We start from the raw sequence: 144,179 nt of genomic DNA, 5'->3' as shown, positions 1-144,179 counted from the left end.
CAGGAGTCAGGTTTTAGAAACACAGTCTAATCCACATTATCAGGCTGACAACAGAATGGGATCCCTTTTGGCTTGGTAATTGTTTTCTTTTATTAACTTTTTAGTGAAAATTTTCCCTTCACTGTAATTAGAGTTAGTGCCAGGGACTGTGAAGAAAGCTTCAGTTTGAGTTGTTGGTAAAAAGGAAAGTTTGGAGCAGGCCCTCAGCCTCTACGGCTGTTTTTTTTTTTTTTTTTTTTTTTTTAAAGATGACCGGTAAGGGGATCTTAACCCTTGACTTGGTGTTGTCAGCACCACACTCAGCCAGTGAGCGAACCGGCCATCCATATATGGGATCCGAACCCGGGGCCTTGGTGTTATCAGCACCGCACTCTACCGAGTGAGCCACGGGCCGGCCCCTACGGCTGTTGATTTAGAACAGGTATCAGGTGCCCAGAGAGACTTAGGAGAAAATGTGTTTATAGGGGCCATTAATGAATCCATGGGGGACTGAATTATTTCTCTAATAACGTGGTCCATTTATTTTTAAGATCATTTGTGGGTTCCTTATATTTTCCAGTTTGTGGTAGAAAGAAATGGAAAGGAATATTTCTGTCCTTTTTCCTCTTTGGATTTTGGTAAATTTCACCCTGATGAAGACATAAAGACTTCAGAGAATTACGATAGTGCTGTAAGCATGGAAATGCCCTTCAAAAGGTAACTATATATGATAGACAAATACTTGATATTATTATATTACTAATATATAAAGAGCTCTTATGGATTAATAAGATAAATACAGAAGTCAACAGACAAAAAGATCAAGGAGATAAACAATTTACACACTCACAAAAAACAAAGAAATGAAATAAAAATGGCATAGAAATGAAATAGATGTAATTTAAAGTAACAATGAACTCATATGCTCCATAGCCAGTTGTTAGCCAGGTTAAGGCAGAAACAGGCACTCCAATACGGTTCTTCTTCTTCTTTTTTAAATTTCTAAACATTTGGTAAAAATTTTAAAATAATTTATTAATATTATTACTTTTTAGCATGCTAAGATGTTGTTGCAGAACAGTTGGGGGAGGGGGAGAGGAGAAGGAGGAAGGAAATAGGGTAGGAGGAGGAGGAAGGACGGGGGCATGGTGGAGGCTCATGGCACCCCCCCTCATTCTGGCAGGGGCAGCAGGGGGCTTCCAGTGGCAGCTCAGTCATTGCTGGGCTAAATGCAGATGTCAGGGGGTTGTGTCTGAAGCCTTTGGCCTCCTGCCGTCCCAACTCAGGAGGCCAGGGTGTTTCTGGCAGCTGCTTGGTGGTCATGGCTGGGCTGGTTGTGGATGTTGAGGGGAGTGTGGCTGAGGCTCTCGGCCCCCACTGCCCAGGCTTGGGAGCCTGGGGCACTTCCAGCGGCAGCTCAGTGGTTGTTGCTGGGCTGGTTGCAGATGTCAGGGGGACGTGGCTGAGGCCCTCAGCCCCCACCACCCCAGCTAGGGAGCCTGGGACACTTGTGGTGGTGGCCTGGTGGTCGTTGCTGGGCTGGGTGTGGTTGTTGGGGGTGTGTGGCTGAGACCCATGGCCATCCCCCCTCCCTGGCTTGGGAGCCCCAGGGGCTTCTGGTCCTTCTAGGTTTTATAGGTGTTCTTTGGTGGTGTTAGACCTTTACTGGTTAGTACCAGAACTTTGTCTCTGATTTGTGGGTGTTTTGGTTTTTCTTTCATTTCTATGTTTGATTATTTGCTATTCCCACCACTTAAACTACACACAGGAACTAATTTGTTGTCCTTTGGTTACTTCTAAAATGGGGGAATTTCCTGTGGGGACCAGAACTGAAACCCTGCAGTTGAACTAAATTGCTGCTTTGCTGCTGATCCCCTGGGGAAGGCTTTTTGTGCAGCTCAGGTTTTAATGGTTGACTTTATAGGTACTTCTGGGTCCTGTGAGATCTGATACACCTGGGTTGTGTAGAAACTCTGGTCTGGGCCTGAGTCTTTTCATCACACTGCACCCCATGCAATTATGTATTCCTGACCAGTCTCTGCTGAGTGGTCCTGTGCTAATTGGGGTGCAGATCAGCTGTCCATGCTGTGCCCCAGTGTTCCCCTGGTGGGCCCATCTCCCCCACCACCTGCACTCCAAACACTTCCTATAGGATGGGCCATGCACTGGTCCCTTGTGATGACTCACTGGCCTCTGAGTGGCTCCTCACTCCTATGTGGGTCCACAGGAACCCTGTCAGTGGTCTTTCTGGCCTGTGGGCCACCAAAGTCCCCTTCTCCCCTGCTGCCTCCAAGCAACTTCATATGAAGGGTACAGCTGTGGCTTTTGCCAGCTCTTGCTCCATGCACTCACCAGGGCAAGACTTGAAGTGGATGGGGCTCAAAATGGTGGAAGCAATACTTTCTTTCTCTCATTGTAGCTTCTCCTTCCTTCATGAACTTCATAGTTCTCTCCTCCTCTTCCCCGGGGCTCTAGCGGCCCCAGCTTGTGTCGTTGCTTTTTAATAGTAGTAAATTGGTTGATTTGTGGGAGAGAGTGATTCTAGGGACTGTGTCTTCCACCATTTTGACCTGAAGCTTCCCCTATGCAGTTCTAAAGGAGATATAAATTTGTGTAACCCTTCTGAAGGGCATGTTGAGAAGACATACCAAAAGCTTTAATATGTGCATATCTTTTGGCTCAGAATTCTCACTGTTAGGTATTTATCCTAAGGAAATAATTAAGGATGTGCAAAAAGATTTAGCTACAAAAACAATTGTAGCACCACAATTAGAAACCAGTTAAATAAATTATGGTATAGGCATAGAATAGAAAATTATGCATCCATTAAAAATCTTGTTTTTGAAATAAAAAACATTCACGATATTAAAATAAGAAAATAAGATATGAAGCTGTGTATACAGAGTATGATCCCAATTTCATAAATGAAAGTATATTGAAAGACTAGAAGAAAATACTCATAAATGTTAACAATAATTATCTCTGGGTGGTAGGATGATAGATAATCTTTACTTTATTCTTTTTAGGCTTTTATGTCTTTTCCAAATTTCATACAGTGAATATGTGCCACTTTTATAATTAGAGAAAAACACAGCAACACAGAATCTATGAAAAAAAAAAGACATTTAAGCTTGTTTCTGAAAGCTAATCTTTGATTTAATTTTTTTCTCTTCAAATTTAAACACAGCCACTTCCTTTAGGAAATGAGGAAAAACATTTTAACTGTCTGGTGGGAAAAAGATAAACGCAAAGTTTTTCTGGGGTATGCGGGGAATATCCCAAGATAAAAGTATTTCAGTGGAATGTACATATTCCAGACCAACCCTTTTTTTGAAATGCTTCAAGTTACCTTTTTTAAAAAACTGCTTTATTGAGATATAATTCATGTACCATAAAATTCACTCATTTAAAGTGTACAACTCAATGTTTTTAGTATGTTAACAGGGTTGTGCAGCCATCACCACTATCTCATTCCAGAACAATTTTATCACCCTAAAAAGAAAATTCATACCTATTACGGGCACTCCCCATATTCCTGCCCCTTTCCCCAGCTACTGGCAAACACTAATTGATTTTCTATCTCTATAGATTTGCCTGTTGTGGACATTTTATATAAATGGAATCACACAATATGTGAGCTTTCACTTAGTATAATGTTTTCAGGGTTCATCCATGTTTTATCATGAATCAGTACTTTATTCCTTTTTGTGGCTAAGGAATATTTTATTGTATGTATAATGAAATTGTGTGTATGTATAACTTATATTTTGTTTATCCATTCGTCAGTTGATGGACATTTCAGTCGTTTCTACTTTTTGGCTTTTATGAATAAAGCTAGGGTGAACATTTGTGTACAAGTTTTTGCTTGAAAATATCAATATGTTTTTATTTCTCTTGGATATATGTTTTTATTCCTCTTGGATATATACCTAGGAGTGGAATTGCTGGATCATGTGGTAACTCCACAATTAACCTTTTGAGGAAATGCCAAACTGTTTCCAAAGTGGCTGCACTGTTTTGCCTTTTCACGTGTTATCTTTCATCCAGTGATTATTACATGTACACTAATAAACATGTACAAGGATGATAATTTGTGATATCCCAAACTAGAAACAAGCAAATATCCATAAATAGGGGACCAGCTAAATCAGTTACGGTAATTTAGAATATGGAATTCTATGCAGCTGCTAAAAAGAATGAGGTACTATATGTGTTCTTATTGGGAAAGATATATAAGCTATATTAAATTGAAAAGGCAAGTTGTCAATCAGTATGTATGGTATTTATTTTTGTAAAATATAATTATTACATATATGCATGTATAAGTATCAAACTTTTCTGAAAGGAGACCTAAGCAATTATTATTATTATTATTATTTTATTTTATTTTTATTTATTTATTTTTTTGTCCTTTTTTCGTGACCGGCACTCAACTAGTGAGTGCACCGGCCAGCCCTATATAGGATCCGAACCCGCGGCGGGAGCGTCGCAGCGCTCCCAGCGCCGCACTCTACCAAGTGCGCCACGGGCTCGGCCCCTAAGCAATTATTAGTAGTGGTCACTGCTGGAGAGTGGGACTGAGGTATATGGGTGGCAGTCTAAAGTGTGGTGCGGGGAAGAAAGTTGCTTTTCAATTTAAAGCCTTTTGTACATTAATTTTTTAAAAAGTAGTCTATTTATTTTTACAATAATAAAAATCCTTAAGAAGGCCTGCATTAGTAAAACTTAGCTTTTTCGTTGGTACAGACAATTTGATTTTCATTATTCACACAAATGCTGCAAGAGGGAGGTGTCTGTTTAGTAGTCTCAGCACCTGATTATAGTGCAGAAACTCCTCTATATCAACAGCCCACGATTGTTTAATCTCTCACAGGATACTGGGCCAACTTTTAGGAACAAACCCCTTTAGTTTTTTCTGTTGCACCCAGATGGCCGAATTTATGTTATCAAGAAACATGCCCCCAGGCAAAATTTATGGCTTGCAAACATTTCAGTAAAAGCACAGCCCTCAAGATTCAAATAGGAAAGACTGGGGAGACAACATTGGGATATATTTGTTGACAAACAATTTTTGATAAATTGTATTTTCTTTTAAAAAAAGTTCATTAGAATAGTTTGTAGTAAGTGTCACAGGAATTTCTAAAGCCATTTTTAGGTTAGAAAAAATTACCCGAACAATGTTAGATCATGTGATTACATACAGGATTTGATAGTTTAAAATGAGTCGGTTGTTGACAGGAAAAAGACAGATTTCTGCTTTCTAAAAGAGTTTGCAATAAGAGCCCTATGATATGCACCCCTGTGATGGGGAGAGGGTAGGCAATAGTGTTTGGTGTAGTTACCCGTTCTGTTAATAGGAAAAAGTGGGTGGCCTTAATTCTGAAATTAAGGGATCCACATGAGATCAACAGCTTGATGCCCTAGGTGTAGTCAGGATGTAACTTGCTCGGTTAAATATCTTTACAACGAATTGCCTCCATTAATTCCTTTCAACTTGGTTTACATACCTTTTTCGATTCAATTATAAGAAACTCAATCAAGTACCTACCGGGTGTCAGGCACTATGCTAAATACCTGTTGTGTATGCAATTATGAATGAGACCAGTTTTCCACCTGGAAGGAACTGATTTTGAGGCTATTTACAGCTAATTTCTTAAAGTTTCCCCTTTTTATTTTAATGCACATCATATATGCGCAATACCAGTTATATTTCTGTTGAGCTTTTAAAGGCTTAAGAGACAACTCCAACAGTAAGTGGCCTAATTCATCTCAGGAAAACGGTAGAAGTCACCTGGGGAGTAGTCCAATGTGGAGCTGAAGCATGTTCTGTTATGCTGTAGGCAGAAGAATTTCAGGATGTTTTCATCTGTCTTTGGTTTTCTTTCATAACACCTGGAAACCACACCCCTGGCCCCCATGTTTTACCAAAGTTTTCTAAAAGTAAAGTTTTATGAAAGGAATCCTGTGTTCCATTGACCTCTTGTAGCAAACAACCAAACAAATGTATTTTGACTGAAAAGAGTTGACCCTCAACTCCAATATGATAAGAATGAAGTAAACTTATGCCAAGAATTCCTACTCCTCCCCAGACCATGTTAACATTTCTACTAGCTGGACCTAAAATCAATTTCTTTTGTAAACAACCACCACCACAACCCAGCTTTGGTTGATAAAGATAATTTACAACCAAAAGAGACTTTAGCTCCCCTCTACCTTCCTTTGCTTCACACACTGCTCCTGCTGGAGGAGTATCAATCCCTAAAGCTTTAACACATGTGCTGTTTTTCAGCAGCCTTGAACCTCACCACCATTTCTAAATATATACCCAAGATGATTCTAGTATTGTTTCTGGCACCTTTCATATCCTTTGAATTCACAGACCTCTTTTTCAGACATTTTCTGGTGACACCTGTACAGTTAATTACAGTGTTCTTGATTGAGAGAAGCCAACAGAATCCATAGAGAGAGACTGCAGTAGCCCCTTCTTATTTGGCAGTCGTTGGTAAGTTGCTGTTTCTGCTGGGAGAGGGTTTCACATTCTGCAGGAACATAATGTTAACTAGCTGCCTAGTTATTATGGTTATTTCAAGAGTCTTAAACATGGATTTAGCCATTGTACTGGGAACTTATTTTGCTGAGGGACATAGCCAGCTTAAATAAAAGTAGAAGAATTACTTCAGGTGAGCACATTTGACTTGTAACTGAGAAAATAACAGTGGCAGCAATTCTCTGGATGCTGAATACCTTATAGAGGCAATTTTAGGCTAGGGGTCTTGGTCAACACAATTTTTGGTAATCAAATTTGTGTGACAATAGGCTGGGGAAAAAATGGTGCATCGGAGAACAATTTTTGTGCTGAAGAAATGCTTTCTCCAGGCTTGGCCCTTCCTAGATGTATAAATTTGGATAAGTTACCTATCCTCTCTAAGCCTTGGTTTCCTCATTTATGCAGTGAAGATAATAATCCCTATTTTGTAGGGTTATTTTGAAAACAGTCAGTATAAAAAGAAGTCTGTGATATAGTAAAGCAATCAAAGACAGAGTTTGAGGTGCAAGATGTTGATTATGGATCAACACCTGTGAAAGGAAGGGGAAGGAAGCACTTTGTAGTAAGACCCCATATTGTAACCAAAAAAAGGTTTGGGTCTTTAGCATTTGGTGTTCCCTTTGTTTGAAATTATCTTCCCTAGAGCCTCCCATGCCTGTATAACAAACCGACAGCTAATATCACAGTGAGTGGACAAAAGTTGAATCCTTTTCCTCTAATATCTGAACAAGACAAGGATGCCCACTTTCCCCACTCTTACTCAACATAGTACAGGAAGTTCTAGCCAGCACAATAAGGCAAGAGAAAGCAGTACAGGAAATCCAAATGCAAAAGGAGTAGGTCAAACTATCCCTATTTGCAGATGATATGATCCTGTACATAAAAACCCTAAAGACATAACCCCGAAATTGCTAGAACTAATAAATTAATTCAGTAAAGTTGCAGGATACAAATCAACATACAAAAATTAATAGCATTTCTAGATACCAATAACAAAATATTTGAAAAAGAAATCACAAAAGTAATCCCATTTACAATAGCTACCCCCAAAATGAAATAGCTAGGAGTAAATTTAACCAATTTTCTACAATGAGAACTATAAAACCATTGATGAAAGAAATTGAAGAAGACACAAATAAATGGAAAGATATCCCGTGTTCATGAATTGGAAGAATTAATATAATCAAAATGTCCATACTACCTAAAGCAATATACAGATTCAATGCAATCCCTGTCAAAATACCAGTGACATTCTTCACAGAAATGGAAAAAGTGATCTTAAAATTTGGATGGAACCACAAAAGACCTTGTATAGCAAAAGCAATCTTAAACAAGAAGAACAAAGCTGGAGGCATTGCACTACCTGACCATGAAGAAAATCAGACAATGTGTCTCCCGTCCAACACCTATTTCACTTTAAAAAAAAAAATCACTCTTCATTGTTTTTCCTAGGAGAAGTCTTCTTAAATGCCAAGCTTCATAACTTGCCACTCAAGGATCGCTATAATCTGCCCACAACTTTGTACATTTCCAACCTCCAGCAGACTGTACTCTCCACTGTTCCTGGGACAAGACATATTTACTCCTACGTTTACCCTCTTCTGACACCATTCAGCCTGCCCTCCTGGCTGCCCTTCACTTATTCAAATGCTTCCCATTCCTCAAGGAGGAACTCAAGTACATGCCCATCTGACGTTTTACTAATCTATCCTAGCTCAGAGTAATTGTTTCCTCTTTTGAATTTCTAGTTCTTATGCTCTGACCTACTCATATCATAAAGCCTTGTAATGCCTCTTGTTTCATTGCCATGCATTGTTATTACAGTCAGTATGCAGGTATTTATTGAGCATCTTCTATGTTCCTGGCCCTGTTCAAGGAACTGAGTATACAGCAGTGAACAAAGACAGGCAAGTTATTGCTGTCAAGGAGAATATATTTCAATGGAGTAGAGATAGAAAGATAATAAACAAAGGAATGAATAGGATAGGTATTTGGCTATTGGAATAACTGAATCTTACACTGATTACTTCATACATTACTTCTTTTATTTGCTTTATAAATTGCAATGCTATACAAACATGTTTCCAAAACATTTCACTTGATTATCACAATTACCATTCACATTTGGTAAGTTAGGTATTATTACATCCATTTTATCTGAGGAAACTGAGTTATTAGATGACTTGCCCACAATCACATATTTAACTTGTTTGTTGGTTGTGTCTCATTTTCCCCACCAAAATGGAAATATCTCAAATTAGAAACTGCTATGATTTTGATGTGGTTTGTCCTGGCCACAACTCATGTTGAAATCCGATCCCCAATGTGGTGGTGTTGGGAGGTGCGGGCTAGTGGGAGGTGTTTGAGTCATGGGGGCAGATCCTGGATCCCTTGTGAATAGATTAATGCCCTTCTGCATGAGGTGAGTTCTCACTCTCATGGGGATGGATTAGTTCCTGCGAGAGTAGGTTGTTAAAGAGTCTGGCTTCCTCGGTTTGTCTCTTGCTTCTTCTTTCGCCATGTGATCTCTTTGCACATGCTGGCTCCCGTTCTGTTTTTTGCCATGAGTGGAAGCAGCCTGAGTCCCTCAACAGATGTGGCTGCCCAGTCTTGGACTTCCCAGCTACCAGAATCACGAGCCAAATAATCCTATTTTCTTTATAAAATACCCAGTCTCAGATACTCTGTTATAGCAACATGGAACGGACTAAAATGGAAAGAGGAGGCAGTTGGGTCAGAATTTCAGTCCTGACTCTGCCTCTTACTAGCTGGGGAGTCTTTCACCTCCTGTGCCTCAGTTTCCTTCTTTGTAAGATAGGGATAATTATACCTCATAGGGTTGTTGTACAGAATGAAAAAGATAATGCATGGAAAGCCGGTAGCATAGCATTTGGCATATTAATAGATGATTCCACTTATTATCATTACAACAAATATAATAGCAATTATAATAATAGTAAAATAATAATGTTTCCTAAGACCATACTTCTCAGGGAGCTCTTTACTCCATTTATGTTACATGTAAGGCATAACTAGCTATTGAATGGCATTTGTTCCTATGCCTAAAATGACCTCCATACGTTGTCACACAGCAGATCATTTAAGACACAGTGATTTTGTGAGAGTTTGATGCAAAAGAACCTGTAAAAGCACTTAGCACAGAGCCTGGTATATAGTAGATCCTGAATTAATGATTGCTATTATTATATAAGCCATTATTTCTATCATTCTAGGTTGTCTAGCATTGTACTGAGTGCACAGGTGTTGAATTAGTATTGAATGAGTGAATGGATAAATGGATTTAAAATACAAAATGGCCTTGTTTAGTTGCAGTTTAAAACAGAGCCAACTGAATTAATACTAGGCTTTGTTTTCTTGTATCTCTACTGCTGTCTTAACCAACCTGAGAAGAGGATCCATGCCTTCCCTTTCCTTTGTATCCTGTCCCACCCTCGTCGCATTGGTCACTGTGCTTAGTTCACTTTTTTGTACAAAGTGAGCAATCAATAAATACATGCAAAGTCAATTACCAGGTTACTTCTCTAGAGGCCCATTTCTAATAGATCAAATTCCATTACACCTCAATAACTCTCACCTGAATTACTGTCATTTTTTGAAGGGGAAACTGAGTTTGGGGCTCTGGAAATTTGATGACAGGACTTCGCAATTTTGGTTTAAATTCAATACCTGGCATGTAGCAGGCACTCCATACATGGCTGTTGAAAAAAAGAATGAATATTGAATTAATGCATCTTTCACCCTTGCCACTGGATTCTTCTCCTTGTCACCATATGTCACAGCAGGGAAGTCCATTTCTTTCTTTGTTTTTCAAGTGCTTAGAGCCAAAGGCATTGCTGAGAGTCTCCCTTAGGCAATGACATCCTAGTTGAATGCCATTAGGCAACTCTCTCAACAGAAGAGATTTGGCCTTTGAGTCAACTGTTGCCTCGTTTTCTAATGACTGTTCTGCCCAAGGCAGCAAGAAACAATCTGCTTAGTCTTGGCTGAGTAGGCTTTTGTGCCTGTAGGTGTTACCTACTTGAGAACCAGCAGGGTGGGGCCACATTTCCACCTCCAGACATAGCAGCCCTGAAAGGGAGCTGTGACTAAAATTGAGATTTTTCTTGAACAGTGGAAACTAGTTAACCCCATTAGGTCTGTAGCTTGAGAGCTATAAATAGAATTTGGATCTCTCCATCTTAAAAAAAAAGACCATTTGTTTTCAGGATAACTATGTGTTTTAGGGCCTGGGTGAGGAGGAGACAATCTATTTTAAGGATGTTAGGCATGATTTAAGGGGTTTTCTATTGCTTATAATAGGTTTTCATTTTTGCTGATTGAATTTACTTGCTTCTGTGGCTGGTGTGCAAGCTCCTTGTTGGGGGTGGGTGTGTGTGACCTTTTTAACTTTGTAGCACTTTAATGCAAACGAAATTTAAAGGTGGGGGGGGGGAAGTACGCAAAACCAACCCAACGACAATGAAACCATTTTCTAAATATGTTTACAATCAAATATCTCCCTCGATAATTTGATTTGTAGGAAATGGCAGAGTGCAGCATTTTATACAGAAGCTTTTCAATAATTCATCCTCATCTCATTGATGTGCAAGCCTTTGGCTAGGTTGGTGAGTGCAATAGGTGCTCTGGTACAGGGGAGAAATTCATTTGAGTTATGAAATCGATGTACCCCCTGCCTGACCTACCCATGTAATGCCGATTTGGCCTGCGACTAGAGGCTTTTCAACATTATTAGGCTCCTGTAGTACCCCTTTCCAGGGTACTGGGGCCATTTGGAAATGGTGCTTTCTCCTTGTTTAATTTTTTTGGGGATTTATATTTGTACAATCCTTATTAAGCTGTCCAAATAATTAAACCCTTCTGCAGGAACTTCTGGAAAATTGACACTCCCAAGTGTTAGCTTTTGGGGTCATGGGGAAATGAAATAGAGTGAGAAGTGGCATTGGGGGAGGGTTCTCCACTAGTTGAAAAGATAAACCTGTCACTGGGTCATGAGGTCAAGTCAACTTGAATACGCAAGTAATAAAGAGACCAAGAGACACTTGAAAGCCTCCAAGCTTGAGCTATCATTCAAAAGTAGTCTTTTCCTTGAGAACTTACACTCTTGTGGTGACTTCTCACGGAACTTCTGTAAGATGGACTCTCCCTGGCTCTTGGGTGGGGGTGGGTAAACTCCTTTTCAAGCTAGTTCCTGGAGCAGGAGGAGGCAGAATAGAGGGAACAGGTGGGTGGGGAGAAAATGGCATGGCGTACCCAGTCATCTCAATTAGAGTCCCAGAGGCTTCAGGCAATAGTGTGCTGAAGCTTTGGTACTCAGAGAAGCCAGACAGTGATTACCTCCTTTTTAATAATAGACAGGAGACATGAAGTTTGCTATCGTGCTGCTGCTGCTGCTCTGAAACTTTGTGAAGCCGTTGATCTGACTTCAATGAACCATAATACTAGTGATTTGGTGTCAGATCACTGGTAGGCACTTGAGTGACAGCCTGAGTACATGTGATGTTACATTTAAATTGTCCTTTTGTTTGCTTTCTAGTTATCGAAACCTCTTGATAGAATGTGTGCTGCCAAATGCCTGTGCAGTCCTTATTAGAGTTCAAAAGTGCCAAGAGCATGTGCTGCATCATTAAACAAAATGGGTGGCTCTTGGCCAAATTCCATTGGTTAAAATTCTATTGGTTAATGTATAATATTTGGTAAGCCTAATTTTTTCTGAGTAGCTCAGAAGGGCACTGTGTTGTGTCTTATTAAGCTGGAGAGGGTTGAAATCAATCATCCTTCACCCTCACCCCCAATCTTATTGGTTGCTGGGATTCATGCCATGTCAACCACATCCCTGGCTGTGCTGGGACTGAGAAAAGGTTTTACTAGACAAGAAAACCCAGCAGGTTGAAAAGTATCTTGGGCCATTGCAAGGAAAGTGGAGAAATAATCAGCAGAATTAGACATATTCTCCTTACGCTACAGTTCCAAACCAGGCCTCATATTGGGCACAATATGTGAGGTAGTGCCTCAGAGAGCATTTGAGTTGGGAAAAATTGAGATGTGTAAACTTGTAGAGAGCATTCTTTGGTGGATTTCAATCAATCATTATTTTTATTTAGTGATTATGTATTGAGCACCCACTAGGTGCCAAGCACAGTGCTTTATGCTAAGGATATAGTAGTGAACAAGAGCAATATGGTGGCAACACTCAAAACACAGTTTAGGAGGGAGAAGGACCAAATAAGTCTAATGGAGAATCCTAGGTGTATTGACAGAACAAAGGAGGTAGTGTAATGTGGTAGAAAGGACATGGGCTTTGGGGTCTGGCAGATCTGCAATTGAATTTAAATTAGCTGTTTGTTCTTGAACAAATTACTTCCTTTATTTGAGCCTTAGTCTCCTCTTCTGTAAAATGGTGATAATAATAGTACAAACCTCAAGGGCTTGTTGTCAGGATGAAATGGGAATACGCATATAGAGGTCCTAGCCCAGTGCCCGACACTAGGAGGTACTTAATTGTAGCAAAAAGGAAGAGTAAAATGGTGGTGAAAAGCACAGTGACAAGTATATGGAGGATCATGAACAAAGGTGAGGGCTCACGGCCAGTTAGGAGACTGTTGCAGTAATACAAGTGAGAAATGATGGTGGCTAAGACTAGAGTGGTGGCAGTGGGCATGGAGAGGAAGGGACAAATGCTTATGCTACAGAGGTAAGCTGGATAGAGTTGAGAGGGAGGGAGAGGCTAAGCTCCATGTTTCTGACTATGATAATTGGATGGACAATATTTCTTTTTATGGATTAAGGGATAAGAGAAGAGGATTTGGGATAAATTAAATATGAAATGTCCATGTAACATCCAAATGTGTATGAGATGCCCAGTGAGTATGCAATTGGATATATAAGTGCAGACCTCAGTGGAGAGGTAGGACCTAGAGATAAAGATTTGGAAGTCATCAGCGCAATGATTAAAATTTTGTTTATGAGATAGCTCATTATCTTAGTCTGTCCAGACTGCTGTAACAAGTACCTTAGACTGGGTAACTTATAAACAACAGAAATATATTACTCACAGTTCTGGAGGCTGGAAGTCCAAGATCAGGGTGCCAGCAGATTTGGTGTCTGGTGAAGACCTGTTCCTCATAGATGGTGCCTTCTCGCTGTGTCCTCACATGGTGGAAGGGAAAAACAGTTTCCCTTGGGCCTCTTTTATAAGGGCACTGATCCCATTCATGAGGGCTCCATGCTCATGACCTAGTCACCTCCGAAAGGCCCCATGTCTTAATACCATCACATTGGGGATTAGGTTTCAACATATGAATTTCGAGGACACAAATATTCAGACCATAGCACCCTTGAAGAGAGAATGGAGTGAGAAGAGAAGACAGTCAAGGAAAGGTTCATGGGGACACAATTTGGCGGTCTTGTCCGCATATGTTCAATACTCTTTCCACTTTTCTAGAGAGAGATTTATGGGTTTTTAATGCCTTTTGTAGAATTTTTCTTTTGTGTAACTGAATTATATGTCTCCTATGAAATGAGCAGGTAGCTGGCATCTCAATTATGTCTGTTTTTAGGGTTTTTTTTTTTTTGACAGATGGGTACAAAGAAGTGTAGGGAACTGTCATGAAATTGTCAACGTCACCAAGCCAGCACCAAACTCAGGACTCCTTCTTGCCCACCTGCCTGTGTTAATTCCTTCTTCACGGTTCTTTTTGAAATGGAGCTGTCCAGTTTTTTGAGTCTGGTTATAGCATTATGAATCACACACGACTTGATCTCCTCGTGTATAATGGCATGTATTGTTATTTAGGGTTGTTCATGTTGAAAGGGAAGGGCAAATGGCAGGGGATGGGAGAGTTCTATTTTTGAGCATAAATTGTCACTGTAGACAGAGGAAACAAAAAAAAAATCAGTGGGAGATGATGACATTGTGCAGTTGGGAAGCAAAAAAAGAGTCAAAGAGAGGAGAGCTAAAAGAAGTGGACGTGTTATTGGAGTAAAAAGGCACTGAGGAAAATACTGTTCAAAGAACCCAGCGTGAAGTAAAAATCCCAGGAGGCAAGAGAAACAGTTAGAGACGAAAGTGGAGGAGGTCGTGAGTACATGTGTGCACAGCAAGAGGCTTGTTTATTTCTCCTTCAGTTTATTCAGAGGTTTGTTAATGAAGGCCCAGCAGCAGGAGATGTGTAGTCCATTTAGGAATGACAAGGGCCGCTAATCCAGGATTTACCTATGCTTGCCAGAGGTGAAAGCCCCTGCTACTAAATTATTTCAAGTGAATGCACTGACTCAAGTAGGGATTGAGTTGTCTGGCTGGGCCAAGTCTTTGAGTTAATGCTTCAGCCCATGACAGTGGAAGTAAAATCCTGAACTGGATTTCCATATTTGTCTAATATACACTCAAGCAAGAACCTGGGATGAAGATTGAAGCCCCTGTTTATTTAAGGAGGCATGCAGAATTTAAATAAGCTTCATTTCCATGATCAAGTGGCTGAAATGTGACCCCTAATTACACTGTGAGGTTGAATACGCTTTATACTGGCTGGTTTCAGAAGGTGAAATTTTAACCTCTTTGGCATTAACCTGCATGGAACTCATGCCTTACTGATCTTGCACTTTTTCTAGCATCCTCAGTGAATCTAGAAATCTTAACTCCCAGCAACAGGAGGTTAAAAACTGATCGATGGGAATATTTGTTTGCTTGGTTTCTCTCCTAATCTCAATGCTGGGAGCAGGTGCCTGCCTGGCAGCTCTGGAGCCCTGGACCAACTCAGAATAGCTACAGCCATGAGTCTCTAACCCACAATTTCTCCACAGGGTCTTTCTGCTTGGCAGACCTGCCATGGCCTAGTAAATGGCCCACCAGCTAATATCTACTTTCTGGAAACTAGTCTGAGAGTCTCGCCTCTGTTCCTCAACTAACTTGCTGCGGACAGACACAAGACTTCTGGTAAGATCCATGGGAAAGGGCCTTTGTTTGTAGAAAGAATCATATAACTCCAGACCCCCAGATTTTTATACTCTCTTCCTCAAACATCCTTTATCAATGCTCTCAAGCATCTCCTTACCATGAGCTTCAATCCTGGCCAGATTAAAACCTAGAGAGAGGCTCTGAGTATCAGAAAGCTTATGGTTCTCTCTATAGGTAATTCAAAAGTGATAATTATAATAAACTGTAAGTTAAGTGTGGAAAGTCCAAAAATCTTCTGATTTTGATGTCATCACTATTTTGCTTTTTAAATAGCACATATAAATTATTTAAACAATTTTAGGTAAATTTGTATACTCTGGCTATAGGTCCAGGCTGACTCTAACAGGATTAGCAGAGAGGCTACTTCTTCCGAGAGACCACTTGAACTGTATATTGCAGAGATTCCATGTTCCAAAGATTGCAACCTCCTTCTCCAACATATTTTAGAGACTATTCCAAACAAATATTTCCTTGCCAGGTGCTCCAGTCTGACCCTAAAAAGCCTATGTCATCACTCAAACTGGCTGTTTCTCTTCTGGAAAGAACCAGAGAAATCCCAATTGCAAAGACTGGTCCAAATTATCTAAGCTACCTGGTACTCTCTTAATACTTAATTAGAATCTAATGAAAAGACAGACAAGTAACATGCAATTGCAAATGGGTACGATGAGTGCTCTGACATGTGTAAGCACAGTGTGCTCTGGAGACACATAGGAGGCCCACCTAGTCCAGTCTTTGGAGCTCAGGGAAGGTTTCTTGGAGAAGGGGAAGTAAAAGCTGGGTGTCCCCAAAGAGTAATACCAGTAATCAGTTGAGGATTGGAAATGAAGTGGTGGATATGATTCAGAGGCCTAGAAACTAGGAGCCAGAGGCCAGAGGAAAAAAAAAAAAGAAAAAAAAAAAAAAGAAAAATCAATCTGGTTAATCAAAGGAGTGGATCATTCTGACACCCCAAGGTCATCAAATTCATATTTTTCCTTGAAGGCATAGCTTGATACCGAGCTGTTGTTTGGGGAACTTTTACCAGAATTTTTGCTTGGCTGCGTCATTTTCATATGAAACAATTCTCCCTTTCCTTTGAGCAAAGCTATTACTGAAGTGTAGGTGGTTTGGGCCGAAAGAGAGGATGGATTTTCTTGGTCCTGTAGTGTGGCAGAACAATCCGTCATTAGGTACATGGAGGGCCCGAGGGAAACTACTCAAGGATTAGCCCAAAGGGGTATTTCTTGATTTGTTCTCTGTGTTGCTTTTCTTTTCATTTTAGTGGAGGTAAAAGTATTGCTGATGGGAGGTACACCGCTTCCCAAATGAGCACGTGGAACACCAACAACCAACTTCACCAAACCAAGTAGAAAGATTTAAAGCCTCCTGCAAAGGAAAGCTATAACCAAGAACATTCTGTTTATTCAACTTAACCTTAAAGCTTATTGTTGATTAGCTCTAAATAATGATAAACTTATTGGTGTCCTTCCATCTGTGTACAATTCAGAGAAATTGAACAGGACTCACTATACTGTGCATTCAGTTGCTGAATGAGTCTTGAATACACAGGGAGCTAATTAAAGTAGCCAGAGACTGATCGGATATATATATATAAAATATATATGTTGGATTGGTTTATGGAAACCCAGCCTGTAGTTTTATAGCATGTAACATTTTTGCTTCCTTTTAACTGTCCCTCTTGCAGCAAGCAGCCAACCACAAATATCATTGGTGAATTTAACTTGTATTTTGGAAGGTGGAGAAACCTACTTCCTAATCTTTCAAACTGTTTCTGAAATCATAGATGGGGTGCAAAATTCCCCAGGTACACACTGTTTTCCCAAAAGAAATACAGTAGCTCCCCCCTTGTCTGTGGGGGATATGTTCCAAAGCCCTGAGTGGGTGCCCGAAACCTATATATACTATATTTTTTCCCATACATACATACTTATAATAAAGCTTAATTTATAAATTAGGCACAGTAAGAAATTAATACCAATAACAATAACTAGTAATAAAGTGGAACAATTATAAAAAAATACTGTAAAAAAAAGTTATGCGAATGAGGTCTCTCTCTCTCTAAATATCTTATTACGTAGTACCATGGGTAGCTGAAATCACAGAAAGCAAAACCATGGAGAAGTGGGTACTACTGTATCTTATACCTGTGTGGTAGACATGGCCAAAGATATGATCACCAATTTATTGATAAGGAAAGTGAGGCATGGGCTGATTAAGTGATATTCCCAACTATAGTGGGTTGAATAGTGCCTACCCTCCGAATTCATGTTCATCCAGAACCTGTGAATGTGACCTTATTTTACATTTTGCAGGTGTGATCAAGTTAAGATTAAGTCATCCCTGATTAAGGTAGGCCCTGAGTCCAGTGGCTGGTATTCTTATAAAGAGAAGGAGATTCAGAGACACAGAGACACAGAGACCATGGGGAAGAAGACCATGTGACAGCTGAGGCAGAGATGAAAGTGATGCAGCTACAAGCCAAGAAACCCCAAGGACTGCCGGCAACCACCAAAAGGTAGGAGGGAAGCATGGAGTCTTATAAACTGTGAGAGAATAAATTTCTGTTGTTTTAACCCACCCAGTCTGTAGCAGTTTGTATGGCAGCTCTAGGAAACTAATACACGAGGGTTGCACATATAGTGAGTCTATGGTCTGGGTTTGGCTTTTCTGAACCCTAGTGCAGTATTTATTTTATTCCAGGACACCTCAGTACCTTCCTATGAGAGCCCCTCATTCATATATTCTCATTCTCTCTAGTAAAAAATTTAAAAAAATTATTATCTTTGGGATTTATGATATTTTGTGTATTAGGGCATTGTAATTATGAGGAGCTGGGTGGCAGATTGGAGTTTTAAGGGGACAGCAGTATAAAAATTCCATAGAGGCTGTCAAGAGGCCAAACTTGCTGTATTGGGCAATCTATGTCATGTGGAGAAGCCTCTCTGGCTTCTCCCACTGAGACTGTCTCAAAACAGAGCTATAATGAGCACTAGCTATCTCTGCTGGCAACCTATGATACAATTATGATAATGATGATGATAAACATTTATTAAGCACCCACGGTGCAAGGTGTTTCTTGTTCAAAACACATAAAAGACTTGATCCCCACTGTCATAGAGTTTACCATAGTATTGGCACAGTGTGGGAGTTGGAATTTTGTGGTCAGTTAATACTTCGAGCTGATCTGCTTGGACAACAGCCCGTAATCTTGCATACTTCTGAATTTCTTTTGTGAACTCTTTTACTGTCCCAGTCCCCCATGATTACACTGTGTTTGGGGGTCATAAAAATTACAAACGCTGGAGTATTTGGAATTGCCGTAATCATTAAAATATTTTGAGCTCACTTTTCTCACCAATTTACTGATGAGGAACTTGAGACATGGGCAGATTAAGTAACATTCCCAGGTGTAGTGGGTTGAATAGTGTCCCCCCCCCCAATTTATGTCCACCCGTACCCTATGAATTTGACTTTATTTGGAAATAGGCTCTTTGCAGACATAATCGAATTAAGATGAGGTCATACTAGATTAGGAATGTTGCTTTGATTGTTCTGAATTATTGAAGTTTTCATGGGTTTCTCTGCTTCTAGATTGTCCTGTTATGGCTCCTTGAAGCTAGTGGAAATTTTGTTATTAGAAAGAGTTGGTGATGGTCTCAGAACCATATATCGTAGAGTTGAAAGAGACCTCAAGATGTCATGGTAAGCCACCCACTTTAGGGCAACTAAGCTATTGTTATTTCCATTTTACAGATGAAGTAATTGAAGAGAATTTCAACGACCTAATAAAGATTGCACATTTGGTTAGTAATACCCAACATTTTTGAGTACTTTCTGTGTGTCGGACATTGTGTTAAGATTATTTTGTGTATAATCTCATTTAATTTTCACAACAACCTTATGAGGTAGGTACTATTATTATCCTGTTTTAAAGAAGAGAGAACTGAGACAGGAAGATTAAATAACTTGCCCAAATAACTTGTATAGCTAATAAGTTATCAAAACCAGGTATCTGTACTATAGTGTAGATACCATTGGGAATCCAGAGAGTCTGATTCCCACGTCTAAGCATTTGATCACCATGTTGTATTGTTTAGTGGTTACAGTAAGAATCTAAGAATCAAGTACTCCTGCCTTGGCGGTTTAGTGAAGTGGTTACCAACCATTGTTCAGAGTCTATATTTACATACACACACACACACACACACACACACACAAACATACACACACACCAAGTATTATCTGTAAATTAAAAAATTAATGTGCTCAACTAATATTAAATGAATATTAGCATTGTTTGTATAAATAAACTATAAATTCATTAGAAAGTTTTACTGAATTAAGAGTAGCTTCTTGTCATGATTCATTTTATTAAATCAGTGGGAATCCAAACTATTTTGATCTGGAAAGGGGTCCTTGTATTCATGGAGATTGGGGAACCACAGGTATCTTAGTTCAGACAGCTATAATAAAGTAGCATAGATTGGGTGGCTTAAACAACAAATATTTATTTCTCACAGTTCTAGAGGCTGGAAAGTCCTAGCCCAAGGTACTGGCAGATTTCGTGTCTGGTGAGGACCCTCTTCCTGGTTTGCAGACATTGCCTCCTTGCATTGTCCTCCTATGGCAGAGAGAGATCATTTCTCTTATGTCTTTTCTTAGAAGGGTGCTAATTCCCTCATAGGGCTCCACCCAATAATTACCTCCCAAAGTCCCCTCCAAATACCATCACATCAGGATTCAACATATGAGTTTGGGAGGGACACAAACATTCAGGCCATAGCAACAGGTACAGTAGAAAGAGAGTTGGCTTTGGAGTCAAATGGAACTCGGTTTGAGTCTTGGCTGCTGTTTACTTCCTAGCTGAGTGATCTTGGGTAAGTCCCTTACTCATGTGAGCTTCAGTTTCCTCACTTGTAAAATGGTTATTTTACAACTCATCTTGCAGTGTTGTTGGGAGTCTCATATGCAACAGTGTGTGTGAAAATATTTTGTAAAAAAAAAAAATTGTCTAGGAATATAGGAATGTAAGGAGATCATTATTATTACCCTATGATGTTCTAGGAATCAGGTTTAGTCCTGAATACTTCCTTATGTCAATTTTGCCTGTGGTCTTTTTGACATTTAAAAAATCTTTGTCACTATTGTGATACTAAGCTGACAGAATATGTCAGTTTATAAGAAATTAATATCCATCCCTGGCATGAGCTGTCTCCACTTTCTGGTCATGCCTGGAATAGAACATCCTTTGTGAGATGAGGACTTTGGATAGTGAAGAGGAAAAAAAGATGGCACTGAAGCTCTTATGTGAATTCAACTTCACCTACCACTTTGAGTAGGTCAAAGCCATTCTGGAAGGCCCTAAATCATTTTTTCTAGGCTGGGATCTAAGGGATGAATGGAGCTCAGCCAAAGAGAGGGAGAATGTTCCTGTTCTCCCTCAGTGTTCCTCTCCCACATTTCTTTCCTTTCCCAGCTTTCTGATTTCTGCTGGGGGCACTACTTTTTGAAGCAGAAGCTCACAGAAGCATAGAACAGGTCCATCTCTGGCCTTCCAAGTGACACGAAAACATTCTGGGTCCTCCTTAGTGCAGATACCATAGTGAAGTGGCTAGCCAGGGTACTCCTGTCAATGAATTCAAGGGCCTTGGTGAAGTTGTCTGTACAACTCCACAAAGCTTGTCCCTGGACAGCAGGGACAGGCTTGAAGGAACCTCAGTTACATCCCCTGGTCTGACTTGGCCACCTGCTGTGACTTTCCATTTCTCCTTTGATCCTAGCCGTTTGTAACTGCTGAGCAGCTCCAAGGCTTAGCATGAAAAAGTTAGCGTCAGCTTCTGGAGCTAGAGTTGTGCCACCACCACCAGGTTGGGCAATATTTCAGCAGCAGTTGTCCTCACCTCACTCCTAGCAACCAGTCATTTGCAGACAGAATGCTGAATTTATGCTCGTCTGAGAAAAATCCTTTCCTTTATACTCTTCCCAATTCATTGGAGGTGCTTGATTATGGAATGGGGTTTGGTTTCTAGGCTGCTAAATGAAATTTACAAGGTTGGCAGTAATGAATCTTTAAACAGGTTTCTTATACTCTTTACCAGCCACAACTATCCATTATAATTAATAAAACAATGCATTAGTAACTTAGGTCTGACCAGGTCTAGGGCATGATTAATCTTGCAGCCCAACTGCACTCCAACTCTTTTTGTTAACCTCTTGTCTGAAGACATATAGGTATCAAGAGAGATTGAGAGCCTCCTTGTTTATTACACTAGGAGCCAACAATCAGTGCTTTGTAAGACCTAGGAAGTATAGGAAAACTGGTTGGCTGCTCTATTTTCCTATCATCAATCTATGCTAAGGGCCTTGCTACTTGTTTCCTTGGTTTTATCTACAGCGCTGTTTCCTAGTTTGGGGTCACCATAGTCGATCTTTATGACAGACTTTGGTTATGAGTCTTGGCACATGATAAAGATAAACTTAGGTGCTTGATCTGCTACATTTTTTGTGTTCAAGGAGAAGTAAGGATTACGTTTTTATAGATAAGTGAAACCTAGTACAAGATGGGTAGGTGTTTGTCTTAGTCCATTTGTGCTGCTATAACAAAATACCTGAGGCTAGGTAATTTGTACAGAACAGAAATTTATTTCTCACGGTTCTGGAGGCTAGAAGTCCAAGATCAAGATACTGGGTAGGTTCAATTTCTGGTGAGTGCTGTTCTCTTCTCTGCTTCCAAGATGGCACCTGTTGCTGTGTCCTTTGGAGAAGAGGAATGCTGTGTCCTCATGTAGTGGGAAGGGATATGTGAGGAAAATGGAGTCAGTATAGTCAGGCCCTCTCGCCTCATATCTGGCTGGGTATGATTCAGCACACCTGCTGTAAACAAGTTACATAAGAGTAGTTAGTGTGCATGTGCACCTGTGTCCCCTTGGCTCGTTGATGCTATTGTGTACTTTCAGTGTGGAAGACGGGCTCTGAACTGCTGGCCGGCAGAGTTCGCATCAGAAGAATAAATTATGTCCACTTTGCCAGTGGCTACTCAGTTTTTTTTAAACTACCTGGCTCAGGACCTGCACAGGATGGGGCAGAAGGGTCTGAGATCCAGCCCGACAGGATGGAAAGGCCAAAAAAAAAAAAAAAAAAAAAAAAGCCTAGCTAGTTTCTTCCAGCCCTGTTATATGTTCACTAATTACATTTATGAGGGCTCTGTTCTCATGACTTAATCACCCCCTGAAGCTCCCAATTCTTAATACTATCACATTGGGGTTTATGTTCCAACATATGAATTTTGGAGGGATGCATACATTCAAATCATAGCAATCTTATAGAAAGGAATGGTCCTCTGAACTTTGAAGTTGACCCATATGTCAGGCCTAAAGTAAGTGTGTGGACAGCCCTAAGAAAGCTATGATTTTCTGGATTCACTCTTAAAGCCAAGCTTGCTTTGTGTTCACATGAAAGAGGTTGGTTGTTAGTGTTGGTCATCTCTCTGCTCTTAGACACACATTTGACTTTTATTATGCTAAGGCAAGGCCTAAAGAAGGATAAGTCATAGGCTTGGAACACATCACACCTCTGGTGCAGTCATAAGACCTGACAGAGGTAGAAATTGTGGGAATACACAGGAGAATTCTGTTCCAGGACCTTCAGTCCCAAAGAACATGCAAATCATTTCAATACATAATTTTACAGATATACTGTTAGGGTTCCCAGAATTAATCATTTTCATTGCTACCACTAGGTCTTATGTTAACATCTGCCTCCTGGTCTTTTCCTTACCCTGTGTAACCATTTGGCAAAGCATCGTTTTCACCAAAACCTTCCTGGTCTAATCTCTAGCAAATATCTTGAAGAAAATCAGGTTTGTTCAACAGACCATCTCTTGGCATTTAGTGAATTCTTATCAATGTTGACTACCTTAGATAGTCTTTAGATCTCATATTAAATATTATTTCCTCAGAGAGGCCTTTCCTGACCATCCACCCTGAAGTTGGTTTCTCCAACCTCCTTTTTTTGGTATAGTGGTTAAGAAAACATGCTCTATAGCCAGATATCCATTCCCTGGCTCTGCTCACCACTTGCTGTGTTACCCAAGGCAAGTTACTTGGCCTCTCTACATCTTAGTTTCCTCACCTGTATGATAGGCCTAGTAATAGTATGTACTTCAGAAGGTTGGCATGAGGATTAGGTATGATGCATGAAGCACTTAGAACAGCGCTATCATCATCATCATCATCATCATCATCATCATCATCATCATCATCATCATTTGAGCCCAGGTTGTCTTTTATGTCACTTATTATGACTTGAAATTGTTGTAGGTGTCAATTTGTCTGGATTATTTATTTATTTTTTTGGTCTCTCCCTCACTGTTCTGAAAGTTGCATGAGGGCAGAAGTCATGTTTGTCTTGTTCATTCTTCTTACCCCAGTGCCTAGCACATAGTAAAAATTCAATAAATATTTGCTGAGTGAATGAATGATAATTTAAGAAAATTTACCTAACAACTCAGATATTATAAATCTCTTTCCTTCAAACTCCCAATACCATAAAATCTCTTTTTAACAGAAAGAATCCTAGATTTCAATCAATGGAGCATTTTATTTCAAAGCACATTTACTACAATGTCAGGGCAACACATTCCAGTCTTCCATGTCAGCCCTTTCTTTTTACTATTGCCTTTGCTTTTTCCAGCTATTTACATCTAGATCTACTAATGGGACCTACCTCTAGGCCCAAGCCAATCATCCAAGCTGTAACTAAGGCAGGGTGATTGAGGATTTAGTCTAGGGTACAAAAATTATGAAGGTGCAAAGACATTAAGTAATTTAAATGACTTGCACAAACTGTAAAGACCCCTTACTATAGCATGAAGTGTGTTAGAGATAAACCCTGGGTGTGCGTAGCCTCCAAGTCATAGATCCTGTTCACTGTACCCTCTGTCACAGATGACCAGATCTCCTGGAACCAGCACAAGATTCCATCTGTGCTTGTAACCTGGAATCTTCTACTGACATATTCTGTCCTCTGCTTCCATGAAATATTTTGGGACTTGACGACTTCCTTGGACATAATGCCTTGGACATCCAGCTGTCATTGCTGATACCAGCCTCCTCTACCTTACAATACCCCAGTCTTTGTGTTGCTACCCATTTTCAGCAGCCCTTGCTCCTGAGCTCACTCTAGTTACACTCCTTTGATATATATTGTACTGGAATTGGACTTGTGTAAGAAATAGTGAGTTAATCTAAAATGTGGGCAAAGTGGACCAAGTGGAGGAAGGTCAAGGAAGCTAACCTGACTTAATATTTTGAAGTAAAAAAAATCATAAAAATGGTATTTAGTTATTCCCCAGTACAAAAGCCTTCAACAACTCCAGAGGCCTTCAGTGTAAGGTTCTATTTTTTCATTCTAACAATCCAGGCTCTGCACAATAGCCTCTACCTCCCTCTCCAACCTCAACTCCCATTATTCTAATATGCAAACCTTCTGTTATATCTTTGGGAGCAGAGGTTTTTTCTTCTTGAGTAGTAGTCTGGCACCTTGAGTTGTATCTGGCACATTGTTGAGTTCTTTACTCTGTGCTAGGCATGTAAAACATGAAGTGCTTTACAGGTATCATCTCACGTAATCTCACAACCTTATGAAATTGACACTGTATTAATTTGCCCAAGGTCACTCAACTAGAAAAATGGCAGAGTCAGGTTTTGAACACAGATCTGTTTAGCCCCAGAGCTTGTTCCCTTAATAACTACGTCACACTATTTGTGGGATAAACGCTTGAGCCAAATTATACTCTTCATTGATTCCTTACCACACAACTTACTGCAGCTTGTGTGCTTTCACAAACACTGTTTGCCTGACTGGGAAGAATTTCCCACAGCTTCTAGGTCATCAGTCACCACTCTGTAACTTGTGTTATACCAATGCTGAGCACTGGTGCTCTGATACTTGATAAATACATCTTTACATTTGTAGTTCTCCTTTTATGATATCCACAACAACATAAGCACCTTCAGGGCAGGATCCATGTCTCACACTATTATGTATTCTCAGTCTTAAACATAAAATGGAGGCAATCAATTAGTATTTCTTGATGATGCTGTCTTCAAGTGGAGACTGAAAAACTAAAGTTAGGTTCATGAATAATTACAATTGATGAGAGATCTATATTAAAGATGTATCAAAACACAAAAGTCCTTTTATGTGCAAATATTAGTAACTGGAATGAGAAATTGAGGAAGTAGGGAAGAAATAGTTACGGAGTCATTGTCATAACTATCATCTTTAAAAATAAATCTGCTTCACATTCTACTTAATGACATATGGGTCCAAGAAGAAATCAAGCAGGAAATCAAAAAATTTATTGAAACTAATGAAAATAATGATACATCATACCAAAACCTGTGGGATACTGCAAAAGCAGTATTAAGGGGGAAATTTATTGCATTAAATGCTCACCTCAAAAGAATGGAAAGATGGCAAGTGAACAACCTCACACTTCACCTTAAAGAACTAGAAAAACAAGAACAATCCAAACCTAAAGTTAGCAGACAGAAAGAAATCATTAAGATCAGAGCAGAACTGAATGAAATTGAAACCCAAAAAACAATACAAAAGCTCAATGAATCAAAAAGTTGGTTTTTTTGAAAAGATAAATAAAATTGACAAACCATTAGCATGGCTAACAAAAAAAAGAAGAGAGAAGATTCAAATAACAAAAATTAGAAATGAAAAAGGCGATATTACAACTGATTCATCTGAAATACAAGGAATCATTCGAGACTACTACAAACAACTATACGCCAACAAATTTGAAAATCTGGAGGAAATGGATAAATTTCTGGACACACACAAGCTCCCAAAACTGAACCGTGAAGACGTAGAAAATTTGAACAGACCAATAACAATAAAGGAGATTGAAGCTGTTATCAGAAGGCTCCCAAGAAAGAAAAGCCCAGGACCAGATGGACTCACAGCAGAATTTTACCAAACATTCAAAGAGGAATTGACACCGATTCTTTACAAACTATTCCAAAAGATTGAAACAGACGCAAATCTCCCAAACTCATTCTATGAAGCAAACATCATCCTGATACCAAAACCAGGTAAAGATATAACCAAAAAAGAAAACTACAGGCCGATATCCTTGATGAATATAGATGCAAAAATCCTCACTAAAATACTAGCAAACAGAATACAGCAACACATACGTAAAATTATTCACCACGATCAAGTGGGATTCATCCCAGGGATGCAAAGCTGGTTCAACATACACAAATCAATAAATGTGATACACCATATTAATAAAGTCAAACACAAGGACCATATGATCATCTCTATAGATGCTGAAAAAGCATTTGATAAAATTCAGCACTCATTCATGACAAAGACCCTCTATAAGTTAGGTATAGAGGGAAAGTATCTCAACATAATTAAAGCCATATATGATAAACCCACAGCCAATATCATCCTGAATGGGGAAAAGCTAAAAGCTTTTCCTTTAAGAACAGGAACTAGACAAGAATGCCCACTCTCACCACTCCTATTCAACATAGTGTTGGAAGTACTAGCCAGAGCAATCAGAGAAGAGAAGGAAATAAAGGGCATCCAGATTGGAAAAGATGAAGTCAAACTGTCCCTGTTTGTAGATGACATGATCCTATATATCGAACAGCCTAAAGCCTCTACAAAAAAACTCTTGGAGTTGATAAAGGATTTCAGCACAGTAGCAGGATACAAAATCAACACACAAAAATCAGTAGCATTTCTTTTCTCCAATAGTGAACATGCAGAAGGAGAAATCAAGAAAGCCTGCCCATTTACAATAGCCACCAAAAAAATAAAATACTTAGGAATTGAGTTAACCAAGGAGGTGAAAAATCTCTATAATGAGAACTACAAACCACTGCTGAGAGAAATTAGAGAGGATACAAGAAGATGGAAAGATATCCCATGCTCTTGGATTGGAAGAATCAACATAGTGAAAATGTCCATACTACCCAAAGTGATATACAAATTCAATGCAATCCCCATCAAAATTCCAAAGACATTTTTCTCAGAAATGGAAAGAACTATCCAGACATTTATATGGAATAATAAAAGACCACGCATAGCCAAAGCAATGCTGAGCAAAAAAAAATAAAGCTGGAGGCATAACACTACCTGACTTTAAACTATACTACAAAGCTATAATAACCAAAACAGTATGGTACTGGCATAAAAACAGACACACTGATCAGTGGAATAGAATAGAGAATCCAGAAATCAACCCACACACTTACTGCCATCTGATCTTTGACAAAGGCACCAAGCCTATTCACTGGGGAAGAGACTGCCTCTTCAGCAAATGGTGCTGGGATAACTGGATATCCATATGCAGGAGAATGAAACTAGATCCATACCTCTCACCATATACTAAAATCAAGTCAAAATGGATTAAGGATTTAAATATACACCCCGAAACAATAAAACTTCTTAAAGAAAACATAGGAGAAACACTTCAGGAAATTGGATTGGACACAGACTTCATGAATATGACCCCAAAAGCATGGGCAACCAAAGGAAAAATAAACAAATGGGATTATATCAAACTAAAAAGCTTCTGCACAGCAAAAGAAACAATTAACAGAGTTAAAAGACAACCAACAGAGTGGGAGAAAATATTTGCAAAATATACATCTGACAAAGGATTAATATCCAGAATATATAAGGAACTCAAACAACTTTAGAAGAAAAAAACAAGCAACCCAATTAAAAAATGGGCAAAAGAGCTAAGTAGGCATTTCTCTAAGGAAGATATACAAATGGCCAACAGACATATGAAAAAATACTCAACATCACTCAGCATCTGGGAAATGCAAATCAAAACCACATTGAGATACCATCTAACCCCAGTTAGGATGGCTAAAATCCAAAAGACTCTGAACAATAAATGCTGGCGAGGTTGCAGAGAAAAAGGAACTCTCATACATTGTTGGTGGGACTGCAAAATGGTGCAGCCTCTATGGAAAATGGTATGGAGGTTCCTCAAACAATTGCAGATCGATCTATCATATGACCCAGCTATCCCACTGCTGGGAATATACCCAGAGGAGTGGAAATCATCAAGTCGAAGGTATACCTGTTCCCCAATGTTCATTGCAGCACTCTTTACAATAGCCAAGAGTTGGAACCAGCCCAAATGTCCATCATCAGATGAGTGGATATAGAAACTGTGGTATATCTACACAATGGAATACTACTCAGCTATAAAACCGAATGAAATACTGCCATTTGCAACAACGTGGATGGACCTTGAGAGAATTATATTAAGTGAAACAAGTCAGGCACAGAAAGAGAAATACCACATGTTCTCACTTGTTGGTGGGAGCTAAAAATAAATAAATAAATTCACACACACACACAAAGAAAAAATGAAGAGGAAGGGAGTTAAATTGAATAAGGAAGATGAATGAGGAGACAATACCCAGGCTCACTTGATTAGTTTATAACTGTCTATTAACTTCTGTAGCTGGTTTTGAATAAACAGTATGTAATAACAACAACAACAACAACAACAACAACAAAATCTGCTTCAGAGGTTGAATTATCTTGTTGTGTCTACCATCTATTTGAGACCAATATGTAGGAACTTCCAGAAATCAGAAATTAGTTGACTAGGCTGGACATAACTATTTTGCATCTATGGGGTAATTTACATTTATAAAACTGCTTTACTGTAATTTTAATGTTCACTGGAGATCAAACAAGACTGAACAGGAAACCTGCAAGGGTTTTCAAAGGCTTCCTGATGACCAGGGTCTGCCTTTGGTAGGAAATCTTTGGTTAAACTCTTACGTAGAGCTCCTCTTTTCAAGAGAGGATCAGATTTCATTGATCTCCATGTTCGGAAGCTGTTCATGAACCTGCTGTTCTGGATGTGTGACGGCTATTTATTTCTTAGGGAAAAGGGACCTAAATTAAGCATCTTTATTTTATTCTCCTTGGCTAGAAAAATCTAATACTATATTGGAACAGGTTAATGGTGCACTAAGTAATATTCAGAGTGCTGAGTTATAAAGGAAGGGAGACCCATGGGTGAGTCTCCTGGAATGTACGAGAAAAGATGTGAAATTCAGTGTTGTGAATTCTCTTTTGACTTTTGTAGGCGATCACCTCTGCTGGGGTTTTAATCTGGTGGTTTCACAGCCTATGAGATCAAGTACGTGTTCCATTAAAAACAAATACTATATATGAGGACATAACTTTATATCCTCTCTACATTAGGAAGAGAGGTCTGGGGAAGATGTCTTCATATACACTGCATTGAAGAAAGACTCTAAATTTTATTGCTCCAGATTACCCTGATCTCTTCTACGGAGCATGCTATTTGATTACCTTGCTAGTGTTCACTTGTATTGCATGACTAACACAATTATTAATAGCTATAAAATTATTCAGGTCTTTAAAGATGCAGTCACTTTCCTTCCCTCAATGGTCTCTCACAGCAGCAAATTCTAGGCTGATTAGAAGTTGTACACCAATTTTAGTTTTAAATGTTTTTTCCATTAATTTAATTAAGGCCAGTCTCGCTCCCCTGCAATGGCACCAAGAATCAGAAGGGCTTGCCTGTCTCTTCCACCACATCCTCCATGGATTGAAGAAATCAGGCCCATCCTTTTTCACTTCTCATTTTCAGGCTGGGTCTGCCTTTTCTACTTTATAGTTTCTTCCTGAATGACCCCGCTCTTGACCCTGGGCATGCAATCTGAGAGCTGGATGGGAGTGGAGTGCAGAGAGGATGTTCTGGAACTCAGCAGATGGATCCCAAGAGCACAATGGCTTACCAGCCCTCCTGTGATTGTTGGCAAAATGCCTTCCTGTTTTCAAAAATGTCTCGCCCCCTGCTCCTTTGTTTTGCTCTGTTAGGAGACTGCAGTTCTGATTTTGCTAGGAACCAAATCTGCTGTTTCAAGGAAATGCAGCTGCTTACTTTGGTGGGTGGCTTGAGAGAGGGAATTTTTCTACCCTCCCTTGCCAGCCTCCTTCCCACCCCACCCCCACGTGAACTCCACTAGCTGGCTCATCGTCTCACAAAGCATTGATTTTAGAAGCTGACTATTTGCTTTTGATTGTTTGGCTGGGGCCGCAACGAAGTCATTGATGGATCTCATTTTGAGTTATCATCCTGTCCACTCTTTTCGGTCAGCCTTCCAGAACTGATCGCCTATTCCCCCAAGTGAAACTGCACAACCAGACAGCAAGGCTTTCTCAAGTTCCACTGTTTCCCAGGACAGAAACCACACAGAGCTGCACCAGCCTCAAGCTGGGCCCGCTCCCCTCTAAGACTGTTTGTTCTCTTACCAACCCAACCTTAGGCGTAAGACTTAATTTGATCACTGCTGCCTAGGCTGCTATCTCTGAGTGGATATTGCCTGGTACTTATGTCGCTGCATTTTGTGATCTTTGCTGAAAGAGACCAGCCAAGCTCATCCCAGCTGGTGTCTCCTGTGATACACGACACTCTCCCTACCCCTCCCAACTCCCAGCTTTTGGAAGAAAGGTCATTGGTTCTCTGTGGCCATTCTGGCTCCAGCTGGAGGCAACAGACACAAATTAATATGGTCCCCCACCCAAGCCCAGTGCAGCAGTATGCAAACTTTTGGACCCCCAATCAATGGATGCTTTCCCAGCTGGCAAGTCCTTGTTTTCTTCTCATTCAAAAAAGGTACATAACTTCCCTGCTTCTAAAATGATATTTCTGTCACTTCTGCTCTATCTGTTCCCTTTGTGGTGCTCTCTCTGCCTCCTTCTGGGATCTCCCTCTTTCAGTTTACTCTCCACTGCCCCAGGGCTTGTCAACCTGAACAGATACTGTGCGTTGTGCTGTTAGTGGCATACGTGACATGCCTTTGGTACTTACATTGCTAGCCCAGGTAATGTAACTGCAGCTGTCAAACTGGCAGTTCTTCGTGTTTATTAGTTTTCTTTCTTTCCTTCTTAAGTTGACATTAGCCAACTAGTAAGCTTCCTAGTTCAGTGAAAAATCAGTTGGTGGAGCAGCTGGAACTCCCAGAGAGCTACACAAGACCTCTTCTTAGTTCTGGGAGATTTGGAGAAACAATAGCAAATCTAGGTCTGGCCTGGTCATGTAAAGAATATAGAACAGGTCTGGTGCCTCACTGAGATCATCTTTTGCCCAAAATACCTAGGGAAGCCCAGGAAGTTGGCTCATCAGATTGACTTTTGTGTTCTATTTCTCAACAATTCTTTGGTTATTATAGTTCATTCAGACTTAATGCAACAGGATGCTATAGTGTGGAGTTCACACATTAGCCCTAGCTCCAGCACCAATACAAGGGTACTTAAAAAATTTCATGGGAAAATACAATTGAAAAATAATAAAAATTTTTCCACAAACTTTTGGAATATCCCTCATATTTCAAGCTTTTGAAAGATCTGGTTTGCTTTTCTCCAGCCCCGTGGACATCTCCAAAATGAACTCAGCCTCCTATAAAACCAGGCAACCAGATAGATTTTTATTTTATTTATTTATTTATTTTTAATTTGGAAAGCTGACCTTCAGAACCCATCCTGTAGGGCTGATATTTTGGTCAGGGGTCTTTCAGCACCCTCAGCCATTCCTTTGAGTAATGTTTCTGCCTACTTTCCTGCCCCAGTTGAACCACTCCACAAATAGTAGAAGAGACTGTGAGAGAAGCCTGGGTTGCAAGTCAAAAACCAAGCTCTGATCAGGAGCTGTAACCTGAGGGAGTCACACAAGTTATAGGGTCCCTGGGACCCACCTACTAGGTTACAGCATTAGAGGCTGGGGGCAGCAGTGGAAAAAAAGAAATGGGTTGTACTAAAAGAGGCAACACTAATCTGCTCATTGTCAATTACCTCTTCTTTTTAACATTGTGGGATTCATATTTCGATTGGTTTTAGAAGTCAACCAATTTGGTGGTAGTTTTTTTCTCAAGTTGTCAAGAAGGCGTTTCCTGTGGGGGGCTGTGGAATGTCACTCTGACCCTCCTTCCTTGGGATGAGAGACGCAGCAGTGGGAGGGCTGGGCATGATCTGATCAGAGTGCCTTTGAACGGAGAGCTTTCTGTTTTTAAAAGTGCTGGTGGTGGGGAAAAGTAACAGTTGGCATGAGGTTGCACCTAAGAAACCAGCATTTGGGATCCACTTGGAGAGAATTCACATGCAAAGATTGAGGCAATAATGCTGAGAGCCCAAATGGTGCTGTCGAAACATCACAGGTAATCACTGCAGGGTAACACAGAAAATGTTAGAGAACAGTGTGATTTATTGAAATGTATCTGCTGATTTACCCTTTGCTAATTAAATGGTCTTCATGATGTGTGTTTATTTAGGGACAGTTATAAGTTTGGCAGCAGCAGAGGTTTGGTCTTATGGGAAGCTGTCTAAGAGAGAGGATAAGGTATGGAAGGGGTTTGGACATAACTTTTTCAGGGATGCTGGTCTTGTCAAAATGGGAAGACTTGGAGTGACTAATAGCTCTTTCAGTCTCATTTTTCCCACTGTCCCCCACCTCTCTCATTTTTCGTGGAAAAGGCAGGTGTCAGGGCCATAGTGAACAATTTTAGCACTTAAGGAACACTTTCTCTACTCTGTTTATCTGCTATAGCACCCTGCTGTCACTGTTATCCTTAGTCACAGTGTGGGAATGGGTATGGAACTTGGAGGAAGAAGGAGGAAATAGTGTAAGGGACCTCAAAGACTTTTCTTGGCACCCTTCCCCAGTCTTCCTGGTATTTCAGAAGGGTCAGAAACAGCATCCAGGATGGTGGAAACTGCACCCCACCCCTGCCCAGCAGGCCCATATCCCTGACTGCTGCTCCTGATGCCTTTCCTTGAGCTGCCTGAGACAGTGGGGAAGGTGATGGGGGGACTAACTAGAAACTGGGTGATTATTTTGAGCAGAAGGGAACAGAATTTTAGGAAGCTGTCAACATGATTACCTTATCCTAGTTCTTCTTCTAGAAGGGACTGGAATATATTTGAAGGCTATTCTCCTTGGAATTGGAAACAAACATTTTTAAAAACATCTCAGGAATCTCCCTTAAACTTATCAGTACTACAGTCCCTTGTATCCTGGTATCTTTAGTTCCTACTGTCAATTTTACTGTTTTTGAACAAAACCTTTTACCCTACCGTTATCAAGCTTGGGGCAGCAAGAATTACTCTCACATACTGACTTGATTTAATAGTAATGATTTCCCCATTTTGGTCTTCTCTTTCTATTGCCATTCAGCACTGTTGTAGTGGCATGGCTAAAATTTTAAAGACACAAAATCTTTTTACCAGTTTTGATTCTGGCCTCAGTGGCCCAAGGAGCTGCCTTGGCCTGGAGAGCTGTCGCAGGCAGCATAGCACCATAGTTGGTATCCAGGGCCTAATGTTTCTCGGCAGCAGTTGGATAAAAAATACTGATGATGGTCACTAGATGTCCCTCTTGTGTCTCTAAAGAGGCTGAGGAGGTGGGGCTCTCTTCTGGGATTGAAGTAAATGGAAGCTAAAACAGAGAGAACTTTCTTTTTGTTTTTATCATCTACATGCAGAGTGGTTTTATTCAGTTAGTTAATAAATTCTAAATCATGAAGGTGTTTTTGGCCAATCATTTAGCCAATAGCATTGTTGGAGTATAATGATGAAGAGTGCCCATTAGAGAGAGAGAAAGAGGAAAAAAAAAAGAGATTTTGAGAGCCGAAGGTGTTAGGATTATCTATAGAAATAAACAGGGGGATGGAAGAGCTGTTTTGTGTGTGGGCGCTGGGGGTGTAACTGCCACTTCGAGCTCGGGGGTGGGGAGTAATGGAAAAGAATGAAAGCATGGGCATAGCCCCTGCCCCCCTCAGCATCTGGCTTCTGTAAAAGTAGTTGGCTAGCTGGAAGTACTTGGGTGCTCTGTTTAGAAAAGAGGGGCACCAGGAATGTGAGCAGCCAGAAGGAAGCAAGGAACACTATGCCATTACCTTAGTGAAAAGCGTTTGTCTTTTCAAATGCAGAACATGTCTTTACAATGTGATTGCAATTACAAACGTAATGACATTGTACATGAATTGAATTCTTCTATTTATCTTTAAAAGACAGCAAAATATAGACATTCTATTAGCACTCCCTAAGGTAAGAGGTCCGCAGTCTTCTTATCTTGTTGTGTGCATCTTTTCAGATGCCACGGCAATGTTAATCATTTTACCTGAGTAATTCTTCCATTTCTCGTTACCTGGGGGATTGTTAATGGCCGAGACTACTTCTCAGACTCTTTGCTCCCGCTCAATCAAGCCGTAGAGGCGCCAGTTTACTTTTATTGATCAGCGGGTTCCTGACAGCCTTCGCCACAAGGAAGCAGCATCATCCTTTTTTAACTTAAAGGGGAACAGATCGCCTTAAACTTTACAGCTAAAAGCTTCTAAGCATAGCAAGCAAACATTTTAGCATGCTGCTAATTGTTCTGTTTAAATAGTCCAAGCAATATTTTAGAAACCTGCCAAACGCCGAACTCACATCCCGTGATCAGATAGCGAACTCATTTCAAATGCCTTTTTAGGCCTTTTTAATTAGACCAAGATGCACTTCATTCCCACTCGCTGACATCAAAGGTAAATAACTGTGATAAATCAAATGGAACCCTTCCTTTCGCGGAGCCCGCGAGGTGCGCCCGAGCTGCCTGCCATGTTGTCATTCACCCCCACTACTTGCCCATCTCTCCAATCTTGTCTGCAGAAAACCAGGCGGGCCACTGGGCTCCTTCAAGCCACCACTCTGCTAGTCCACCCACAGCTCTAAATGACCAAAATTAAGTGCTACTCATTGCAGTTGCCTTGATTTTCTCCCTGATGTTCTGGGCTGAATTGCATCCTAATGTGAAAGAGCAAAACGACCCCCACGAGGAAAGTGGATAAGGCTCCCCGCGCTCTCCCTCTTGGCCTCGGTTGCACGTTCAGAGAGTCGCAACCTCACTCGCGAAACAATTCCTTCCTATAGGAGGAAGCAATCTTTCCCCCCTCCGACCGCCAAGGTAAAGGCTGCTAAACTAGCTCCCCTTGGAAGGAGAAATATTTTTAAAAGCAGCTGGGTTGCTCTCTGCAAGAAGATGGCAGTTTTGAGAAAACCCATTATGTGTCCAAATGCCTTTTTCCTTTCCTTTTCTTTTTTTTTTAACGGGGGAACGCGAGTCTCATTTTAAGCCCACAGGCTCGGGCCAATGTCGCTGGGTTAATTGTGAGTTTGCTCACCCAAGACTCCCAAATATTCGAAACGACTCACTCAGAAAGGATTTTTACTCTTCCAGGAATTGTAAATTCAGGAGCCACTTCTCCACCCCCAATCTATAACGCGGGGGGTGGGGTGGGTGGGTGAGAAACTTGTTCAGCGGGGGTGCTTTTGATTCTTCTCTTCGGTGACCTTAATTAAGAGCCTCAGATCGGAGCGGGGAGGAGTCCCCCTCTGTCCCCAGGGTGCCTTCAGTCCAGAAGGCAGGCTGAGCTTGATGTCAGCCCTAGCCACGCCGGCCTCCTGCTTCCCAGCATTGGCACACGCCGCAGCCGGCACCGCAGCCCAAACGGAGCTGGCAGTCCCTTGGGACCGAAGCCCCGTGGGAGGGCTGGGGCGCCCTGCACACCGGCGCCGGCTCCCAGCTGCTGGCGACCTACGTGGACGGCGCGCCCGCCCCACAGCTCCCGCTGGGCTGCGGGCTCTCCCGGCTTGGCGCGGCGCAGCGCAGCGGCGTCTGCTCCACCCGCTCTTCTCAAACGTACAGTTTATTTATAGGGAACTAAATTCTCCAACAGGGTGGGGTGAGGGGCAACAAAATGTGTCCAGCCACCTCCCCCCCCCCCCCCCCCGCCGCGGCTCAGTTCCTGCGCCATAGATTAACAAGCAACAGACTAGAGAGAACCGGACGGGGCCAGGGGCCTCGCGGGGGGCGGGGTGCACGGGGAAGTGCGGCATCTGCCCGGGAGGAGCGATGGGGGTGAGGGTACGGGAGGATGGCGGCCGTAGCTCTCGGCTGAAGTGAAGACGCACCGGCCAAGAGCCGGATGAATGACCACCTCAGGGGCGCTTTCTCCTTCCCTTTCTTCCTTCTACTACCCGAGAATGAGAAGAAGAGAGGAAAACAGAGAAACAGACAAACCCAGGGCGAAGAGACAAAGGTGGGGTGGTGGTAGTGGTGGTGGTGGTGAATATAAATATTATATTCAAGATATGAAGATATGCGAGGAAGATAAACACGCCAAGAGAATCAGATCCTTCTCATCTTTCCTGCAATCTCTGCAAACACGAGAGGCGCGCATTTCCCGGTCAGGCTCTGCCGCAGCACTAGCACGCCCGCTCCCTGCTCCCCGCTCCCCCCTGCCCTCTTGCCCCTGCCTCGCCCGCCTGTCCGGCCTTTCCCGACTCCCACCCGGGCTCCGCAAGCTGGGGTACCACTCATTCCCACCGGTGTGTAAGTTTCCGCCTGGCCCCGCCTCCCGCGCCTTGGCCCCGCCCCGAGACCGGAGCCCGCTGGGCGGCGCGCTGATTGGCCAGCGCCTGGCGTAGCCGGGCTCCGCAGCTCAGGCTGTCTCAGGCTCTCTACAGACTCCACTGCCAGTAGTTTGCGGCATCGGGAGGAGCAGCAGCAGCAGTAGCGGGGGCAGCTGGCGCAGGGGGGAGACAGACGAGCGGACGCAGACGGCGGCACAGCTCCCGCGCACCATCCCCGGCTTGCCCGGGGGGCACTGGCACCCGCGTCCCTAGCCCGGTGCGGACCCTTGGCGCGTTGCGCTCCGTGGCATTCCGGCTGAACCGATTCATCCGAGATCCGAAACCTCCCACCTCAAACCCATCGCCTCCTGCTCGCTCATACTCCACATTCACACTCCCCTCACTACACACTCACTCTTCCTCTCTCTCACACATTGAAACACAACCCGAGACAGACAGAGCAAGACAGACGAGACAGACCTCCCGAGTGCGCGAACGCCCGGGAGGGAGGGAGCCCAATGCAGCGCGGCCAGCGTCTCTTCTGGAGGATGGAATCAAGACGCTCCCGCAAGTAAACTTTGGTGGCGACAAAACCGTCGACCGTGGCAGCTCCTGAGGCGGACCACAGCGACATGCGATTGAGCTAGGAGGGCTTCCTCCCGCAGCAGTGGCGGCGGCGGCGGCGGCCCTTGGAACGACACCCCAGCCCAAACCGAGAGAGGAGGAGAAGCCCCGGGTATCCGCGGCGGCGGCCCCGCCTCTCCTGGCCGGTACTGTTGTCGCTTCCTCTCCCCTCCTTCCCATTTCCCGCCCTCCCTGGGCTATTGGAAAGACCGGGACTTTGATTTTCTTGGACACATTGCCATCTCCCGTTTTCACAAACTTGACGTGGAGCCTGGGGCTGCGTTGGTAACTTTGATTTCCGAGACGCAAACACCCGCAGCCTCTCAGCTGCTCTGTGGGGGAGACTCCGCGCCCACCTCGGATCCTGGAAAGACGCGTCCCCCAAGCCCTCCGAAGCCAGCCTCAGCGCGAGGGAGCGCGCTCTCGCCTCGGCAGCCTCTTTCCCATCCCCCTTCCTCTGCCGGCCCCGGGACCGCCATCCAGCTCAGCCAGATCCCCGGGCACTCCCGGCTCTTGCCAGCAACTCAGACTCCCACCTGCCACCACCCTTTCTCTCCATCAAGCCTCGAAGAGAACACTGTGCCCCCCCCCCGATCCCGGAGGGCACGTTCCAGGCGGGTCTTCTCTCTGCAGTGAGCCGGGAGCGCTGGGGGGAGGTCCTTGCGCATGCCAGGTGCACAGACAACGCGCTCGCCAGCCCCAGTGCCGGTGCATCGCGGCGGGCCAGACAGTGCTTGAAAGGCTGCGCCCCCACCGCCCTCCCAGCCTTCGCCCCAAGTGCGGTTCGGACTCAGCAACGCGTCGTCTGGGCCGCGCAAACGCCGCCAGACCCGCAGCCCTGAGCCGCTGCGGCCAGCCGCACCCGGCTAACTTTGAAGGGAGAAAACTGAGTAGCCGGGCTGGAGAGAGGGGGCTCGGGGCCGTACGGCGCTCCTTCGGCCCCCCGGAGCCCCCGAGCCCCCCGCGAGCCCCCGCCGAGTCCAACGCAACCTCAGCATTGGAGCCGGCGCGGGTTTCCCCCCCGCGCCTCCGGGCCGCCCTGGGCGGGACTCCTCCCGAGGCCTCCGGGGCCACGGGGTGCGCGCAACAGGCGGCCCGAGACGGCGGGAAGCTGGAGCGCCGGCGGCGTCGGTCTCGGAGGGGTGTGGAGAGGCGAGGCCAGGCAGAGCCCCGCGCAGCCATGGAGTCGCTCCTGCTGCCGGTGCTGCTGCTGCTGGCTGTACTGTGGACGCAGGCGGCCGCCCTCATTAACCTCAAGTACTCGGTAGAAGAGGAGCAGCGCGCCGGGACGGTGATCGCCAACGTGGCCAAGGACGCGCGGGATGCTGGCTTCGCGCTGGACCCCCGGCAGGCCTCCGCCTTCCGCGTGGTGTCCAACTCGGCTCCGCACCTGGTGGACATCAACCCCAGCTCTGGCCTGCTGGTCACCAAGCAGAAGATCGACCGCGACCTGCTGTGCCGCCAGAGCCCCAAGTGCATCATCTCGCTCGAGGTCATGTCCAGCTCAATGGAGATCTGCGTGATTAAGGTGGAGATCAAGGACCTGAACGACAACGCTCCCAGTTTCCCGGCGGCACAGATAGAGCTGGAGATCTCGGAAGCGGCCAGCCCGGGCACTCGCATCCCGCTGGACAGCGCCTACGACCCGGACTCAGGCAGCTTTGGCGTGCAGACGTACGAGCTCACACCCAACGAGCTGTTCGGCCTGGAGATCAAGACGCGCGGCGACGGCTCGCGCTTTGCTGAACTTGTGGTGGAGAAGAGCCTGGACCGCGAGACACAGTCGCACTACAGCTTTCGCATTACTGCGCTCGACGGCGGTGACCCGCCGCACCTGGGCACCGTTGGCCTCAATATCAAGGTGACCGACTCCAATGACAACAACCCGGTGTTTGGCGAGTCCACCTACGCGGTGAGCGTGCCAGAAAACTCGCCTCCCAACACACCCGTCATCCGCCTCAATGCCAGCGATCCAGACGAGGGCACCAACGGCCAGGTGGTCTACTCCTTCTATGGCTACGTCAACGACCGCACGCGTGAGCTTTTCCAGATCGACCCGCACAGTGGCCTAGTCACGGTCACTGGTGCCCTAGACTACGAAGAGGGCCACGTGTACGAACTGGACGTGCAGGCCAAGGACCTGGGGCCCAACTCTATCCCAGCACACTGCAAGGTCACCGTCAGTGTGCTGGACACCAATGACAACCCGCCGGTCATCAACCTGCTGTCGGTCAACAGCGAGCTTGTGGAGGTGAGCGAGAGCGCCCCCCCGGGCTACGTGATCGCCCTGGTAAGGGTGTCTGATCGAGACTCAGGCCTCAATGGACGCGTGCAGTGCCGTTTGCTGGGCAACGTGCCCTTTCGACTGCAGGAATACGAGAGCTTCTCCACTATCTTGGTGGACGGACGGCTGGACCGCGAACAGCACGACCAATACAACCTCACGATTCAGGCGCGCGACGGCGGCGTGCCCATGCTACAGAGTGCCAAGTCCTTCACCGTGCGCATCACTGACGAAAACGACAACCACCCGCACTTCTCCAAGCCCTACTACCAGGTCATTGTGCAGGAGAACAACACGCCTGGCGCCTATCTCCTCTCTGTGTCTGCCCGTGATCCCGACCTGGGTCTCAATGGCAGTGTCTCCTACCAGATCGTGCCGTCGCAGGTGCGGGACATGCCTGTCTTCACCTATGTCTCCATCAACCCCAACTCGGGCGACATCTATGCCCTGCGATCCTTCAACCACGAGCAGACCAAGGCATTCGAATTCAAGGTGCTGGCCAAGGATGGCGGCCTGCCCTCGTTGCAAAGCAATGCCACGGTGCGGGTCATCATCCTCGACGTCAACGACAATACTCCAGTTATCACGGCCCCGCCCCTGATCAACGGCACAGCTGAGGTCTACATCCCCCGCAACTCTGGCATAGGCTACCTGGTGACCGTTGTCAAGGCAGATGACTATGATGAAGGCGAAAACGGCCGAGTCACCTATGACATGACTGAGGGCGACCGTGGCTTCTTTGAAATAGACCACGTCAATGGCGAAGTCAGAACCACCCGCACCTTCGGCGAGAGCTCCAAGGCTTCCTATGAGCTTATTGTGGTGGCCCACGACCACGGCAAGACTTCTCTGTCTGCCTCTGCGCTCGTCCTAATCTACCTGTCCCCCGCTCTGGATGCCCAAGAGTCAATGGGCTCAGTGAACTTGTCCCTGATTTTCATTATCGCCCTGGGCTCCATTGCGGGCATCCTCTTTATCACTATGATCTTTGTGGCAATCAAGTGCAAGCGAGACAACAAAGAAATCCGGACCTACAACTGCAGGTAAAGCCAACTTTTCTTTCTTTCCTTCGGTGTCTTGGGTGAATAAAGTGTGCATATCTGTTGTCTCTGTGTGAAAATCCCAGTGCTTTTGTTTCTTACTTATATGCATGCAGCGTACTTACAGCGCTTCTTTTTGGAGGTTGAAAAGTTTGTGACAGTCCAAGTTGATCAATTCTTTTGATCTGACAATTTGCTGGAAGACAATCATTTACCGTTCAAATAGATTTCTGTCACATAATGATGATGAGCAGAAAAGCAATTATCATTTTAAAATTTGCACAGCTGTCTCCACGAAGTTTATGGCAGACAAAAATGAGATAGAGGGAGAGAGGGAGAGAGGGAGAGAGAGGAGGGGAGGGAGGGAGGGAGGGAGGGAGGAAGGGAGGGGGAGAGAGAGAGAGAGAGAGAGAGAGAGAGAGAGAGAGAGAGAGAGAGAGAGAGAGAAAGTTTAAGATGGATTCATATTTTCAGCAAAATCACCAAGTACCCCAACTTGATTTTCAGGGTCACAGTGTTTTGGGGACAGGTACTGAAAAGAGAGGGAGTGCTAGCAGCTGCCCCGTCCTCTTGCAGAGAGATAAACTCTGGAAAGAGACTCAGAGTGGGAGTCTAAGACGGGAAACAGAGAGTAGGGGGAAGAGAGAAGAGGAGTGTGTGGGGAAGCAGGTGATTAGTGTTTTAGTCTATTCTTGGCTTGTTTTGTATCTGGTACCCAAACATCTGGTTATATAAAGTGAAATTCTTTCAGATATCTGTATGTTTCCAAATATCTGGCTGGTTGGTGGTGTGGAGACCAAACATCCCAGTGAGGGACAAGACTTTGCCTCCAGATGTTTCACTAAAAATAGCAGTCTTCTGGAGTTGATGGTGCTTTCCTCTAATGTGGGACTGGGCTGTGGCATTAAGATCTGGTTGCTACCAGTGGATGTCACTATGGGCTATTGTGTTAACAGTTTCTCTTGAAGTGTGTGTGTGTGTGTGTGTGTGTGTGTGTGTGTGGCAGAGAGGGAGGGAGGAGGAGAGAGAGAGAGAGAGAGGGGAGAGGAGAGGAGAGAAGAGAAGAGAAATGTGGAAACTCAAATGACACATACTATTTTTTTTAAAGATTTCTTGATAAGCACATTAGAAGGTCTTGCTGAAGTCCTTCCTTACAATTGGATAGAGCAAATAAGTCTTAGCATTTCCAGCTTAGTATAATATATGTAATTTTTCCAATTTATTATAATACATTTAATTTTTTCCAGCAGTGTCTCATCGAAACGGTTGAAAAAAAAGTTGTTTCTTTAGTTTGCTGAAAACGAATGATGCTGCTATTTCCAATGAAGGTGTGTGTGTGCTTTCAACACACCTACACATCCAGTGTGTTTTTTGTGCCACTTGTGCTTGCATGTTGATCAGTCAAAATATGTTCCTGTAGGTCCGATTTATATTTGACACCATCTGAAATGCACACTTCTGTGAATCAGAGCCCCCTGAATATGTAACAGCCATGCAATTATTGTTTCCCTTTTACTATTCTCTGCATTACACAAGTTAGTAGACAAATGCTAACCACACATGAATATCAATCAGGTGCCATAAAAGAGCAGCTGCAATGCCTCATAAATGCTTTAATCCTGTTACTAGTGAAATGGCCATGACTTTTCTTTCCTTCAGCACTGAGTCATTTCAGATGGGAGAAATGGAAATTAATATTACTCTTGTGAAACCTGTGACTGCCAATGACGATTTTTATAGGAGAAAAATGTGGGGTCAATAAAATTTTATTTATATAGAGATAATGATAGGGGGGACTCCTTTTAAGCCATTTTCTCAGTATAAAGTAAATGCACAAGACGCTTTCCTTGATGAAAAAGAAATCAGCTTGAAACAAAGATTGAAGGCTTTGCCACCTCTTGGTGATGTATGACTAGAAATGAGAGCTCTTTCTGAGAGCTTGCCAGGGAAATCATTAAACAGGGAGGAGAGCATTTGAATTGGGGGGTGGGGTGAAGCAAACCTCAGTGCTCCCCAACTTCGCCCAAATGTGTATTTTGTAAAGCGCTCTGTTCCCTGTGATGGTTTGGGATTAATCAAGTACAGTATTACTAAATAATTGGTCAATACTGAAAGGGTTGTGCAATGAATGCCTCAGCTGAATAATTGGATGGGACATTGCCAAACTTACCCATCATGGATAAACAAAATGATTAGAACTGCCCATTGAGTCTGTAAACAGATTAGAAAGGAAAATCAACCCTAGTCCTGGGGTTTGGGGGATTTTATCTGCTCCCAAGCCCCAGAAGCATCAGCTTGCCATCACTGCAAGTCTGTCTGGGCACAGAGCGAAAGGGTGAGGGGAACCCAACTGCTTAGCTCTAGGTAGATCCTAGGGACAGAGCAAAAATTTGCCTCTGTAGATGTGCAATCTCTCCATCTGCTCAGACTTTTTAGAAACCTAAAGTCCAGGATCATGTCTTTCCATGTGATTAGGCAGAGGTTTCTTGTTCTTGGCCTCCGCAGAGCCTCTCCCTGAAATGCATTCATTTATGAGACTTGCAAGATGATCTGCAATTGCTGCTTGAATTGGGCTCCTTTTTTGTATTCAGACAATTAGCTTTGTCAAGCAAGAATACAGGCACAGTCTTTCCCTTGTAAAGATCAACCTGTATTATTTATTAACCCTATTGTTTTGCTGATTATTGTCCAGAAATTGAATTTCCAAACAATAAGCTCAATCACTATGTGCAAAGTAATAAATGACTTTGAGAATCTGGCTACATTTTAATGTATTTCTTCTGACAAGTCTCTTAATGCTTGGTGTCTTTGGTGCACGTGGCTGGGTCTGTGTCAGTGTTAATTAAATTGAGCTCTTTATGTTCCAGTTGCAGCACAGCTGCTTGTAGGTACACCTGAATGGAGAAGGATGCTGAATGCACTAACCTTTAAATTCCTTTGCAGTAATTGTTTAACCATCACTTGTCTCCTCGGCTGTTTTATAAAAGGACAAAACAGCAAGTGTCTGCATTGCATCTCGGTTTCTCCCATTAGCGAGGAGCAAGACAAAAAGGCAGAGGAGAAAGTGAGCCTAAGGGGAAAGAGGTAAAAAGGCATTTCCCCTCATTCAAATGGGTTTGGCTACCAGGTTTCTCTAGGAGAGGAGGGGGTGGGGTGGAGAGTAGAGGGAGCCGGGTTAGGGTAGGGAGGAGGGTGTGGAGGAGAGGTGCTGAGGAGACATCAAAGGCTGGGTTCTGATCTCCACCAGTCCAAAACTGATCAGGTCAGTCATAGAGGAAGCTGATCGAGGTGTTTGCCACATGGCAAATGCCTGGAGAAACTGGAAGGGGATTATTTTTTATTTCCCTCTATCTCCTCTTGTGTTAAATTGAGACTTGCTTTTTATTTCACCCAGGAGTTCCTTTGGGTTCCAGGGAAGCTCCAGATTTGAGCATTTTCATGCTTTCTCTCCCATAGGCTCAACTTTCCATGTCCCTGTCCCCTCACCCCTGCTCACTGGCCACTCACAATGAAAAATTCCAAATCCAAAATATAGAAACTTTTTTCTTCGGGGAGTGGGTGGTGGTGGTGGTGGTGATGGTGGTGGTGGTGGTAGGAGGGTACTATGTTTAATATGAAAACTTTATGGCCCTCAGCTTGTTTTCGCATGTAAAAAGCACAGGGAGAAACCCGATGATGTAATGCGCCAGAATAAAGAGCTGGAGCGGAGATGGGGTGCGACCCTGTGGGGTGCTTAATGTTTATTAATCAGTTCATGGTTTGGGAGGGTGTTAGCAACTCATGCTGCCTTTTCTGTCATACAGAATCGCTGAGTACTCCTATGGGCATCAAAAGAAATCAAGCAAGAAGAAAAAAATCAGCAAGAATGACATCCGCCTGGTACCCCGGGATGTGGAGGAGACAGACAAGATGAACGTTGTCAGTTGCTCCTCCCTGACCTCGTCCCTCAACTATTTCGACTATCACCAGCAGACACTGCCCCTGGGCTGCCGCCGCTCTGAGAGCACTTTCCTGAATGTGGAGAACCAGAATACCCGCAATACCAGCGCCAACCACATCTACCACCACTCTTTCAATAGCCAGGGCCCCCAGCAGCCAGACCTGATCATCAACGGTGCGCCTCTGCCCGAGGTGAGTGCAGCTGAGTGGCTCTGTGGGGTCCTCCAGACCTCCTTCTTGAGCTGCTTGCTGGACACCATGGGCCCCTCTTCTGGAACATCCCCTGGCAGGGGTGGGAGACCTTCTCTGTCTAAGCCCATTTCCATACTCAGAGTTTGCTGCCAGTGCTTCTTTGGGCAAAGGGTAACCCAGGATATTTGGCCTTTGTGTAGGAGTGAGTATTTGGGTGGGAACCCCAGGGGTCTTGAGCCCTTGAAATCTCTGTGTGGTGTCCTAGCATAATGCAAGTTTGCTTCACCTGTTGCAAATATGGTGTGCTTGACAGCCACTGGAACCAGTATGCCAGTTGTGGCTTAGAAAGAGTCACCAAGTAGTGTTGAAAAGGGATAAAACCCTCTAATGCTCACACGCTCAGGGGCCAGTTTCCCAGTGTGAGAGTGACTCAGCCTCTTAAAGCCTTCTTTTGCTTTTTCTTTCATCATGCTACTGTTCTCTAGCATCTTGCTGAGAATATGGATGGGTTGGTTAAAGGGAAGCAAGCAAAAAACTTAAAAAGCCACTTTGCTATGTCTTAGCCGTTCCGGTGGTAATGCCTGACAGTTGAGGAGGTTGAAACTGTTACTAATAATGAAAATTTTAGGAATTAGCTATGCATTTCAGTTAGCTATGTTTCTCTTTGTTGGGAATGAATGTTTTCAAATGGAAACACTTAAAAAAAACATGATGGTGGTCAGATGTTTGCTGGCTATTAAAATATTTCAGGGTACTAGGGTGATATGTGGGTGATGTCTGGTGGGTAGCTGGGTGGAAGGCTATAAATAACAATTCTGAAGTTGATTTTATTTTTCCATGAATTCCTTAAGTCCCTCTTTGGTTGGAAATTTGATGCACTGGGAGGCGTATGCCCTGTTCCGGGCTACTGATGAAAGGAACACTGACGCTTAAAGAGCACTTCCCATTTTTCAAAGCACCTTCACAGCCATTGTCTTGTTTGATTCTCACAATCAGGTAGCTTGATGGATTGCCCTTCAGTAGATGATGAAACAGAGGTCCAAAGATGCTAAGGGACTTACTCATACTCACAGAGCAGGTCTTCAAGAGAGGGAGGACTAGATCGCAGGGCTCCATACTCCCTGGCGAGTGCTGTTTCAGTGATTCCTTCCTGCCTCAAAAATAATTCAGCCCAACATACCTGGACTATGAGGCATGCATAAAATGGCCTCACAGTATTTGTATCAATTTCATAGAGTAAAGGGGTCTTACGACCACTTACATTGATTGCTTCTCCTAGTTCTTGAAAAGTAATTCCCACCTGCATTAATGGGACCAAAGAGCAGTGCTTTTAATGAGCAGCTGATGGTATTCTGCCCACCACAAAAGCACCAATATTTTCCATCTGTAACTCTATAAATAAGGGTTTATTGAAAGTCCAGTATTGTGCTAAGTAGACTCAGTTATAATTATTAATGTCAGTGAATTATTAGAAGGGAACAGACTATAAACTACTTGAAAACTACTTGTGGACCACTAATAGTTCAGCAATGGGGAGGGAGAGGTAGTGTGCTGTGTAGTGGAATCAGAAAGACTATATTTTGAATCTGGGTGTCACGTCTTGCTATGGAACCTCTTTGAGTTTTCGTTTCCTCATCTACAAAATGGGCACATCTATCATGCAAGGTTGTTCAAAGGAATAATATTACTTGTGTAATGTAAAGGGTCTGGCTCAATGGTGCCCCTAAAATGGTAGACCTCTTCTCGAGACAATTGGTGAATCACTGTTGCAATGGCTTGCACACCTGAATGTATCTCCCTAGGTACTTATCTTATAACCAAAGAGGAATTTAGGCTGGTTCTATACAGATAAGACCTGCAAAGTGGTGTGGCCAGACTATTCATATTGGTCATTTAAACAATGGAGGTGAAGGGCATCAAGGTTGTGGGTTCAGTTGCTGACAGTGCTGTTGCTTGTGGAGACGGATGAAAGGATTGACTCCTGAGGGCTGGAGATCACTTATGCAATAAATTTAAGGCAGTAGAGAATTGTGAACCATGGTGTCTATGAAATATGTGGAGAGGCAGGAGACATATGACTATGTCTGCATGGTTTACCTAAGATCTTGGTGTCCTTTCTGAGATTCTCCTACCGGCAGAGTGAAACAAAGTATTTCTTTAATTGTTTGGAAAAGCCATTTAAAGTCTCAGTTGTTATACTGTGCCTAATTTACAAAGCCAGATGCTGTCCTTATTTAACACATTCAGAAAAGAGAGAGGCCCACTCACAACCGAGCATAGACCAGGCCACATAACCTGCATCTGCCACAAAGTCCTGCATGGGGAAACCGACCCTTCTCCTTTTCTCCCATACCAGAGGCCCCTGAATGTAGACTAGGCAGAATATGTAGGTTCAGTGAAATCTATAGAAGAGCAGGAATAATTGATTCAGTCATTCAACTGATATTTGTTGAGTGCCTACTCTTTGTAAAACACTGCCTTAGGCTCTGGTATTAGAGAGATGAAAGAGACAAGAAGTGCACACTCTAATGGGAGAGACAAGCAAGTAAATAGGTGACTTGCAAAATGGCGTGATAAATGCTATTATGGGGGCAGTGGGACGTTCTCCATTCCTAGGATAATAATAACCCGGTATATTTCCTACCTTTTCTTTATATTTTCCTCCTTAATTACTTAATCTATCCAAGAAATTAATATTTATTAAGCAAGTATAGCACGGAATGATACGTGCTATAATGTGATAAATATAAGATTCTATGGAAATTTCTTTATTAAATCATATTATGTCACTTACATTGTTCTTCATATTATTTCATTAAACCATTATTTTATCTGTTCATTAATTCAACCCACTAACATTTATTGCACATTTAGAATGTGCCAGACACTGTACTACTTGCTGGGGATACAAAAATAAAACACTTGATCCTTGACCCCAGGGAGCTTACAGGGAGACAGACAAGTCGACAGGTAATTTCAATTCAGGACAACATCTCTTTCCTGAGCATATGTCACATTCTTACTCTCCAGTTTGAGACAAAAGGTCACTACACATTAGGTTCCTCTGCTGGGGTGCCCTGTGACAAACCCACTCCCTTCATTAGCTGTCGAGTCATATACAGGGCATACTTGCAATGGCGCTATCGACAAGCGGAGTCAGAACTACTGTGTGCTGCTTCTACTCCATCGTACTTTGAAATTTATCACCAAGGCATTAGATCAAATCAGTAAGCATTGCTGGAGTATCCACTATGTGTTCAGCTGTGTGGCAGGTACCGTGGGGATTCCAAGTAAGTATAAGGCATAACTTCTGCCTTCAGAGAGTTCGTACTCTATTTGAGGAGCTAAGATCATCCACAATGATTTCATTGGCAAGCAATACAAAATAGTTTCTAATCACCTGTTGCTTTGTAGGTTCCTCAGTACTACACCTTTCTCCTTCCATGGCAGCACTGCCATGTATTATATGAAGATTTACTGTGTAGCTCTCAAGGTTTGGTGCTGAACTGAGGGTGGCTCTTTCATTGGTGTGCAAACCTAGCCTCATCCAAACATTGCTGGCTCTAGAAACTAAAGGGAATGTGACTCTGAATACCATTCAGTAGGTAAGGTGAAGAGAATGTTGCACTAGTCTAGAGAATTGGAACTCAGCTTCTAGTACTGCAGAGATAATCCTGCGTAGAATTGTATATCATTATTTGCCTGTCCTCCAGTGTTGGCCGGGAAATCAGCTACATGGATTTTGTGATTTTGTACACAAATTTGAGAAAGGAAAGTGGAGGATGCCTTTGCTGTTTATGGAAGGGAAGACTTTTGTAAAATTAGTGATGTCAGGTATCTTTTAAATATTTTAAATGGAAGGGTGATATTTGCATTCCTTGGCATCCAGGTTTATTTAGTTCATATACTTAGTGTATGTGTGAGTGAATGCGAGTGCACACGTGTGTGGGGGGGCACACATGTTTGTATGTGTGTATGAGAGGAAGAAAAGAGTAAAGATAAAGGAAAGGAGGTTGAAAGAGGAGAATGGAGAAGAAAGATAACAGGCTTGTCAGTTTGCTAAGATTTTTCTAACAATATTTCCATTTTTGTGAGAGGCTCCTTAGTATGGCAAATTTTTCTTCCAGTCTTATGCAATGCAGCCGTACCTATTGGGTGCCTCTAGATTCTGGAAAGTGTTATTCCTTTGTACATCAGCATTCCTGCATTATTCTTTTTGTCATCTGGACCCTGGTCATTGCTGTAGGAAGAAAATGCAGCTCATTTCTTCTACTGGGAATGGAGACTTGGGTGGGGCCTCTTCCTGCCTTCAGGAGGGCCGTAATTGCCCAAACACCCAGTCTCTTTTGTGAGGCATTTCTTAATTTTAGTTTTCTGATGTTGAATGTTTCAGAGCTGACAACTCTAAGGAAGTGATAGTAGGTAAGAAGTTCCAGAATTCTAGCCATAGGTATATAGGGATTTAGATTTTGGTTTCATTCTGAATCTTGAATTCTTTCTTTCAATTTATACTTTTTGCCAGTAAACTGTAGATGTCTTTGATATGAGACATCCTAAGGGGCGTGTGGGTGTGCTCTGTCTGCTATGGTCACTCATGCAACAACTTCATAAGTAGCGATGTAGTAGCAGTTGAAGAGTTTGGAGAACAAGGACATGTGTGACAGGCCAAATTGAATGCTTCCAATTATCTTACAAAAAGTCTGAATGCATGGCCATCCTAGTGCAAATAATGAAAACAAAACATCAGTTAGGCTTTGAAGAAAGATGAAAAGAAAGAAAAAAATAGCTCGGCATGCTTTGGTCCCTAAAACAATTTTAAAGTTAGGGATTTGCAGTGATTCGAGTGAAGCTCTGGGCTAAGGACAATCACAAACCTATCAGATAGCAGATTAAGAAAGCATTAGAGAAAATTAACAGGTATGAGGCTGGTTTGGATAGCAATGGAAATGACCCAAAGTACCACCTCCAATTCTCCAATTAAAACAAACAGACAAACCCTTCAGTAAGTGGGTTTTACTTTCTTTCTTTCTTTTTTTTTACATTCTAGGGCCACCCATTGCCCACATTGTATCTTACTGGCCCATTTCACATCTAGCTGAAGCAGTGCATTTCTCAGCGGGGATCTGCTTGCAAGATGTGTTCTAGAATAAACAGTTCTTCTGTCGTCTCCATGCAACTGCTGTAGAACTGAGTTAGTTTACATTAGTATTTGCTAATTTATTATTATCATTCCTTATTGGCAATTAACTGGTTACCTTAGAGATCACCTCTCTCCCCATACACCTTCACTAAAGTTGAGTTCAGGCAGAGCGCTTGCTAATGATCCTGAGATTTCTCCAGGGGGCTAGAGGCAGGACATTTTCCAGGGAGGGTTCTGAGGCTTTGGAATTTCTCTCATCAGAGGACCACTTGTTTTGGGTCCCAGTGGCCCCACCTGGTTTTCCTCTGTGTCAGTCACACTTACAAGGTGGAAGGAGCTGCAGACCTCTCCCTCCCTAACTTTGCCCCAGTCTGTGCTGTGGCTTAGGTATATTGTGCCCAGGGGCTGAAGCTAGGGGTCTGGGGGATTGCTTGTTAGGAATTAGGGGACTAAAAAAGAATGAAGTCACCTCCTGGCAAAACTGGAGTCTTTCAATTATGGCACTGCAGTGGATCTGACGCGTATGCTTGGAGTTTCAGATGTTGACCCCTCTGCGTGGGTATCTTAGCTTCCAGGGCTTAGGGGAGGCCAAGCTTGGCTGGATCAAATGTCTCAAATGTGGCTAAATGAAGCCATTTGTACAAGAGGCCTGTGTGTGAGAGGTGGGAGGCCGGCTCTGGAGCGGCCATTTTCCCCCACTGAGAGGAGGCTTGATTTCTTGATGTGCGACTGGCTGGCCTTTAATGTGAGCCTCATTTACTTCGAACAATTGAGAGGCTTGAAGTGAAAGTCCCAGAGGATCAGTTGTTTGCAGAGGGAAATGCTCTTCAAGTTACATTTCCTCTTTGGCTGTTGTGTAGTTACGAGTGGTTTTTGTGTGGGCTGCATAGTGGGGTCACTCAGCTTCTGGTGGGTGTACGCAGGCTGCTAGCACCTCCCTGTGTCCCCCCAGGGGAATGATAAGGAAAGCCCTGCAGCTGCGGGAGAGCCACTCTGCCAGATCTGGGAGCTTGGGCCCTGATGATGCTGAAACCTCAATTGCTGTAGGTCAGTATTTTACTTAAAAATATTGGCTAGGACCACACAGCTCCACAGCATTCCTGGAAGAGATGTCAGAAGGTGCCAGTGTTTCCACTGTGAAATGGAGTTACATTTTATGAAATGAAAGTATGAAAATGGAGTTACAGAAAAGGCCAATGACTCACCCAGGCACACAAACTAGACTCCAGTTTGCTCGACAGTAGTTCCTCTGGTGCAGCTTCCACGTGCCTTCTGTCATGTAACAGAAAACCCGACTGAGTTCTCCAGGAGGACCTGCAGGTATACCTCTGATAGTAGTTGTGTTCCTGAAAAGCTGTGCAGCCAGAGAGTGTTTTGTAAATTAGACCCCATGTTAACCACAGTGGTAGCATTCTATATTCAAAGAAACCCTGTGGTGGATTCTTTCATAAAGTAGTCCTTATATAATGGGAATAATAAACTCCCAATCAATTGCCTTTCTAAGTCTGGATTTTCACATATCTTGTTTGCTTAAAGTGAGATTCTTAACATTGACATGATTTACAAAACCTTTGAAAGGTGGTCTAATTCATTATTCTCTTGACAGATGTCTGGCCCTTGAATTCTCATTGGTTAGCTTTCCTGGTTGAATTTCACTTAATTAAAAAAATTTTAATTATGTAACATTTAAAATATACAGAGTTAAGAAAAGGCAGATACATGTCATCCAGATTTAACAAACATTAATGTTTCATATTTGCTCCAGATTTTAAAAAAATGAAAGAAAATGTTACAGCTACCCCTGTCCTATCCTATTCCTCTCCCCACATTTGTAAGCCTGTGGCTGAAAGAACAGAGGCTTACCACGAATGTTTTTGGTACTTTTTGCTTCACCTCTTGAGCTTGTTCCTGAAAAGAGATGGCTCTCGCTTTGCTGTCCCAGGTTCTGAAAGCTCCCCAGGTCAATGAGGGTTTCCTGGATTAAGGAGAGCCTGGGAATTACTTTGGAAAATGAAAGGGTTCTCTTAGACTTTCCTTTAAATTCAGCCTTTGGGGAAGGAGAAAATTATGTTTAAGAATGAAAAAAATGAGAGTGAGACAGACAGACTGACAGACAGGTGCTAAGAGCAGCTCCCTCGAGAGTTCTGAGCAGACCATTTGGGGTTGAGGCAGGCAAGAAGATCGGTGTCAAGCCTGTGTTCTCCTTGAGCCCTGTGTTCATAGAGTCGCACCAGGGCTTCTTAATGTCAGATGCTTAAGCACTGCCTTGGTGTGCATAGTCTTCTGATGCTCCATTAAGTCTCTGAGTGCCAGGGTGGCCAGTTTTCAGCTTCTCCCACTGGGCCCCATCTGGCTGCTGTTCTGTGGCAAGCTGCTCTCCCTCATTGCCACCAGCACTGGCCTTAGCGGTCTCTGCTTTCTGGATTATTTTCACTCCTAAATCTGATTTTCAGAGCATGAAGGGCACCTCTTCTCAGATTGTGTAGTTTGCTCTTCTGAACAAAATGGATTCCCTGTGTAAGCTGGCGGGAAGATAAGTTCAATCCAAAGGCCAGACCCCTCTTTAGGGGAGTGTGTGTGTGTGTGTGTGTGTGTGTGTGTGTGTGTGTGTTAGAGAGAGAGAGAGAGAGAGAGAGAGAGAGAGAGAGAGAGAGAGAGAGAGAGAGAGAGAACACGAACTTTATCTGCACCTCTCACTCACTTATCTGCCTCTGTGATGATAGTCTTTACCTTTACAGGCTGTGCTAATCGTACACATATCTACAATCTTAAGTCCTCAGGGCCTCCTCCTCACCCTCTGACATTCTGCTTGTTGCCTCCCTGAGGAATTGTTCATAGGCCTAGTCACAGCAGGGTGTGATCCCCCAAATATGAGGCCAGGGCACCCCAATTTGATATAGCGTAAGGATACATTGCCCCCAAACTTTTTTTAATTGAGAGTTCTGAGTAGGAAGCAGCCAAATAATCACTCCTGTGGATACAACCCAGCATAAGGATACCTTATTGTGAATATTTTCAATTCCTTGGAAATTATTTTCTGAGGCTTGGTTTCTCTTTTTGTCTCTTTTGGGCATAATTCTATTGTAAGCCTTACTATTCTTCTTTAGTTCACTTGGCTTGAGGAAGTCTGGTTTGGGCTGCCTATGTGTACAGGTAGTTTGCTATAAAACCATATTTTTTTCTAAGTGAGATGCATGAATAGAGAGACTGTCAGACTGCATTCAGAGGGATTGGCTTAACCTTTAAGCAACTTTTTTTCTTCTTATAACTAGAAATGCCTGTAATCTAGCATTTATATTTGAAACCTGACATGCTTGAGGGAGGCAGGATTCTGGAAGTGCAGGGACGAGCAGAGGCATCTGGGTATAGGTAATGGTGAATGGCTTGTTGGAAGACTGATTTCCTCCTCTGTGCTGCTAGGCATAGAGGCCATGGTGAGGACACAGGCACACTGCACTCACAAGACTGGTATTGACTATGATCTTGCTGTACTGATCATTTCTTTGGTTAGTGAATTTCTATTTTCTGAAGTATAGACTTTCAAGTGATGGAATACGTTAATGGTAATATTTCTTCCTAAGAGCTTAGGGGAGAGAACATGGTGACATTAGCATTGAATAATGTTTTTTTTTTCATAGTGGGATTTTGTCTGACTTTTTAAATTGCAATACAATTTGTGATATTATGGCTCTTTAGAAACAAGTCTCAAATGCTATGTATGAAACACCAATTTTCTGTACGGCTTGTGAGGTTGCTAATGGGATGTGTGTCTTACACCTTTAGGTCATTCTTTCTAATTTTGCCTCTACTGGTAATACTTTTGAAATGGAAAAAGCAGTGTGCTTTGTTGCAGTAAAAAATACAATAAGTAAATGCCTGAAATGGAAAGAAAGTTAAACTGCCTTTGCACAAACCGCACATTGCATAGTGGCCTGATAGAGCAAAGCCTTGTAACACTGGTAAGCTTTTGTAAAACAAGGCACACTGGGCATTGTTGGAATGACATTCAGGGACTTGGGCTTTGCACATCTGATCATCAGATGCCTTCAAGAAAAAATCATGGAAGGTGGAGAAAAATCTGGAACTGCAAAGGTTTATGGCTGTGCATGGTGTTATATTTGGAAGCATGAGATCAAAAAATGTGTGTGATGCTTGCAACACTGTGCTCTACTCACTCTTAGAGTCTAGTAGACTGCATCAGGATAGTTCTCTCTAATGTGCGAGTGACCTCATGTAACTGTATCCCCAAAGATAACAATCTAAAAATCTGCAGTACTGGGGTAGAAGAGGAGGTCACCAGAAAACAGAAGAAACAGAATTAAAGACCTCGTAAAAGAGGAGCTTTAGTTTATTGAAACCTGTTATTACTAAGGAAATCAGAATCCAAGACACCGAGAATTCTGAAAAATCCAAACCAGTGCCAAACTGCACCAAACCTGGAATGATATGTGCGGAGATTGGAATCTACAAGCACTCTTCCAGCTTGTAATTCTGTGAATTTTTGCAGCACTGGTTTGAAGGGCTTCACATAGCAGACTGCATTAAGGTTTACATCCATGTTGTGACAATGACTGATTTGTAGGTAGTAGTGAGGGCAAGGGACTTAGCTATGACGGGTGACATAATAGGTATAGCCCTTTAGCTTTTAAATGAGGGTAACATATTCTGTGCATAATCTGAGTTTTGAGTGAGTAAGCCAAAACTCAGTAGCCTCCCCCATTCAAATACCTCTTCCTGTCCGATGTGAGTTCTGCCTTAAAGGCAGCATGAATGTACTAACCTTGCTTCAGCTGGTCTGTACTTGTTCCAGGGATGGATACGAAGGAGATGTACTCCTCTTGCCTAGCAAGCTAGACCTTTCATGAGAACACAAATTCACTTAAATATAATTTAGGTTGATTATTATGCTACCTAAAAATTCACAGAGCTGGAAGTCACCGAGATCTCCTTTTTAAGTTAGGTATTCTTGAGAACTGTTTTGTATATCATGATAAATTATCTAACCTTTTATACCATTGAAGGCCAACATTATGGAAATAAGCAGCTTTTTATTCCATTCTAAGGTCAGTCTAACCAAATTATGCAACTTCTAATGCAATTGCTTGAAGCTTCCACTTTGAAAGTTTTCTCATTTTAATACCTTGCAACAGAGATAAATATTTTAGCTACTATTCATGCTTAACAATATATTTCACTGATTGTCTTTCTCTTTGTGGGATTTGTTGGCACAAGAGGCAGTTCACCATGGCTTTGCTCATTTTGTTGTTTGCTATAGATTATCAGCAAAGACCCAGAATTCAATAAAAAAATGTATTTTTGTTGTTGTTATTTTTAATTTCAGGCCATAGGAGGCTAACTGAGCCCTACAGAATCGATATACAGGGCACTTGGGGTTTTGCTTGAGAGCCAAAAATGAGGTAGATTTTCTTTTAAACTAGATTTGATTTCAGAATTATTAAGCACAATGCATATTGGAGGCTGGTAGATTGCATTCAGCAGGATTTGGGGCGTTGTCTGTAACAAGACAATCTATTTCTTTCAGGGAGTCAACTGCTACTTGAGGGGAAGGGGAGGTCAGTTGGGTGCCCTTGGGAAGCTCTGTTCTACTTTAAGCCCCTAAAAAATAATTTTCAGGAGCTCCTTGAGAGCAGGGCCAACTTTCTGCAATTCCTTTTGCATAGTGTCAGATGTTTATTGAGCATCTTTTGTTACTGATGACTTTGGCTCTACAGTGGTTATAGTGCCCTATATTTATTTATTTATAAAAAGGGTATTTATTTATTTTGGGTAATCCTGGCCCTCTATGATGATTTGCCTCCAGGCTTTAGTGAATAGACTTACTGTGTAGTAGTTAGGCTGTTTTCAAAAAATTACTGTGGCTTGAAAATACCACCCATTCATCATTCCAAGTATTTGTAGATCGTCCTTTACTGACCAGCCCTGTACTCAGCCCTGAGAGAGATAGAGAAAGTATAAACACTACCTACCCTTATATCTTAAATTGTCACAGAGGAGACAAGATGAGAAGTTAAACGTATTTTCTTTAAGTCAATGGGGAAAGCAAGGTTTATTCACTAAATTGTGCCAGTTGGAAGAAATAAGATTTTACTTCCCACTATATGACAAAATAAATTCCACATGGATTAAAGAGTTAAAGATTAAGACAAATAACAAAATTATTAGAAGAAAACAAATAAATATCCATCTAATTTTGAAACTGAAAAGCACTTTAGAACCATAAAAGCAGTGGAAATGAATACACACACAAAAATAACAGTAGCTCTGCCTACATAAAATTTGGAAATGTCTGTATGACCAAAAATATCATAAGCTAAATCAAAAATAAATCATAACTTGGGAAAATATTTTAAATTTATACAGCAGACAAAGAACCTGTATTTATTAATTTTGTTTTTCAGCTTTATTAGGAATATAATTGACAAATAGAAATTGTATGTATTTAAAGTATACAACTTGATGTTTTGATATGTATATATCATTGTGAAATGATTACTACAATCAAACTAATTAACATATCCATCATCTTACATAGTTACCTTTTTTTATGGTGAGAACACTTAAGATATACCCTCTTAGCAAATTTCAAGGATACAATACAGTATTGTTAACTGTAGTCACCATGCTGTACATTAGATCCACAGAACTTATTTTGCATAATTGAGACTTTGTACCTTTTGACCAATATCTTCCCATTTTCTCCACCTACAAGTCCTGGCAACCACCATTCTACTCTGCTTCTCTGAAGAACTTATGTTTATTAATTCATTAATTCTACAAATATTTATAGAGTGCTTATTACATGCTAGTCACTATTTGAAATGCTGAGGATATAACAGTGAACAAAATGAATTTCCTGTTTCCATTGAATTTTCATTTTTATGGACAGAGATAAATAATAAATACATATATAAGATGTAGGTGTTGATATGGAGAAAATTAAGAAAGTATGAAGCATACATGGTCTTTCAAGAATGAGGATTACTCTAGGAAGGACAGGGAAGACATCTCAGATAAGGGGACATTTAAGCAATATCCTTATATACAAAGAGCTCTTACAAATCAGTAAAAACACGAACATCACAATATAAAAAATGTAAAATGGACCCAAATAGGTAATTCATAAAGAAGCTGTGCAAAAGGCCAACAGACATATGAAAATATTTCAATCTTAGTAATTGCATTAGTCCATTTCTGTTGCTGTAACAAAATACTTGGAACTGGGTAGTTAGTAAGAGACTAAAATTTATTGCTTAAAGTTTGGGAGGCTGGGAAGTCCAAAGTCCAGAGAACACATCTGGTGAAGGTCTTGGTGGTGACAGTAACACAGAAGACTCACATGGCAGAATGGTGGAGCACAGAGAGAGAGAGCTCCCAATGCATTCCCTTTTAAAGCCCTCAGTACCATGCCCATGACTGCCATTACACCATCAAATAGATTAATCCATTCACAATGACATGGTCCTCACAATCTAATCACCTCTTCAAGGTCCTGCCTTTCAATTACCATAATAGGATTTCCCACCCTCAACAGTTATAGTGGGGATTAAGCTTCAATGACTTTGGGGGACACAATTCAATCCATATCAGTAATCGAATAGTAGCAGTGGAATGCCATTAATGATTTTTCATTGCAAAAATTATACACACTTATTACTAAAAAGCCAAGCAATACAGGAGTGTATAAAATAGAAGTTAAAGTCTCCCCAACACTCTCTCTCCAATCTATCACCTCAGTGGAATCACAGACAACAATTTGACATGAAAGATGTCAGTTTTACTTATCAAATTAGCAAAGATTTAAAAAACATACTCAGTGATGGCAAGGGTGTGGTTATGATACACTGCTACATGGAGTATAACTGATAGAAGTGATTTAATCTTTTTGGGGGACAATTTGGCAATATACATTAAAAGCCCTAAAATATCTAGTATTTCTACTTCTGGAATTTATCCTAAGGAAATAATTTTTGATCTACTTAGAAATTCATGTTCAAGGGTGTTAATCATAGTATAATTTATAGAAATAAGACATTGGAAATATTCTAAATATCATCAATGTTTGAATGGCTAAATATATTTTGGTATATACATATTCTGGAATACTATGAAGCCATTAAAATAATATTTTGAGGAATAGTTAATGACACAGGAAAATGCTCATGGCATAACATACATTAACTGGAAAAAACCAGAAAACAAAACACCATGTATTGGTTGATTGCAATAGTTTAAAAATATATATACATAGAAAAAAAGACTGAAAGGAAAATAACCAAGGCATTAACCATTATCTTGGGTTGTAAGAAATCAGGTGATTTTTACCTTTTAAGTCTACTTTTCTAATTTCCCAAATTTTCTGCAATAAGCATGTATTGTTTTTAAGACCAGAAAAGCAATTACTTAAAAAAGTTAATTACTATAGTGTACAATAAGTATTAAGGGCCGAAGTGGTTGCATACACAGTATGTGTAAGTTACCCTGAAGAGAGACAGACCAAATATGTTTCTTATTTTCACTTTTCAATCAAATCATGCTCGTTTTTCTTATTTTTCTTTTCTTAGAGGTCTTTCTCAGATGATAACAGGTATAAAGGTTTACATTTAAAAATAACCCCTTTCTTTACTGTTTACTTTTTAAATGTGAGAAATAATGTTATGAAAACTATTTTTTTCTTCCTTCATTCTTCTTGCCCACATGTATACTCTTGAAAAGGTAGACTTATCTCACTAGTGTTAGGCATCTCATTCACAAATTTTATTTTTAGGTTGAGAGGTTTTAAAATAATAACACTTAACGGCAACCTATACAAATTTTTAATACTATAAAAATGATATATGCTTCATTTAAGGGCCACTTTTGGCCAAATATTTTTTTTTTCAGTGCCCTTTTCAGTACCAAATGGCTAATTTGAGGGGGGACCTTGTTAATATTCTCTAATGTTTGATTTCATATTCCTGCTCCTTGGCTCTGAGGCATACTGTTTGAACATGGCGGTCCCAACAATATGGAACAACACAAAAAAGGAGCTAATGAGTTGGTGGTCATTGGGATGCTGAAAATTTCAAATCCAACCTTGATTAGATGCACTGTTTTTGTTGTTGTTCTTGTTTGTTTTCTCAACAAAGTGGAATGGGTTCAATCCTTTTAAGAAAGGCAAGTTTATTTGCTTGCCTCTCCATCTAGTAGCCTAGTTTTAAACAGTGTAAATACAAAAACTGGCATCCTTTGGAACACCTCTTTAATTGATGTCTGTATAAACTTCTCACATACTAAGCACTGCCCTTACTTGTAAGTGCAAAATGATTAATTCAGTGGCCTCGCATAAATAGACATCAGAACTATTTAGACACTGTAAAGAAAATTCTCACGGGAAAAAAAGCACATAGATGCTTCATCCCCCACCCCATAGCTAATAGATGAGAACCCTGTGCAACGTCACCCTGATTGTGGATGAAGTGTTTGCCTGCTACAGGAAAACATCTGTGGCCTAATTCTGTAGTCTGTCCCTTAGATAAATGGAGATTATGGGCTTCAGTAGGACTGTATATTTTATATGTGCAACCATTTAACTAGATGAGTTTAGATTTGAATTGTAAGTTTTTCATGTTATAACATGGAGCATTTGGTAGAAATATAAATGTTTGTTGCTTTTTGTGTGTGTGTGTGTGGGCATGGAAGAAGGGACTAAATAAGTATTGAGGGGAGCCCCCTCCCCCAATCTCTTTTCTATTTCAGTTCCTTAATGTAAAAGTATTTAAATATGGAAAATGTTGAAACTTGATTATGGAGCAACTTAAAAAAAAGATTCACATTTTCCCTTTGTATGGCTTAAAGATGAGATTGTTTGGATTAGAAAAGAATTTTCAGGAAATTAAAATATTTAATTGCTTTTAAGCCAGGATTTGGAAGAAGTTAATGTGATAAAGCAGAATGTTCTAGCTGGGAAAAAAATGTAATGCTATGTAAATTTATATCACCACTAAAGTGAATATAAAACTCCAGATATGATAAGAAGATCAAAATCAAGGAATTTTTGTTTACTGAATTCTGATTCTGTTGACACTTGCGAGTCAGCGAGGGCTTGGGACTGGCTCTGAGAAAAGTGTTGCTGTATAGGCTGTGTGTGAAGGCCTGATTCTAAATTCATTTATGGGCCCTGGATAGGCTAAAAGGCCTTGAAGTAACCCCACGCTCCACTCTCCACTGCTGCTGTTGCCTCGGACCCAAGAACAGAGTTGATTGGATGTTGTGGCTGAGATATTTCTGTTTACCAGTGCCAGTATGAGGGAGATTGAGCCATGTAGGGAGATATAGATACACAAAAGCCCCCTGCAACAAATGCTAATCTCAATGTGTTGGTATCTTTGAAGACACATCTGTTAATGTCATAACTGAGTGAATGTATTTGGATTTTACTTGACAATTATTAAGAAATCTGTTGTTCTTTGCGGGAAAAGTAGGCTGGATCCTAGTGTCTTTTATGATTGTTTTTATTGGTTGCTCATTATAAAGTCAATTTATGTCCATTGTGAAAAAAATGGAAAAGTACAGAAATATTTGAAGAAGTTGGAAAATCATCCGTAATTCTACCATTCCTGGGCAACTACCATTAACTTTCTATTCCATGCCTGGTGCAAAATAAATACTCAATAAATGTTTGTTGAATTAATGAGAGAAACTTTCCTAGTTTTAATGTTTTAAAATTTTAGTTGAGATCATTCTCTTTTCCAATCTTTTATGTTATATTAGAGCACTTTTTTCTATCTCATTAGGAAATATTTATAAGTAAGATTTTTTTAGTGGCTGAATTGTATTCTGTTCTATAGAAAGGGTTTACTTTCACTCAATCTCTAATGTTGAACTCTGAGGTTATTTAAATTTTTGTAATATATAAATAATACTATGATAGATATCCTCATACATAAATCGTGCCGTGATCTCTGGTTGTTTCCTTAGAATAAATTCTCTAGAAGTGGAATTGTTTTATCTGGAAGTTTATTTATTTTTAAGACTTCTGATTAGTATTTTTCCCAGAAAGGTGGTACCAATATACACTCCCACCAACAATGTATGAGAGCCCATTTCACTGTGCCCACAAAGCATTATTATAATTTTTAAATATCACTGCCAATCTGGTGAAGTGCTGGGGAAACAGGTAGTCTCATATGTTGTTGGTGAGAGTATAAATTGGTACCAGTCCCATGGAGGGCAATTTGACAATATCTCTCAAAATTGCAAATGCATATATCCTTTGTCCGAGGAATTCCACTTTTAGGGAATTCATCCTACAGATATGATTGACCTCAGGCAGAATGATGTATATACAAGGTTCTTCACTGATGTATTATCAGAAAAAGCAAAAAGGGAAACAATGTGTATGTCCAGCAGTAAAAAATTGTTTTAAAAAAGAGTGTTTTATATATTGATATGGAGAGATCTCTAAATATATTGTTAACTAACTAAAATAAATATATAGTTAACTAAATAAGAGGAAGATTCAGAAAAATATGTAGGGCACACTATCATTTCTGTGAAAAAAGGAGGGAAAAAGAATATATATTTTATTGGTTTATATATGCATGAAATTGTATGGAAGGATAAACAAGAAATTGATTAGAATGGGTACCTGTTGGAAGAATGGCAAATGAGAGGATAGGGGACAAGGGTGAGAGGGAGAATTATTAGTTTCATAGATGATAATGGGTATCTAATTTTAGTTTCAATTTGTATTTCTTTGATTACTAATGTATACATTAAGGTGAATTTCTTGTTTCATTTATTGAAAAGATTTATTTTCAGTTTGTTGCATGACTTTTAATTTTGTGTAAGCTTACTTTTGACTTACCATATTTTGGAATCATTATATGGGAAAATTTAACAGTCTTTTAATTTATGATTTTTTATGTTGCTTTTAAGCTATGACATTTTTTCAATATCTTTAGGAATTAATTTTTTTCATTAAATTTTTAATTCATGAGGAATTTGTTTTGGCATATGTTTAGAGGTAACAATGTAAAAAAATATTTTTTCTAGATGGTTAATTGGTTGACTTTGTACTATTTATTGTTCTATTCCATCCCCACAGCTTTTTGGTGCTTCTTAAAAACATCATATGTTAAGTTTTTTTTTTTTTGTCGTTTTTTCGTGACCGGCACTCAGCCAGTGAGTGCACCGGCCATTCCTATATAGGATCCGAACCCGCTGCGGGAGCGTCGCCGCGCTCCCAGCGCAGCACTCTACCGAGTGCGCCACGGGCTTGGCCCATATGTTAAGTTTTTATATACACTAGAGACTTTTCTGAGCTATTAGTTTATTTTCCACGTGTCTGTTTGTCTATTCTTGTACCAATACCATGCTGATTTAATTATTGATGCTTTATAATAGATTTTAGTAGATGGTAGAGTTAGTTTCTCCTTATTCTTTGTCTTTTAAAAAATGTTTTAGTTTTCCTGTTTACTTTTGGAATTATGCTAAGTTTCAGATATGATTGTGGTGGGATTTTGATTGGAAATGTGCCAAACTGATAAATTTAGGAAGAATCGACATGTGTATAATGTTTAGTCTTTTTGTCTGGGAACATGACATCTTTTGATTTAGTCACGTTTCATTCTAAAGTCATCAGTACATTTATACAGTTCTCCTTACATTTCTTGTTAACGTTATTTCTGGCCATTTTATAGTTTCACAGTTATTTTGTGTGGGCTCTTTTTCCACTACATTTTCTAAATGGATAAAGCTGGTAAAGTATGTAGGAGAGCTCTTGACTTTTGCCTTTATATTTTGTGTCGAGACCTTCTTGCTTTCTCACACACGGCTTGTCACTTGAGTGTTCATGTACTAGTTATTTTGATGTATTGAATCTTTGTTTTTAGAAGTTAGAGTCAGTAGCCGAGTAACTTTAGGGAAATTACATCTTCTCTGTGACTCAGCTTCCTCATCTGTAAAATGAAAGTAATAGTGACTACCTCAGATTCTTGTGAGGATTCAATGCAAGTTTTCAAGCATCTAGCACATAGTAAACCTTCAATAAGGGTTAAGTAGCTATTGTTATCATCACCTTTTTTTTGCCCAGGAAGATATCTAATTTGTACCTTTCAATCTGGACAGAGGCAATCAGATTTTTATCGCCCCTAGCAGTGTACTGTAGAGGGCAATACAATCCAATTTTGAAATTATGGAAAACTTCCACTTGCCTCTATTTCATTATTGCAAATAAATTTCACCCCAGCATACTTTTCTGCTTTTAGTTACACAAAATTTTTTTACATAACAATATTTATTTTTTTCGTTAGTTTCAAGGTTTCTCATTGTTCATTACTGTGACACCTATCTCTAGTTCAACTATGGAGTTGGAGGAGGTCCTACATGAATCAGAGTTAGCTAGATATGCTGGTGAGAGAGCCAAAAGCCCTTCTCTGATGTCACCCCCTTGTATTTTCTTTCCAGAGTCAGTGGATATCAATTTAGGTCTTAATCTGGCATTTCAATCTTTCTCCTGCATGACTCTGTGTTGGGCATCTCCATTAGCTAGGAAGCTCTGGAGATGGCAATTTCATGGCCCACTGGCTTGGGGTTGTGACCTATACTTCAATAAATATTGCCCCAAGCCTTTCTTCTCCTGTGACCTGCTGCTTCCGCAGACCTGGGCTCTGTTTCAGGGCCACTGCTTTCATGCAAGTGACTTACAAATGAATTTTAAGTAGCCAGTTTATAGTGAGGAACTTTTGAGCTTATGTTCTCAGGACTGTGCTCTGTCCCAGACATGCCTTCCTTCCACCCAGGAAACCAGCTCCTGGTGTCTCTTATCTAGGGATATTTGATACTCTTCTCAATTTTGGGATAAAATATAGTAGCATAAGGCAGTGGCTCCAATTCCACTTTGCCACTTGGGGACCAATTTACACTTTGGGGATGGGGGTTAGGAAAATGCCAGGAAGCTTGGCGTGGGGAGAGCAAAAGCTTGACTTTCTATTATAATATTTAGCCTGAATAAAATGCATAAACCCTGGCAAATGCGATCTCACTGTGAGTCATTGCCAACAAAATAATAGATAGCTGGTTGTGTCTATTTCTTAATCAGGTTGTACATAGCCCTGATACACCATTTTGCTTTTTTTAAATGACTGGATATTGTTCCCCATAGAGTCAGCAGTTGAGTGCCAACTGCTTTCTGTTCATTTAAGTATAGACTGATATTTTTCCTTCTCTAGCTTATAGAATTGTAATCCATGCACATATAATTAAAATGATATCCAAATGCAGCTCGGTCTTTCCTTTGAATTTGTAGTGGCTTTTGTGCATAGGGAACGTTGTTGTTGCTTTGCTATAAACCACAGACCCAGAGTAAACCTCAGCTGTGCTGTAGCTATTTTGGACGACAACTTTCTAGTTGCTTGTATGTAATTGCCCATATTACATCATCCTAACCATTGTGAAATGTGCAAAATACAGGGCTTATCTAATGATTCATTTCAGGTGGACAATTCCTTTTAAAGTAATTTTAGCAGTAGTTCCCTGCACTAAACAGATCTCCCCACTTTGTTCTTGCATTCTTGTTCAGGCTGAAGGTAATTCAGTGATTGATAATGATGTAGCAGAGAGAAGTGTGTCATATACATTGTGCCCCATAACCTTGACAGTCTACCTAAAATGTTCCATGGGATGTGCTTTGTCTTGGTGCAAGCAAGGAATCAGGGAGAGAAAAATTTCCTCCACAGCAAATCAAGTAAGCATTAACCCTAAATGAAATTTAAATTCCCTGTCGCTGAGTAACAGAGAAAATAAAATTTATTCTCAGTGATCACAAGAGGCTTGGTCTTATTAGAGTTTCAGTTTGTCAGATTATGCTGTCTTTTGTGATGGGAGGTGTGTGCCAAAGGGGAGACTTTAAATGACTCTGTCAGTGGATTGCGTTAACCCATATGTGAAATTCCAGTAAGCTAAGACCTTCTGTGTTTTTCTTACCAACATTTGCAGGCTAGGTAATGTTACATGTTTACTTACCTACTAGTAGGAAGAGGAGTTTTAAAATAATAAAATTTATCTTTGACCTTGAACCTTAAATATTGCACACAGAGCATAGTTTGGTAAAATGCTTTATAGATAATATTTCAAAGTGGCAAAAAAAGAAGATTGCTTAGAATCTGAAAGGTCAGGAATAGATCAAATAATTCTGGGCCGTTTTATTGCTGAGTAATGGACTTTGTAAATACCATATGTGACTGTTAGACCAAATGAGAATACATAGAGCTCAATATTAATTGGTTTAGTATCAGCTGATGGCCTGTTTGCAAGGTACAATGAAATTATGTTATCAATATAATGGTTTATCGATTCTTTGGTTTACAAAATTAAATAAACATAGCATAAGCACTTGCAGTAGTAAGTTGTAGCAGGGAAACAGGTTTTGATTTGGAATTTGAAAACAAAATTAAAGGTGGTTGAAGCAGAAAGCGGGTTGTGGCATAAGTTTCTCGCAGCATTTCTCAAAGTAACTAAGTATGTCTGGGTGCTTGGGAGGAATAAGAACAAGAGAACAGAGACTTTGGAAGAAGTGTCTCAGAATGCTTTCTTAAGGGTTATGTTAGTATTATCAAATCCTTTGTTGAATGGTTTAGTTTGCTTTGGTGTGGATATATTCATTTATTTCATTCTATGCTCCCTCCCACCCCCAGTGTCTACCCTATTCTTGGCATTGATCTAGATACTGGCTAAACAGTGGTCAGCAAAACTGGCATAGCCCCTGCCTTCATGGAGTGGGGAGACAAAACACCACCCATATAAAATTATAGTGCTATAAAAGAAAAGAACATTATTATGAAAGAGAAATGAGGGAATCTGACCTAGTCTGGGGGGATTAGGGAAGTAATATTTGAGCTGACCCTTGAAGGGTGAGCAGGACTTGCGAGGCAGAAAGGAGAGGGAGATGGGAAGAAGACGGCTGAAAGCTGAGAAGGAGTGGCATTGTGGCTGCTGAGATAAGGATCTGGAATTAAACCCTAGGCCTAATCTCACTGAGTTACTCTTTCTCCCAAGCTGGTCTGAATCTGAGTGCTAGAATCTTGAATCCCAAACAACCATTGGTTAAAAAAGTGGAAAGGGGATGAGGCAGGAGCGTGGTGGTGTAATGTACAGAGTCTACTATGAATTCTGCAAAAAAACAATTCATTTCAGAAAAGCAGCCATGGAAAGAATCTATTTCAAAGTAGAGAAAGAAGCAACCTACAGCCAGCTTCAGATGGACGGGTTGTGGCTCAAATCTATTCTCTCAGTCTTTGATCAGTGGCCTTTTGTGTCCATCTCCCCCCCTCCCACGTTGGTGGGTGGTGTGCAAATGCAGCTTAGTAAGATGGTGTTTGTAGCACATGCAAGGCTCATCTGAGTCACACTCACAAAGTGGAATCGGAGTAGTGTCAAGGCAATATTTAGGATTTTATCTTCTTTCTCGGCTGTTTTTGATAGATAGGAAGTCAAGGAATTGCTCTTCTTCATCTTCCCTCTGGATAAACAGACATCAGGCCCCAAGGAAGAAAGGTCTCTTACTTTCCTATTTCTTGCTTCCAGTCTTAGTTTGTTTTTCCCACTTCTCTTTCTGCTTTTTTTTTTTTCTGTGAAGTTCTGTCCGATGGTCAGCAGAGGGCGCACAGATGCACCAAAATTCAGCCTTTATTCCTCTGGCCATGATAATTTCATTGTCTTTATCTTTACATTCTTCAGAGACAGGGATGCATCCTGGCCTTTTCTCTTTGTAATAACTCCATCAGGGGCAACCATTCCCCGCCTATTTTGTAAAGATGGGAAAAAGCTACTTCTAGATAAAAAAGAGAAAAGGATTGTGTTCCTAAGATCTGGGAGGAAATTGTGTGTGTGTGTATGTGTGTGACATATCTCCGAGTTGCTGGTACCCTACATAACTCTTTTGGGAAGGACTCGTTTTGCCAATAGCAAAGCAGACAGTCTGGGCTCTTCTTCTTCTTTGCTTTCCCCGGGCTGTTGTCCTGATAGCAGCTGCCCTGCCTCCTGACATGTCCTAATAATGAGGATGATGTGGCCAGGGGGAGGTTCATCTTCTTCCCCAATCTGACTTCATTGAATTTGCCCCTTGCTGAAGTCCAAAGAGGATTGTCCCCTCTTAACTGTGTGCTCTCTTCACTGTGCCCAAGGTCAGAGAATCCAGCTGTGGCCTGTCTGCTTCTAACATCATTGGCTGCAGAGAGCGATCCGCATGTCTGTGACAGTTCTGTGGAGGATGTGTGAGAAGCAGAGCAGAGCTAGTTTAAGATCCTCCAAAGATGTTTTGACATGGTAGTGCTGATGAAAGTAGAGACTTGTTTGTGTCAATGACATAATCAGAGAAGACATCCAGGGCCCAGCTGCGGGGAACGAGGAGGTGTACAGCTTAGTACAGTCTTCTGACGAAAGCCCACCCACTTCACTTTCATCTGCCCTGAGCGCCAATCTCCTTCTGATATCTTAACCTGACTTTTGTTCCAGTTTGCTTGAACGATTCCGGTGTCACAAAGAGTTGCTTGGCTGGTGGTGGTTACACTGACTAGCACTGTAATACGAGTGCAGGGTACTTTATAACCAACTAGTCTCATAACAATAACATGAGGAATAGGCAAGGTTTAGTTTAGCATATTCTGCCTATTGTAAAGCATCAGGCACAGTTATAGCTCCTCATAAATAATAATGACGGCTCCTAAAGGCCATTTTTCATGTAAGTTTCCTTACTGTTAGCGAGCTTGGAAAAGAGCTGTATTGAAGAACAGGTTATTTAAAAAGCAGAATGATTTCCCAATAAAATGCTTTTCAGCTTTTCCCTTTGGGGCTCTGGGGTGCCCCCCTTGTCACAAAGATCCACGTGGGCAGATTGCATGTTAACTTGCTAACCCAATAGAAACACACTTACTTTCCATGCCAGCAAAACACTAATACTCAAAACACAAAGGACATTTAACACAGTAACTGTTTCTGATGGAGCAAGTGGTACTGCCAGCCTGCTCTCTCTTGGTTGGCTTCTGTACAATGGGAGCAGGATTGGGAGTTGGGCCCAGGCTACTCCTTGGTTTGTGCGGTATAAATGAACAACTTAAGAAAAATGTTTGTACAGACAGTGTCATTTCTGCCCTTTCTCAATAGACTTGCAATCCTGGGCTGAATACTTAACTGGCTTGGTTTTGTGTTTTTGGAACAAAGGAAACTTCCAGTGGCCAGTCTGGTTAATCAGCAATGCTTATTCCCTCTTCACTGCTATTCCATATTGGATTTCCCTGTACTCTAGTACATTGGTTTTCCAATCACATCAAACCCTTTCAGGCTGCCTTCCATTCATAGCAGATTAGATTCCCTTACACCTTGCTGCCTAGCAGGATTTTCCTCTCCACAATGTGTAGAGTATTAGGTTCCCTTACATGGACTGCTGCTTGTTAAGTTGTGTTTGTTGCTGCATAGTATCAAATTCTGTTTCTCATCAGCAGTCACTGGGTTGTTAACTACACACTTGCAGATTCACTTCTCTTGCACATTCTCTGATGCACCGTTCTCCACAAGCTCCGACCTCACTCTTCAGTGTTTCAGTCAGCCATATCTGCTCACAGACTCAGTTTACTTCAGCTGTGTGGTATTGAGCACCTATACATCAGAGTCTGTGCTAGACACTGCAGGGTTTCCAAAAATAAGTGCTGAATTATCCTTGCCCTTAAGGAGTTTATATTCTACTGGGGTGGGGCCTAGACAGAGCAGTGCAGAAGATGAACTATGTGCGTGAAAGTTGTGTTGGTTTTATTCCTTTCCTAGAAACAGTTTAGTATTTGTCACATTTAAAGCATTTTAGAAGACAACTTGTTCATCATAATGCTGTTATTGCCACCACTCTGTTCCATAATGAAAAAAGCCATTACAAAACACAAATGTGTAAAAATACTTTACCTGGTTCCACTGCAGTGACTGGCAGGGTGGGGATAAAACTCTTGGGCCTCTTAACACATTCTTTTAACAGTCCTGCTTTCATATGGACCTAGCATGGCATTAGAAATCATACGATATGAAGAGATACCCATTGGGCATAGAGAAATAAAGATTCATATATAGGCTACTCTCTAACGTGCCTTGATATTACATACAGATAAGGGTCTATTTTTGTCTTTTGACACTAAAATTCTGTGCAATTCTATTAACCCCTGGAAGGGAGGGAACCAAAAGTAATACAAAGTTAGTGTGACTCATGGTTTCCCACAAGCAACAGAAAGTGGGGGAGGCATTAATAGTTGTGATCTTAATGCTCAAGAGTGTCAACTTGGGAGCAAATTCACAGTCTTGTGTCTCACAATAGTGAAAATATTGCCTAATTCCTTCTCCATATAGCTTCTCATTCCTTGGACACTTACCATGTGCCAGGCACTGTTCCAGGTGTTTCACTGTAGCATCCCAGTAATTGCTCACCATAAATGAACTTTCCTTCTCTGCATTTGCTGTAGATCAAAAAAATCCAAGTTTACTGGCAACAAAGAGATGTGTTTTGTATCTTTTTCTGCCAACTCAACCAGAGTGCTTCATTAATGCCAAATTTCTAATTTGATGTGAGCAGTACTCATAGCATAATCTGGAGCTTGAAATGACAAATAGTGATTTAAAAGGAAACATAGCTTAGAAAAAGACCTAGCTAATAAGTAAAATTATTTGATATAGGAATTCAATAAAAACCCAGGCTTTGGTTATTTTTTTTTCTTTTATATCAAAATATTGTGCCATTTAAAAAAATTCCTGGAAGGAAGGGAACCAAAAGTAAGCCAAAGTAGAAAGAGGTGATAGGACTAGTGCTTTTGCAGCCTATTCAGTCTTTTCTAACTAGTCAAATGTATTGTGTATCCAAAACCCAGAGTATGGTATCTGTATTTCCTACTAATTGTGTACTATAAAGAGATTTTACTAGTATGGGGAAGTGACAGCAGCATTCAGAACTCATCGTTCAAAGGTGTGTTACTATTCAAAGTGTTTGGACCATAGCACTTACTGTTTCATTAAATAATTATGCATTGATCTCCAACTGAAATGCCCTACTTACTTGCCCATGGCCATCACCAGCAGTCAGGGAGGTTTTCTTTTTGAGGCTTGTCATTATTGCGTAGGGCTTAATGTGCACATCTGGACACAGATTTTATTCTTCCCTAACACTGTCCCCAAATGTTTACTGAGCTCCTACTAAGTGTAATACAGCATCTTTCCACCCTCACACTCTTACAGGGCATGCACTTTCATAACTGAAAAATTTCATATTTCACCCTGTTTTGAATCCAAGACTTGTGACCATAACTTATGGATTATGACTTTAGAGAAGCAGTGAGTTACGATGTACCCTGCTATTCCCTGGACATGCCTTATTTTATAAGTCATTTTTAGCTATAGAAACCTTAAAGTCAGTTATGCCTCAAATCTAACCACCCCCTTTCACATTAATAGCATAATGGCGAACGTTCTGTACATTGCTTGTGACTCACATAATCACCATGCAAAATGCATCATTCATAAATTGTTTAGTGCGACCTTTTGCACAGTAGCACTAATTATTATTATCACAGAAGCCCAGTAAACTAGACTGGTAATTATCAGGGATTTATTTGAATGGACAGCTAAGCTATTCTTGGCAAGTTAGTCAAAGCAGTTGTCATGACAGCCATACAAATATGTCTTATGAATTGGGTTAATTAGGGTAATTGATAACTGTTATATGGCCCCCTTTCCCCAAGATATTGCCTAAGCATTAACAAAATGGGGGAGGTAAAATTTAAAAAAAGTTTGAATCCTTCTTCTAAGAAAGCTACTTTTGAAGTCAGTGAAAGCTACCCACGCTCCCAAGGAGGCTTCCCTAGAGAAACCTTATTTTTGTGGGACTTTCTCCTGCTTTTGGATGTTTCAGAGTCAGCAAGCATAAGCCACACTGAAAAAAAAAGTAGTTAAAAAGAGGAGCTAAATAGTTTGTTCCCTGAGGCTGCTGCTTTCCTTTTAGTCACCTGTGAGAACTCCCACGGGATCGTCCCTCTGGCTTCCACTCTTAGCAGAACCCTGCTTTGTTTTTTTTGCTCATCTAGGATTTTCTTGCCTTGCTCTGCAGCCTGTTCATTGTATCAGTTTTCTTATTTTCCCTCACAAGGAAGTTGTGAGTTTTTCTCACTGGGGTCTCTGCCCCTCTGAGGTTTTCCAACTTTTAATTTTGTTGGAAGCCTTTTTTTTTTTTTAATTTAATGCCTTGGGGACCGTCTAACATTGCCTGGTGGTGGTTTTGCTCTTTTTTCAAAGAAAGGAAAAGGGGCTAGCTCTGAAGAGCTTTCTCTTTCTCTTCCCTAGAAAAATAAAGGGTAAAAGTCCAAGTTTCTTCTCTGTGCACCTCAGCATATTAAGTTGTTTTTCTTCTTCTAGTGTGGAGAAGAGAGAAGGGGAGAGGTTAAAAACGAAACTGCTTTTTTCCAATGAGATTATCCTGTCTGAGAATACTGTTATTCACAAAAAGAATTTAAGACTTTTTGTAATGGTTTTGAATAGCAAATCAATTTCTCCCTGTTTCTCACATAAAACAAGGAGGAGGGATACAAGCAAGAGAACGAGGACATTAATTGCACACCTAATCTATGTCGGTTTCTGGGCTTGATGCTTTTCATATATTAACTAATTTAATCTTCACAACAACCTTACAAGACTGGCAACATTAATATCCTAGTTTTGCAGATGAAGAAACTAAAGTATATAAAAGTTCAGTGATTTTCTTGAGATCACACCTAATCAGGATTTGAACCCCAGTTTCGCATCCACAGTTCTTTCTTCTACACCAGCCGGAACAGAATTTCCCCCCAAAGTAAGAGACTTCTAGTACTTTGTAAATTTAAGATGCCTTGTTCACACCCCAAATTCCCACTGAATAGAAATGCCCATTTTTTCTTTTTTCTCTGCCTCTTTGGCAATTGAAACTTCTAGGTCAGGGACCAGCAGTATGGCTAACCCATTAACTTCAAGTTTGGGGACAATTCTGGTAAATAGCTTTTAGCAGAGGGCATGAGGTTAATACCTTAGAAATGGGCCAAAGCACTTTCTTCCCATGTCATACTGGAGTCTCATGATCAGGAAAAGGCAACCTCCTTCTCTATTTTACATTCAGTTGCCCCATTAGGAAAGAAAGGCTTTGTGTTGCCAGAAGCGGCTTGGTGGTGCTTGGGGGCTACACAGTATACATGGGAGACGGAGGTGGTTAGGGTCCTTTGGGCGTCCCTGTCCTAGTAAGCCAGAAATCAGAACTATGTTGTGACATCTTAGGAATCTGAAAACTGACAACAGGGGCTATTCTAGGCCCATTTCTCTGATGTGTCATTACTAAATTTAGAATGGGCAATAGAATTGTACAGTTAGTATTTTGAAACAATTTTTTTTTGTGTGTAGCCATTTGCCTAGTCCATAAAGAACATTCATTCACTAGACAAATATTTATGTGCCAGGGGCTGTTTTTAGGGTTCCAGGAATGCAGAGAACTAAACAGACAAAAATGCCTAACATTGTGGAGTTCTAGTAGCGAGAGAGAGATGATAATTAAAACAAATAAGTGAAATATGGTGTTTCAGAACATAAGCACTATGAAGCAAAATAAGGCAAAAAAGGGTATGGTGAGTATTAGAGAAAATTGGCAAATTTAAATTGGATGGTTAGGTTAGATCTAATTTTATTTATCACTTCACACATAGATTGTCTTTTGATGGTTCATTCATTCATTAGTGCCTACTCTACCTACCTTGTATCTTACCAGGCATGGGATACACATTTAATAACAAAACTGACATTTCTCCTACTGTTTTGGAGTCCATAGTATAGTGTGGGAGATAGAAATTTAAAAAACTGGTTACACAGATAATTACTTGCAATCATGATAAGTGTGATGGAAAGCAGTACAAGATACTAACTCGTACCATGCATGGAGGCCAACACATAGCTACTAGTTCTATTAGGCTAAAGGCCACAGACAGGCCATCCAGCACTGGTCTCATTGGGTTCTAGTAGGAAGGACCATGATGACATGATTACAATGCAACAAGTCTCATTTGGTTTAGGTTTTGTCCTGGGATCCATGAATTTGTGATTTTAAATGTCCGATTGCCACAATTGCATACAGATAACTTTGGCCTCCAACTTAGCTAATTACTGGCATGTGATTTTAAAAACACTCTCTCACATACATGGATGCATACACACACACACACACACACACACACACACACACACACACACACACACGGTTTTGTTTTTTGGAAAAAAAAATAAATGATGCTTTGATATAGTAAATTGTGGAGCTGCAAAAAAAAAAAAAAACTGATTTAGAAGGAGAGAAAGTATTAATGAAGGTAATTGTTAATATTCAGAGCAGACCACCTATTTGTTTTTTCTTGTCCTTTCATTGTGCCTCCAAAGCTTCAAAACCCCCTAAAAATGAAAGATTGTAGGACAAAATGCATCTTTTTTTAAAAAAAATTAAGCTGCGGAGGGCAAAGTATTTTAATGAGGAAATACATTGTTCTACAATTCGAGGGCTAATAGCCTGGAACTTGTTCTTTGGCTCCCTAAAAAGTCCAACAAGACAAGCCAATTATGGACTCTGAAACACTTTTATTTTTAGTTCTTTGTAATAGCGATTAATTCTCTTCTATGGTACATTAAGCAGGAAACAAGTTTGAAAAGAGAGTTTTGGCACCTTTAGAAAAATTGACTGTATTTACCAAATTCTTAATCATGTGGAGAGGTTAGTGGGGAGTGGAGAACAGAAGAGCAAAAGGCTGGTCAGGGGAAAGTGCGTCTAGGAGAGTCTGACTTTCAATAAAGGCCGACCAAACGGACAGCTACAATACAGTTCGGCTAACTTTTTTCTCCTTTCAGTTTATTCTTCAAGTAGACAACAAGTTGGCTATTGATGCTGATTTCTTTCTCAGTGTGTGACGTGGTGTTCCTTTGGTGAGCAAGAGTAATTAGTGTTTACAAATGAAGAGTGCAGTAGGCCCGATATCTGGCAGTCTCCAGCTGTCCTCTATACCTGGGAACCTTGGCAACACCATCAGCCGGCCTGCTCCCTTTCCTTTCCAGTAGATTTTCTTTTGTTTGGGAGGTCGATTACTTTCTCTTTTGATCCACTTTTCCTTTGGTGGCTCTGCTTGCCTATCTGGTAGACTTGTTGGAAGTTCCAACCCAATGCCAATCTGGAGTGGAGCTGGTGATGCTGAAACTGAAGGAGTCTTCGGAAAGGGTAGATACCTTATGAGGGAAACAAGGTTCAATGGACTGCTAAAACAAATGTGATCTTAGGCCTCATTCATGAAGCATAGTTTTCTAATTATGGGAGGTTTTAGCCCCTCTGAAGTTTTTGCTGCTCAGACTACATCTGGAGAATTTTGTTCAATTCTGGATGCCTTATATTAAATGGAGCACTGACAGACTAGAATGACCTTCAAGGAAGGTTAAGAAACTGATAAAGGGCCTGGGGACCACATCATTTGTGGAACAACACTCATATTGCTTAATTATGATAGAGGCAAAAAGTCAGATGCGTGAAGCCAACATTAAGCATTGGTCTGCACTGGACAAATGTATTGAAATGAAGAGACTACAATTAAAATGTCACAAAAGCATAACACAGTCTTCTTCTTCGTGTTTGGCTTGTGAGTGAGTTATGTTGAGTACAAATATATACTGAGTTTGAGCCCAGGACCAGCTAATTGGTTGACCAGTGCAACAGCTTTTACATACTCAGCAAGAGCAATTCGTCCTCCGGTGTAAAGCCAAAGCCTGACCCTTAGGTGATCAGGGGGATTTCCTTTCCCCTAGTAGGGAGTTCTGTGTTTAATCTTCTCATCATTAAAAAACAGGTGCTCACCACTGACAGAGGAAGGGTTCTTGAAAGGATGGATTGATGGCTGCTAAGCTCTCTTCCATCTCTTGACACCTTGGCAGCTCTGTGGTGGTGAAGTTTTAGTGGGGATAGGAAGGCATTAATATCTCGGAAAGACCTTGGATGCAGCTTGTTTTTCTCTTAGGGGTATTGAAAAGATGAACATGCAGTAGGAAATTTTGAGATTTTTTTGGTGCTAGAGGCTATTTTCCAAAAGGCGCTGGTGGTGGTGGTGGTACTAGTAGTAGTAATAGTAATATGCCCAAATGACAGAAGAAATATTAACTTAGGAAAATAAAATTTCAAAAGGCAAATTTTATGAAATGGTTGACCACCACAGGATCCTTATTCTTTTTAGAACACATAGGGAGAGTTCATTCATACCTTTACTGATTTATTCCCTATCTTATACCCTTATTTACTATACCTTATTTATTTATTTATTTTTCAAGCACAGCAGAGAAAACTTTGAGGGGAGGAGATAAAAGTACTCACTGTTTGCACAGTAACATAATGTACACTGCTGGCTTAAGGCCTGTAGTGGACAGAAAGAGTCCTCCAGGTCCTGTTTGTTATCCAGGAAGAGAAGACACTGAAACATCATTCTTAGAGTAAAGAACATGTTTCTCAACAAGCCAAGATTTCCCTTCCTTCTTCTTGTGACCTTCCCTGGCTTTGGGCTACTGAATGGGATCAGGGCTTTAGGGATGACATGCAGTTAGCTGGTGAGAGACAGGGAGGGACTGGGGGTCCAGCAGCACCTTGAAGGCAGGAGGGTGACTCAATAACTTTTTGGCTTCTTTTGGAGAAAAGGCACAGTGTCAGGCAATCGGGAGAGGAAGAAAACAAACAAAATCTACATCCTTAAACTACATAAAAGGAGAAAGGAAAGTGCTTTCTTTGTTCCCCACCAAGTGTGCAAGGTTTAGGGTCATCTCTATTTGTCAGGCTGAGAGAAAGTGAGTCTGACCTGCTGAGCAAAGTGGAGGTCTCCACCTACAGGCTGCTGCAGGAAAGAACTCCATCTTCCTTTCCTACCTCTGTCAAGGGGACTAGAGGAAGTTTTCAGAGGCTATCCAAGCTAGGGTCAACTTGTCTCAGAACTCATCCTTATGCAGAGGCTTCAAAAAGAATTTGAAAGTCATGGACATGTGACCACTGGAGAAAACCTTTACTGGCTCAAAAAATATGTCTCTGTGGTTTAATTAGCTACCCCTTCAGACACTGATTTTTCTAGCACTTGTATGGAATGTAACTCGTCTTCTAAACTTTACAGAAGAGCCGACCCAAATCCAGCTGGATCTGCGGCTGTAGGGATGTTACTTGATTTTATTAAGCATGGCTTAGAGAACACAAGCATGGCTTATGTTCTCTCTCCCCCTCTCCCCTGACGCTTATACGGAACTGGCAAAATCAAGAATTAGAGCTAGAGAGAAGCAAACTCTTCCCCCAAACCAAGTGTTTTCCCCAGTTCCATCCCTCCCTTAGTTAGCATGTGCATGAAGGCAGTTCTGATGGCACATGTTACCTGGGGTCTCTACTTCTCTATTGTTCTCTCTTCTGTACTCCCATGGCACACTGTGTACACTACTTGCTATGGTTTGAATGGATGAGTCCCAAAATTCATATGTTGGAACCTAAGACCCAATGTGATAGTATTTAGAGGTGGGGCCTTTAGGAGATGATTAAGTCATGAGGGCTCTGCCCTTATGAATGGGATTATTACTCTTATAAAAGGGCTCATGGGAACTAGTTAGCCCCTTTTTGCTCTTCTGCCTTATAAGGACACAGTATCTGTCCTCTGTGGAAGATACAGCAACAAGGTGCCATCTTGGAAGCAGAGAGCAGCCCTCACCAATAAATCTGCTGGCACCTTGATCTTGATCTTCCTAGTCTCCAGAACTGTGAGAAATAAATTTCTGTTCTTTATAAACTACCCAGTCTTAGGTATTTTATTATAGCAGTACAAAGGGACTGAGATACTACTGGAGTAGCATTTACAACACTGCATTATAATTGTCTCTTCACTTAACTGTCTCCAACACTAGAAATGTGAGCTCCTTAAGAGCAGGAGTGGAATCGGGTTCATCTCTATATCCCTCACATCTACCATGGGGCCTCACACATGGTCTTAACAGTATTTGTTGAATTGAATTGGATTATTTCAACCCTGAGCCATACTACTATTTGTTTTGGAACAGTCAGTCAAAGAGAGCCAGGAACCATGAAGCATTCCTTTTCTTTTTTTTTTAATTGAAAAATATTGATCATACATATCTGTAATATCAATACATGTATACAGTGTGTGATAATCAAATCAGGGTAATTAGCATATTCATCATTTCTTTGTGATGAAGACATTCCATCTCCTCTCTTCTAGCCATTTGATAACATGCAGCAAATTATTGTTATTTATAGATGCCTAGCTTGACTGTACACCCATAGAACTTATATGTTCCATCTAGTTGTTCTGTGTCCATTAACCAACCTCTCACTATTCTCCCTCCCCCTTTCCTGTCTCTAGTAACCACAGTTCTCCTCTCACTTTCTGAAAGTTCAACTTCTTCTTTCTCTTTCTTTTCCTTCCGTCCTTCCTGACTTATTTTACTTAACATAATTTTCTCTAAGTTCATTCATGGTGCTGCAAATGGCAGAATTTGATTTTGTTTTTTAATGGCTGAGCAGTATTCCACTGTGTATATATACCACATTTTGCTTATCCAGTAGTCTCTTCATGGGCATTTAGGCTGGTTCCAACTCTTGGCTATTATAAATAGAGCTGCAGTAAACATGGGAGTGCAGGTACACCTTCCACATGACGATTTCCATTCCTTTGGGCATGTACCCAGTAGTGGGATTGCTGATTGTATGGTCCCACATACCCCAGCAGGGAGGCTGTGGAGGCCCTGCATGCCTCTCAGAGGGGCACAGACACCCCCCCCCCAACCTGCAGCACCAGTGAGCCCACCAGGGCTATCCGCCCCAGCAGGGGGGCTGCAGAGGGACCCAGCATCTCTCTTGGGGGCACAGCAGCCTGCGATCTCATGTTGGACAGCCCACCCCAGCTGAGAAGCTCCAGAATTACCCAGTGCCTCTTTTGGGGCCTGTACACAACCACAGAGGCCTTGCCCAGCCTGGCCCACTTCAGCTGAGCAGCTGCAGAGAACCCTAGCATCTCTCTTGGGGGTTCAGGGTCCTACATACAACCACAGCAACCTTACCCAGAATGGCCCGCTCTGGCTGAGGAGCTGCAGAGGCAAACCTTTTCAATTGTGGGGAGGCATCTGAATGATCTCTTTTTGCTTTTCCTTCTATTCTCTCTCATTGCCCCCATCTACTCTTTTTCACTACTGGTTGCCTGCAGTTTGTGCAAGTGCAAAGAAAGATCTTAAACATAGCACAGGATTTTCTGTGACTTTTATGTCTTTTGACCCAGGGCTAATGGCTTTGTCATTTTTCTCAGCCTTTATATAGTACAGTCAAATCTGATTAATTGAGACTAACTTGGGGGAAGGCCAGTTGGAATTATAGATAGAAAAGAAATGGAATTTTATTACTTTCAAGTTCACAGAGTAATAAGAAGGAGACTAACAAAGCCCTTGCCAGGAAGATTTGCCAAGTAGAAGTCCTTGGACCTGTTTTAATGAATAAATAAGAATGATGTGCAATTAACATATTTATTGTTTGTAAATTGCTTCTAAAGTGCTTAAAAACAATTTATTCTCTTAAGTAGTTTAAATACTTCTCTTGTAATCTTTTTTTTTTTTAAATTTTATTTTGTCGATATACATTGTGGCTGATTATTGCTCCCCATTACTTCTCTTGTAATCTTGTTTACATCATAATTTGCACAGCAAACCTTTTTAAAAATAGATACAGCAGCCTAGCTCTATGTGAATGATTACCAGATATGAACTAGTGAAGTCTGAAGTGCAAAGGTATGACTCCAACACAGCGAAGCTGGTAAGCCTGAGACAGATGTTTTTAAGAAGTGGGAAAAACAGATTCTTCCTTTCTTACTTTGTTGTTTCTAGTTGCAGAGGCAGAGGCAGATGTGGAGGCTTAGAGTTAGTTGCTCAGTCGTATTTAGAGAAGAAAAAAGCTTCCTCACCAGGAAGCAGTACTTGCCACCATCCAGCCTCTTTCAGTGGTCTAATGCCAGAGAGTTTCCGCTGAGGCAGTAAAAATGAGAAAATTTACCTTTTGGGTAATTTCACTATGATCAAACAATCCCCAGTGGGCAAAACTAATAGAAGATACTGTATTTTGATTGCAGTTTATCTCTAGCAATTATAGACGAGCAATTTAAGTGGCAACAAAGCAAGTCATTTGCTAGAATGAGGCCGTATTTCACAGAGCTTTATCATTTGACATTCTCCAGATCACTCAGCTAAAGACAGTCTGTTTCCTTGGGTAGATCATACATCCTCTTTCTGCAGTATCCCTAGGAACAATTACTTTTCTTAATGATAGGATATTGACAAGAAGTGATTTACAAACATCATTTGCACTAAGTTTTACTTTTTTCCTTCCATATGACATTTAGTTGATGGGACAAAGAACATTAGGTTTTATTCTTCTGGGACTTCTTGGGAGAAATAACAGGAAAGAGCTGGACACGTGGAGGGGGATGAGCCATGGCCTGGGTGTCAGAAGAACTGAGTTCTAAACCCATGCTTGGGTTTCTAATAACAAGCTGTGTTGCTTTGGGGTGGTTGTAAGTTTCTCTGGGCCCATTTCCTTGTCTTCAAAATATTGTGTGTGTGTGAGTGTGTGTGTGTGTGAGAGAGAGAAAGAGAGAGAGAGAGAGAGAGAGAGAGAGAGAGAAAGAGAGAGAGAGAGAGAGAGATTAGATAATCTCCTCTAAGTTCATACTGAGTTTTAATACTCTTTGGGTATATGATTCTGTGATGTTCATGAGCCCAAAAGGGAGTTTTTCAAAGTCTGCAGTGGACAGCATAGCATTGTCAGGTTGTAGTAATGATTTTGAGAACTTTGCAAATGATCGTGTTTGGTAGTAAAGCAACTGAACGCTCTATCATGCTCTGAAGAAATAATTAATATTGCATAAAAGGATGTATTTTTTTTTTAAATTTATGAGGGATAGATGTCAGAAGGGACTAGAGATTGAAAGCAAAACCAGTTGGGCTTCCATTTCCTACTGTCTACATAGTTACACTGGGTGGAAGATCCTCTGGTTTGGAAAGCAGGAGTCTTAAGTTTTTGCTCTGATTCTGTCCGTAATTGCCTATTTAATCATGGATTCAGAAACTCTCTGGGCCTCAGTTTTTCCATCTGTTAAAAAGGGAAAATAATACTTTGCTTATATACTTTTTAAGACTGCTGAGGTTATTGAAGACAGCATAGGTCAGTGCTCTGTAAAAAACAACTGCCATACCAATATAAGGTGCGAAAATAATTTTTAAAATTTGGTCATTGAGATACATAGCACTACAGGTGTTTCTCATTGAGTCAGATTGTAAAATACCCTCTTTGAAGGTATGGATTATATCATGTTCAATATTATGTGTACTACACACTGGCATCTTACTATTAATAAACGTAGGACTCTAATTTTTCAGGTTTATAAGCAATAGTTTGGGTGAATGAAACAGATGGGAATAGAGGGACTGGGAGACAGAAAGTTTTTGACTTAAGCCAGTTCCCCCTACTGTCTAAATTCTTGAGATATGTTGAAACAATTACAAGTCTTGGAAGTATAGCAGCCTTTCTTAAAAGAGCTTTGCAAACTTTTCATTTCTCTCTTTCCTTCTTTTTTTTTTTTTTTTTTTTTTTTTGGCAGCTGGCCAGCATGGGGATCCCAATCCCTGACCTTGGTGTTATAACACCGTGCTCTAACCAACTGAGCAAACTTTGCATTTCTGATTCAGTTTATGAAAAGGACAGGTCAGATATTCCTATCCTACAGACGGGTCTAGCATCAGCTATTAATCAGTTAACAAACAGCAGATGACCACCTGCTCTATGCCAGGAACAGTGAGAGGCCCTGAAGATACAGATACTAGAAATGTGGTCCATGCTCTTAAGGAGTTCCCCGTCTAGAAAGGGTAACAGATAAATAAGCAATATAATGTGTCATGTGATGTGAGAAAGGTAAATATACTCCTTATCTTTCCTGAGGTCATCAAGTGGGCCACATTTCAGAACTGGAGAATCCTGAGTCACAGGCCAACAGTGTCCCTCTAAGGCATCGCTGTCCATTAGAACTTTCTGTGATGATGGAAGTGTTCCGTGTCTGCGCTGTCCGGGATGGTAGCCACTATCCAAATGTGACTACTGAGCACTTGCAATGTGGCTACTGTGATTGAGGAACTAAAAATTTAATTTAATTTTATTTTTGTCCATTTAAAATTAAATAGCTACATGTGGCTAGGGTCAGAGCTGTTGGATACCACAGCTGTAAGGAATAGTAGAGTGGGTCCACAGTCAGGCTTCAAGGCAGTCCCGAGTTGGATCTTAGAAAGTCCTGATCAAGCTGCCCCAGTCTTTTAACCCTGTTTTCTTATCCACAGACTATGCTAGCCCTTGAATGGCTCATTTCCAGCTGACAGCTCTGAATTATGCATGCTAATGTGCTTTACTTAACCCTGGGATGAGTTCCTTTTTCTTTTTTTTTTTTTAAAGAAAAGATATTCTGTGACAGTTCAATCATAACACAGGAAGGAAATGGGGCGAAAGAAAACTAGTTTATAAAGGCTTTTAAAATGTCTCAAATCTTGCCTTTCACAGAATTTTGGATGGTGTGAGGTCATTTCAACTCTCTTTAAGCTGAGTTTTCTCTCTCTTACACATACACACTCTCCAGCCAAAGTGTCTGCTGTAGGAGGTTGGGCTCCTTCTATTCCTATTGAATCAGCAATTAGAGAAGTTGGGTCCATATATGAGGGTACTTCAAAAAGTTTGGGGAAAAATAAAATTAAATATATATAATTTCTCAGGCTAGAAGCAAGACTGTTCACTAGATTATTCCTTTTTCTGACAGGACATGTGGAGGAGAATGAGATAAAATATCCTGGTAGGGAACCTCAGAAAGAGAACTCAGCACAATGTTCAATAGGAATTTAGTTGGAAATAGAAATAAATATTCAAGAGAAATCAAGTTTATAACCTGATAATAAGAAGACCTGCCATTTGTCTGGTGATTCAGTTATAGAAAGCACTTGCTCATACATTTTTCTATTTGGACCTAATAACAACTCTATAAGGTAGTTAGTACAGATATTATTTTCATGTTATAGATTAGGAAATTGAGGGTCAGAAAGATTCTGTGATGTCTGCAAGGTCACATAGCTAGTGAAAACTTTTTTCATTTTCATCTTGAAGGCTCTGTTTTTGGAGGCTTTCTAGGATTTTTCTTTTAATATTCTGTGATCTTTTTGAAGCTTGTAACCATCTGCAAAAACAATCACCAGGGTGACTTTTTGCCCTAAGTGAAGCTTGGTCTACCAGGAACAACTATTTTTTAATATCTAGACATAAAGATACATCATTCTTTCCCTCATAAAATTTTATATACACACACACACACACACACACACACACACACACATCCATACACACGTATGAGTTAAGAAATGACTGCCCACGCCTATTTGTACTGGTTTAGCCTCCCCCCAAAATGTTTCTTTATTATCAAGCAGACACAAGTATTGAGTCAACCAGGATGAGGAGTGGGTGTACCAGTTTCCTTTGAGAGGAGGGTGTGTAACATATGAGAGTGAATGAAGAAACAGGTGTCCCTAAACCCATTTGAAAAACTGGCCAGGAGAGAGGCTGGGGAGGGAGGAAGCTGAGAACAGTGCAGGGAAAGACAGGCAGACATCAACCATGAAGGTTGAGGGGTAGGCTGCCTGACACAGTATGGTGTTATGTTTCTGACAACGTTATTATTATTTTTTTTTTTTGATAGTTAAGTTTGGAATTGTTCCTGGTTTTTGCTGTTGGGAGTCTGATGGTAGAGGGAGAGTGAAGTGGTCCCCTCATTATTTCTTAATCTTCCTGCAGGAGGAAATTGCTATTGTTGTGTTTGCTGCCCTTGAACCTGTCATGTTTAAGCAGGCTAGGGTATTTTTTTTCTCCCAAACAGTACGCCCAGTCAGCTAGTCCTAATTACTTCCATTTCATCACATTTTCCAGAATCCTAATGAGGTGTTGCCTGGTGGTGTGAGCACAGGACCCAGCATGAGGAGTCTTCAATTCTAGTTGCAGATGCTAGATGCTTCTCTCTAGTAGAGGGCAAGTCTCTTAACCTCTTCTGCAGTATCATTAATAGGGTTAATAATATTTATTTAGCTCATAATGGTAGCAGGAGGATTAACTAGTTAATGTTGGTTAAAAGGCTTTGAGGTAAAGAAATGGAGAGTTTTTGTGTATTGTGTCCATTTTCAAATACTAATTCTTATTAACAGGAGGCACATCACCTGCTCCATTACAGTCATTAAGGTCCTGAAGGAAGTCTTGCTGGCTGGATGAGAAGCAAAATTCTTCAGTTCTGTGCCATGAACTCTGAGAAAATGTAGCTACCTTCAGCCCCAGTTTCCAACTTGGGTGTCTGTTTTCTGCCCTTCTAAAAACATTCCTCTCCTTTATGGTTTCTCTAAGGTTTTATAACTTTTCTCTCCCCTGCAACACTTTGTATTTACTGTTACTGGAGCAAAATGACTGTTGTGTTTCAGCTGTGGGGGGAAATGATCCCTTTTTATAATAGCCTGTTAAATATTCTGGAAATCTTTGTGAGACAAGGTTCCATATAAACACGAGGTGTTTTAGTAATTGTTGTTCTGTTGGTACATTGCATGACTGCATTACAGATTTCTAATACTCTGACAATTTCAAGCTGTTGCTAATATTAGCCACTTTGTGAGGTGTAATTATCGCTTTCCAGTGCGTGGCTGCCAGCACTCTTATGTCGTATAGTGGCCTTTTGGTTAATCTCTATTTTCAAATCAGATCAAATCCTTTTTTTTTTTTTTGTCTTTTTTGTGACCGGCACTCAGCCAGTGAGTGCACCGGCCATTTCCATATAGGATCCGAACCCGTGGCGGGAGCGTCGCTGCGCTCCCAGCGCCTCACTCTCCCGAGTGCGCCACGGGCTCGGCCCCAAATCAGATCAAATTCTAACCCGTCATCACCCCTCTTCAATCCCCTGCACTCCCCTCCTTGCATAAAATGATGAGGTCTGTTAGGATTTGGGAGGACAGGTAAGGGATTTTAGAGAATGAATTAATATTTTCATTACTCTCTTGAATCCTCTTCTCATTTATGGTTCATGAAGTGATGCTAAAGTGTAAGTCCTGTCTTGCTGATCTGCTACAATGCTTAAGTCACTAGAAACTGGAGACAACTGTGGGTTTCCTTCAGTGCCTAATAATTTCAACAGAACCAAATGCCCTTTATTTAAACAACAGTCATAATTAGAGGGTTGCCAATGTTAAGCAACCATGGAGTCTGACTTTGAGAAATGTTTATTGTGCCTCATTAAATTTGAAATGAGTACTTAAAAGGTCAGAACTAAATAATCTGTTTATATTTTTTTGTGCCGGTAAATATAAGTGGATGCTGTGAGTACACATTCTTGACTCTACTCATTCCAGGGTACTGAGACACCCTTCTGTATGACCAGTCAGCCAGTCCTAATTAATTCCATTTCATCGCATTTTCCAGAATCCTAATGTGTGCCATGGCAGTAATCAAAATACCTTCAACAAAAGAGTACTGTGGAGGGTTTTGTTGACCACAAACAAGAAAATGATCTGTTGTATCTAATTTGAAAAAATCGATATTAGAAGCTAATACATTCACTATTTCTAAGAAGGTGTATTACTCAATTGTTTTTTGCTGGCATGATCACATACTACAGGCTTGAGCAACAAGCTGGTAAAAGGGAAATGAATGTAGGATGACATGCCAAGGGCTGTTACTCCTTCACTCTTAAATAAGCTTGTAGAGGCAACTGGGTTTACTTGATGTATAATATAAATAATGGGATTGGGGTTGGAACTGAATTTGGGGGTGGTGTTTTAGCCCACAGGCACAGGGTCACCTGCTGCTTTCCCTCCAAATATTTTGAAAGTCTTCTCAGCTGACAAGTCTCGCTCAATAGCAGTTGCACTCTGCAGGCAGTCAGAGCTCCATAGTTGCTAAGTAGCAGAGAATCGAGGCACTGATAAAATAGAATTTAGCAGAAAGGAATGGACCTGCTTAGGTTCAGAGAGTGCTGGGCCTTCTTTGAGCCAGAGGAACTCGAAAATTCCCTGGATTCAAAAGAGCTCATACTGTGGATCCCCTGGTCCCATTGCTTGTGGCAGGTCTTACATGGGGTTCTTATCATCAGTTGGGCCAGCTTTACCAAATCATAGCTTCTGAAATTGAAGCCATTCCATAAATCCTCACTAGTCATCTTAGGTCACCTACTGAAGATGGTTGCTAGTACCTCTACATGACAATTCAAATGATCACCAAGTTTCCAGGGAATAAAGTGGCTCGTTCTTGGATTTCTTGGGCTATATGACTGAGCCCTCCAGCTAGGTCTGAAAGACTGTCTCCAGTTAGTGTATGCCAATTTTTTCCTTTGTCTGACTGCTATAGTGTACTCTCCTGACCCATTCGCTGGAAGCAGCCAGGAAAATCACTCTGAGGAAAATAGGCATGGAACAGGCCAATCACATCACTGATGTTACCATCTGAAGTTTGCTTTCTATCTCAGTAGTAGGTAATGCCAAGAATAGTGCTCCCGGGGTTTTCTTGTCCTTGTTGTCGTAGCATGTTCTAGCTGAGTCAGTATTTAACGTGGCTGTAGCACTTAACCTGTGTGTTTGTTTTCTTGGCTGTTTAAGGGGGAATAACAGTTGGCACTTGCTTGTAAAGTGCTTTGATATCTGGGGATTAAAGGTACTCTGTGCCTGCAAAATAGCTTTAATGTGTTGGAGTTACACATTTGGGATGGTGATTGGATTCTAGGATTTGTTTCACTGGCAACTATGGTTGGTAGCTATTTAGTCCTCAGGTTGTTTTGTTTATGTGGGATGAGAGAGTTCGACTTACATGACTGGATTCTTTATTTTATTTACTCTCAAGCTACTTTTACTCACACTGAGGTCTTGTTGATTTTGCATTTGTACATACAGTAGGCATTAACTGGTTCCAGAGAGCTTTTTATAAGCAGATACTATTTCAGAGTGTACTATGCCCCACAATGGACTTACAAAAGGGTCCAAGGGCCTTATTCAGAAGCCTGTATTTGTTTGTTTAATGATACGGTGTTTAGCATGGTCTTTCAGCAGGCTCTTTTGCCCATGAGTTGCATGGATTCCTGCAGAAAGCTGCTAGGTTTCTCAAGGAGGCCTTTGTAGTGAAATTCACAACTGGGTTGCCCTTCTAAAGGCACAAATTTGACCCAAAGATGAAAGCAGAGAAAAGTGGCTGCTCTAGGCCACCTTTGCCACCTCTATGTGGTCTGATCACATCAAGGTGCCAGTGAAACTTTAGGAGTGATGATGAAAGACCACCAAGAGGGGAATGCTTTCCATTTAACTTGTTGGATATTAACCACATGGCCTGTATTTCCCACTGATAGCCCTGTTCTAAAAGCCACTGGAATCCTAGAGTTCTTTACCACATGTATAAAAGTAGTTGCCACAATGTCAATCTGTGACTCAGAGGTCTACATTCTGGTAAACCCTTATCTTCTCACAGAAATTTTATCTACCCTGGTTTGGAAATACTATCATATGTTACCACTGCCATTCCCAGAGATGTGGCAGGACTGATGAAGTTAGATGGGTAGAAAGCACCTAACTGTGTCATATTATCCCTGGCAATTATACCCAGACTATTGTCATGTTTTTGCTTTGATTATTATTTTTCATTGATATGTAATAATTGTACATATTTATGGGATACTGTGTGATATTTTGATACATGTATACAGTGCTTAATGATCAAATCAGGATAATTAGGATATTTATCACCTCAAACATTTACCATTTCTTTGTGTTGGGAACATTCAAATTTCCCACATGTGGAAGCTAAGAAAGTTGATCTCATAGAAGTAGAGTAGAATAGTGGCTACTAGAGGCTGGGAAGGGTTGGGGATGGGAGGAGAGGGAGAGATTGGTTAATTGACACAAAATTACAACACGATAGGAGGAATAAGTTATAGTGTCCTATAGCATGGTAGTGTAACTATAATTAACAACAGACTATTGTGTATTTATAAGGTAGTAGTAGTTGGGAGTGATAACAGAGAATGAACTGTGACTATAGAAGACAGTATGCAGCATGGTTGCTTTCTGAAGAAATAGGACCACCTTGGTCCAATAGAATTGGTTGTCTGCCTTAATTGTGAAAAGTAGCCTTGTTCTTGACTCTTTCCTTCTCATCTCTGATCATTCATTGATGCATTATGTGTATACTTGCTAGATGTCCAGCATTGTGGCAGATGGCACAGGGACCTCAAAAGAGAGCTTCCAGTCCAGTTGGGAGAAGAACTGACATACTACACATGAAATAATCATAGAACCTGAAGAAATGCCTATTTACATCAGACAACCTGTCTACAAAGTGCTGAGAAAATGCTAAGCAATGTGGAATGATCAGTGTTGGAGATGTATTAGAAATGAGGGGAATTAGATATGAGGAAGTAGAGGGTTTGTATTGGATGACTTCTTGGCTAAGGATTTCATTTAGATTTAATGCTAGGTGCAACAAGGAGCCACCTGCACAGTCTTGAAAAGACAAGTGATGTGATGAAAACAGTGGGTGAGGAAGACTATCCAAATAGCATTTTGCATAATGGGTTGGAGCAAAAGGCAAGTGGAGACAAGGCAACAGTGGAACGAGGTGATGAAGGCTGTGAAAATGGAGCCAAAGGGAAAGATACATGAGCTACTTCTAAAAACTTTAAGAATTTCGGGCCGAGCCCGTGGCGCACTTGGTAGAGTGCTGCGCTGGGAGCGCGGCGACGCTCCTGCCGCGGGTTCGGATCCTATATAGGAATGACCGGTGCACTCACTGGCTGATGTGCCGGTCACGAAAAAACGACAAAAAAAAAAAAAAAAAAAAAAAACGACAAAAAAAATAAATAAAAATAAAAACTTTAAGAATTTTATAATCTATTTGATAGTAGAGGGAGGTTTCCTGCATGTATGACATGGCTTATGTACATGTAACAAATATAAGGGCCAGATTCTCCTATATGAGTCATCTACCCTCATCAAGCCATTAGGATGCTAATTAGTTCAATAAAGTAGCAGTGTAATTCTCCAAGATGCACTCCAGGAGCCTGTGTATAAGGATATGCATGTATCTGCAGGGAGGCATGTGCCAGTCTGTGTGTGTATATGTGCTTATCTGAATGGCTGACATTTTGACCATCCCTGGTAAGAATCTGTCAGTGAGGGCACAGGACATGTCTTTTTTTTTTTTTTGGTTTGGTGCGTGTTTATTGAACGGATGAATGAATTAATAAGAACCACTTTGTTTTAGAAGCCTACAATTTTTGGAACTTGAAGGGAATATTGAGATCATTTGGTTATTCTCCTCATTTTAAAGATGGGTAAATTAAGGCCTCTGGGGGGATAAAGCGATTAATCCAAGGTCAGCAGTGAGTCAGTGACAACCATGGAGAGGGACTCCAGGTTTCCTCATTACACCACATTGCTCTCTGTGGTCGAACTGTGTGTGTGTGTGAGTGCATGTGCGGCACATGCACGCGCATGTGTGTGAGAATGAAGGCTGAGGTGTGTGGAGAGCACATGGCCAATGGTAGGTGTGGTTAGGAGGAGCTTCCTTAGCTTGTTTTCCACTTCAGGGTAAATGCGAGCTTTCTAGCAATGGCAGCTCTGTGAATGGTGCCTTTTATTCCACCTTCACTAATTCTTGCTGCAGCTGCTGCTGTCTGGATGGATAAGTCTTTGAATATACATTCTCGCTGGAGGCATGTTGGCTTTATTTTTATATAAAATTTACATTTTCATTTTTAGGTGTTGGGCATAGGAAGTAGGAAAAAGCCATTTGTCAATTCATTTCCAAGAAACGCCTTTGTGAGGAGATGGCCATTGGAACATCTAAAACAGCAACCACTTTTAGAAAAGGTTATGGTTCTTTTCATCATTGATCTATAGGCACAATTATCATTATTGGAAGTCAGCGGTTAACAAAAGAACCAGCATTTTAAAGTCACTTTTCGGTGCATCTGATTTGGGATTTCAGTTTTCCTGTTTGTATTGCTAAAATGTCTTAAGAGTTAAAAATTTAAATAATTAGTTAGCAAATTGCAGGTATGAGCCTTTTCGACTTAATGAGACTTTTAAAGTGTAATTTTAAAAGGTTGTTCATTTTCAAGTGAAAACCTAAAGGTTTGAGGAATCTCTGTTTTAATCGCAGAGTCTGCAACCTTTTTTAGCTTGGCATAGTAACCCGGGGATTTGTGCCACTGGGCAAAGGGTCTAGTCCTGGATATCTACATTTATTGGGCTTCTTTCTCCTTAGGGTTGAAGTCTTTCCTGGTGATAAATGTGGTGCTGAGACAGCTGCAGTCACTCTTCCAGAGACTAGGGCACAATTCAGTGAACTGTAAAAGTAATGCAAAATGACAATTAAAGTAGGGCATTCTCTGGTACCTTGGGGGCCTGACAAAGTGGAAGTATTTGACTTTTGATGTGCCAGACTTATTAACATAAAAACATTATAACATATCACCCACCCAAAAGTCTCACTAGAAACCTCACATATCTAGGAGGGAACTGAGAATAGAAAGTAGTAAGCAAAAAAGGCTCCCAAGCAGGTAAAAAACAAATAAACAAACAACAACAAAAACCAAAACATTGCACAAAAGTCCATTTATTAAACATCATGTAATTTCCCTCTAAGGACAATAATATCTCAGCTCTCCATCCAGCACTTAACTTTTATTTTTTAGACTGTTCTCACAAATATAATGATATAGTTTCCAAGAACACAGTAGAGTAGAAACACCATATTTGAAATGGAAGAGGAGCTGCTTTTGATATACTAACAGCACTGAGAAATAACAACACTGAGTGTTTGATAGCAAGTTGGTGAGGGACATATGTTAAAAATTAAAGACAGGAACTCAAAAAACACAGTGCTTTGGGGTCATTGAGTGTACAGGCAAAACCTGAGTGGTACAATGATTTATGTTTAGAAAAATGGTTCTAAGTAATCAGTAAGAGGTTAAGTTATGCTTTTTATGCTCTATTTTAAGGAAGGCAACTTTGTGATACGTTTCAGAAACAAGGCAGAATAGTTAGGACTTTTTAATCAAAGTTTTAGTTCTTAAAGGGGAAAGCCATAAGCTATCTGGAAAACTGAGCTATCCAGAGTTATTTATTCTTTGAGGGTTTTCGAAAATCAAGATTTTATTAGACATAGACCAAGTGAGAAGCCTGCTGTCAGTGTGCTCCTAGAAAAAAGGCTTCTAATTAGAGAAATACATTAAATGATAAGAAATTTGGGAGAACTATGTTAAATGATAAAAAAGCGACTCATTTGCCATCAAGACAGGAAATAAAAGTTTGCTTTAGACCCATTCTTTTTTTAATGTCAAAATAAGGTTTTTCAGAAACAAATGCTGTTCTTGTCTCTTTGCTGTGTTCCTGTGTTAACCTGGCTGTCTCATTAGAGATGGGGACATTTCCTAGTGAAATTAATATGACATTTAGAGAAAATTTCCTCTCTGAAATGTTTCATGTTATTTGCCATTTAGAATACTTAGAGAGGGGATTGGAATAGTGTCAAGCAAATTTTGATTAAGTAAGGCTAACCAGGAGCCAATACATTCATGCAAAAAAGAAAAGCTTTCGTATTATTTTTTTAAAAGTGTATTTCTTCTGTGGTTCTTTATCCTATATTGAGATAACCTTGGCAGATAATCTGACAGAAGAGGTGCCATCTTCTAAACAGCTGGGCTTGCTTTAGAAAACAAGTATGCTATGTCAAAGCCTGTGGCCAGTACTTTGCTCAAGACAGTCGTTCTCCATCCAGGAGGTACATTAGAATTACCTGTTATTTTAAAAATATACTAATGCCGGGCCCAACTCCAGGCCAATTATTTCAGAATCTCTTGCAGTGGTCCTTGGCAACAATGTTTTTTTTTTTTTTTTAAGTCCCTGAGATGATTCTAATGTGTAGTTAGGACTGAGAATCACTGGCTTAAGACATGCAAACTATTGATTAAGAAAAGATTATTTTCTTCTTCATGGTGGTCTGAGTCTTATCCTCTGCTCCACCAGAAGTGAAAAAATTTAGTCTTTTAGTGCACAGGAGTTGGGTTTGAGCACACACCTCGAATCATTATGAACTAGAACACTTGGTTCATAGACCATCTATGGCCAGTTAACTCAGTTGTTTGGAATGTAGTACTGATGCAGCCAGAATAGCATATTCTGTCCAATTAGAATAATTCTGTTGCATAGGTTTTTTCCATAACTGCAACTCATCTGCCTCACAAAGAGACCCAAGACTGATTACAAAGCCAATGGGTGAATTGGCATAGCCCCATCCACTCTGGAAAAATTGGTTCTAGGGAACCTGCCTCATTGCCTAGTGCTTCTCATTGCATTAGGATGCAGCATGGGACATCTGCCCATTATGGTTTGTGCTGATTTGGGGAACGGAATATTCACTCTTGAAGGCCAAAACCCACAGGAATGGGTGGTTTACTCTTTTAGAATAAAAAAGAAAGAAAGATAGGAAGGTGATAGTCTTCAATGATATTCTCCTATCTGCAGTGTCAGATCGTGCCTGGCACATGTGCCCAGGACAAATCTGATCTGTATCCTGGTGGGTGAGGTGGGGAGAAAAAAATTGTTAGGGTCTCTATAAGCAAGCCCTCTAAATCTGTCTCTTAACTCAATGCCTGGGTGTGGGGATCTTTATGGTGAGATGTATTATTGCATTAGAGACCAAGAAGTAGTACAGTCATCAGGGATACAATTTGCATGGTTTTGCTTCTTTGCCCGAACATGTGGTTCTGGCACCATGCCTGGAAGTCAGGTCTCCACAGAACTCCATATTTAATGCACAGTGTACACAGGTTCAAAGCCCTCAGATGCAAAGCTATGCAAAAATTTCTACTTGAAAACTGGCTTTTTATACATAATAGCAGCTTGGGGTGTTGCTCATGCATTTCCTGAAAAGCCAGTATCCTCTAAATTTCCTTTTTTTTTCTGCATATGTATGCCCATCTACTAATTTTCTTGAAAAAATAATTTAGTAAGTTTGGAAGCTGAGGTGGGACATACATATGCTGCTGTCTTACTGCCAGAATGAGGTCAAAGTTGTGATTCTACTTGGGGTTTTAAGTTCTGTAGAAAGCAGAGAATAAGGATTCCCATCATTCCCACCATGAAAAATGCAGTTGAAGTTCTCCTTTGGATTCATGTTCTCCTATCCCTATTTTACAGAGGAGGAAACTGAGGCACACAGAGACTAAGTAATTTGCCCAAGGTTGCACAGTGAAACAACTAATTGAACTTTTGAGTGTTTAATCCATTCCCTGTTTAACAGGGTAGCATAATTTTCTGGGGGTGGGGGACTTCCACTTGTTAAGTTATATATTGTACTAAATGCCATTGAAGAGTGCACCATTTTTGCCTATTGTGTTGGTACAATGAATTAAGGAGTGTTTGTTGGTTGACTGACTGACTGATGGATAAACTTTTCGAGCAAATACTCGTACTTAGATTGTATTCCTAATGCAGATTCAAGTTTGCCTCCTCCTCCTGTAACTATGTTTGCAACGATTTCAGCATTCTCTTTCTTATGAACAAATTAGAAATGAACTGATCCTTTTGACTTTTACTCTCCCAATCCATTCCTTCCAACAGCATCAATAATTACTTGTGGTTTACATTAAAGGGCATATAAACTTCTAGATAAAAGCATTGTGAGTGAATATTACACAGTCCACCTTCAAATGAGGGTCATGTTGGGGGGGGGGGCATGGACATGCCTGAGTAAGTACAGGGCAATGTTGGGATTTAGTTTCCTTCTCAATACTGGCTCCCCCTCTCTCCCACCTATTCGTCACTCCCCTTCCTACCTACTCTAGGTACTTATGGTCCCTACACTGACTGCTGGCTGTTTGGTGCCCATGTGGTAACTGGATCTGCTGTTACAAATCTTGTTTTCTCCTGCATCAAACTGTGAGCTCCTTGAATGCAAGGGCTGCAATTAATGTCTGACAGATAGTCGTCTGAAAGGAAATCTGCTATTTTGTTCTCCAGACAGTTATTGTGTTTCCTTTTCCAGGCACTCTTAAGTTGAAGTGATTTCAGAAGGCCCCTAAGGAATGGTGGGAATGGTGGGGGTTTCTGGTGGAATGGCAGGAGGGTGGAAGAGATGTGTTTGGGCATTTTTCAGTTCATACAATGGTTCAACGAGAGTACGCCTTCAGTGTTGAGGGTAAGAGCCACTTTACTAGGACATTCAGTTACTTCAGTGGCGACTTTTCCCTGGGTTCCACCCCTTCTAAGGCTGTCCCCCTCCAGTCCCCCCAACCTGTGGGTGCTCATAAGCTGTTTTCCCATGTCTTTCATCTGGCAGGTATTCTGCGTTTGCTTTTGCAAAGCCATTGCTCCAGTAGTCTACTGTAACCAGATTAGACAGCGGTGTTTTAATGACAGGAGCTGAGGCAGGGGGTTTGCTTGCAAACTTCATGTTTCACAGAAAAGGCTTTGGCACCCCCTGTGGACTGCCCTTCACCCTCTTTTGGGCATAATACTTGTTGGCCTTTATATCTGTGATAAGACAGAGGCCTTCCTGCATAACCAGTGCTGAGCAAATGTCTTAAAACAAAGGGAAGTGCAGAGTTTAAATCCACAGTGGGGGATTACCTTGCCTGCATTTCCATATCTTTAGAATAAATATTTTAACATGTTAATTATCTACTACTAATAAAAATACCTTTGAACTTCCAGTCGATTTGATGGGCATAGAATTGTCTCCACTGGGGAATGGGAAGCAATTAGTTTCTGTAACGATTGTGGGTCATGTTGTCTCTTCTTCTTAAGTGCTTGTATGGTCAGTAGCCAGCGTATCCTAGGGAATGTTTGTGTTGAGTCCGTCCTGGTCTGGAGTGCTGCCTCCACAAATCCCCAGGGCCCCAAGGAGGCAGAGACATTCCTCAGACTGCTGCCCCACTGTGGCCTTGGTTTCTGATTCATTCATTACTTCTTGGCCCAGTAGAAAAATTCCTTCTAAGTGGGACAGTTTGACTCTTCTTATGGATTATCTGTGTAATCTTTTTAATCTTTTTTTCTCATTGCAGACTGAAAACTATTCTTTTGATTCCAACTATGTGAACAGCCGAGCCCATTTAATCAAAAGGTATGTTGATTTGCTTGCCTATTTCTACAACTAAGCCTGATTAAATATAAGAAGCCTTTTTCAGATTTTAAGATGAATGCTTGTCTGTTTATTGTAGAAAATTTGGAAAATTCAGAAAAGCATAAAAAGTAAATAAATATCACTGATAATTCCATCATCCAAAGGTGATTGCTGTTGGCATTTTTTCATATTTCTTTATGTCAAAATGCGTGTATAAACACTCACAATTAAAAAATAAAATTGGAATTATATTAAAATGTAGTTTTATATGATGATTTAGAAATTTAATTTTAGAAATATTAGAAAATATTTAAAACTTTCAGAAATCGTATTGATAGCAAATTTCTTGTTGCTCTTCACTTTAAATAAAAGAAGGCCTTAAAAATTTTTCTCGTGTCAATATGCAATGTTGTACTCCACAGACATCGATTATATTTCAATAAAAAATAAAAAATAAAAAATTTTCTAACGTGGAACTTCCAATAAGTGTTGAGATTGCTGTTATTTTGACAACTTTGAAATCATTTTAAGGATATTTTAATGACAGGTAAACTAATTATCTTTTGAAATACTTTCTAGACGAGAGAGGAAAACATATTTGCCTGATTCAATACTTCTTAAAATATTTAGAAGTGTTTCAGGTGCAACATTCAAAGTTGAGTTTTGTGTGATTGGTTAGGTACAATGCCTGTGAGTACAGAGCTGACTATTGCTAAGGAAGAATCCATGCGGTGTAGTGGGCACCAAAGTCACCCGAAGGGAGAGGGACAAGGGGTTCAGGAAGCCCTATAAGGAGGGAGAACTAAGCAGAGAGAGAACTTCTCATGCAAAGAACACAATACTGACATACAGATGATGTCTTTATTACTGCTTCACGTAAATAGCCTCTTGAATGGTCCAGTGGTTATTCTGCAGCTAAAATTGAACTCTGAGTATGTTTGTTAAAATAATTGAAACGAAACAGAGAGGCAAGCAGGACTTCAGTAGAGAAGATCTGAAAATTCTATTATTTTGCTGGCTCTGATCCCATAACTTTATATCAACAGAAGAGTAGGATTCGAGGAATAAACTAGCTTGAATACAAGTAATTTGAATTCATATCTGATTTAATTTGGGAGGTTGCAGTGTCCCCCTAAAAACATGTTAGGTTTATCTGTATTGGTCTGGGATCATTTGTGACCTTAAGTGATGATCATTAGTTATCTGCAAATGAATAGCCTTGTATTAACAAGTTGTAGCACAGTTTGGAGTTTTTTTGAAAGGTTGGGAGGAAGCCATTTAGGATATTTTCTTGTCTCACAGAATAAAAGCAAAAAGTGAGGAATTCAAAATTATGTAGTTTATTTTAGGAGGAAAAGACCCCTCTTTATGTACACTAATTAGAGTGGCATTGCAGCAGAAATCTGCTTTGTTTTCTGCTTCAGAACTGTTATTTTCAAAGCTTCTTTCTTAAATTTCTGGTAAAAACAGTGACTTGCCTTATCCTCTCAGGTCCCTTGGGTTACCTGTGGGTATCTGGGAATTCTACGATCGAGTTAAACTGATCGCATGGGCCTGATTCTCATAGCTTGGCAGAAAGCTAAGACTCCTGGGGACTCTCATGTCTTAGGTCAGCCCCGAGTATCCAATTTACAAGGTGACTGATGAGATGAAAACTTACATTCAAACATCTAGCTTTTGGGACACATGTATTTCCACAGAAGCTTTGGGTCTCACTGGGAACCTCTGATTTTATTAATTACTTTGTATGTTTTTTGTTTGTACACACGTACACACAAAAGGCACAATCTAAACTTAATGGACTCTTGGTGGAAAAGACTCCTGATGTTTCCTGAAATCAAAGATAGTGGATTTTACCAGGGACCACCTTGATTAAGAGAAAACATCTGAAAGCTTAGGGACACATGCATTTTTTTGCCAGGTTCTGTTTATGGAATTGCAAGGACTTTGGAGAACCACAAAGGCCTTGGAATTTATGGGACAATTGAGTTTAGACAGAGCATAATACCTAGAAAGATACAGAGAATCTTCTGTGCTATACTTTTCGGGGACTAGCCATGTTCAATGTAAAATGTGTGGAAAATATAAAAGAGAGCAGTGACTAGTACCAGGTGATAAAACCATGCAAAGCATGTTCAAATAGCTCACAGCAATGTTTTAAAGGGATTTCGCTGTATGTAGTTTCTTGAATATCCATTTACATACATGGAAAAGCTCCTGGCCAGGAAATTCTGAATCTGATTATCAGTTTTTAATTTTACTATCAAGTTCTTGTTTCTTTGAATGCCAATCTAATTTCAGGCCAACTTTGAGTACTTGTTTTCCTGTCCATTTTCTCTTCCTCTCTTCATTTTTTACTCATCCAAGGATGTTTCTTGGGCCCTTCTTTTTGGCATTCTTTAGCAGTTGTTAGCATTCTTGGCCAGACTGTTTACACACAGGTGACTTTTCCCCTCTTACATCTATCTTCCTCAGGTTGTTGAACAGCAGCTGTCACTGACCACCTCTGGTTCTTCTCTGCATTAGCCAGGGTTCCTACATGAAATAGTTGGTACACCCAAATTAGAGTGACTTGTGGAAAGTTCATTTACAAAAGGACTATTTACAAAGGCACATGCAAGGGACACCACAAGGGATACTGTGCTATTCTGGCACTAAGAACAATGGAGGAGCTAAAAATACTTCTGAAAGGACCAGGGAAGAGAGCATGTAGGGAACGTTGACTTGAGAGGAACGGTGACTTCTGGTCGGTCCAGGGATCCAGTCATCATGGGGTGACTCTGCAGGAAGGGAGCAGAGAGACATCACTCTCCTCCCACCCTCTGATCTCCTGCTGGTACCCTCCATTGGCTAAACTCAATGGGAAGCCAGAGGGCAAAGAAGTTCTGACAGGCACAGATCAAGGTTGAGAAGAATGAGGAGTGGATCTGGAAGTGAAAAGGAAGATATGTGGCTCATTCCCCATAATTTTCTGCACTGAGGAATCTAGCATTATATTTCTGTAGGTTCTTTCCCCCTGCAGAATGCCACACAACCTGAAGATGTACCCAAGGAGGCTTATGTGAGGGTCCCAGATTAACAAGCCAAGACTGTTCAGAATTTTTTCTGGATGGAATTCCTTCCTGCTATGTTTGATTTTTTGCTATCTTCCCAGAGCAAGGAAAGCTAGCAGTGGTACTTTGCCACTGCTTTAACTCTCTTTTCATGCCTGCTTTCTGTGCTGCTGTCTAGTATCTATTGCAGTGCTTTTGGAGCAATATCAAGCAGGGCATGAGGCTATAGCTCCAAGAAAATAAAATAGGAAATGAACAAGGCACTGAAGCAGTGTGGAAAGGAAAATAAGCGCTGGTTCCTAAACCATGCACAGTACTTTGTTTTTTTCACCCAGATCGTCCTAGGGTTTTGCAGCACCTAGTATGGTGCCTTGTAGATAGTAAGTGCTTGGTATATGTTTATTGAATGAATGGAAGAAAGAAGTTGAAGGAAACCTCAGCATTTTTCCATTAAAAACTAGCACTAAACTTCCTTTGAAGCCAGCGATTTCTAAACTTTAGTGTGCACTGGAATCACCTGGGATGCTTGTTAAATGCAGAGTCTCTAGCTCCATCCCTAGAGAATCTCCAGTTTTAATAGGTTCCCAAGATGATTGTGATCCAGATGGTCCAGGAACCCCTCTAGGATCTTCCTATGTTTCTTAAATACAGTTACAATATTACTGAATCCATGTCCGGCTGCCCACCTCCAAACAGACACAAAGGACTTGAAAGTCAAATGGTGAAATGGGAAGGCCTCTTTATTCAAATCTGGAGAGATGGTAGGCTAACCCAACTCCAAGGCTCAGATTTACTGAGGGGTTTTTAAAAGAGGAGACTGAGGGAATAGAAAGCAGGGTGGGGAGATGTGTGCTGTGGGGGCTACGTGTAAGGGGCCAGGTGCAAATTCTCATCAAGGCTCACTCTAGCTTCTGTTCTTGTCCTTGATGTTATCTTAGGGTCCTGCAGGATTTTGGTTTGCTTTGAGGTGGAGTCAGCATAGCTTTATTGATATCTTCCTTGGTATCTCAGGGTCTGAAAAACAGCTCTACACTTATGTAAATAATGTAATCCTGCCCTGTAACCAAGGTTCAAATTATCAAGTAACCATGGGAAAAGAGGGGACTCAGAGAAATGCATACTAAGAGAAAAACAAAGTGTCTTTTAAAATTTTCCTAAAGCCACGGTGCTTTTGGCTTGGAACCACCTTGGAACATGGCTACTCACTCCAACAATACTCTTTTGACTGTCACTGCCTTCTCATTCTTAGTCTCAGATGGCATTCCCTTGGTATGTGGTGTCACCTACTAAGAAGATATGACCTGTTTCGTTTCAAATTATTCTGTCTCTTGGAAAGAGTTCTAATATTTTAAAGGGTAAATACAGGTCAGAATTTGTGTAATGTTCATCAAGCATTTGCTGAGTAACTCTTGTGTGCAGAGCTCTGTTTTAGGTGTTCTCAAACATACCCATCTCTCTGTTGGTTACCAGAGCAGTAATAGAAACATTTGCATTTACAGTACCATTGCAAACAGGTACCCCTAGTTTATTGTCCCACGAAAGTTGTTTTACAAGTCTTTCATCTCCCAAGAGGTACACACAGGTAATAAACAAGTGAAATCAGCATTTTTTATGCCTGGCATAAATTGTTATTTGTTTTGGGTGAGTAGCCATTTACCAGGCTGTTTTACAATTTGCAGCATCTTGCTCACTGGGTCTTAAACTGCCTTACACAAATCCATTCATTAAGCCACTAAATGCCCTTACTAGTTCAGTGTAAGTGGTAATTAGTTTGTCAGATGGGCGAACTGATCTTAAATGAGTTAACTATTTCAAAGTTTGGGGGAGAGTGGTTATACCTCTCACTTTTTCTTCTGAGAATAGACAGCTTCTTGTATTCACACTACCAGTCTCTTACATCCTAGTAGCTAATCCATCACTGTTTTATTATCTCTGTCCTTTCTACCTAAAAAACAAAAGCTCTGAGATGGTTTCTAACATTCATATGCATATAAAATGGGTGATCAAATTTTTAAAAGAGCAGATACAAAACCAATTAGGAGAATCAAGATAGAGATCTGTGGCATCAAGGGTGGTAACTCACTGCAATGAAACATTATATTTACCTTGATGATTTTGAGAAGCCAAGACAAAATGGTAAGTACATCAGGTTATATAGTTTTCATTATTCAATAAAGGAAGGATACACATTTGACAGGAGAATTATATTTTTCTATTCCTGAATTTTGGGAGAAATTAACATAACAGCAGTGTGTGACTATTGTTTACAGAAGATATGGAAACATTCTTTAAATATAACTTTTCTATTCCAATCCTATAGAAGACCATGAACATAATAACATCTAATTATAATTCAATGAAGGCATTATTGTACAGACTAATGATCAAATTAAACAATAATCATTTATTGAACATCTGTGTGTCTGGTACTTCACGTATAGTCTCACTGAGTCCTCAAAGTGGCCTTTTTTTTTTTTTTTTTTGTGACCGGTAAGGGGATCGCAACCCTTGGCTTGGTGTCACCCGAACCACGCTCAGCCAGTGAGCGCACCGGCCATCCCCATATAGGATCCGAACCCACAGCGGAAGCGCCGCTGCGCTCCCAGCGCCACACTCTCCCGAGTGAGCGACGGGGTCTGCCCCCAAAATGGCCTTTTAAAGGAGGTTTTAGCAAATGTATTTTACAGACAAGGAAATTGAGGCTCAAAGACCTTGGACATCAGGCCCACGTCACATAGACGATGTGGTAGATTACAGATTATCACTTGTCTTAATGACTCCAAGATCAGTGCTCTTTGCACTATAGTCTGTGACGGAAATAGAGTTTAAAGAAACTGGAGCAATTGATCTCGACTGGGGGTGATTTGGTGGTGTCTCTCTGGAGACATTTTTGGTTGTTACCCTGGGGTGGGGTCACTTAACCCCTGGGTTTTGGTCATGGATGCTGCTAAACATCTTACAATGCATAAGACAGCCCCCACAACAAAGAATTATGCCGTCTAAAATGTCAATAGCGTTAACGTTAGAAGCCCTGTGCTAAGGGATGATTAATTACATTGCACTTAGACCATGTTCCCCACTGTCATATGTCCCAAGCAAGTTTTGGCAACTGCTGAAATGTAGTCAATTCAGAGCTGAATTCTCTGGCTTAAAGTGACAATTTTGTGTTGTGGATTAAAGAAATTTTCATATGCTTCAGATATCAGATAAACAGGCTGAGAAGTTAATATTTGTTATAACAGTGGAGGAGGCTGTAACATCATCAAGGCAGGTCATTTTCTTTCTCCTGAGGTACACGGGTGCTTGTAGGCAAAGGCCAAATTTTTCCAAAAATCAAACTTTGAATCTATTTAGACTATAGAATTAGTATTTACAGGAAGCCCCGGAATTTGTGCCATAAAGCTAGAAATGGTGAAACACTTTGTCAGGTGTTTCCAATTGGCCATCTTGACCATTACAGAATTATAGGATGTTTTGTGTTTTAGTAGAACTTCATCCTTGTGGGACCATAGGGCTGAGTTAACTTGTGACAGTTTGGAGGAGATGAGTGAACTGGCCTATTGAAAGATTTTAGTTTTAGTGGAGTGGATGCTCAGTTATCCTTTCTGAAAATAATTACCTAACCGGTCAATGCTTCAGTTTCTCCTACTCTTTATTTTGTAATTATGGCTTTTTAGTTACTGCCCTCTTGATCTTTTCCTTTTTATATTCAGCAAGCATTCTAGATCTTGGTTGGTCATATGTTAAAAATCTGCTGTGATTTCTCTTGACCCAGTGTGGAGAGTGACAGTGTATCCATTGTGTCCATGGCATAGCTCTTTATCAAATGTACTGGATGTTCTTATCAAAGTCTCAGAGAGCCAGGCCTGTGAATGTTTAAGGTTGAGCAGATCAAACAAGTTTACAGTGTCATTTCCACGGAGCTCCTTTTTCAGAGGCACAGTAGGTCTGTTGGGGCTTGTTTTACTTTACAAGTGTGCCACTCTCCCTTGTTGAGACAACAGCACATTTTCTTGAGCGTGCCTTTGCTGCTTCCTCACTAACTAGGGAATGGATTCACCATCCACTAGGTATTTCAGATGCATAATTTATGGTCCAAGGTGTAGCACAGCTGAAGATTCTGTCAGGACATACAAAATATTAGAAATAGCAGGTAGGTTCTCTGTGGATGTACCTTATGTATTATTCTCTATTTCATCAGAAATGGTGTGGAGTTCTTGGATAGTATGCTTACTGCATTTTATAGTGAATTGATTTAATACATGTAAGAAAAATTTTACCCACAAACTCTTGAGTTAGAAGTTTCCATGTTCTTAGTATCTATACCCACAATTTTATTAGTACTTACTCTCTGGTTCTCATGTTTATACTACCTTCTGTATTAGTTAGGGTTCTCTAGAGAAACAGAACCAATATCTGTATCAGTATCTATGTCATCTATTATAAGGTATTGACTCACACTATTACAGAGGCTGGGAAGTCTTGCAATCTGCCATCTGCAAGCAAAAGAACCAGGAAAGCCGGTGGTATAGTTTGAAGGCCTGAGAACCAGAGAACCAGTGGTGTAGATTGCAATCAGGGTCTGAATGCCTGAGAACCAGGAGCACTGAGGGCAGGAGAAGATTGATGTCCCAGCTCAAGCAGTTGGGCAGAGAGCAGATTCAACCTCCTTCTCCCTCTTTGTTCTATTCAGATCTTCAGTGGATTGAATGAGGCCCACCCACTTTGGGGAGAGCCCTATGCTTTACTCAGCCCACCAGTTCAAATGCTAATCTCTTCTGGAAACATCCTCACAGATACACCCAGAAATAGTGTTTAACCAGCTATCTGAGCATCATGTGGCCCAGTCAAGTTGACACGTAAAATTAACCATCATACCTTCTATGTACCAAGGCTCTCATCTACTCAGTTCCTGCCTCTCTTTTTCATTGAGTCTGGCCCTCTGCTTTTCTTAGTTAAAATTGAGCTGGGTTCTTGGATCCTGATGATCCTTTCTATTTTAATTGCACTACCTCAATTTCTGCCACTTTTGCTTTTTACAGTTGAGTAATAGCCATCTTTGGAGAGTAGTTAAGGTTCCAGGCTGTGGAGCTAGACTACCAAGATTTGGTCTTAGACCTGCCACATTTTTATCAGTTGCGTGGCCTTGGACAAGTTGTTTAATATTTATGTATCTCTGTTTGTTCATCTGTAAATGGGAATATTAGTAGCACCTTTCTCTTACAGAGTTGTGATGATTTAAAAAGTTAATTAGTATCAAGCACTTAAAACAGTACCTCATCAATAGTACTCCCTCAGTAAACATTAGCTATTGTTATTTTACTTTGATCATATAAGAAAAGAGAAAACCTTCTGAACTGATGACATTCTTTAAAGATGATTGTTTTAGATTTGTGGCTTCTTCCGCCTTGCCTGTAGTGATGTGTTGAAGATAAGTGAGTGAAAATATTAGCTGCATCATCATCCAATAGTGGGAACCTCTCTGCGATGTTAAGTTCCATTATCTTTAAACAGAAAATTTTCTTCCCCCTGTTCCTACTGTGTTGAGCAACCCAGCCACCGCTGGCCTCATTACAGAGCTGACATCATCCTGACTCAGAAAGATTTTTAAAATCAGGTCTATCACAGTCATATATTATCATTCTTTTTTCAACCCAGCAGCTCCACCTTCAAGGACTTAGAGGGCAACAGCCTGAAGGATAGTGGACACGAGGAGAGTGACCAGACTGACAGTGAGCATGATGTCCAGCGGAGCCTGTATTGTGATACTGCTGTCAACGATGTCCTGCACACCAGCGTGACTTCCATGGGATCTCAGATGCCTGACCATGGTAAGGGCTGGCTGGATGTAAGTTGCAACAGCAGACTCCAAAGAACCCAGAATGTCTGCAGCACACTATACTGCTTTACTATAATGAGTGTGTTATTAAAGTGTCAACTGAGCTCACACCTCAGCAGCATCTACAGGTATTTGAGATGTCCTGACACCTAGCCAGATTCTTCTTTGCCCTCCCTGAATGGATTCCCTAATATTGTACAATGTTCAGGCATTTTCAAAGCTGGCTGCATATACATATTGCATACATTCTCTTCAACAATAACTGCACTGAGCACGTAGGAAATGAGCAGATGCCTTCTCACCAGGAGTAAATGCCCTTTTTGCTTTAGTACATAAATTCAGCTGATCAACTGAGTTGCATAGAACACAGCACTAATGAGACCAAAGGGTTGGGTTTTATTTCCCTATCAGGCTGGTTAGCTTTACCCAGAGAGAAACCCTGTTCTGTGACCACAAATTACTCTTTACTGAATACAGAAAGTACCAGACTTACCATTTTGTCTATAGGGCTGCTATGCCAAATCTCTCTAGCTACCACATGAATCCATGCCATTGGTCACAGGGGAAACCAGGGTAAGAGAATGTGGCTGAATCCGTGTAAATCATTCAGCTAATGTGAAAAGCACCACAAAGCACATGTCAGGAGCAGCGTCCTCATGTATGAAGAAAAATCTCTTTTTGTGAACTCAGTCACACATGCTTCAGCAAGAGGCACTATTTAAAACTGTGCTATGCAGAAAACCAGGTTATAAAAACATTAGCAGAGTTCAGCTAAGGCAGAATGTTCAGATGGACTTGGGCACAAATGTCATTTTCAATATTTTACTGATGCAAACATGCTATGCAAACAGCTCGTCTTTTTCAATTAAGAAGTATGAATTCAACTTGGTGTTTAGGCTCAGTGAAGCTTTAGAATGCTTGGCTGTGTCTTGAGAGAAGCTAGACTCAAGCTCAGCTGGAAGCCCTACTGCTAAAAGACTTAAAGATGAGAAAACAAAATATGGTGATTATGTGCTGGTCTTCAGCTGTTTCATTTCACTGTAAACATCATTAAATGCTTTTGTTTTGGTTTTGTAAATGAATCCAAAGGAAAAAAAATGCATGATCCACAAAACAAAATGTTTTCCATGGAAAAAAATTAGTCACTGTAGAGTCTATTAAATTGTCTGATCCATCCCCTCCTCAGCAGACCCAAGTGTCAGAGTTTAGTACATGTAGAGGTCACTACCAATTGTGCACTGCTGCCGTCCCTAATTGGTGAGTGGTAACATCTGCAGAGATAGTATACTATCTGAGAAATCTTACTATGACTAAAGATGAAAAAAATTAAACATTTATATAACTGAAACAGAGGCAATTTAATTCTCAGAGGATTAGCAGATTGATATACATCATTTACTAGTTGTGTGTCTCAAAAAATGCTTTTTCATTTATATCAGAAAGGGTTTTAGTTAGATTCTCTCTAAAATGAAATGACTCCAGGAAAGGAAATAGTCATAATTGATTCTCACTTTATGCCTGGCTAGAACAACATCTGTTTTAATTTTTTTGTCACATTTTTCTAGGAAAACAATATCAGTGGACTGCAGCTAGTTTTTCTGAGTGTTTCTCACAAATGGGATGTATTATATATATTACTGTGTAGACTAGATAATAATGAGAGTATTCTAAAGCAAATGTGTGGCAGTATCCCAAGACTCTCCTATACATGAGGTGATGTTTTCACACACACGTACACACATACATGCATGCACGCACTCACATACAGAGACACACTTTTTTTTCTGTTCCATTTTGGCAACACTTTCACATTTTGTTTCTCAATATTTGATTTACATGTATGTGTCTTTCTTTTTTCCATTATTCCAGCAGTGGCTAAACCTTGAACCAACCATTGGGTTCGCTTTTTTCAACTTGGGTGAGTGATTAAGTTTAAGTACAAAGGGAATTCGAGTCTTGTTTACATCTAAGTCTCTACCTTGTGATATCCCACTATTTCTGAAGCTTTCTGTAATGATGCTTCATTGTGTGTCCCCAATCGTTTTCAGGCTTGCCAGATAGATTGTGTCACCAGTTCACTTGGGTTAATTACTGCTACCTCGAAAAACAGCAATGATTTCAACAATTAACGTTTTATAGCCTTTTACTATCTCAAAGCTTCATTCACATAATAAGTATATCTCATTTATCCTAAGGCATAGTGGTTGAAAGGCAGTCACTGGGTGAATTCACCATGCATGCCTGGCTTTGTAACCATTTTAGTTTGATTTGTTCCAAGGAAATATGATATTATTGCTTTAAAGGACTACCAATTTAAAAAGGTGGGGAGGGAAAGTAGAATCTCAGACATGCCCCCCAAATTTCAATAATTCTTCGAGGAAAAAAATAGTCACAGGTCTCTTTGATTCATTGACACTGTGTTAGGCATCTTAAACCCAAGTGCCCTGAAATCCTGGGGTTTTAGGGCTGAATTATTCTTGAGGTTTGGGTGAGTGTTGCTGGAGAAGAGTGAGGGGTTATAGTGAACTTGTCAGGCTAACTCTGATCCTGATATTTTTTCAGTCCTGCCAGAACCACTCCAAAGTTGGGCCAAATATACCCAATAGAGTGTACCTTACACCTTTGTTTTGGGGAGTTTGGCTTATCTTGGATTTCATGTCTGTAGCTCTCTCTGTGACATTCCTAATTTGGATATTAGTACTGCATCTTTCTTTATACATACATGGACACGTGATTGATGGGGGAATCTCAGAAGTTTCAAAATAAAGATAATTTTATCCATCTGTTAAATTTTTTCCTTGAGTAAGAATGGGTTGTTCAATGAGCTGGTAATTGTGTTGCCAGTGTTTGAGGAAAAGTACAAACTATGTTTGTTCCTTCCTTTCTGAGAGATACCTGGGCCCTGTGGTTTTTCACATGGCCAGAAGTTTCTTTGAGATTTGTTCTTATCACTTTACTATAGCACAGGAATGCTCAGTGTGAATGACAAGGGTGCTTTGTGATCTGAGTAAGAGCCCAGATCTTTTATTTTTAGTAACCCTTCTCTGAGAGCATTCCTAGGGCTGGGAACCCAGAATCACTATATTCAACAAAGGGAGGAGAATATCTAGAAGACTTTTGAACTCAAAGGGCAAAAGACAGGTGTTTAGTCACTAGGGAGTTTAGACTGTGTTTTGATTGCCCCAACCAAATACGTTCTTGAGCTGGGTCGGGGTGGAGATAAGAGGGAATGACAGGAATCCCTGCTCTCTTGATTGCTATCAATCCTGGTCTCTCTCTTGACAGACCAGGTCAGTACGTTGATGAACTGGCTGAACTGAATTTCCTGGTTGCCAGCTGACTGAATTACGAATTCATTTGTCACCCACAGTGCCCATGAATTAATATGTCTCAGTTTGTCCCTAGTGCTGCAGCTAGTGTCATGGCTTCCCAGAAAAAAAGGTGATGGAAAATTCTTTACGCAGTGCTTTCTACTGGCATATGGTTCTTTTTTGGAATGCTATCTCTCAGTAGTTCTCAGAGTGCCTTGAGAACAAGGAAGTGTTGCCATTTGGCAGATTTTAACACCTGATTTGGTTCCTGAGGTGATTTGGTGCTGAGTTTGGGAGTCACACTCAGATATCTTAACCAATGACTTTCTTTCCTAAATTTGAGTTGTTTGGTAAAATCACCATCTTCTGGTGGGGATAAGAATTTTGCCTTATGTTTTTCCTGCAGACAGTCTCTAAGAAGAGTAATTGACAAGTAGGGTGGTCAGAGTTGCCAGAGGCTTATGGGTTCATTGCTTGATTGGGGGTATCAGGGTTTCAATCTCTTCCTATGTGGCTTATCTCTGGGTTAAGTAGTGCTGGGGTTAATAGGCTTCTGGCTCCTCCTTGCTTCTTTGCATGACCATTTGTGATGACATGTATATCCAATTATGCTTACTTAAATATGTAATCCTCATACGAAATTGGGGTTCATAGGGATCATTCCCTAGAACTAAGTGTATACTATTTCCAAGCCCAACTAATTTGTTTCAAATCACACTTTCTCTCCTTAAGATTTAAATTATTGATTATAAATTCATCGGCTAAAAAGATGACTCTAATTGCTCTAATATACACCCAATTTGGAGTTCACAACAGCACTGAATTGGTTTCCCTCTCATGCTAATTGACACCAAATGAAAGCAATGTACAGAAATTTGCAGTATCATTTATCTGCTTTTCACATCCAAATGCACCCAAATGCAATATAATGATTGCTTTATTTCTGGAAGTATAGGTTCTTCTGTGTTTTACCAAACTTGTTTATTTTCTAGTCTCATCACTTGGATATCATTTAACATGTTTGCTGTGTAAAACATGGATTTGAAGAACTTGATCTGTGCCTAATGCAACTGCTGTTAACAGATAAGCCATGAAAATATTCTGTAGGCTGCAAACTATGCATATTCTAGTGTCTAGTGTCAACCACGGGTGTATTAAGATATTTACACTTTCAACACTCTACAAACAATGTGTAATTTCATTTCCTCTAGCATTTTAATGAAATTATGATTCAGTGACTGAACATCCCTTCCTTTATCCTCTTACCTATCCCTCTGATTCACCTATCACCGCACTAAATTTCCAGACACTCATTTCAATTAGTCTCTTGGCAAAATAGGGAGTTCTCAATGGAGAATATTTTGTGACATTGCAAAGCAGTGTGCTGCTGGGCTCTAGAAATGGTAGCATGGACCAGATGTTCATAGAGTAATTGAAAATTCCATTTTATCAGAATAGCATTTGCTGTCAAAAAGTTTTATCTTTACTTCAACAAAGAGGTTGATTAGATCCCCCTGGACCCGAATTAGCATCTTTGAGGCTAGATATACTGTTTTGCAATTCATGTGGTTATTTCTTCCCCAGTTTGCTCATATAGAATCTTTTAAAAATGTCTTCCTCTTGCAAATACACCTGGTTAAATGTTTAGTTACTTGGACACAGGAATGTGTATATGGTGTTTCTATGTATGTGACTTCCAGCTTCTTTCATTCTGCCTCAGATATACACACCTGCTCTGAGGTTGAATTTCCTGCTTACCCTTGGTTAATGTCACTATAGGATGGTAGGTTTAATATCTGACATGCTCAGTTACCTTCCTGGTTTAGAGGCACTCAGTGGTACTCAATGCCTAGTCCCCCTTTTCCTCTGATGCCCAGAAACTTTATCCTTTTCCAGTCTCAGCAATTGCTGGCCAGGTAGGAAGAGAGGTGACAGGTGGACCTTTGTTTATTTTAGCTACATTGCTGCACTAGATAATTAGATTGCCTCCAAAGCATTATTTACATTTTACTGGCAAGGCAGTCGCTGAAAGAAAAAGTTGTTCTTAACTAATGGAAACATCTATGCTGTTAGTAGTTGTTTGCTAGCATCATTTTGGCATGGGCCCTTTGGTTAGATAATTCATTTCTGCTATTCACCATCAGCTTCTTCATGCAGGACATTGGGAATAATACCAACTGTTTGCTTTCAAATATAAATTCTATTTCATATAAATGTATGTTTTCCTGATCCACTTGGAACTTTAATTGTCTCATATTCAAGGTCACTTAAAAATTTATTATTATTAATAATTACCTGTGGTAAGGGATTCATTGTTCATCAAGAGAATAAATGCCAGGGGCTTTCTTGACTAGCTGAAACTACAAATTTCTATGGTTCTAAGCACTTGGAAAGCATTGGAGAATGGAGGCTATATAAAGGGAGCACACTGAACAATTAAGAATTTCATTCTCTAGCAGTCTGTGGCCCAATAGCACAAAATGGTCCAGTATGGAATAGACTACATAGGATCAGTGAAGAAATTAATTAAGATTATTTGAGCTGGAAAGCAAAATGCGTTTAAAAGGACGTTTCGGTGTAATGGGATCCCTTTGGAAGAATAGTGGAAGCCAGATGCCACCATAGTATGCTACATAAAATTATGCTCTATTTGGGTGAGCATTTTCCAGTTGTTTCCTAAAAAAGCAACTTCTATATGTCATGATAAGTAGGGACATTGCCAATAGGTCAACAGATGAGAAGCAAGTCAAATTGTTTTATGGGGCCAGATCATATGGACCACTTCACATACTCAAAATGTCTATCGAAATATCAAGATCATTACCTTCTTTAGGTCTTTATTTCTGTTTAACATTATTTCTTTCCTGTTATAAGATGGTTAAGAACCATAAATAAACTCTATCAGGATGGGAAAACATGAGTCTAAACACAGCTTTTAAATATTTATAGGGTATTTCTCTCTGTTTATTTTCCCTTTAACCCCTTAATTATGAAATAAATATGGTAAATTAAGTCTAGGCATAGTTTTAAAAGCAATTTCAGGAATACCAAAATTATATGTCATTTCTCTGTGTGTGTATGCATGTGGGCAAAATACTCATGAGATGGCTTTCTTCTTTTAACATAGATGCTTTTTGTCACCTAGGGCCAGATCTTGCCCCAGGTTTTTTTCGTCTCTGTCTTTACCAGATGGCTCATTGCCTGTATACTTTGGGTCAGGGGAAAGCTTATTTGATATATCCACTTTGGAAAGGTGGCTTTTTGGTAAAAAAAAGTCTTTTTAATTTCTCTTCCTACAAGGCTTACCGCCAATAAAACTCCAGCCTGGAAAAATCATGAAGAACCAGATTGGTAAAGGTTTGAGCTGGCCTTTTTAGGGCCATCAGAAAAGTTGCTCTTTAGAGGCTTACACACAGGCTCTTCTTTTTGGGATGTTTTAAAAGATCTCACATAATCTAGGCTTAGGTCTTAGACTTTTAAAGCTCAAGGTGAATAGACAAAACAGTCTTTTGCAGCTGGGCAGAATGGAACCCCACAAACCAATAATAGTGCATGTTGGCAGAATATAAAACAGTTCCTCATAGTTTGAGCTAAAGGGATTATCAATGAGATATTAGTCTTCAGAGTTGTTCTGGAACAAATCCTTTGGGGCTGGCCATGTGTGTGCAGGTGTCAAAGTTAGAAGTGAGTTGTGGGATTTTAGGTTTTGTGGCGAACACTGGACTTCACTTAAAAATGTGCAGGTCAGAGATCTACTGTGCGGTCGATAGTATGTGCAAGAGGAGATATGAAAAGCACGAATCCAGAAGGGGCCAAAGAATTTTACCAGAAAATGAACTCTTTGTGGCTGAATTCACTCAAACTTTTGTGTCATTAAGGGGGCCTCATGAGAGACACTTTGTCTTTTGAGGGTCTCTGATAATCAGAAATAATAGTTCTACTTCATTATCCTTCACAACAGTTTAGACAACAAACATGCAAGCTGATAAATCGAAATAATAGACCACACTGTCTTAGTTTAGTCCCTTTTAATCTTAGTAATATGCACTTTAATGGCAAGTGAAACTCTTTAGGTTCCTGTCTTAGTTTAATAGGAAGAACAATCTGGCTGAAGTTAGAACTCTAAAAACAGGTTTATTTCCCACTGCACCAGTCTGCTAAGCCTTAGGGTCTCTCTAAATCATGGTCTAGTACCTGGACTCTAAGTTGTGCAGGAATGCAACTGTAATCTGCTTTGAATAAAAGCAACTTGTAATGTTGCTTCTATTTTAAGTAGAAATCTGTAAACATACACTGCTTTAATCACCTGGAGAAACTTGGTAGCCTTGGTTGATTACAGCAAGGCAGCTTCCCAGTCATGAGTTTACAAATTCAAATTCAGAAATATATTTTCCAATTTCTGTGCAGCCACTGTCTCCACCTCTAGGCTCATATATTCTCTCCCTTTCTATCAATAGCTTGGAGAATAATAGATGTTTGACAACTTGTTTTCTTCCCTCCTCTTTCAGCCTGTATGGAGTTTCCAACCTGTGTGAACAATAGAATTTTTCCCTTTTAATACATGGAAAAGAGGGAAAACAGGAATGATGTAGGTTCCAAGATAGCTAGACTGGTCAAACTGTTCCAAGGCATCACCACCTGCTGTTTTTAATCATTAATGAGGCTGTCAGTTGCTCTAATCTGGGAGGTGAACCAAAAGAATGGTTTTGATTTTAATTTAATTTAAAAATCAGCTTATTGAAAAGAAAAATGCCTCCAGCTTGTAAGAGTCAGGTTGCACACTGTTGATAAACCAAAGCAAGTCAGAGACAGAAGCTGAACCATCATTTATATGCAAACGTGAACTATGTTAGACTTGGGAAACTTTTATTATTACCATCACTAGCCAGAAAAGTTAGTCCTTTTAATTCAAGGAGCCATTGTATTCCAGAGACAGGCTGAATATAAATATCAGTTCCTTTCTTTTTCTAGAAGAAAAACTGATGCACTGAAGGTTTAAAGACTTAATTAATGTCAGAACACCAAATGGATGGCAAAGTCCAGAATGAAGCACAAAGTGCAAATTCTTTTGCTCGACTCAATGCCCAGCAAACTGTTGGTACATTTTAGAACTTGAGTGATTATCTGTGAGTAGTCTATTAAGTTTAGGTTTTCTTACACTGGGTGATTTTGCTTAGTGGCAGAATGAGAATTCAGAAATACAGTGTCTATGCACAAAGTGGATTTTAGAGACCTAGAGCCAGACCTTTGTTGTGTCGACTGTTAACTTAGAAGGTTTCATTATGCCTCTCTGAGCTTCACCAAACACTTTCAGCTTTATAATTGATGTCAACTGAAGTTGAAAGCAGAGAAAACCTTCCTTTTTGGCTGTAGAAAACATTATCTTACTGCTGGGCCCTCGTTAGCCGGAGGGTAGGTGAGGACTTCCTGAATTCAGCTGATGATCAATCTATTCAGCTAATGAGTCTGCAAACAGACCGAGCGGCTGGAGCTGGCACCAGGAAACCACCATTCCAAACTAACCATCTCCTGTTAACCTTTTGGTGTTTCCTTTGTGACGCTTGTTAGAGACCCATAAAACTATCTGCTCTGGATCTTTGGTTTAAAACACAACTTTCAAAGAAACACAATCTACTTTAAGGCTTCCGTTAGTATGGTGTTTCCCTTCATGAAGGAAAATAACTGACTTGCCATTTAAGCAAAGTTTGGATGATTAATCTGTAATGTTCCAGTAATTAAAATGCCAGAAAAAGTTGCTTCTGTAGTTGGTATAATTTATAATGCTCTCCAGATTCCAGTGGTAGTGAAGTGGGTGGCAGATGTTTCCACCAACATTATGTGTTGATGGTCTGAAGGTACCCATTCCCAGGCTGTAGCCCTGTCTGCCAGACTGTCTGTCTGCCTTCTGCTCTGGACTGAATTCCTCTTGATTGCCTGAGGGGTTTAGAGGTGTGTTTCACTTCCTTTCTGCAGTATTATGAGCCAAGGAATGAGCATTGGTACTCCTGGGAAGGGGAAACATCTTCTAAATTGAAATGCTCTTAAGCTTGTAATGATAGGTTACCAAATGGGCCCACCCAACATTCAAACTATTGCATTTGCATGATGAAGATGCAGGAGCAGCATTCCTTGCTGCTCTTGTCCCCCATCCCGCTCCCTCTTTGATATTTCCACACCCAGAAGTAAGTGTGTCATTGAACAAAGTGTTCCAAGCATGTTAGACCCATGTGTTCATCCTATGCTTTTGTTTATACGTCTACAGCACCTTTTAGCATCTAATTTCTCTCTCATTTGCTCTAAATAAAAATTACCTAGAATAAATGACTTACATTATCCTAGGGGACAGAATCTCTAGATGTGGAATTGGCTGTCTATTAAATAAGTGAGATTTGCAAAGCTAGACATTGTTTTATTTGATTTAGAAAAGGGATATTTCTTCCAGAAACCTGATATTAATCTTCTAGGATCCTTTAGAGATAAAAATACCTTCACCAGAATTGCAGGCACAGAACCTAATATTCTACTTGCGGTATTGCCTAGAGCCCCTTTGGTATCTTAAGTTTCCACTGTCATCAATATAGAACGTTTAAAGTCCTAAAAAGTCCCCCAAATCATTGTGATAGGAAGCTCATGTTATATCATTTATCCCTTATAGCAACCTTGAGAGGGAGACAAGCACAGAATTCTGAGAAGTCAGTAGAGGAATGGCAGCCATTTAAACTGAGGATCAAAGTCAGAATTTTAGCTGATTGAGAAAGGTAGAGAAAGTTAGAATGAGGTGATAAGAGAGAAATGAAATAAGATGCAAATATCTATGATTGAAACTGAGATTTGGCAGGGAAATGAGGGGTATAATTCTGACTTCCTTTAATATGTGCTATCTAGATAATCCTCATAGGTAGAGCTGAGAATTCTAATTCTCATTGGAATCTTCCAGACAGATAGTGTCCCATCAATTCAGGCTCCAACTAATATGAGCCAGTCCTAATGAGTCAGTACAACTACTTCCACCCTATTCCATTATCTTCAAGATTGATATTGCTAGTCTGCCTGTAAACCCACGGGGAAACAAAGCATCATAGTGGCTAAGAGTACAGACTTTGGAATACAATGAATCTAAGTTCTATGCTTATCATTGCCATTTAATAGCTTTTGACCTTAGTCATCTTACTAATTTTTTTGAACCCTCAATTTTCTCCTCTGCAAAATGGGAGTAATAGTAGAAATTACCTATCAGGATTGTTGCAAGACGATCCAGGTAAAGTACTTAATATACTTCCTGGCACATGATGAGTGCTCAAAACAGAAAATACTATTATTATTGTGGCGATTGAGTCAGTGAAATATCCACTTTGTGTGATTTCAAGGATCCCATCACCAAAGCCTGCTTGCTGCTATCTGTGATCCCTTTAACAGAGGGTGAGGCATTTCATTTTACCATTATAGTTCAAATGTCAAGCAGCTCATGAGGAGAGGAAATGCATTTATTCAAATTCACACTAAGTTGTAAATGGCTACTATTAGATTGTTTCCAAGTTTGAAATTTGGTGGGGGCAGGGAGAGGATGGCTTTTAGAATATTGAACATTGAGTCTTAGAGGAGAGAAACATACAGAAAAGGGGTGCCAAGGGTGATGAACTCTCATGAGTTTGCCAGAGCTATCAATGTCCAAAGGAACATGGGGTCATTGTCATTTGATTTACTCACTGTGAAATGTCTGGAAGCTGGAAAGCTGCCTTCACTATCAAATCATTTCTCTGAATCAGCTCAGACTCTGGTTTGAGAAATTATAGGATTTCCACCAAAGGTTTGAAGAGAGGTCTGTGTTCATCTACATTGCAAAATGCACATATTCTTGAGCACTTGTGGTGAGGTAAGCAAAGCTCTAGTTCTTTTCTGGTGGTGTTGACTCTGCTTTGCCTTCCTTGTGTCAAAAACTGCACACCCCAACTCTCAGGGTTCCCATGGTTCTTGCCTGTTTTCCCTCTCTTGTCTCACTGCTCTTGAATGGCTAATGGGTGGCAGACATCATTTTGGTTCTTTTTTTTTTGTTCCCACCTCATGCCCAGACTTTCATTAAAAAATAAATGAGGAGATGCATTTTTTCATTTCTAGTTTTCTTCTAAAAAAGTCACCCTGCAAAGGATCCCTTCTATTCTTTTTTTCTAACAATGGACTGAGAAATGCTCAGCTCCTACCTGAAAGGTCATATCTCCTTGCCATATGAATGAGCTCACAGCAGGTCCATGGGGGCAGTGTCATCTGAGAAATGATGGGAATTTATGTGCCTTTGGATTTCTGCCTCATTTTGTAGTGGAAAAAATGAGTTCGTTAATGACAGAAAAAAATCTCAACCAAAGCCCCTTATAAAATCCTCACAATATAAGTCCCAGGAGAGAGCCATTCAGATACACAGTTGATAAATGAAAAAAAAATTTTTTACCCCTCCCTTGCTTAGAGCTGTTTGTCTCATATTAAGGTAAGTCAGGTGGCTTACCTTCTCACTGTGTACAGGGTATTGAATCTAGCTGGCAAGCTGCAGTTTTGTGACATAAAATGTTTTAGCTTGTAAGAGACCTTATGATAAATTTGTGTTTTTCAACATCCAAATGGAAAGGAGGACAGGGAGACATGCACACACAGAGGACTGGGTGGAATTAGGGATATGCAAAAGAGCATGCTTTTGAAAAAGGCAGATTCACTGTGAAAACAAACTTTCTTTCATAACTTGAACATAACATTCCATGATAAGTGTTACTGGAAGTGCTTGATTTTTGCCTTCCGAAAAATTCAAATCCACATGCTATATGCAAAATGTTAATATCATTATTGCCCCTAAAATAATTTAATGTCATGTGGTGCCGTGGGAACTGAGAATTGTAGTTTTCACTCTATTATTTGTTCATCATAGAGCCTTGGATAAATCACTAACCTCTTAAAATATCAATAACCAAAGTAACGTTTCTATGTGTGTAAAACCTTTTCTTAGTACAATATAATTGTGAATCAGATAGCTAGGTTTCTTTTTTTCCTGTGCTCTTCTCATTGGCTTGTTGACCTGGGCACTTTCCTCTCAGCATGATCTAGGTTAGCAGCAAGAACACTGACCTGAGAGTCAGGGGCTTTAGGTTGTCATCATATTACACAAATTAATAGCTATGTGACTATAAGCAAGTTACTTTCCCTGTACAGTCTTTGGGTTTCTCATGTGCAGAATGGGGGATACTGGTGTACTTGCCTTGTAGGGTGGTTGTAAGGATAAAATGAGATAATGCATGTAAAACACTTGGTACATTGCCTATTGTACAGTAGACACTCAAAAAATGGTAGTGATAAGGTGATACTGGTGGAACATTTTCCTTGACTTCCTCTCCCCATTCTTGGCTTATCCATGTCCCTTTCTCACTTTAAAATCATGGACAACATTTGTCCTATAAGTAGCCTTTCTTGACTAACACTTAGTTTACCCTAGTCTCTCCTTCACTTAGCACTCTTCAACACCTTATGTGCACAGTTTTTACCATGTTAATTTGCTTTCTGCCTTTTTAAAAAAAACATAAAACAAAGGGATTGATAACTGTTATGACACTTCCACTTCTAAGCTTCTTGTATTCTGATTTTGGGTTATGGGCACAACCTTTTCAGATTCCTAAGCACACACCCATTTGCCAGTGGATCTGTAATGAGTGCCATACTTAAGTTAACAGATGGTATGGTGTGCTTGCTTTGAGGGGTAATTGCTCTTTCATCTTAATTTCCTCCCTTTGGCATTCCTTCCTTGGATGCTGCTCAATGACAATGTCATGAAACATGGGGTGAAAATCAAACTGAAGTAGCAGGTCACTTGTCTATCTCAGAAAAAAATTATAGTTAAAAGTTAAAAACCAGTGGCATTCTACCAATTTAGCCCTAGTATTAGGGACCAGATAAGTGTTTAGGGCACATTGGACTTAGCTATCTGTTCGTTCCTTCTTTTCTAAGGAAGGTGGCTATTCCTAGTTGATAATTGTCTCCATTTTCCTTAAACAAAGTTTAAGAAAGAAAGAAAGAAGGAAGGAAGGAAGGAAGGAAGGAAGGAAGGAAGGAAGGAAGGAAGGAAGGAAAGAAAGAAAGAAAGAAAGAAAGAAAGAAAGAAAGAAAGAAAGAAAGAGAAAGAAAAGACCACAATAATAAGTTGAACTTTCAAAAGGAGAGAACAAACCTAAGGATACTAGAGATGGGGGGAGAAAAAGGGGGGTTGGGAAGTGATTGGTTGGGTAAGGGGCATAAAGAATAATCATGATTTGTAATAATGAATATGCTAATAAAATTAATTAATTAAATGAAAAGGAAGACTCGTTCTCCTTGGCTAACATGTCATACCTCTCAAAGTCAGTCTGTTCTTCTTAAACTAATACTGTAAGCCAAATCTTGTGTCCTTTCTTCTATGGGGACAGTTGCAAACTGCTAACTTTACTACAGACTTTCCCTCCTTCTCCTCCTTCCTCTCCTTCTCTCTCCACACACACTTCTTTCCTTGATGCTTCTTATTTAGTTCTTCCTACAACCCTCCCCCATTTCAGCTCAGCCTAATTCTATCCTCTCTCCTTGTGGGAACTACTTCTCATCGATCATTATATTTTTACAGAGAATAGAGACATTTTCAATGACATTGAATGAGAATTTTTTTTTTGGTTGTAGTGGTTCACTCTTCCCTTATTAAATATTTTTATGGCTTTTTAAAAATTTGGTACAGTTGCCTTCTTTACTACTTTTTACCTCCTCCCACACAGTTCATAGCACACTACTATGAATGGAGATGACCCTCAATGAACAAGTGTTGATCAATTTGTTTCTCTGAACACTACCAAACAACAGATGCCTTCCACCAATGTTTGATCCCCAGGGCAGGTCTCATCCACCCCATTTTACAAATGGCGGAGGTGAAACGATTTGCTCTAAGACAGAGCAAGTATCAGAAGCCACTTTGTTTTTCCTGGGTATATTATGTAACTCCAGGGCATTGTTCAATTTTTCCATTTTAAATCTCAAAGGCTACTGTGCTGGCAGGAAGTTTTCATTGCTGTCATGAAAGAGCTGCCTCCTCCAGTTTGGAAGAGATGCTGCTTAGGGAAACTTGCAGCAGACTATAGCAGTGAAGCCAGAAAGGTTAGGGTGTCAGAAGCATTACTGTGAGATGGAAGGAAATAACTGGTGTGCCTAACTAGCCCAGGGGGCATGTTTGATAGCACCCAGGTATGTCCACAGCATTGGCATCTGTATAGATATCAGCCTTTCACTTTGTTTCTTACATTTTACTCTTTGAATTGGCCTGCTATATTATCTGTGTCACTGGCAATTCCGCTGACTACAACACTTCAGTTGAATCACAGCTTGAGTCTTGAAGTTTTCTTCCCTCTAACCTTGCTGGTTGCTTGCTCATGTTGGTGTTTAAAACTTTTTATTTCAAAAAATGCCTGATGAAATTTAAATCTTTAGCTTTGTTTCCCTCATCATTTCCTCTGATCTGGGCTGTTTTGGATGGTATGTTTTCATTAAGATAAATGTCAGACAGCTTCATCCTATTTGGCTTATTGGACTGCAATTTGCTGAGGTTTTCTTCAGGTTTTTGTTGTTACAGGGAGGAGGAAAAGCCCTGATCCAAGCATCTGGAGTCAAGTCCTGGATCTGCCACTAACTCTGTGTGTGATCTCAAGCAACCTACTTCCTCTCTTTGGGCCCCAGTTTCCTCATCTGTAAATGAAGAGTTTGGACTGGAATGATTTATTGGGGTTCATTATTGCTAATACTCTATGACTCTTTGTTGCTCACTTAATATGAAAAGATCATGGGGGAAGTGGAAGGCATTTTGGCTGGATTTTCCTCTGTATTTCTAAAAACAAAGGCAGGGTGGGAAATCTGGCTCTTAGTCACGGAGCTTTGGGTTGTAAAAATCCTTTCATCGTGGCAAGGGAAATGAGGATGAAAAATTGGTGAAGTTAGTTGTGTTAAACATTCTGAGCTCCTTCCTCTTCAGCTTTTGTTTGCATATGTTTAGCTTAACTCTGCTTTCAAGTGTGCATATTTTCGTGGAAATGGTCCTCTTTTCCTTTTACACCCAATTCATGTTCTCATCTTCCTTCTCCCTTACTGAATCATCCATTTCTGAATAGTTTGCAATTTTCAACTTAATTAGGTCTTTCCCCTAAGTGAAGAACACAGCTGTTCCCCCTCTGATGCTTTGGCAGCTGCCTCTGCCTTTCCCAAAATGGAATGATTAGTTCTTTCCTTTGATTTCTTAGCTGGCCATTTGTTCAGGACTACTAGTCCATTTCCTGGGTGATGGAACTACCAAATCCCATGTCCAGAACTGTTCCAATTTGCCTTTGGTGCTTTTTAATCTGTTGGGAGCTTAATTCATATGAAGCGGGGGATTTATCAATCTTTCAGGGCTCTATTTGCCTCATTATCTCCAGTGATTCCATTGCTCAGCCTTTTGAGATGCTGATCCATGAGGAAAACCTAGCTCAGTGTCCCTGATGTGGTTTTGATGGAGAAATGGAGGATAAGAAGATCCTAAATGTATTTTGGCCCTGATTTAAGTGGCCTTCATTTGTCACAGGTTCACCCTTTTGGTTTCTAAAAAGCCCACTTGCCTATTCATCTTTCTGTTTTAGTTTTGTGTACCTGTGTTTAAGAAATTGATTGCTATTTTTCTCTAGGTACTTTGACTTATCTGCCCCTCTGGCCTTTAATTGCATAATTCCACTTCCATTGCCAGTTGCTGGATTTCCTCTTATCATGCCTTTCCCTTACGTTTAAGATATCAAGTCAGTTTCTCTACTTCACTCCAACTCCCTTCTCACATTACGCTCTCTGTTAATCAACCAAAAGCATTCCGTATTGTCGGTTTAGTACAGCCATTCCAAATGTGTGTGGTGCAGCCTGTTTTTATTTCCCCGCCCCAAGTGCCTCATTCAATTTAATTCCGCATACTTAGCATATTAGGCATATTGTCAATATTTCCTTTCTGAGGTCTATTTTTTAAATTTGAATGCATTCCACATATGTGGTTTTCTTCCCCCCTTCTTAATGACGAGATCTACTGCAACACAGAGTCAGAATTAGCTCTGTGCCTAGGAGAAAAAGGAAGCACAGAGGGAAGGAGCATTTCTCACATTCTCAGATAGTGTATGCAAGGGCCAGCCCTTAGCACAATTATGTATACAGTGCCACTCTTCTATCTGTCTGCACTTTCCCCTGCATTTGGGAGCACAAGGATCCAGTACTCTCCTTGGGTTGTCCTAGTTTCTGTCACCATTTGCCCTTCTACTTAGGGCCTTGCACTCCCAACCTTTCTTTGCTTGTCTCCTACTTCCCACAGAAAAACTTACGTATTCCGTGTTCCATTTCCCAAGGTGCTAATTATTTCAAGGGACCTGTTAAATGAACTGCTCTCCCTTTCCAAATAGCATTTGCATACTAATGTGATGGTAGTCCAAAAGAACAACTAATGGTGGCATTTGGGTCACCAGTGCAGCCTTATGGGGTGATGTCTTTAAGATGGGGTCTTTCCCAGCATCTCTTCCTTCATATCCCACCGGTGGTTTGTTACATGGTCTAAGAATAAGGCCACCTTGGACTCCATCTGTCTGCAACAGTTAGAGCTGCCTGATGGATAACAATTCCTAACATGTATTGAATTCTTTCTTAGTGCAAGCAAGCACTCTTAAACTTGGTTGGTGTGCATTTCCTTTTTTGGTCATCCCAGCACGAGGTCAGTGCTATTAGTCCTATCTTACAAATGGAAAAACAAAACAAAACAAAACAAAACAAAACAACAAAGCCAAGGCATAGAGAGTATTTAAGTAACCTCTATAGGATAGGGCTAGTGAGTCTTAGAGTTGGGACTCTAAGGCAGTCTGGCTCAGAGCCCACAGTCTTAAAGCCTTTGCTACACCACCTCTGGGAGAAGGATGATGTTTTTTCACATGTACACTTCACTGAAAGGAGCTGGTGTCAGCTGTGCTGCAGGGTAGTCGGCTACCCTTTCACAAGAAGCAGACTAAGTCTTGAGTTGCTCCAGTAGATCCGGCTTATGCCTCATTTTTTTCTGGAGAGAAGCTGGTCTTTGGATTCCATGTTATAGCAGAAAGGTTTGCCTTTACTTTTCTGAAAAGTTTTCCCCCAAACTTAGTGGTGTTAAAAACTTTCTTCACCAGTCTCTGTGGCTTTTGGTCCTCAGTAGAAATTGTTGCCAGATGCCCAGGACCAAGCTTACACTCTGCCATTTCCCTACGTTAGGAGCTGATGGAGCTGCGGGGAGGGCTCTCTTTGGTGTTCGTGAGCAGGAGCATGACAGACTCAAGGCAGGGGTTCCATGCAGGAGTGGGGGGCGGATTCTCCCACACTTTCGAGGGCAAGAGTGGCTAGAAACTCTGCCTCACTTAGATTATGCCAGTCTCTTCACTATAAGTAGTTTTTTAATGTAGTGTTACAGTGAATTATTTACTGAGGTGGATGGTTGTGTTTTCCTTTATTACTGCTTTTTCCTCTGGACTGAGCTTTTATTGGCTGCTGCTTACTTACTAGCAGACAGAACTCTTCACACCTGTGGGCTGCTGCGATCATGATAATGAACATTCTGTTCAGAAAAGGAACACTCTTTTCCAGTTGCTGTTACCCCAACACTGGGAATTTAATACATTCATTTATTCTTATTTAGATAAATAGGATTAAAATCAGAGTGAAACAGGGAGCAGTCAGTCTGTGCTTTGCATGATTTTCAGGGTCTGCACAGTTCCAGCTGTGTAAACATGATTGCAGAACTTAGGTATTGTCTAATGGAGGAGGATTGCAGTTTGGGAGAGGCACACCATGGCTGGGCTGGAGCCAGACATTCTTCCACCCACTTCAGTCCACACCCTGCGGGGTAGGCTGCTCAGCGCCTAGTGTCAGAAGTGAAAATGGGGCAGCTGGAGTTAATTACACCATTTTATAGCTTCTTATCAGTAGGGGATGAGAACTAGGCAAGGATTAGGAAAATCTAAAATCATATCCTCAAGGATACTCCAGTTATGGCAGTAGGAAACAAAGAAGTGGAAGACATTGGGCAAAATAAGGAAGCCCAAAATATTAAATATGACAAGAAAAAAATCCAATAAAATATCTGGTAAAATTGTAGCTGCATTTATATTACATTTGATTTTCTCTGTGGTCACTGGAAGCAAGGGCAGAGAAATAGTGTGTTGATTGGAAAATATTATACTGATTTGCTCTGTTATCCAGACTCAGCTTTATTCTTGAGATTTGTTTAAATGATGAGTAGCTAATGATCCTAAAGACTTCTGAGTATATGAGTGCTTCAAATATGAGGGTACTTCAAAAAGTTCGTGAAAAAATAGAATTAAAAGGTAATATGAATCTTTCCATGAACTTTTTGAAGTGTCCTCATATTATTATGGGAAAAAAATGTGATTTTTTTCATAGCAAATACAAATATTATGGATCATCCAAATACTTTGTCCCCACCCCTCATCCACGATTATATACAAAATTGGTTCTGCTCAGTTCAATAGAATCTGGGATCTAGTAATTGTTCTGTCCCTCTAAAGAGGCACATGGACATACATATTCCTGAGCTCCAAAGTACGAGATTTCTGATGAGAGGGCAGGTTTTGTCTGATGTCTTGGATTCTCCAGGTTATTCTTCAAGAAGGGTCATTGATAGTTAACACAAAGGTAGTTGATTTCCCAGTGGATGTGAAGGTCAGACCATGGTCCTGATCAAGGAAAAAGCAAAGCTTTACCTTTTGAATGTACTGGGATGCTATTACATTTAGGGATAACCCAGTCAGTGATATTCATTCCTGAACTGGCTACTGAAGAACTATCTTCCTGGGTAGCTCACATCAAAACAGTGTCTCTGAGACAGAATATTCTTTTATAGTATGGGATTGAGAAGAAAAGCTGGGATGATAGAGCACTAAGTTTGAATCATACGGAAAGTGTTCAAGAATAGAAAGGGGAGGAAAATTCAATGAATTACCCTTGATGCAATAGTGGAACATCAGGAAGATAAGAGACTCACTAGAGAGTTCCGGGCTATAATATGTACACATACATTCCTTTTTTCAGTAGCTATGGGATCCTGAAGAGGCAGAAACATGCCTCCAGAGTACCCGTAGGGCATATGGGAACTCCTCCATCTTCCATTATATTCAACTGGGGGTGGGGGGAAGTCCCGTCAATACTGCCTATGTGGTGTCCCTGGAACTTGAGACTGGGATGCCTATTAGTGCTGTGCTGAATGCTGTTAATTGTAGTATGTGCGGAGCATCCCGTAACGCTTAACATGTGAATGCTTGCCTGAATCATTAGGTTCAAGCATTATGGGTGCCATAATAGCACTGGAATTTTTGCAAATAAAAAGGAAACACATTTGGCTTGTACTTCATCTACAATCACTTACACTTAAGCTATTGATAGTTGATTGGGATCTGTAGACTGCTGGGCTTGTGCCATGGGACTTCTAAGCATATTTGATGGGTGGAACAGACAGGGAGGCTGTAGATTTTGGCAAGCTGTGGTTCCCATTAGTCAGGCTGACTGTATCTGACACTAGAGATTCCAATTCACCAAGATGAAGCTTTACTTCTCTAGGCTTTGGCTGATGGCCCAAAGATCTTGACATGAAGGACAGGAGAGGACCAGTGTTACATTAGGCTGTGAGTTTCCAATGAACAAATAGTTGAGTTGTTTACTGAATACCCTATTGGTTTTCTTTGGGCAGATATGAAATGCATGGGAGCTTTTTAGAATTTGAGGGAACTGTGAGATTTAAAATTTTATTTTATAGTAAATGTTAACTAGTCACTCTCCTAATAGAAAAATGTGGGCTCTTTTATAGGGTATGCAGACTATGTAGTTGTACAGTTAGTATTTCTCTGCTCAGGTGTTTCCTGTAAGGGGTGCTGGTAACATACCCTGCTAAGGAAATTCCAGACAGAGCTGTTTCTAATAATAGGAGGGGCCCCCACAGAACTGTCAGGCTTACTCTGAAGGTTTTTTGGTGGGAAGGAAGAAATGCTCCAGAGAACAAGTCTTTCCCATATTGGTGGGTTTTCTGGCAGAGACTTGGCCACTGCTATTGTCTCTGATTGCCTCCCTATAGCTTCCCTGGAGGTGTAAGTTTCTAAGCAGAAAGATTTGCTGTGATGAGGAAAGGCCACAAAGCCGAAGGAAAAGACATGAGGTCTGTATAGAATATGAGATGAAAGAATATTTTGGTCATGGAAGAGATAAGTTGAACATTATAGAATGGAGACAGGGAGATGAGATGAGAAGAAGAATGGGAATTAATTCATGAAAGCACTTATTATTTATAGGATGGAATAAAAGGTTCATTGAACTCCAGGGGAACCTTCCTTTATGCAATGCCTATGAATATGTTGAAATTTGGTAAAGGCAATTCCATCCTAAATACGCTGGGGGAGCTGACAACCTGCAGTTCATTGGTTATTCTGTCCAGTGCATAATCAATCTACTATTCTCCTGCCCTGGACAACCTGTGGGGTGTGGTCAGGAGAAAGTAAATAGAACAGATGGAAGACTTCCTCTAAGGGGAGTTCAAGAGCTTCCTTAAACAAAGGCAAGACGTAAGCGTCCCCTTTTATTCTCCAAACGACCTTTCTGATAACTACCTTGAAAATTCTCTGGTTTCTTCACAGTTCCCAAGTAATTTCTGAAACATTTAGAGGCTTTGATTAGTTTAACTTTTTAAAATTAGAGTTGGTTTGTGCTAAAAAAAAAATAATAATAATCTGCACAGTCTGTGTCTAGTTGGGTGGTGCAGAAGAAAGGGGAGCTCTTGTATCAATCTTTATTCCCTCTGTAAACACACATGACCAGAAGGGAAGGCTGTTATTAATGGTAATGCAGACCAGAAAAAAGGCTATTATGTTCAGTCTGTTGAACAGTACAAAAATGCTTCTCAAGCACTGTGTTCAGATGTTTCTTTTTATTAGCCGTCACACAAGGAATTAGACTCATTTCAAACAGTTCGTTTCCCTACTCTTGTCTCCGTAAAATCATTACTCATGAGTGGTTTCTTTGTTGAAATACTGCTGACCTCCCATATTGGAACAGACAACAGGGTGTTAAAAATATAAACTTTTCAGTTTGCATAAACTCTGGAAGAAGGGGGACAAAGATTACTCAGGAGAATAAAACCATTAGTCATTGTCATTGCTTGTTAGTGTCCTATAAGAAGCATCTTATCCAGGAAGCTATGTTAGTATTACAATTCTGTGCAGACTCTGTGCGTGTGTGCATGTGTGTGTGTGTGATTAACAGCAGAGAGCTCTTTGAACGCCAGTAGGAGGTTTTAAAATATAATTCTGCATCTGCCCCACTCTCTTCTCCTTTCCAACCCTTTTCTACCTCCCCCCTCACCGACCGATCCAGGACCATTAATGATGGATAAAGGAGTTGTGCCATGTCTTAATATATGAGCAAATGATGATCCTTAGCTCTTCAGCTAGGCACCGTTTGCATTTTGCCAAAGCTGATTATTTTATCTGCAGTTTTAATAACAAGCCAGATTATTTGCTGTTCACTAACTGATAGAAGCAAATAAAAAAAGATTGCAAAGTGGAATTAAGGGGATAAGAAAGCTCTAGGGCCAAAAAAGCCTTTTTCTTTAATTAATAATTTCAATTTACTCTTAGAATGTTTTTATGCTAGAGTCCAATATCTTATATTAAAGAAGTCTGCACTCTCCCTCTTGTAACTGCCAAATTGGAATCTCAGAGAATGGAAATGATGCAAGATTGAATGAAGCTTCAAATTCTTCACTTCCAATGCTGTCTTATTTTCTGTACACAGAACTAGACTCCTCAGGGCTTCTCCCGCCACAGCATGGTATTCCTTCATTAGCCCCATGTCTCACAGACCCAGTCACGAAAGATTGGCATTTTAACCGACAAGGGGCAAATGCAATAAAATTGGAGTTCAGGAGATACAATATTTTGGAAAAACACATTATTCCAAGGGTGTAAAGATATATGATCTACAGAGCACTTAAATTTACCAGGCTGGTCTTTAGTAATCTTTTGAGTTGTTCAATTATTTTAATTTGTGAGTAGAGATGAGTATTAAAGATGATGAACACTGGTGGTGATGATGGTGGTGTGCGTGTGTGTGTGCGTGCGCACAGTATTTTGTGGCCATGATCCAGGCTTATCGTGCATCAGCTCCTACACAGATTTTTCTAGAGCTGTTTCAGAGTGTCTTAACTCAGGTCATCTCAACCAGGAGCCTTCTGCTACTCCTATGCAAAGGTTTGAGCCAATTCAGAAAAAGCCCTCACATCTGTGGCCCAAAGAGATTCCAAGACTTCTCTGATGCTTCAGATGGTAGAGCCATTAGCTCTATGAAAGGAGAATTGAGCAAGCTGGAGGCCAGGGGTCATACTGGAATCTCCACGTGCTAAAGACGGAAAGGATTTTTCTTCCTAATAAGAGCACTGGGACAGGCATAGGGTGCCTTCCAATGATCAGATTTCCTCAAAGAGTAAATTAATTGGCCTCTCTTCTGAATTTGTGTCATTGATTTTGAGGCAACACCCTGAAAAAATACAGCTTGCTTTCTGCTACTAGTATGAGTAAGTGGACAACTGGAAAGAATAATTCTAAGTAATTTTAAGGAAAAGAGCAAAAGAATAAAACTGAGCATTGTCTATGAAAGATGGATAATGACAAGTAAACATGGAAGGTGGTGTTTGATCCCTTCAGTTTTGATATTCATTATTCATAGTTATTATTCAGAAATTCCAGCACAAATGTTAGGCCTGCACCCCAGTGACACATTTGGATTTTACTTTAAGTTGATTTCTACCTGGTTTCTACAAGGATTTAATGGTTTGGGCTGTCTCTCACTCTCCCTCTGTTGCTATAGCTTGTCTTTGTCATATAATTTGCTTCTAGCCTTTTCACACCCTTTATCTCCATCACCCATTTCACTCCCCCACCCAAGATTTTGCTCTCTCTCTCTCAATGTTTTAGGAAAAAAGATTTCTAACATAGAAAAGTGATATTTGAATAGATTCCCCTAAGGCAATCAATTTACTTTTAATTTGTCTGGAACTAAGCTTCTCTTTGTTGCAATGAGGAAGGATTGAAACTGCTGTAAAATTTATTAGCTTCCAGGAAGATATTTGAAATGAATTTTTTTTAATGATTGTGCTGTTTGCTGTACCCAGAAGCAGTGTCATCACAACTACAGTATTCCAGATGGTTGCTGATGTTATACTGAAACATCAAGATAATGCTAGACTTTTCTATGAGGCTTCTATTAGTAATGAATAGTCCATCCTAGATGGCTAATATATATAACCTCCCTGACACTCCTGTTTGCTTCCAGTGACCATTTCTAGTGATTACTGCCCAGTAATGACACAATACACACTATCCTTTTGAATCATCACAAGAGACAGTGATTGATTTACTGAGTGCTTAATGTTTCAATGGTGAAAGAATAATTGGAGAATTACTAGTGTTGTTTCTTAGCTTCCCCACCCAACCCCGTGAACATTTTGGCAGCCAAAAACCTTTAAGGAATTTGAAAGTTACAGTTGCAGTATTTTTAATTGACTCATGTATAGCATTGCCTGTTCTACAAAACTGAATGTCCTGGGACTTGACTGAAGGAAGTGTCAGTTCCTGTTAAGGAGAACATCAGCAGCTGGGTGCCTTTTTTTCCCTCCAACATTAAATTTTCATTAAAAAGGGGAAGATTTTTCTCTTGGCCGAGGTGCCTTGTTGACTCTTGATTTTTGTAGCAACCTTATTTTTGCCATCCTCACTACGTGTTCTCTCAGATACCCAGAAGCTCAAGACCATCATAAAAGTGGCTTTTTCATAAGCTGATGATGTCCTAGTAATTTCTTTCTTTTCCAGGAAAGAGTGAAACCTAGTTGGAGGTAACTTTAGGTTAGAGCTACTTGGAGGCATGATCTAAGGGCTCTGTCTTCCCAGCAGCATAACTACCTATAGAATGTGTGAAACGATCTGCCTATTTTTAATCTACACAAAGTCAAACAACTGGTTTGAACTCTTTGAAGAAGTGACTGGGTGTTGTAGGTGTCCCACCAATATAGGCTAAAGGGCTTAATTCTGTGGGTGTTTTAGAATGAAACTTTCGAAAATGGTCCCATGTTGCTCAGAGTTGTACTATCTCAGTGTTCCTCCTTTTGGGGAATAGTTCATTGGCCTTCTGTGTCACCTTATATTTTACTTTTAAAGATGCTTTTTCAAATGGTTTGTAAGCACCTAGATGACGTCCAGCACTTTGTCAGATAATTTTCTCCATCAAAGAAGCCCAAATTCAAAGATTCCAGTCTAGTCAATCTCTGCTTATCTCAGTCACTGTCAGCACCTCTTATTTCTTCGTCTCAATTTTCCAGGCAGCCTTCTGCTTCATTTCCTTGCTCCACATGCATCAGCACAAATGATTTATACTTATACACATCTTGAAATCTCTTCTTTATGGATTGAATTTAGTTGAGCCTCAGTACAAAAATGAAAACTCCAGGAGCTATTGTGATTGCCCAAACTGCAACTTAGATTGTATGACTGTACATGCCACACTATCATCTATCATAAATATTAAATGCTCAAGCACTTACACTTCAATATGTTTTAAGTTTGTCTCTTCAACCAGTTCAGCACTAAAGATTCCACTGAAGATAATTCAATTGCTTTGAATTCTGAAAGGGGCATCTTTTAAATCTATTTTCATGTTGTACCAGGAGTAAGTGAATTTTAGGTGAATAGACTGTGAATGGGGGGAGAAGCCCTTGTGTCGCTTGGCATCATAGAGGCTGAATATTGGGTGGCACTTGCTAACTGATGCTGATCTGTCAAATGGTCTAGGACAAGGTTGGGATTCATCAGTCTTTCCAGCCACCCTCCCTATTTCAAACTAAAGCTAAACTTTACAGAATTCCTGCTGTTTAGCTAGCCGTCCTGAAAATGTCCAGCTGTGCTAATTGGGGCTGCCTTTTTCCTCTGCCTATCATTTCTCTTTTGGCAACATCCCTTCGTCAGTCTTAGGAACATTGTTCACACACCCCATCCCCACCTTTCACCCTACCTCCAGAAACTTCTTGTCTTTCTTACTCCATAAAAACTCTCCTATCCTGAGTCCTTTTCACCCATAGCCCAGCTATAGAACCAAAGAAAATCCAGTAATCTTAGTTTGTAATGGATCCTCTTATTTTAACAGGCATTTCTTAGTGTCTGTATCCAGATAAATGAAAAATGTGGGAATTTTTCTCCATGTTACAAGGGCTCATTTTTGGACAGCACTTCTTTGGCATCTGTCAAATAATAGCACATAGGTGTTTCAAATGCCAATCACAATTCTGGCATCTGACCCCTTCTACCTGCTGTCTGTCAGTCCATTAGTGCTGTAGGAAGGGCTGCTAACAAGCAAAAGGCTAGGGAACAGGAAATAAAGAACTAAAGAAAGAACTAAAATGAAAGAAAATGCTGAAAGAAAGGGAAGAGAGTGAGAAAGAGACAAGTAGCTATTTGTAGTGTAATTTGTGATGTGCTTCCCGTCACACTAGAGCAGCTACAGGATAGCACGGTGTCATTGGTTCATGAGTTTCTAAAAATATCTCAGCCTTCACTGGTGTTCCCTTGAATGTTTTACAAATGGAGCCGCAACTTTTCTTGCTAAAATTTTACTTTAGGAAGTGAGTATAAACACCCCCCAGCATTACACCCTGGCAGGGCTCTGGGAAGATATCATGAAGCTCATATTGAATCTTTGCTAGATTCTGAACAGATATTTTCCAAATGGTATTGAAACACCCCAAAGAAGCTCAGTACTTAAGATGTCAATCAGATCAAAACCCAGATGGAATGTGCTTAGACATTGCTTACTGCTCTTCTCCTTCTTTCCTTCTTTCCCTCTTTCTTTTCTCTTCCTTCCTTTTCCATTGAGCCCATTGCTACTCTGCTTGCCTTGCTAAGTTATAGAAACAGGATCCGTGTTCTTTCTCCTGACTCAGCAGGCCTTAAAATGCTTTTTAGAATTCTTTCCTGGATAATCCTTTCCTTTGATAATTCCCTGGCATATTTGACTGGAGTATTAGTTTTGTCATGTGTATTTTAATTTGTTTTGCCAGAAAAAGTCAGCATCTGCAGTGGGTCTCAAAGGCTCATCATAGGTCACATTTTTGGCTTATACTTTATAGAAATTGACAACAATTTTATTTGATGCCAAGAAACAAGGCTTGATATTTGAACAACACATTCAATGCACAGATTAGAGTCTTCTGCTTATTGTGTGGTTAATTTATCACAGTACAGGCCCCATTAACTACTGTTAGGATAGAAAACTCCCAGGTACCTGGCAAATGTATTTTCAACTGTACATCAAAGTGTACTAGAACTCTGTAAGATCTGCCAATAGTGTATGGAAAACCACTCCAAGGCTTAGATGACACTTGACTTAAATGTTTCTCAAGTTTACTTTATTGCCTCTGACAAAGCTACATAGTTTACTTTGTAGGTTTCCATAGTGTTTCTGTTAGATAGAATAGTTATTTCCACTTTTAGGAGTTGCATCAGTGGCACAGTATTTGGGGTGTTGAGCATTATTCTTTGTTCTTTTTGTACCTTTTTCATTCAGTTAAATTAAACTGTTATTGACTACCTGCTCTGTGCTGGACCCTTTGCTAGGTCCTGTGCATAGAGGAGGATACAAGAAAGACATAATCTTTGCTCATCTAGAGTTTCAAAGCTAGCAAAGAATATAAACATTAAACAAGTAATTACAGGAGTGCTAGAAAAGGCAGATGCCATGAGACCTACCTTAGTCTAAGGGATCAGGGAAAGACTCCCCGAGGAAGTGAAATTTAAGTTGAGACTTCAGGAACAATGTATCAGTCATGAATTGTGTTCAATTGCTGATAATAAAGACGACCCTGCTCCACTAAAAAAATAAAATGATGGCTTAAACAAGATATATATTCCTTATATAAAGAAAGTTCATGTCTGCTGAGGTGGCTTTACACTATCTTCAGTATCCCAAGGTCTTCATATCTTTTAATTCTGCCACGCATGGGCATGTGGCTTCCATCCTCAGGGTTGCCTCATAGTAGTAAGAAGGATGTTGCAGCACCAGCCATTATGTCTCCCTTCCAGACAGGACCAAGCAGGAAGGAAAAAGGACAAAATTGTTGCCCAGCTGTCAGCTCTCCCCTTTTAAGGAGTTTTCTTGGCATCCTGCCTCCATAACGTTTGCCCAATCTTAGTTACATGGTCACTCTTGCCTACAAGAAAGGTTAAGAAGTGTAGTTGTTTTTAGTTGAGCACATTGCCATTTCTAATGGAAGTGGGGCTCCATTTCTAATTAACAAAAATAGATAAGGATTTTTGGTAGGCGACGTTATCTCTGCTTCAGATGAACAGGAAATAGGTAGGTCAAGGGGAGGGGCACTTCTCAACAATTATTTTTTCTTGATTAGACACATGAGACCAATTTTAACAGCACTTCATAATCTGTGCCACAATCCCTTCCATTATATATCATAAAAATTGGCCCTGGTTTGGTCATAGATTGTCTTGTTCATGGGGTGATGCAGATTAAGCTAAGTAGATGTGTATGAGTACAATCCAGGAAGCTTTTCTGATTTACACATTACTTGCTTGTAGGTTGTGTTATTGCTGCTACTTAGAAGTAGCCAACTACTTGAGCTCTCAGGAACTGGAACTCACTTTAACTTTCCTTTTCTGCCTCATTGATGGCAGATCACTTCTGAAGAGGTAACGCATTGCTCTTGTAACTGTAACCTTGAACTAGTTTAGTGTTGGATTTTTGTGTCTGATCATTAGGATCTTTGAGTTAATACACCCAAACTCTGAATCACGGTAAAGAACTACCAGCATTATTGAACACATCCATTGTCCCTGGACATCTATACCCAACAGAGCCTCTCAGCTCCTCTATCCACCAGGACTTTGAAAGTTTTAGCAAAGCCTGAAATTGTGTTTTCATCATTTTCTTTTATTACTTTGGCTGGGACCATGGGTAGACTCTTCCTAGTGTAGGCACATTGTTTGCCCACATCTGAAGAGACAGCAGTTTCATGTCCTGAGGACGGTAGTAATTGCTACACAAAGTTTTGCTATTATCTGCACAAAATAACATATTCTGGTCTTTTTCTATTTGAATAACTTCCTTATCCATCATGACTTAGTCATTACTGCCCCTTATGCCTCTCATACCCTCACAAGACTGATGCTTTTATTTAAGATTTAATTATTTTTTCTTTTTTGCCAGAGGTTCTGGAATTCTCTTCCCAGGTCCCTAATGACAAATTGTGATCGAAAGTTACTTATTATTATCTAGATTGAAGAAGCTTTATCTTTTCTCTGTATTATTATTATTGGTCTGAAATAATTGGATCTGTTTTGAACTAAAGAGTTCTCTGGCCTTGAGATTTGTGTCCCTCTTCCAAATTTATGCACTCTGTTCATATTATTTTATTTTGAAATTCCATGGATAACCTAGAAGACCAGGGAAGACCAATTTGAAAATTCATCAGTCAACCCTAACCATGTATATGTTTGAATTAAAGACACTTACCTTCATTCATCTGTACGTGGTAATGTGTTTGAATTTCCACAGCTCTGTGTGGATTTTAGAATCTTACATTGCGCTTTGTCTAGGTTCAGGTCAATACTTTCAGATAAAGAAGTAGCAAAGTATCAAGTCACAAATAGGTTCATAAGAGGAATCTCAGCAGGGAATTAGTGAATTGTTAGCCAACCTCTGTTGAAGCTGGAGCCAGCACCTTGACAGTTTATTTGTGATGATACAAAATGGTTCCTCTCTAGTCTCATACCTCCATCCCCAGCTGCTATCCTACAGGATGGCAGGCACATAATCTTTACCAGTCCTATACAATTCCAGAAGTAGTCTCTTTGCTTTTTTTTTTTAATATCCGATCTGTCTTCATTGCTATTCTCAAGGAGCTTTGTATTTGTGACTTTCTCACTTTTAATACACACCTAATTTCTTTATTAAGCTGAAGTTTCAATTTTTGAAAGGTAATTCATCTGCTGCACATTTATGAATGTAGGTTACCTTTGTGCTGGGCAGAGATGTTCTCCCTGCCTATCTATATTAACCATGTTTTCTTTCATATATAAAATGGCTTTAAACACTTTAAAGCTAGACTAGATTTTATTTTAATTGTATCGACACAAATGTTGTGAAGTCTTGTCTGAAACCAAAAATGATAAACAGCAACTCACTGCCCTTGGTAAGGACTTGAGGATAGGTATCAGATCTAAGCTAAGAGTGAGACACTGTAAATAAATGAGTCTTTTAGATTCAAGTCTTCACTTGCATGAGGTAAGAGCAGTGCATATAATACAGTGCATATAATAAATCCACATAATTAATCTGAGAAAATTGCATATTATTCTAGCTCACATGGAGCTGGGGTATGCTTAGTGAGATTGGTGAGTAGGTTTAGAATAATTGCGTTCTTGGGGATGTTGAGTTAGTTCACCTTTCCTTTTCCCAGACAGTAATTTTTTCATCTAGGCAGTGGGTAAGCTGAAGGCAAGTACTGTCATTGCAGAGAAGCTTCTGAGAACACTACATTCCCTGCTCTGGTCTTCCTAGACTCATAAGGTCTTGGAGGTGTCTGTCTCTGGGGTCTCTGTTCTCTCTCCATGTATGCTGGGGATACAGGTCTTCTCGTGCTGTTCATTTTAGGGATCCTAGAGTAGGGAAGGAATACTGTACTTAGATTCAGGATGACAGATGGGTGGCATTCTCCTGTTGAATGGTGTTGAAAAAACTGCACCTCAAAATTTGAAGATAACCGCTTCATACTAAAAACTAAAAGAAAAGAGAGCTTTATGTTGAGCACATTGGACATGTTCTACTCGACTGTAGTTCATCCCTGTTCTGCTTTAGAAGTATGAGCAAGTGGGCTGTAATATAATTCTGAAGATTGGCTAAGATTTTCTTTTCATAGCTGATCACTTGTCCACGATTCCAGGGCTCAAAAGCTAAGGCCTCTGTGCCTTTGTGCCCTAAATTAGGGACAAAAAGGACAGGGATCCCACAGCCTTCTGGACATTTTTGCTGGCTTCCAGGGATTCTCACTCTGATTTATAGAAATGGAAGTCAATTACTGGGCTCTTCCACCACCAGGATTCTCACTCTGATTTATAGAAATGGAAGTCAATTACTGGGCTGTTCCCCCATCTGCACCTCCTTACTCTCCACCCCCAAATAAACACAGTAATTCTTTGGAACTGTTACTTGGAAAGTTACAAGATGGGCCTCAGAGGAGATGGGGAGACAGAAACATCTTACTGGGAAACCGTGAATTCTGTTCTACTAGAGGGATCCTGAGGCCTCCTGGGGAAAGTGCTAGCTCTGGATAAAACTGATTGAGGGTAGATCAGCTGTAGACTCTTCCACTCATAATGTTTGGGGTCTATACAAGGTAAATGTTTCCCAAGTATGTCCCAACATGTTTCTCTTACTTTCATGTTTTCTGCCTCCCAGGAATATATGCATGTCGAACGATGGTACAGTATCAGATGGCAGCACTGAGAGTTTGCAGGGAAGGGCAGAGAAAGGGCTTTGACAAATCCTTCATTTTTCAGGTGTGGCCATGCAGCCCTGATGTGGAACTGTGCTGCAGTTTGCAGAAGTGTTGTCCTATCCATGTGGAAGTCACATTTCCTGTTGGTGATGATGCTCATTTGTTACTTGGTTCTAATTCTGCAAAATTCTGCGTGTTTCATTCCACAGCACCAAAAGGGGGCTGAAAACATCCATCTTAAAGAGAAACTGGCAAATTGTGTCCAGGTACACTGAAGGGATCTTATCTTTAGTTGGCTTTTAAGTAGCTTAAATGAGGTCAAGGGCCATGCCCAGGGTTGTGTTAAAATCTGGAGTCAGCTTGGATTAGGTCCTTGACATTTAACTGCTTCCAACACCTTTCCTCCAAATGTTCAACTGTTATTCCTTGAGCCTCCTCCCCTGTGTAGCCTTCATCAAAGAACATTTGATGGATGAGGCAGAGTAGTACCTTGTTTTGCTGTGTCATTTACTGGAAAACAATCAAGAAGCAAACACATAGAAAAGCCCTCACCAAAACAGAAATACAAGTATACAAGGAAGGTGTCTTATATTTAGACTGATGTCATGCAAGACTCTGAATTGAAAACTTCTTTCCCCTTGCATAAAAGCAGTCACAGCGTACATTTTCAACTTTTTGTGGGGTATATGCGTGTGAGTGTATATGTGTGTCTTTGCAATCTCTCCTGGTCCTCCCACCTCCTCCAGTCCTGCCCAAAGGTTTTCTATAAACCTTAAGCTGTACACATTTTGATGCATTGTACAATGTGATGAAAATTTTTATTAGATCATCTTCATGCAAGAATGTAACATAAATATAACTGGATCTGGAAAACTAGGGTTATAAACGAGACATTGAGATTAACAGTTTTCTAATGGACAGGCAGAAGTAAACCTGGGTCAGTGCTTTGGGAAAGCCTGTGTAGAAAGCCCCTCTGAGAGCGAAATTGAAGCCTTAACCCTTACTGAACCTAACTGGAGAAGAGAAAATCATGTCTCCCCAATAATTATAAATTCTAACTGCTGAGATCTTCCTTGATAGGGTTAAAGTAATCCATGAGAGATTTCTTTATTTTAAGAAATATGACCCTAATAAAACGGCAGGTAAGAAAGATAGGGAGGGATGGCTAGTTGGGTCTAATCAATCAAACAATGGCCAATGTATGAGTGATGTGTGCATAGGGCCAATTGAAGCTATGGGTCAGCTGGAAGGAAGGGGTCTCAATATATTCTTTCTCATGGAAAATCAAGTCCTGGAAATGGCATTGTGAGGAGATCAGCTGGCAGGACTAGAGGTCAAAAAGAAGTGATGTGATTGGGTTTTCAAAGAGAGTACAATACTAATCTAAATGTAAATAAAGCACTGTATATCAGTGATGGGAAGGGTGGTTGATAGTGCTGTTGTTCAAAAACATGGCCAAGTCTTCTTAGATATACTGCCTGTTGGATTCCGTGCCCTGCCTCCACCCCCTGCCCTTCTGCTGAATTCAGTTTCCAGCACAAGTGATTTTTAGCAGGAGTTGTTGATTAAAATGCTGACTCTCAGCACCTTGACACTCGGAATAAACTTTTTTAAAAGTATATTTTTTCATCATAACGTGTTTTCCTTTAGGTTTTTCATTTTGTCAGCAATGGGAACAGCAACAGAAATAAAAAGGGGAGTATATAGAGGGAGATCTACAGCCTTTTAAAAATCTAGTTCTTCACACTTGTCCCAAAAGGCAATAGAGAACTATCTAAAAGTGCCATTTCCCAAAAGAGCCTGTGGATACCTAAGAAACCAGAACACTGGGGAGTAACTGTGATTCCTGGGATAAGCTGATGAAATTGACGTTTTCTTTTCTCCACACAGATCAGAATGAAGGATTTCATTGCAGGGAAGAGTGCCGGATTCTTGGCCACTCTGACAGGTGCTGGATGCCCCGGAACCCCATGCCCACCCGCTCCAAGTCCCCTGAGCATGTGAGGAACATCATCGCGCTGTCCATTGAAGCTACTGCTGCTGATGTTGAGGCTTATGACGACTGCGGCCCCACCAAGCGGACTTTTGCAACCTTTGGGAAAGATGTCAGCGACCACCCGGCTGAGGAGAGGCCCACCCTGAAAGGCAAGAGGACTGTTGATGTGACCATCTGCAGCCCCAAGGTCAGTGGCGCTATCCGGGAGGCAGGCAATGGCTGTGAGGCTATTAGCCCTGTCACCTCCCCACTCCACCTCAAGAGCCCTCTGCCCACCAAGCCTTCCGTGTCTTACACCGTTGCCCTGGCTCCCCCGGCCCGTGATCTGGAGCAGTATGTCAACAATGTCAACAATGGTCCTTCTCGTCCCTCTGAAGCTGAGCCCCGTGGAGCTGACAGTGAGAAAGTCATGCATGAGGTCAACCCCATTCTGAAGGAAGGTCGCGACAAAGAGTCCCCTGGCGTGAAGCGTCTGAAGGATATCATTCTCTAAACCAGTCTCGGGGGAAGAAGAGAGAGAAACCATGCTGGCTAGCAAAGAAGCAGGAGCTGCTCATTTTAATTGCTCACCAATGGTTGGTTCTTGAGTGGCTGTATTTCAGAGCTTTCCCTAAATGTATTGTTTATAAATGACTATCATTCTGTGACAATCCCTCTCATTTCAACAGGCAGCAGGGGTGTTCAGTTGGAGCAAATTAGTTTTGGCTTGAGTCGTTCATGGGGCCTTGATGTTGGGGAAACAGAGACAAATTCAATTGTGAAAAGTATTACGTATTAAGTGTTTGAATTTATATATTTTTCTATGTCAAAATTATAATATAAATTACCATTGTTTGTGGAGGATTACATTACAAAAGCAAAAAGCAAAAAAAAAAAAAAAAAAAAAGGTCTGGACACCTTTAATAAGCTCGCCACTGTTTTTTGTAGTGTAGACAAGTTAATGGTCATTTATTGTGTACTATTCATTGATTCAGTGATGTGAAATCGAGCCCCCAAAAGGTTGTTTCTGAAGCTCGAGTCCTTTCCAATGCCGCTACTTTGCTGTGGACACCCCTGCTTTAAGAACCCTTTTGCTAGCTGTGCTGTTGTTGTATTTGATATTGCAAATTGCTATGTGTGTGGTGATGGCAAAAGGCTTTTAAAGGTTGGTGTTCTTTTTTTTTTTTTCTTAAAAAATAATAAAACTACAGATAAAAACAAACAATTGAGACGACAAATGAATGAGCAACACCACACATATTAGATCGAGTACTTGGAGGATACTCACGTTTTTTAACCCATGTAGTGATTGCTCACCACCTTGCAGAGTACTTTTCCTGCCTTTTAGTCTTCTGCCCAGACCTATGATAGATCTTTGCAGAAAGTTGCTTTTGGATATGCTGCTGTCTAATTTGCAGTGGTCAGAAATACTGTGCTGAAAGTTTTATGAGATCCAGTTTTCTAATTTTTAGGCCCTGAACAGGAAAGTTGCTCCTGAAGTTATCAGTTTCCAGCCTTAGAAATTCCCTGTCTCCGATCATCAAAACTCAAAACAACGGAATCTATTTTGAGATCTAAATTAGCATCTCTTCAGACACACACTTCCTGATTCAGTGTTTCCCAATCATGATTAGAATTAGACTGCAAAGCACGTCATGGGCTGGAATTAAGTACTCCATGTTCCTCTGTATCTTAGGCTTATAAATAGGAATAGAGTAAACAGTACAGAGTGTACATTTAGGAAAAGACAGGTAACAGGTAACAGCATCACTAATCCAATTACTGTGCCTTCTAAACGGAGACACTTGGACACTTGAACTCGTCTTTTTATGACTAATACTTTTTATTGATTAAAAATGTGAACAGGAAACTATTAAAATAAAAATCCTTTAGATTTAGCTAACTCTTTTTGCTGTAGGCTAGGAATACACCTTTGTCTTTATTTTACAAACAGTACACTCTTATTTTTTTTTGGTTTAACATGCCTCTAACTCCCCCATTTATTGTTTGTCTATTAATATTCACTAGCCAACATAGTATTCTTGCAGCTTAAGAGTTCATTATTTAAAACTTAACTAAACTACTATGTCACCTTTGCTCTGCCTTGGTCTTAAAAGAGTTGTTTCTAGAAAAACAAGTTTTGTGGTTATGTTCTCATTTGTTTCATTTTTTGAAATTCAAGAGTACCCAGAAAGAAGGTCTAGAGGTTAGAGAACTAGAATGCAAAAGAGGATTTATTTTCTTAAGTTTAGGTAGATAAGCCAACTCTTTTAAATGTTTTAGTTATTTTTGCTTGAGTTCTTACCTTTGTACATCACTAGGAATATTTTCTTTTATGGGAGGGGAAGGGTTTTGAGGGAGGGGGTGGGTAAGGCAGTGGGGATAGGGTTAGGTAGGGGAGAACAGTTCTGAAAAAGAACCTATAATGAAGCTACAAATCCATCCTTCTTATTCAGTGCTGAATACTACCTCATGCAAAATATTGGTGTGGCTGCAAATTTCCCTCTGAACTGACACAATTAGAGATCAATTACCATATCTTCATTTTTGCCTCATTTTCTCTCATACACTTCCACCCCCCCCGATTCATTTCATTTTGATAGTAGATATCAAATGAAGTATTTATTTCTCTTTGCAAGGGACTATTTGATTAATGTGTTAAAATTTTTTAAATTCCCCCCTTTAAGTTATGGTGGCTGCCTATAGAATTTAGACTGTTCCTCACCCTGATCCATCCTGATATTATGTTGTTAGCTACCACCTCAAGGTCTCTTTGGAGTCAGATTTGACAGTTTTCTATACGTGTATTTCTTACTATGCTCAGTGGGAACGAGGGAGCTGAAAAGATTGCGGAAAGTGGGAATGTTAAATGTTATGTGGCTGTTGGGCCAGAGAGGCCACTGACTGCCGTACCTCTTATCAACCAAGTTTAAAATGGTTAGACTAGTAGTGGCATTGATTTTGCTTTTCTCCTAGGTTTTCTTTTTTCATTTTTTTTTTTAGAATTCAGTTTCAAGATATAGACCCATCCTTTTTCCTTGTCTCTACTTTGTTCTCAGTCAGAGATTTTTTGGCTTGCAAACCCTTTACTGAGCATGTTCAGAGAATTTCTCTCATTAAGAAAATATCTTTTTTTTCCCCCTGCAATTGTCTGATGTATGTGTCCTCCCAGAAGCACAAGTGCATCCTAGGAGGGCTTTGTAAGCTGGTTTTATAGGCAGACTGTGCCTGCAAATAGGAATTTTGTGCAAGGATCCTAAATTTCCCTTTGGCTTTTATTTCCCTCCCTCCTTTTTTAACCATGTCTGATAAAAGCTACAAGGGCCAGAGGACCAAATATTCTAACTTTCCCCTCTCTAAACATGTTACACACTTAAACACAAGGGAGCAATTTTGTTTCCTAAATCCTAGACAGTTCTATTCCATTTACTCTGATGTCCCTTTTGAGGAGGAGTTGGTGTTGAAGTGTGACATGCTTTACTAATGAGTGTTTTCAGCAATTCCCTGAGCAGGTAAACTTATTCATTCAATATAAGGGGTTTAGTTTGCATTGACTGATTGCTCTTTCCTAAATATGGGACTATACTATGTGACAAGGAATAGGGAGAAGGGAGCCATGCTATGTGGAATCTCTTTTTTCTTTCCCCTATACTGACTAATCTATGAACCTGTTCAGAATGAAACTTGCCATCCCTTTGATCCTTCTAAAGCCAGTAGCCTAAATTATGGCCCACCTTATTGTTGAAATAGGTAATTAGGCCAAGGGATCCTGTAGTCCCTGCATAGCAGTGGTTCTCAAAGTCTAGTACCTGGACCAGCAGCAACATAACTTGGGAACTTGTTAGAAACGCTAATTCTCTGTCTCCACCTAGACTAACTCAATCAGAAACTCTGGGGTAGGTCCCATCAATGCATATGAATCTGCCACTCACTAAAAGTTGAGGGCTTGTCAAAGCACAGGTTGATAAGGCCCCCACCCTTACAGTTTCTGATTCAGTTGGTCTGGGGTGGGGCCTGAGTTTTTGCATATCTATAAATTCCCAGGTGATGCTGATGCAGATGGTCCAAGGATCACACTTTGAATGTCACTGCTCCAGCATAGGCCTGCCTAATAGAGCTAATTGCACCTAAATTCATTGTCATGGTGACCCACTGTTCATTAATAAAAAATGTTAAAGGAAATACAACTTAGAACTCTGAAAATTGGAATCACCCAGAGTATCATCCCAATAGTGTTACTTCAGAATATGACTTACTGATTGTATGAAGGGAATTCAGTTGACTTTTTCCTATAGCCCTATCATATCATTAAAAAGCAAAACAAAAGTGGTCTGCTTGAAGCAGCAAAAACAGACGGTAGTCTGGGGAAAGGCAGGGACGAAGGGGAAAGCTTGATTGGGCATCCACAGTGGAAAAAGGATTGTTATTGTACATACTAGCAGTTCTGGCTGGAATTCCAATTCACTTTATGGGGATCATTTTGATGCTGAATGTTCCTCAAAGCATTCTGACAAGTCTGGTCCACTTGGCTCTTTACCCAGGGTAATGAGACCCTCACCGACTTTGAAAAACTGGCATAAATAAGTTTAAGAAGTCCATTGTAAACAGTTCTAGTGTTTGCCTCCTTGGTAAAATTACATTTAAGGATGTCATTTCATGAGTCAAATTGTATCTGCTGACACTGAAGTGTATTGAGATGTTGTTCTTTAGTTTAAGTATGTAACAAAGTAATATTCAAAGGGGATATGTGGGGGTGGGGCTGGGACTGGGTGGCTTTATATTGATAATGAAATATTCCAGAGCAAAACACATTGTCCTAATGAAGTTGTTGCAGCTCTCTTTGTTTTCTTGTGAGGCTGGAATTGGCCTGTGGGTCACTTGTTGTGCAAAAGTGAATTAATTTCAAATAGGAATCATATTGCTTTTGTAAAACAAAGAAAATCAACCACCTTGTCTGAAATATATATTGAATGGCGCTCTTGGTAAAGAAAAACCCACAAACACCTGATCTTGATTGGAAAGCATAGTAGGTCATTAGGGAAAACTGATGATGCTGACTGTTGTTGCTCCAGCTGTGTTGGCAATTAAAGATGACCTTGTTACTAACTGAAAGTTGCTGTTAACCTTAGCAAACAAACTAGCTAACACCATTACAGCACTGGTTAAGTGGATTTTTACTGGCACTGGCTGGCGTTCAGCTGAGGAAGGCTAGGATACAGACTTTAATGACCAAGAGCCAGACTAGCTCAAGCTAGAAATTCAGCAACAAATACCTCCTTGTGCTATTTGAATGCTAAGGTATTAGTTGCAAAAGGCTTACGCCTTCGCTCCTCTAGTGAGGGGAATGAGCCTGATGACACTATTACTGTTTACCTGTCAAACCAGGGTGGAAATTTAGAGGGATGCAAGTACAGTATGTCTCATTAAGCAGTCTCTGTTGCTGATTATATGAAGATGAAATTGTTGTATATGCTGATCTGTATGTTATGTACATTTTCACAGTGATTGAATCATTGTAAAAAGCAAAAAGACAAAAAAGAATCACCACTGTCTATTTTATGAAGATGATAAAGCAGCTTTATTAAATTATTACAGTTATGTTTTAAATGGTGTTATCTGCCACATTGTTTCCTTTTATCTGGTGGTTCTCTGTTTCCCCCTTAAATGTGTTTTCTCTGCTTCAAAAATTTAATGCATTTTAGTATTAAAGGCTATTATGGAAAAATTATTGAGTGTTTGGTGAACTGTGTCTTGGAGAGCGTTGGTTGGCTGAGGGGTGGGGGTGACTTTTAGACGTAGGACGTCACCAGCCCTTGGTGGAGTCATTGATGTTTAGGCCCCAAGTGTTCCTTTTACCTCTCCCATTCCACAGATCCCCAACTCTCCACCTGAGACGGCCTCTTCCTCCAGTCAGGCTCCAGTCATTTCCTGAGTGCCTCCCCTCCTTCCCACCCCAGTCAATATCTTTGCCTGAGGAGGGAGAGCCATTCATATCCAGGATGATATAAACTTTCCTGGGTGGTACTTTAAACAAGAACACTAAAACCATTCTTTAAAATAAATCATTTCATGGCAACTTCACAGTGGGACTTCTCTGAAGAATTAATTTTAAAAAAGGTGAGAAATAGTAGAGGCTGACAGCAGGGGAAAAGAGAGTTTAAAACAAAGATGACCTGGCTGCCCCTTTGATGCCTTCAGGTTTGAAAGCGAAGCAACAGGAGAGGCTCTGACTTCGCACATAACAAGGCTGCAGAAAAAGCTCTGACAAGCTTTCTTATCCAAACCATTATTCTCTGGAACTTAGCACTTGGGCTGTAAGTATTCATTCTGGCTGCAACTAGCAGAAAAAAATCAGAGTAGAGGAAAAATGGGGGCACGGCAGAACATTTCCAAATAGTGCCTTAAGTGGTTAAAGGCTAAATTGCTTCAGCATGACCTATTCTCTCTGGACAATTAAAAATGATCTCAAGGAAATCCACTGTCTCCTTGGATCTCCATTTTCCTGTTATCTTTGTCCACCTGTACTAAATTGAGATTGCATCTTATTTTCCACAATTAGCTCTAAAGCCACAGCAATAGCCAGTGATTTAGTATTGCAATTCGACAGGTGTTGCATCAGAATGCAAGCACAGACATGCTGGGACATGTGGAGTCACATACACTGATGTACGTACAGATGTTCACACAGACTCACAGATGTTCAAAGGCATATTGGAAGAAGGCTGGTCTGTCACTGGCTTGAAGGCCATTAAGTCATAGGAAGTCATATAAGTGCTTCTGGATTATCCCACACCAAAAGGACAAAGAAGTTTCTTTGACCCTCTTTCATCTACCATTTGGAGGGTAGGCAAAAAGCAATGGCAACTCCTTCATAAAATAAGGTCCTCAAAGGAACAAGAAAAATAAAATAAATTCTCACACAATGAAGGGCATTCACATATGAAACACGCATATCCAATATCATGGGCAACAGCAGTAACTTTGCCTCAGTGGGGGACAGTGGCAAGATTATAGGAATAACCTCAAATCTATCAAAACTTACAAAACAAAACAAAGCAAATTACTGAAATTGTCCACTTCATTGTGTCACTGATATGCTGTGTGTGGGGTCAAGAAACCGTGGTGGGAATTGGTGTTAGGATGGGATTCTCTAATAGAAGGTGACAGCTGCTCCAGAGACAAATATGCAAGTGACCATTTTCATGGTTTTGGTTTTGGGGTGTAGACATGTCTTAGAGATGTCCATTTTGAATGCACTGCCATTACTTGTAAGGGGATGGGGCCCTTACTCCAAAAAAGAAATTCTCCAGGATGGGAGCAGAGAGGTGTTCCTTTGGAGTTTCAAGCCTTAACCTCCTTACATGTTGATAAAGGACCTATTTGCACATGTCTGACACTTCCATCCATACACCGCTTTTGATGCAGAGAAGGAGGATGGGTGGGAAATGCTGTGGCATGACCCCAGTTATGTGCGATTCCTGGCTCCCTGGCTGTAACCTCACCCCTCTGTGTCAGTGACCAGTGTACTGCAGGGAGTTCACAGGGCCCTGTTGAGAACCCATGTGTTTCTGCGTGGAGGTGAGGAGCAAGGGAACTGTGCTAGTGTTCCCAACTTTCCTTCCCCTTGTGTTGTAGTGCCTTGACTTCCCCCAGATACCCAAAGCCTTAATTTCCCTTTAGCTGTCCAGGTTCTCTAGTATGGCCCCTCTTCCCACCCAGGGCTCCCCACCTCTCTTATGTGTCTCCCCTACTTCCCTTTTCACTCTAAATTATCTCTAAAGTTGGGCTGTACCCAATCCCTTCTAGGCTTTTTCTCTGCTGGGGTTTAAGGGACCAAAACTTTTCTTGAGCACTTACTATGTGACAGACTTTACA

At 40.7% G+C, this 144,179-nt stretch overlaps 1 protein-coding gene across 3 annotated transcripts; it reads left to right on the top strand.

Moving 5' to 3' along the window:
- Positions 1-38,781: 38,781 nt before the first annotated feature.
- On the top strand, positions 38,782-136,818 carry PCDH19 (protocadherin 19). Of its 3 annotated transcripts, XM_063084303.1 has the most exons (6): positions 38,782-40,928; positions 43,869-44,009; positions 44,729-45,056; positions 94,446-94,504; positions 103,216-103,388; positions 136,220-136,818. In XM_063084303.1, exons 1-6 carry the CDS (start codon positions 38,782-38,784, stop codon positions 136,816-136,818), a joined length of 3,447 nt encoding a protein of 1,148 aa, XP_062940373.1. The 3 variants fall into 3 exon arrangements, with proteins under 3 accessions (XP_062940373.1, XP_062940376.1, XP_062940375.1); XM_063084306.1 differs by lacking the exon at positions 43,869-44,009 and having other exon boundaries at positions 103,219-103,388; XM_063084305.1 differs by lacking the exon at positions 43,869-44,009.
- Positions 136,819-144,179: the final 7,361 nt, after the last annotated feature.

Source organism: Cynocephalus volans, chromosome X (genome assembly GCF_027409185.1).
Source record: "Cynocephalus volans isolate mCynVol1 chromosome X, mCynVol1.pri, whole genome shotgun sequence".
Lineage (NCBI taxonomy): Eukaryota > Metazoa > Chordata > Mammalia > Dermoptera > Cynocephalidae > Cynocephalus > Cynocephalus volans.
This window is presented reverse-complemented; position numbering and strand designations above follow the sequence as displayed.

What these genes read in the sequence shown, in the direction of transcription:
- PCDH19 (XM_063084303.1), top strand. Translation starts at nt 38,782, where the DNA reads ATGGAGTCGCTCCTGCTGCCGGTGCTGCTGCTGCTGGCTGTACTGTGG. An exon ending in ACGGTGCGCCTCTGCCCGAG is followed by an intron (nt 45,057 to 94,445) that starts GTGAGTGCAGCT and finishes TTCTCATTGCAG; the next exon opens with ACTGAAAACTATTCTTTTGA. An exon ending in ATCTCAGATGCCTGACCATG is followed by an intron (nt 103,389 to 136,219) that starts GTAAGGGCTGGC and finishes TTCTCCACACAG; the next exon opens with ATCAGAATGAAGGATTTCAT.